The 144,179-nt window shown below is 45.2% G+C and overlaps 3 protein-coding genes and 1 pseudogene across 3 annotated transcripts; 2 read left to right on the top strand and 2 right to left on the bottom strand.

Moving 5' to 3' along the window:
- Positions 1-45,570: 45,570 nt before the first annotated feature.
- ASCL1 (achaete-scute family bHLH transcription factor 1) lies at positions 45,571-46,224 on the bottom strand. The gene has a single exon (XM_066634344.1). It carries the CDS (start codon positions 46,222-46,224, stop codon positions 45,571-45,573), a length of 654 nt encoding a protein of 217 aa, XP_066490441.1.
- A 22,429-nt stretch (positions 46,225-68,653) lies between these two features.
- PAH (phenylalanine hydroxylase) lies at positions 68,654-109,386 on the top strand. Its single transcript, XM_066633332.1, has 13 exons — positions 68,654-68,695; positions 72,072-72,176; positions 80,807-80,990; positions 90,179-90,267; positions 91,766-91,833; positions 96,711-96,907; positions 97,050-97,185; positions 99,129-99,198; positions 100,588-100,644; positions 101,873-101,968; positions 103,829-103,962; positions 106,190-106,305; positions 109,343-109,386. The coding sequence occupies exons 1-13, from the start codon at positions 68,654-68,656 to the stop codon at positions 109,384-109,386; spliced, it is 1,338 nt and encodes a 445-aa protein (XP_066489429.1).
- A 4,038-nt stretch (positions 109,387-113,424) lies between these two features.
- LOC136657543 (tyrosine 3-monooxygenase-like) lies at positions 113,425-142,602 on the top strand. The gene is made up of 13 exons (XM_066634459.1): positions 113,425-113,570; positions 115,724-115,997; positions 119,194-119,368; positions 120,088-120,176; positions 121,122-121,189; positions 122,280-122,330; positions 127,862-128,007; positions 130,946-131,081; positions 133,914-133,983; positions 135,656-135,712; positions 136,697-136,792; positions 141,837-141,970; positions 142,443-142,602. The coding sequence occupies exons 1-13, from the start codon at positions 113,425-113,427 to the stop codon at positions 142,600-142,602; spliced, it is 1,602 nt and encodes a 533-aa protein (XP_066490556.1).
- Positions 131,441-131,554, bottom strand: LOC136657900 (5S ribosomal RNA; annotated as a pseudogene).
- Positions 142,603-144,179: the final 1,577 nt, after the last annotated feature.

Genomic DNA, 144,179 nt, shown 5'->3' with positions numbered 1-144,179 from the left:
GTATAAATATACATATATAAATATACAAAAAAGAAAAAGTTCACTTTCTGTGTTTCTTCTCTGGCCATTATTATTCATTTCATATCATGACTATTACTGAAAATAATTTTGTCATCAGGGTGCCAGAAAGTTATGGGTCCCAGATGCCAAATGACCTTGCTACACCGCTGTGCTGCTGCTTGAGTGCTGACTGGCATGAGGCATGTAGATCACCTCAGACTGATGCTGGGTCATCTGCACAGTTCCTGGGACATGCATGAGTGCAATTCAAGGTCCTGGTTTTGGCCTTTAAGGCCCTTAATGGCTTGGGACCAGAGTACCTGAGGGACCGCCTTCTCCCACATAAAACTGCTGTCTCCTGAAATCATCTGAGAGGGTTCTTCTATACATTTTCTTGCCAACAAAAGTGAATCTGGTGGTGTGACAGGAAACACCACCACACTGTGATGGCACTCGAGTTGAGGAACTCCCCCTCCCCCTGAGGTAAGGTAGGTGCCATCCTTGTGTCAGTTTCAGCGCTGACCAAAGACTTTTCTGTTCCATCCAGTCTTCTGTTTATCACTGCTGTGTTATTGCTTTGTTATGGTGCCCTCCCACTATGTTGTTTCTTCTGCAATTATTGCTTTGGGGTTTCTTTTCTTTTATTAAAAAAAAGATCTTGCTTTTCATTGAACGTATTTTCATTTTGTTGTAAGCCTCTTTGAGCACCTCCCTGATGGTTGGGGAAAGTGCAGGGTAGAAAGCTTTTGACAGAGAAACAATGGTTAGAAGTTTGACCACTGCAGACAGAAAGTGAATTGAAGCACACAACTCTTTATTGTTTTTGCAACTGCAGCCTCTGTCTGATGAATTTAACTTATATACAGAAGGGTTTTGGAAACCAGTCACCTTGAAGATTGGCAAAACGGGCATATCGGCCTTGAAAAGTAGAGCTGAAAGATGTGTTTTATCTGTGTTGTCCTTTGTAATTATGCTGCTGAATAAGAGAAGTATTATCACACCAGGGTGAGTGCCAGAGGATTACCCCAAGTTTTTAAAATGGGATGCTAAAGTGGTACAAACAGGTGCACAGACAAAGAGCAAAAAGAGAGGGGGAGAAAATAAGAGAAAGAAAGCTTGGTCCTTCTACGTACAACCACACAGTAAAATTAATGGTTTCTGTAAATGAATGGCATGGTTAGATTACCATTGAACTTGTAAAATTAGAGGAAAGAGTCAGATTCTTCATTACACTCCTATTTTAATTTAAGCAAAAGAGGCCAACCTTAATTGTGCTTTACCTCAAGAAAAATCTTTTCAGTGGCATAATTTTGCAGCAGGCAAAGTGACTCCAAGGAAGAATGGTGCTTTCTTAAATCGGTTTGTTCCCTTTTCAAACTGTATCCTGCTTGCTGAGAGTTCTCTTTGAATAACCCACGTGCAAGGAGAGAAAAAGGAACTGAGGGGATTTCTAATACTGCAGTTGGGGCACACACACACACACACACAAAATCTTTTTTTAAAAAAAAACTTAAAGAAATGGAGAAGCAAACACATATTCAGACATGGCTAGATAACGCCATGGTTTTTGTCAAGTGTTTGGACAGACATCTAGAGTACTTTTTCCAATCAACAGTGTTAAATCAACAGCATTTCCAATCAAAAATAAAATAAAATGCAGAAAGCCTGTGTTTACATGATACAGATCCAAAGTATCAAGTGCATGCTGATGTGCCATGTGCCTTAGCGTTATAGTTGAGTCTCAGGTGACCAACCTTATTTAGGGGGAGAAGCTTATTAATCTGGTGGAAGAACTATAGCACAATGGCAGGGTATCTGCTTTGCATGCAGAAAGTCCCTGGTGGAAGCCTTAGCCTAGCTTACTCCATTAATGACCGAGGAAAGACCTGTGTTGGAAAGTTAATGCAGCTCATGTTGAATTAAATGGACCAATGATCTGACTCAGGATAAAGCAGCCTCATACGGTCAGGGCCTGTTCATCTGCACGCTCTGAAAGGAAGGCAGCTTCCACAAAAATGTTTGTGAATGGCATTCTCTTACTCCATTGCAGTAGGTTGCTGAGAGTCTGAAATGTGATGGGACAGATGAATCCACAATATTGGATGTCCGCTTCTGGAGTCGCCCCACCATTTTTGGGACTGCAGCTACCCCATCACAACCCTGGCAGGGCAGCCACAACCAGCAGTGGTGTCTCTAGAGGGGTGCGGGGGGTGCAGGTTGCACCGGGTGATGCACACGAGGGTGTGATACCACTACAGGCCAAAATTTTTAATATCTTGGTATTTTTAATAATTCCATCATGTTATACAGGTTGAGTCTCATTATTTGCGAGGGTTCCGTTCCAAGAACTCACGTGGATGGCAAAAACGCACTATAGCAAATCAACTTAAAAAACAAAGTTTCTTTGCTCTGGTGATTTAAAAACAGCCCTGATGACCTTTGTAATGCACACAGAGTCAATCAGTCTCTCTCCAGGAGCTTAGGCTTCACTTTGTTGTTGGCAACCTTCAGTCTCGAGAGACTACGGTATCGCGCTCTGAAAGGTGGTTTTGGAACATCGCCTAGGCAGTAATCCCTCCCTTCACCAGGAGCCCCAGGGGAAGGGGAGAAAGAATGGAGAATGTGATAATCGCTGCAATTTAGCCTTCTTTCATGTGCTCAGGGGGAAGGGAGGAGTGAAGCCTGCAGAGAGAATGGTTGAAGGATTGTCAGCCGGCTGCCCTCTCTGACATTATTAAAGGACTATTTTCCTTTAATTTAAAGGGCCCTTCTCATCAGCTTTGAGACAGAAAAATCTGTGGATACTTAGGTTATACCTGTAATCACTTGCATGATTGTCTCTCTACAACAGTAAAAAGCAGTTTTTTAAACTGTGATTTCAAAGGGATGCATTTTTCCCCTTTTCCAGGGATCAGCACATTCCTTCTCATTTGCAGGGGCCATTCGTGTTGAGTCAAATCCATGTATAAAAAATCCTTGTATAACAAGGCTGGACCTGTATATCAAACAATGCGTACATTCATGCAGAATGCAATGAATCGAACTGCATTGAAATATCTCTATTCTATCGAAAGTTATAGCCAAAAAAACAGTGGGATGGTATGCCCACTGCCCAGGGCCTTGCCCTGCCCACTGCATGGGAGGAGGTCCATCATGGCGGTCATGCACTGGTCTCCTGTACCAGGTGATGCAAACCCTAGTGACGCCACTGGCAACCAGCACTGTGCTGTCAAAGCACAGATACATGTCCAGTCCTCCCACCATGCCCTGAGCCACCACAGCACAAAGTTGGCTGCTTCTTGTAAGACAGAGGCCTCTCCACCCTGGGGGGATGCTGCCCCTTTAACCACAGGAACATAAGAAGAGCCCCGCTGGATCAGGCCATAGGCCAATCTAGTCCAGCTTCCTGAATCTCACAGTGGTCCACCAGATACCTCAGGGAGCACACAAGACAACAAGAGACCTGCATTCTGGTGCCCTCCCTTCCATATGGCATTCTGAGGTAGACTACTTTTAATATCAGGGGGTTGCACATGCCCATCATGACTTGCAACCTGTGATGGACTTTTCCTCCAGAAATCTGTCCAATCCCCTTTTAAAGGCATCCAGGCCAGATGCCATCACCACGTCCTGTGGCAAGGCAAAGCCAGGGTGTGGGGATGTGGAGGAAGGAGCCCAGGAAAGGGAGAGCCCAGGCACTCAGGGTCAATGATAAGAGAGTCTCTGGTCAGGCTATCTGAGGGCTGCTCAGTATCTGCTCTCCTGGGGCTGAGAACATAAGAACAGCCCTACTGGATCAGGCCAAAGGCTCATGTCATCCAGCTTCCTGTATCTCACCACCAGATGGCCCACCAGAAGCCTCAGGGAACATACCTGCATCCTGTTGCCTGGCATCCTTACATCCTTGCACCTGGCAATCTGAGGTAGCCTACTTCTAAAGGCCAGACCACGCTCAAGGAGGGAGCCAGGATGCAGGTAAAGGAGGAAGAAGGAGGCCAATCCCTCCCTGCTGCTTAACTCTTCTTTGTTGGGGATCCCAGATGCTTGACCAGCAACTCCTTTTTCCTACCCTCTTTACCCTGGACCAAGAAGGACCCAGACACTAGTGGAACACATCCTTCTTGTGGCAACCCTGCTTGGGGGCAGAGGACAGAGGAACTTACATTGGATGCATCTGATATTCTCTGCTCTCAGCGAAGAGAGGCTCCATGCAGCACTAATCCCCTTCCCTGTCAGTGTCTGGCTAATGACATTTGTTCAATGGATTGTGTAAGGCTGGTATGGGGTACCTGATGCAGCCTGTGCTACACCTGACAGGCATAGTGGAATCCCAGAAAAGCATGGCCCAGAGAGAAAAGCATGGCCCATATGGCCCAGAGAGCATGGCCACTGACAGCCCCATGGCTGGGTGAAGGGAAAGGTGGTACATTAGGGGGAGGCAGTATTAACGGTGAGGAAGATGTTTCCTCATTAGTCTGGATTCTGACCTAGATGATATTAGGACTACAATCTTTAATCAATTAGATTGAAAAAAAACACTTTTTACTGACTGAAAAGATGTACTTGATTAATTGAGCAACACATTAAAAAATGTTTTCAATTGATGTACTTCTAAAAGCTGTAGATAGCAGACACTGCCTTAGAAGAAGCCTTCCCCCCCCCTTGCATTCTCACAAGGAGGGAATGCCTCTTCTAAAATGTTACTTGCTACACCATATGCATAGGCCATCTAAAATCAAAGGAAATAGGCTTTTCCCTTCAAAATGATTGCTCATATGCAGTTCTGTGTTGATTCTATGCATTAATGGAGTAAGATTTTGGATTCCAAAGTGGCTGCATGTTAACAACTACCTGTGATTGCCACTCCTGTGATCTTTAAATTTATTGGATTTTCCCTGCCAAATCTCAGAGGGATTTACAAGAGTCTGCTGCAAAGTGGAATATACTTAGATAGATAGATAGATAGATAGATAGATAGATAGATAGAAAGAAAGAAAGAAAGAAAGAAAGAAAGAAAGAAAGAAAGAAAGAAAGAAAGAAAGAAAGAAAGAAAGAAGGTGACCCAAAAGTAGGTGGACAGTAAATGATAGCATTTATTCCACCTACTGTCCACCTTCTTTTGGGTCAACCTGTGTGTGTGTATGTATATATACGAGTGTGTGTGTGTGTGTGTGTGTGTGTGTGTATTCACACACACACACACACACACACACACTTCAGTTTTAATCCAACAAAGCTCCCGATTTCAGTGTTTTGAAAAAACTGAATTTAGAAAGACATGCTTATAAAATATGAAAACATGCACTACAGAAAATATGCACTGTTGCTTCGATTCTCTGGCTCATGGTACACTTCCTGTGTTGATCTAACAACTGAACAAGCTGCCTGACCCTGCTTTAGAGTGTCCCAGGCCTGTCAGTAAGGGGCTGGTGTCTTTTAATCCATATCAGCTACAAGCTTGTACCCCTGCAGTGCCAGTTTCCTCACAGAGGCAAGCGAATGACCTCAGCCTTAACCTGGAATGACCAGCTTCTGCATGGGTGAAAGGTCAGATGAAGCCCTAGCTATGCTTGACCCTACTTAGCCATGAGATCTTGCACTCTTTTCCAACATAACAGCCTCATCCATTTCAGTTCCTTGCCGACATACAAAACGATCGGGGTGGGGGGGGGAGTGGAGAGATGGGGAAATGTGTATCCAGGCATGAGTTCCATTTGCCTATTCTGTGGACTTCACACAACCAGGACTGTGAATTAGTTTTCAGAACTGTACAGCTCTCATTCTGAAAGGATCTCTCTCTCTCTCTCTCTCTCTCTCTCTCTCTCTCTCTCTCTCTCTCTCTCTCTCTCTCTCTGTGCCCTTGAATCAGTGACAAAAACAGTACAATTAAGACTGGATCTGCATGATATTTTATTTATTGTATTTTCTTCCCATCTAATTTTCTAACCAAGAAGCAGACCTCAGACAAGTAGGCACAAATGTTATCCCTTTTTGTCTTGTACTTTGGCTAATTTCTGACACATAATGAACATTATGCCTTGAGTGAGCCTTGGTGCTCCTGTTCAGTTTGCATTGACAGGGAGGTTTAGACCAGTCTTCATGTCAGGAAACTCTAGTCTAGAAAATCTCCTCCTTTTTGTGCTTCTTCATCACATTTGAACTAAAACTCTGAGATTCCAAGAGCTGTGGAAATCAGCAGTCAGAGGGCCAAACTAGATGACATGCTGATTCCATGTTTTGGGCACATATGTTTTTTCATGTAACCAATGGCTGCACACAGTCCCTTTGTCCTGCCATAGATTAGCTTCCCATGTCTTTTCTCTGGCCTGAGAGGGCAACTGCCCTTGGTGCCATCCAGACAGGGGCTCTGGTGGATGCTAAGGTTTAAAGCTCTTCTCCCCCTGCTGTGACCTTGATCTAGTTTGGGAACACACTGCTGCTGTACATTTTTTTTAAAAATGTGCAGGTCCCAATTACGTTGTCTACTAGTTAGGTTCCATATTCAACAGGGCATAATGACTAGGTCTGAAATGTAACCTGTGATTCTAGCCATGATAGAATTGCGACTGTATTGCTAGTCCAAACTGCCACACAACTAATTGTGCTTAACCCTTTTTTAGCTCTTGCCTTCCTCTAGAATGCAGTGAAATTCCCCTGCATGGTGTCTGTTTCATTCTGCCTTTGATTTTTCTCTGTTGGCTCCAAACATGAGGCAAAATGTATGTGCATGCAATAAATGTGCATAAGAAAAAACAAACCAATGCTTAAAAATAACCTCTCTGTTGTTTCCCAGAAATTATTTTTGTGGAGTGTGAATTCTCAGACCAATTACTTCGTCTTGCAGCAGTGACTGGAGATATAAGCAAGGTGCAAGCAGTAGCGTCGCTATATAAGTGCAGGGGGTAGCAAATGCAGCGGGCTACAGCTGCTGATGGGCAACATCGGGGCAACTCCACCAGCATGCGAGTTGCCTTGGGCTGCTGCAGCCCCGCCAGGTGCCCTCGCTCTGCGTTTGGGCAAGAAGGAGGCGAGGAGACGCGCCACGTGTCTGTTGCTGGGGAAACCTGGACAGGGGTCGAGGCAGTGGCAGCAGGCACTAAGCAGAGCACGTTTGCAGCTCTGCTCCTCTGTGCCTGAGACCTTGGCAGGGCTTTGGAAGGCTTTCATGGGGCACTTCAATGTGGGGAGAGGAGGTGCAGGAGGAGGAGGTGGCGACAGGGCCTCCTTCTCCTCCCTCCCTCTGCTGAGAGCCAACAGCTGCAGGCACTGAAGGCTTCATTTGCCCCATCCCACTAGAGCCAGCCTCGGGAGGGAGGGAGGATGAGGCACACGCCCCCGCTGCCCCCGCCTCCTCCACCACCACCACCACCTCCTGCACGGCCTCAGAGCACAATCCTATGCATGTCTACTTAGAAGTAAGTCCCATTGTGTCCAATGGGACTTACTCCCAGGAAAGCATGGACAGGATTGGAGCCTCAGTCAGACAGGCACAATTGAAATCCTGCATAACTGATTGGCCCAGACTTATGGCTGGCCAATCGGGTGATGGATTGAAATCCTACCATCCAATTGGCCCTCTAGTTAAGGTTTCCGTTGCACCAATCACTGGAAGTCTGGGCAGAGTTAGGCTATAAAAAGCCAGGGGTTTGCCTTGTATTTTGCCAGATTCTGTTCTGAAGCTGGAATAAACGTATTGAGCTGTTATCACTATGCCTTCCTTGATTTGCATGGACCCACTATATAACACTGGCGACAAGGATGGGATCCTATTCCTCCATACTGAACAACGCTAGAACCAAGAGCTGATTCACCACTGGGGAATTGTTGCCCCAAAGAAAGAAGATCGACTTCCATACGTCTGTTGAGCTGCCACCGTGACCACCCAAGGTCACATTGGGGAATTCGATCCAGCATTCCCAGAGCTATGGGACACTTACGCAGAACGTCTTGAGTTCTTCCTGGAAGCCAACACAGTTAAAGATGCCACCCTAAAGCGGGCCACCTTGCTCAGCGTCTGTGGCTCTGCCACTTTTGAAATAGCCCAGAATCTTGTGGCACCAGCAGAATTAAGGGATACCAGTTATAAGGATATCGTGGGCCCGAGTGAGTCTGTTCCAGCTTATGTGTCCGTGCTTCGTCATCTTGCACGAAGATGTGAATTCCGAGACCTGGAAGAAATGCTTCTTGACCGGTTCGTATGCGGCCTCTGGGACAAAAGGATTCAGATGAAGCTCTTTGCGAAGGAAGAGCTCACCTTTCAAGAGGCTGTCAAGGAGGCGCTGGCAGCGCTGGCGGCAGAAAAAGCAGAAGATGCAGCAAGGGAGATTCGTGCCTCTCGTAGCCCAGCCACAACTCGAAAAGCCGAGGCAGTCCACCATGAGGACACGGCAGCAGACTGTTTGGAAGAAGGGGAGGTGCTAAGAATGAATCGAAGTATGTCAAGACGCAATGATCGCCAGGAACCACAAGCACCTAGACCCAGGGTCCGGCAGGCCTCCGATGTCTCCAGCCAGGGCCCTCGTGCCAGCTGTGGGGAACCACATGAACGTCAGAGTTGCCGGTTCCGTGATGTGACTTGCCGGGCCTGCAGAAAGAGGGGCCATATTGCCCGTGCTTGTCACAGTAAGCCTTCTCAGGCTTGAAGCCAGAAAGTTCTTCAGGGGTCTGTCAACCAGGAAGAGATCTACACTACTTCAGTACACCCCATCCAGAGCGTCCGGTTGCCAACCAAGGAAAAGATACAGGTTACAGTAGAAATTCAAGGCTCTCCCTGCGTAATGGAAGGGGAATCCAAATCAGCACTCTCTATGATTTCTACAGAGACTTTTCAGCGCATTTGCCCTAGTAAGGGCCCCAGCCTGGAGCCAATTTGACTTTTGCTTACGGATTTTCAGGGTAACCATGTCCCTGTTTGGGGTGCAGGTAAGTTTCAGTTTCGTTATAAACACTTTGATGGGTTCCTGGTCGCCAAGGGACATCGCACCAGTCTCCTCGGCCTTGCATGGTTTGATCCTCTGGCACCCAGGTGACTGGGTGACTGCAAATTAGACACTGATGCAGTCTGCCAAGCGTTTGCCCAGGTCTTCGAGGGGACCCTTGGCTGTTACACTGGCCCCTGGTCTCTCTGCACCTAAATCCAGCCATCATGCCCATCCGCATGAAGGCAGGATCCGCATCCTTTGCGCTTAAGCCCAAGATAGACAAGGAACTGGATCGCCTTGTGGCTCAAGGGGTCTTAGAGCCAGTGCCACAAGCACTCTGCGAAACTCCAGTTGTTACCCCTCTCAAGCCTAATGGGGATGTGAGGATTACAAATGTAAATTCAACAAGGTTCCCAGCAGCATGCGTACCTGGTGCCAGTCATCAGCCATCTCCTCGCCTCCCTCGCAGGCTCCAAGGTTTTCGGAAAATTGGACTTAGCCCAGGCGTATCAGTAGTTGCCAGTGGATGATGACACAGCAGAGGCACAGATGATAGTTACCCACCGGGGTGCCTTTAGGGTCAAGTACTTGCATTTTGTCATCTGTGTTGCACCAGGAATTTTTCAGGGCTTCATGGACACTCTCCTCAAAGGAATTCCGGGGGTCATTCCCTTCTTTGACAACGTGCTGATTGCCGGGGCATCAGATTTGGAATTCGCCAGTCGCCTTTGCGAGGTCCTTCACCGCTTCCAGTCTGCTGGACTTAAGATAAAGAAAGAGAAGTGCATCTTGGGAACCCCGAAGGTTGAGTTCCTGGGATACCGCATCGATGCTAATGGTATCCATCCTGCACCAGAAAAGGTTCAAGCTATCCTGAATGCCCCACCTCCAACCTCCAAGCGGGAGTTACAGGCATTTTTAGGACTCCTGAACTTTTACTATTCCTTTTTGCCACATAAGGCAGCATTGGCAGAGCCACTCCATCGCCTCCTGGACAAGAGGGCCCCCTGGGTCTGGGGTTGCCACGAGGATGCTGCCTTCCGAGAGGTAAAGAATTTACTCACTTCCAACTCCGTACTTGCTCATTTTGATGAGTCACTTCCTGTTGTCCTTGCATGCGACGCCTCTCCATACGGTATTGGTGCAGTCCTCAGTCACACACTCCCAGATGGAAGAGAGGCTGCAGTAGCATATTATTCTCGCACCTTGTCTCCTGCTGAACGGAATTATACGCAAATAGACAAAGAGGCTCTGGCTATAGTGGCGGGCGTCAAAAAATTCCATGACTATCTTTATGGTCGATGATTTTTGATATTGATGGACCATAAGCCTCTGCTGGGTCTTTTCACCCCAGATAAACAGACGCCACAGATTCTGGCTCCCCGCATCCTGCGTTGGTCCATATTCCTGGCAGCATATCAGTACTCCCTGAATTACAGGCCTGGCAAAGTGATGGGCGATGCAGATGCCCTCAGTCATCTTCCGCTGCCTGCTCATGGACCCAGTCTGGCTCCAGCACATGGCATCATGCTCCTGGAATCACTCCCAGAACCGCCGCTCCATGCGTCGGACGTGGCCTCACACTCAGCCAAGGACCGTATCCTTTCCTGTGTTCTCAACTGGGTGTGGAGGGGGTGGCCTGCAGACCGCATGGACGCAGAGTTCACTGTATATGTCTCCTGCCAGCATGAACTCTCAGCCCATAAGGGTTGCCTCCTCTGGGGAAGCCGGGTCATCATTCCGACTAAGCTCTGTCACCAGGTCCTAGAAGCCCTACATAAAAACCATCCAGGCATTGTACGAATGAAGGCACTGGCCAGGAGCTACATCTGGTGGCCCAGAATTGATGCAGCCATAGAAGAATGGGTTAATCGATGCAACACCTGCCAGGAGTCTCGGCCAGAAGCACCTGGAGCACCTGTACAACAGTGGGAGTCCACTCGCACCCAGTGGTTCCAACTACATATAGACTTTGCAGGGCCCTTTCATGGCCAAAATTTTTTCATTCTAGTGGACTCCTACACCAAATGGCTAGAAGTTGTCCCAGTAGCAGCTATGACATTCTGGGCAGTCGTCAAGGCTCTCCGCAAGATCTTTGCTACCCATGGCCTACCTGATATGATTGTGTCTGATAACGCTGCCCAGTTCACATCACATCAGCAGAATTCAAGGAGTTCATCGGCAGGTATTTGATCCGCCATGTGACATCAGCTCCCTTCCATCCATCCACAAATGGTCAAGCTGAACGCATGGTGAGAGCCACAAAAGAAGCACTCACCCGCATCATCCAGGGTGAGTGGGACCATCGGCTGGCAGCGTTCCTTTTCAGCCAGCGAGTCACACCATGAACTGCCACAGGCTGCAGTCCAGCGGAACTTCTTATGGGGCAGCGTCTGACAATGCGTTTTGACCGGCTGCACCCAGATGAGACTTCGGAAAGACCACCAGCCTCCGAGATACGAGAGGGTGTGCGTGGGTTCAGCCCAAATGACCCAGTATATGTACAGAACCATGCGAATGGTCCAGCATGGATCACAGCAACCGTCATTAGAATCACGGGCCGCGTCTCATACGAGGTGGCCATTCTGGACAGCCGGACCCTCCGCCATCATGTGGACCAGATGCGTTGCCGCCTGGCAGACTCAGCACCCACCACGCCGATTCCAGTCCCCGGTGGAGAGCATCAGGTCTTGCCAGTCTGGAGAAGCCATCAGTCCAGACATGATACTGCAGGAACCGGAGACCTCCCTGGACTTATCTGAGCCACCAGATATCAGTGCACCTATGAGGAGTCCCTCTGCCATAGATGTGCCAACCCCAGAGCTGACTGAGGAACCAGAGGTCCTGATACCGACGCCGTGCCGTTCTTTGCGAATGCAGGTACGGCCCCGCCACTTACAGGACTATGTTGGTTATCTTGAACCATGCTTGTGGGGGAGGGGGGGATTATATATGTAAGTTATGCAGGATTGAAATCCTGCATAACTGATTGGCCCAGACTTATGGCTGGTCAATTGGGTGATGGATCGAAATCCTACCATCCTATTGGCCCTCTAGTTAAAGTTTCAATTGTACCAATCACGGGAAATCTGGGCAGAGTTAAAGGCTATAAAAAGCCAGGGGTTTGCCTGGTATTTTGCCAGGTTCTGTTCTGAAGATGGAATAAACTTATTGAGCTGTTATCACTATGCCTTCCTTGATTCGCGTGGACCCACTATATAACAGGTACTTCCAGTTTTTGACCTAAAAAAGGCCATTCTGAGGTCCATGGAGGCTGTGTGTGGCCTAGATGGACCTCAGAAGAGTCTCCAGTCACCTCCGCAGATTTCGGTCAGGACCAGATCTTGCTCAATGGGGTTTGGGAGACCCATGTTGAGCCAAATCCATGGATCCAAAATCCACAGATAAATAGGCTCAACCTGTACTCCGTCTTTTTTTAAAGACAGCAACAAAGGCTTCATGCACTGGTTTCCCAGGTAATCTCTTATACAAGCACTGACCAGATTCAGGCCTGCCTAGCTTCAGCAAGAGTGTTGTATCATGCACCTTTACCAATATATAACAGGAAAGGGTTAACTTTGGGGCTGAGCGTCAGCACTTTCTGAAAGGATGGATCTTTGTCTCCACTCCAGTAGATTTTGGAAGGACACTCATCAACCATGAGGAGTTCAGGATTTGACTCTCATCTGGCCTGTTTATCAGCAGTCAGGCCTGATGCCGCAACCAACATCTAAAAGCAAATGGTTAATCATTGATGATGGTCTTGTGGGCATTTATGGCAGCTGCAACTGGTATTCAGCACATGTATAGGAGGTCAAAGAGTCCTCAATTCAAGTTTTGGATACATTTGCTGTTTCCTTAGTTGGCAGCAAGACTATGCGCTTGTCCCAGGAAAGATGTTGACGCTGGAGCCACTTAATCATGCTGTGCTGTTCATTCCAGCATTTGAAGCAGGTCAATCAATATTTTATTGCATTTTTGCAATCTCTAGTTGTAAAAGATTAGATTACTGATTACTGATAACTGACTCGGAAGTTCAGAGTCATGTAACTGAATCAAACAAATGTTCTTTGCACAAAAGAAGTGCGCTTAATAGATGCCAGTTGAGGTGATTTGTTTCTAATTATTATTACAGGTGTTATATTATTATTATAATAAATCAGAGCCACGTAAATATTAAAACAATGCTAACTTGCCAAGGTTTTCAGCCAAGAGCACTTTACAAGAACTGCTGTCATGGCATACCTGATTATGGGGAAGGGCTGTGGATCAGGAGTACAACACATGCTTTGCATGCAAAAAGACCCACTTGAGTTCCCTGGCAGCATTTCCAGATAAGGAAGTGAAAAATTCCTGCCTGAAACACTACAGAATTCCTACCATTCTGTGCTGACCTAGATGGAGCAATGGTCTAATTTTCTGTCAAGTGGCTTCCTAGTTTTACTTACATACATGATTTTTCTATATCTTTTTTTGCCCATCTTTTACAAATACCTATACTTATAGCCCAATCCTACTTCCCACTGCTGGCAACAATGCAGTTGTTAGAAAATGGCAGTTGTTAGGATGTTTCTTTTAAAAAAATCAGTACATTGCCTATTTGCACATCCTGTAGTTGCCACTGATAGTCTACGACCAAGGGAAAATAAGCCTGCCATTTCACCTTCAAAACAGACAAAAACAGGCAAAGAAATCTTCAAAACCTTGAGCATTCAACTATTCAAAACCTCCACATAATATAGAATTTTCATAGCTAAAGAACAGCCCATACTAGTGGATAAAAGCAGAAATCATTAAATTTACTTTTGTGTCAGGGCAAAGCAGCTTAGTGCAAACTGGTCATTTTATGCACTTGTTTGTTAGACCAGCTTTGGTAACAGTCACTGCAGGGTCTTCCTTATTGCAAATTTTTTTTGTTTTTTTAAAAACCTTTCATTTTAAAAACCAGGAGGAAAAAAAAAAGGAACAGTGGCAGCTGTAAAAGCAACAGGCAGATTAAAAGCAGACTAGGAAGCGCATAAACCCATAACACAGCAGACAGAATTGGTGTTTTTTGTGTGTTATTCTAGATGCTTCAATTTTGAAAAGTCTTTTTGAAGGGAGTTTAGAAACCTGAAATTTTATCAGTGCAGGCCTCTTGAAGTTGCACTGAAAAGGTTCTGACATGCTCCTTCGGGTTTTACATTCCCTTGAAAAAGACTGATCAAAACTGAAGTGCTTCTGAATAAATAAACCCGTCAGTGTTTTGGGCTTGCATCATTCATTTGAAAAAGCTATAGAACTTAATATGATTCCTGGTAAGCAAGCTTTCCCTCACTGCCCTCAATAATGGGCAATGAGACGTTAAACCACAAGTGTGAAAAAGAACTCAACAAGAATCCACTCCAAACCCAGAAACCTTTGAAACTTCAGGCTATTCATATCTCTGTTGTGCCTTTTAACATTGCATGAATGGAAAGGTCCAAAATCCAGTGAAAACCAACAGGAGCATTCCTCTTATTGTGAATGAGAGTTAAGCTCCTCCCCTGGTACCCAAATTACAGGTGGTGTATCTGTGGAGACCACATAAATTTCAGCCTTAAAGTTCAACCACAGTATGCTGAGAGAGGAATCCAGAATGGGCCGCCTTCAACGATCAAATATTGATCTATTGACACAACCACCAATTCTGCTGCCCTGGAGGGTTCATTTATCAGTCTTTACACAGGAGATACCTAAAGCTCAACTCACTTGGAACCTGAATTATCTGTGTTCCTGCAAGCAGGTGGCTTGTCTGTTGGAGGGCGGGGGGAGGGATTATTACTGCAGACAGTGTTGGAAACCTTGCGCTGCACCTGCCTTGTCCTATCAAGAGCGTAGATTAAAAAAAAAAGTTCAGTGCCCTTCCTGGCACTGCCACCATTCCTTCTGAAAGCAAACACTCAACCTGAGCTGTTAAATAAAATATAAAATAAGAGTTGCCACCACCCTTTATGGAGGCCGATTGAACTCTGCACAGTCTTGTAAATGAATAGGGAAGATTAGAGATCCATTTCCATACAGGTGTTGTAAGCATTTTTTCCCCCCTCTTATTACAAGGTTAAGTTGCTGGATGCCTATGTGTAGGTTCTCTCCCCCCCCCCCCATGGGCTTAGTAAAGGGGTGGAATTACCTTACACTGCACATTCAAAGGTGATTTTCAGTCACCTGCCTAGCCTTTCTAAAATGAAAGGTTTTGTTAACTCTCATTGAAATAGTGGGGGGAGGTTAAATGAAGGCACCTACAACTGGAGAGGGAATAGAAGAGTGGCCACTTGAGGGGAAATGATTCCCAAATTTCTTGAAACTCAGAAGTAGAGAGTTGATATCGTACAGTGGTTAGAGCTTCTGGGCTAATTTGGGTGATACTTCTGATTTTGCCTGTGCACATACAATGAGGGATGTAAACATGACATTCTCAACCCCTTTCCAGCATGCTATCCTAGTCTGCATAATCGCACAGGGGGGGAGACCATTCAAACGACCTCCTCACAAAATTTTAAGTAGCTTCTACCCCAAAAATTTTTCAGCAGCAGGACAATGGGACAGGAGGAGCGTGCTTCTAAACCTGAAGACAGTACATAGCCATCATGATCAATGACCTTTGATAGACTTGTCCTCCATTTGTTTGTCATATACATTAGATCACTTGTGTTATTTTTTATTTTTTAAACAAGTCATAAAATTCAAACCACTTTAGCATGGGGACCCACTTTTTAAAATGAGAATCTGTCAGGACCCTCTGGAAATGATGTCATGACTAGAAGTGATGTCATCAAGCAGGACAATTTTTAACAATCCTAGGCTGCAATCCTACCCACACTTACCCAGGAATAAGTCCCATTTACTATCTCTGTTAAAAGAATATACATAGTAGCCTGTTAAAAGTACGATCTGTGACATTTCCCCAAATGCAATCACTTTCCAGGGTAGCTTCAAGTCTAATATATTAAAAAGAATGGGGACTCACCCAAAATGGGCTCATGACCTACCTAGTGGGTCCTAACCCACAATGTGAGAAACACTGCACTGGAGTATTTTAGAACCATTTCTATGTGATTTGGCCTTCCTTGCTTTTCTTTCTCCTGCTCCCTGCCCATGAAATAGGAGCAGAAAAGAAAAGAGAGATCTGTGTCCAGTGTGCTGTCTATGGTACTGAAAACTTCATATTAGTAACCATTCCTTAGATCCAAAGTCATTAAAAGGGAGGAACTTTTACAAATGGCTGGCATTGTGAAGACAATATTGTTGAGACAAAGAAAAAAAAGACTCCCAAACATCTGAAATTGTTTCATGCAACTTTTTTAAAATTGACTTATAGCCCAATCTTATGCATGTCTACTCAGAAGTAAGTCTCTTCAGAGTCAATGGGGCTTACTCCCAGGAAAGTGTGGATAGGATTGGGCTGTGACATGTTTATAGTAGTAAGTTATAAATGGAAAAGGTAAATTTTGAAATTAATAATATACTAGCAAGACACTGAAGTGTATTCAGTAGAATTTTAAAATTGAATAAAAGATTTTAATCCTGCAGAAAATGGTACATTACAACTCGAATCTAGTCTCCACTAAATATATTTCCATTCAGTTTACCCACTTCTAGAATACTCTGACCACTTCAGACTTCTCATTTTATCTTTAGAAACACAGGGCTATGGATTGTTTATGGACATTTCATACATGCATCTTTCACTAAATTTCCTTTGGCACAGAAAATCAAATCCCATGTACATCATAATGTATGATGGTCATGCATGAACCTTGATAAGGACACACTGACTGAGAACTCATTGCCAATTATGGATTCCCAATGAACACCCTAGAACAGGCATTTCTGTTTTTGAGTTTTTCTTCCCTGTACCAGTGCAAACATGTAAGCAGCCCTTATGCAATCTGATTCCAGTGTAATAAAGAAAAGATGGAACTGCCAGGTATGTGCTGGGCTAGGTCTGGCTCTAGTCACGGGTAACTAGTCACATTCAATAATAAGTCACCTTTGATTGGAATATGCACCCTCAAGAGCATCAGAAGACACATTTGGCCAGTCTAGTGGAACCTAGAGGAGGATCATGAGATGGATGTAGATGCATATCCACAATCGACTCATTTGCATGTGCACAAGTCAGCTTCTGCACATCAACCTTCTTTGCTTGAATGATCTGGTTTAAAACATGATTGCAATCATGCACATGAGCATGTATTACCTAGTCTTTATTTGTAACAAAACAGAATACTATGATTCAGGGGCCTACTGCTTTTGACAGTATGTCGAGACACTGCCAACCAGATCTAACATAGGTAATTGCAAAAATACAATTTGTCCTGAATTAGTGAGTTCCATGCAAGTGGGGCTATTTTATCTAATGTTTTATTTATCCATACATTTGAATCAGTGATCTTCCCCATCCAAAGGATTGAAGGCAATGATAAAATATCCAGTTAAAACCCAACTAAAAACTAAAAACATAATGTTTCAAATGCTGAAAAAGTTCTCTTTTAATTTAACCCAGCTATCCAAGCCAGTCCAATAGAATGGTTCTACGGTATTTCTGAAAGATGCAGAAATTTTAGCACAACAAAACTGTTGTGTGATCTGACACATCTTGGGCAAATGGGATGAATTTGACATGCATCAAGCAATTAGTTGACCTTTTTCTGATCAATATATGGTTCAGGAATGTCAGCCCCAGATAGAGTTGAGTAGCTGATCTGCATCTGGATAATTTCCTCAAATTAGCCTAACAGAGTAAATAGACAAGCTTCAATTATTTTGTTTGCTGCATGGTGATTATTAACACTAAGGGAGGTGGTCACTAGTTTAATAAATGGCTTTTCTAAAGGGGTTTTCAAAACTTTATAACAGAAGTGGGTTTTTTTCAGTGATAACGAAATGAAAATACATAACACTGCTTTCTGCACTTCTCATTTTTATAAAACAAAAACAACAAAACCCAAAATCTGTGAAAAAACAAAACCATTCTCTAACACCTCTACATATTCTCTAACATAAGAACATAAGAAGAGCCCAACTGGATCAGTCCAAAGGCCCATCTAGTCCAGCTTCCTGCATCTCACAGTGGCCCACCAAATGCCCCTCTACATGCATGTGTCATGACATGTTCTAACCCCTCTATATGCATGTGGATGCATCTGCCAACACTATACCACTTATATCACCTACCTCATACACTTTTAAAGCTGTTATAATTTATAGAAATGTGCTTTCAGAATAAAAACACATAGCATCACTTTCTGCACTTCTAACTTTGAAAAACACCAAAATCCATGAGAAAATAAAACAATTTTCACCCACCTCTAATTATATAGGAAAGATCTATTCATAGTAATTACAGTAACTAAAATAGCTAAACCTTGGACTTTTATGGCAGAGACATAACTCTTAGTTCTATGGGGACAAAGAGGGATAGCCATCACATTTATTGCCTAGCAAAGCAATGCCTATGTTCTTGGAAAAGCTCATTTGCTGGAGTCCCCCTTGTAATGAACCCTTTCAGACAACTTTTCTGTATCTACTTACAATCCAATACAGAACACCTGGTACTAGATCTGGGAGCTCTTTCCATACACAGATGCTCTGATGTCCATAGAAAATGCTTGTGCAAGCAAGCATTTTTCCATTTGGCTCTGGGTTGTGGCTGCACTGCACACTGAACATACTGTCGGTGTCCCTAGCACTGAAGTGCACTAGAAATTTTTAGGAGCTCTGCACTCCTCTGAAGCTTTGCCCTGGGCAGACTACTTGGAAGTAAGTCCCCCTGATTTCATTGGGGCTCACCACCGCTGCCACCATGCAAGCAAGGTTCAGATCTCAGCCATTGGCATCTCTGTCAAGCCCAAGTGGGGAATGCTCAACCATTTAGGTGAAATGTGCCTTTCTTTCCTCCAGACTCGCTGCTCCACATGCTTTTCAAGAACAAACAAGGCTCTGGCATCGAACCCAACAGCCCTGCCTGCCTGGCATGTGTCTTTCGCTTCAGCATGGCCTCCTGTTCTGAGACATGGTGCATTGCTATTTGTGTGTCTACTTTCACTATACAAATTCCAGGAGACGTCAATCTCCCCTTCACTCTCTTCAGTGCTTTACTAAATGAGTGTAATTTCCTTCTGCCCCTTAATGCCTCCCCCCTCCCTCCAAGCTCCCTCTTCATCTATGAGCAGCATCACTAATTGCTTTTTAGAGTCTTTTCTGCTCTCTCTTCAAAATTCACAGGGCATTCCCTGGTTCCTTTATACTCCTGTTCTGAACCTTTTCAGCTTCTTTTACAAACTTAGCACTTTCTGGGCCTCCCTTAGTTCTTTGCAAAAAAAAAAAAAAAGTTTGATTTTTTTGGGGGGAGTGGAAAAAGCACCCACCCCTCATCAAGGCCTCCTCCTTTCTCCCCCTCTCCAAAAAGCACACGCATTGTCCCGCCTCCCATTGAATGGGGGGCTTTGTGTGTAGAATTTCCGGAACACAGCCCACTGCTGAAGGCTCAGTGTGAGTGGAGGGGCTTTGGGCAAGCAGCCTCCCTTAAGCCCACCCCATTACCACGGTCACTGTTTGCCCTGGACCTTCTAAAAGAACTATTGTTGCTTGTTGCCAGGTATTCCCTAGCAACATTTAAGCCAAACGGCCTTCTCTATTTATGACCCAAACTTTTCAATGGTTTCCAAAACACGTGCTTGTCAACTCCGGAGAATACATTTTAAACAGACACACAGGGCAGGGGGAGAGAAATCGCCTCTAGGCTTTTGCTTTCGTTGAAATATGTGTGTTGGGAGGGTTTTTTTTAATGTCTTGTCATTTACATAGGATCAGCAGCCCAAACACTTGCAAGTAAAGCCTCGCCTGTGTCTCTTTTTCTCTCTACTGCCTGCTGCTAGTCTATAACTTACTTAATAACAAATGCTGGAGATGATGAGGGTGGGGGTAGAAATAATTGGGAGAGTATAATCCTTCAGGAAAGCTCGATGATGCTTCTCAAGGTTTTCTTTGAAGAACGAAGGTGACTTCATTGTGTCGAGTTTCTTGATTTCAGTTTGTGTGTATTGTACTTGTTGGAGTTGCAAGGACTCATCATTTGTTTGAAGGTGCATGCATAACACGTTCTGTCCGATGTTTGACAGAAGAACATATGTAGATGGCTACTGCCCAGTGTAGGAATTATTATGTGGCATAGAGCACACTGCAGGAATGAGCTATTTTCATAAGAACACAAGAGCCCTGCTGGGCCAGACCTGAGGTCCCAGCATCCTGCTTCCCAAAGTGTCCAAGCACTTGCTTCTGGGAAGCCCACAAACAGGGCATGAAGGACACCCTGCAGTTGCTCCTCCAAAACTGATACTCAGTAGCACACTGCCTCTGAATCCATCTCTGAATCATTTACCTGTCATGATTTGTTGCCATCGAGAGACTTATTCTCCATGTGGTCTGACAGTGCTTTATTCTTAGGTGATCATGCAATGTTCTCCTATATAGCAGCAGTTCTCGGTGGGTCTGGGACCCATCAGTGGATCATGACTCAATTTTTGGTGGTTCGTGAAACTATCAGGGCAGATTAGGCTATATGCATAAAGGGTTAGACAAGTTGCTACTGGAGGGGGAGAAGCGCTGCTGCCCAATCACCATTATAGCCACACCTCTTGGCATCTATAAATCAGGCAGCAGCCTAAAAAGTTTGAGAACCGCTGCTCTATAGCATGTGCAATTCTATGTCATTCTGTCATCTCTCAAAATCAGATGGACATTTGCTCTTTCTTCCTAGTAATGGAAGATACATCCATCGGTAGGTATTAGCCATGATGGCTAAATGAAACCTCCAGCTTCAGAGGAAGTGTACTTTTGTACACCAGATGCTGGGAGATAAGCAAGGGAGGTGATGTCTCATCTTCATGCCCTGTTTTCAGGCTTCCCAGAAGAATCTAACTGGCCACTGTTGTTGTGCTTTATGGCACATGCAACAAAGGAAATAAGGAAGGGGAGTAAGATGCAGAGAGATCAGAAGGGTTTCCCAGGAGTCGATAGGGGCTGAAGAACCAGGGATTTTGTGCTAAGGGGATGCAGGGAGAGGGCGAAAAGGCAAGGGAAATTAAGAGGAAGTAGCAGGAGACTTTCTAAATGTCCAGTCATGGCATGAGGCCAAGGTTGAGTCTTTGTTCTCTATAGCATGAACCTGGCTACAGACAAGGAGTGAACACCTCAGTGGGCCATGAAATCACATCAGTCACTTGAGATGGGAGAAACTTGCCTCTCCAACCTTCTTGTAACTCCTAACAAATGCCCCAAGTCTCTGAGAAGGGAATCAATTGGAGGCAGGGACCTCCCTTGTTCTTTGAGTTCTTGATGGATCAGTTAGGAGAAATCATTTTCTGGTGGTCTGCAGGCTAATATTTAGGCCTCCCTCTGGAATGGTGAAAAATAGACTAGCAGCTCAAACTTACGCACTGTGAGTCCCACTGAGTTCCATGAGATCTACTAGCAAGTAAGTGTATAGCGGATTGCAGCCCAAGTGTTCTAAGATCATAACACCATAACATGTGCACACAAAGGAGGAAAAGAGAGAAGAACTAAATATATTGTCAATTTGATGGCATATGAGACACAGACAATAAAGAGGGTTTGTGGACCAATGGACAAAGTTACCTATCCACAGCTGCCTGGGGTGGAAGCATTGCAGAGCTCATGAGTGAGAGTGCCAATCCTATGTTGCAAAGGTGGAAAGAAAGGCAGTAACGGGTTCAAAATCCGAAGAGGACTGGCAGTAGCCTTAGCCGGTTCCAGGGAAAGAAGAAAGGCAAGAGAGAAAAGATGGCTTTCCCAGAGGAAAGGGGTTCTTGGTTTGGCAGGTGTTGGAGCAACAGCTTACTAAATGGGAGGTGGCTGCAGCAGGTGCTGTAGCTGCAGCTTGTGACAGTGTTCAGGAAGGGAGAAGGGAAAGGTTGGAAAAGAAGAGAGTGGTCTAAAACCTGAACACTGGCATAGTAATTCTTGGGTACTGGAGGGAATGAAGGTGCACCAGTGGCCTTGGGAAAAGGTAGGGAGAGGTAGGGAGAAAGAAATTCTACTTCAGTCAGAGAAAACTTTTGGGGCAGTAATGCTTGTCTCACTGAAGGAGGCAGTGTAGAATTGTGGGGAGAGCAAGGAAGAGTTGCTTCCATCCACAGCATCATCCTGCCTACTGATGTTTCTGTTGCACCGCAGAGGAACTTTGCATACAGGTTATGCCTAACAGTGACTTTTTAAAATCCAAACCACGGAAAGTGAATAAAATAATCCTGATGAGTGTCTTCATTGCCTACTACTACTACTCTTACAGCCCAGTCCTATCCCCCACCATTGGCCACAATGCAGCACCTGCTGATGGTGCAAGCATAGCGTCCAGTGGTGAGGGGGTGATCAGAAGGCCAAACAGAGGTCAATAAAAACATTTTTACTGACCTCTGGCAGGAAAAAAAAACTGTAAATAAAATATAAATAAACACATTTTTCTGAGCTCTGAAGGTGGCCTATGGATCGGTCTCCTCAACCCCATACCAGCTATGTTGCTGGCACAAGGTCACAGAGAGAAAGGAGGTAGGGTGAGCTGAAAAATGGAGGATAGGATCTGGGTGCTCTTTTGACACCAAGATACACCCCCTACAACCTGCTCCCCACCCCTCCCTTCTCACCTCCCCACTCTGGAACAGCTTCTGAACCTCTCCCTTCCTGCCCCTGCTGCCCACTTACAGCACCAGCAGGGCCTCCCGGAGCCACTGAAATGTGTGTCACAATTCTGGCCATTTCTGGCAGCAGCCTGAAAGCGTGCAACAGCGGCCTGGCTTTGGCCATCACAAATGGCCTTGCATTCCAGAATGCAAGTTCCAGCAGCAGAAGGCCAAGATAGAATTGGGCCATCAAAGCCTGAGGCACCCTTGTCTTGGCACCTGTCAACTGAGAACTGACCGTCTCTAAGGCCTGACATCCAAGAAGCTGTTCCTCATCCAGCCCAGAAATGGACAGTTCCATGGCTCAGGCTGGACAGCTCCATGAGTGCAGCTCTCCAGTCTTTGTGCTGGTTCTCAGAGCCTAGCAAGAAGTGCATCTTTGCTTTCACATTCTTCTTGCAGCTTCCATCTCCAGCGGATGAGCCAGCACTTTCCTGTGTTTCCTGCCTCAAAACTGCCTCCTTTGTTCAATCCCAATCCTGAAGGAGGTACTCTAAGACACCCCATACCCACTATGTAGGGACAAAAGGAGAAGCCAGCTCTTCATGTTCTTTGCCTGCAAATCACCCACCATCTAAATAAGTGCTACCCTACACATTGACACTGAAACACACAGTGTTTCAAGCAAACCCCATTCAGGCACATTCAAACAAACCCCATGCACACTGGATGCATTTTCTGGAAACAAAGCTGCTTTCCTTTGGACAGGTGTGCTGAATAAGGTGTGTACTGAATCAAACTGAGACCAGAATTCTTTTAGAAGTGTGTCTATTTGTGTGACACTTTATACTTTGAAACTTTACATAACTTGTAGATATTTCTACAGGATGATTCCAGTCTGGAGCCTTTAGGGACAATAAGGGCTAAAATACAAAGGTAAAAAAGAAGGAAGATGTATTTCTAGCTCTGTTCAAATCAACTTCCTTTTTCCTGACCTTTGAAACTTAAAACATCTTCACCTGACATTGAAAAAATATAAAAGAGAGTGAATATGCTTCTCAATGTTCCTGCTTTTCCAGAGTTTTTAAAAGACAGAAGTCACTTTTGAGCTGGCTGCAGGTATAGATATTGAATTAACAGGAAAGTTTTAATGAAATTTTGACACCCTAGTCCCAAATGAAAAGTGAAATGATAATCAAGCTTGTGTGTTTTGAAATCTTCAGAGATTTTCAAATTCTGTTGATGTCATAGACTCGGCAAGATTAACTTTTCTCTTTCAAATGGCATTAATAGCATTAGGCTTCAATTAATCAGATTGGAAATTTGGAAACAAAGGAAGTATTTTGTTGGCATAATCACTGAGAGGCCATACACTGGGCTCTTTTCTAACCAGCCTTTTAAACAATTATTTCAAGTCCCGATTTTGTTGGTTTTTTTTTTTCTTTTTGGAAAAAAAAAGTGAAAGAAAGAAACCACTGAAATCTGGGCTTTGAATTTTGTAAATGAGCTTGCTGCCCAACACACTCCTCAGCAAGATAAGGGCAGAATGGCATTTGCTGAAATGCTTAGCTATCTCTCCAACAATCCGTCTGGGTTGTGGGCCCCTTGGTAACAGCTTGGCAAATCTGCAAAAGGAATGTGACTATATAGTTTTGTGTGTGGATTGTTGAGTCATTATAGCCTCCAAATTGCACAGCAGATCATTAATCATAGGCCAAGATACGCAATCGCTGCAGAAACCTGATGAAAAGGCTCCCAGAATAATGCCTGCTAAATCATGTTTAACATGCAGATCCTGCCTGGGCAGATATGGAAAGGGGGGGGGCGAGCTAAGAGGGGCTGGGGGAAAAAATCACCCCTCTTTTAGGAAAGAAAACTTCTACTTATCTTTGATTTGCATTCAACCCTTCTCTCAATAGTCTTTAAGCCTGTTATTTAATTCATTTTGGTGCCAAGTCCCATCACAAAGCAAAAAAAAAAAGAAAAAAAAAAAGAACCCCCAACCCTAGCCAGGACCTATGCAGTTGATGACCACCACCACCCCTCCCTCCCTCCCCAAACTGCCTGTCTTTTCTTGTCAGTTCTATGTCATTTGTGCCATTGAACTCCACCAATTTGAAATGCTGACCTCTTCCATAGACAACCTTATTCTCCTCGAGTGAAAGAAAGGGCCGAGGCCTACAAACCACTCAAGCGAGAGATAGCAAGAAAAGAGAAAAGTGGTTGACTCGTAAATCAATTTCCACAGGCCACCCAAAACCCACACACACACACACACACACACACACACACACACTGCTGGGTTTTCAAGAAAGGGGGGGGGAATCCAGGGTTTTCAAAGCCTCACGTTTTAATATTTTACATGGAAAGTGGAATTGTTTTCACCTTTTATTTTTTTTAAGGCTCTGAAGGAAGACAGAGATCCAATATGTCAATGGCAATGCAGTTGAAGTCATCAATGCCCTCGGATGGGCCTGGGTGGCAGCACCAGGCCTCCTTTTCCACCTGTTGTCAGAAAATCAAAAAGGAAACAGTCTTACAAAATGCATGAATAGGGTTTTGTCCGAAATGGCCAAGATGCTAATAAAGGAAAGTAAATCTACTCCACAAAAGTGGCACTGAGAAAAAGGATGAGCCTGCTGAGATAGAATAGGTGGGTGGATGGCATGCCGGAATGCTGGAGGGGATCACCGCTTCATACAACAAAACCTTAATTCACTGCCACAGGATGCCGGGGTGGCTGCTAGGGATGGCCACTAATTTAGATGGCTATAGAAAGGAATTAAGACAAAATAGTGTGTGCAAATATCATATAAGCCTCTCTGTCAAATTATACCAGGGTGGTTTACAATAATAATAAGTCCCTTCTGATTTATTTTTTTTTAAATCAAAAGTGGACTTTAAAAAAATCTATGAAATAAATGAACAATAATACGAAACATCAACCAGAGCACTTAAGACAATCAATAAGCAGGGGCAGTAGCAGAGAGTGCATTTAAAACTCACCAAAAACAACTACTGCAAGCACTATGCAAGGCACTTCACAACTTTATAAATCATGGAAGAATCTGGCAAAGGTGCCAGGCGAACATCCCTGAGGAGGAACTTTCACAGGCAGGGCACTACATTGGAAAAGCCTGGTAGCCAATAATAATAATAATAATAATAATAATAATAATAATAATAATAATAATAATAATAATAATAATACAGGTATTTATATACCACCTCTCTTGGTCTTTATTCAAGACGGTTTACATAGGCAGGCTATTTAAATCCCCATAGGGATTTTTACAATTGAAAAATTGTATCTTTCAAGAACCACAACATTCAGATGTTTCTTCTTTCTGATCTGGTTTCACATTCTGGCCTCCATCCTCCCACGCTCAGAGCAGATGGAATTACTCGGCTCAGCTTGTCAGCTGCTTCAAGGTCGCACGCACGGTGCCGGTGGCCTCGAACTGGCGACCTTGTGGATGTTATCTTCAGGTGAACGGAGGCTCTACCCTCTAGACCAGACCTCCTGCCCCCTAAATTCTTATAGTGAGCACTACGTGAAGGATCAACAAATGACTTCAGCGTATGGACAGGTTGATGGGCACTGGCGAACAGGCTGCAATGCATTCCATTAAGAACCTATGTATAGAGCTTTAAAAATAAGTGCAAGCACCTTGAATTGGGCTCAGGCACAGAGCAGGAGCCAGATCTCCATACTTTGTGAAAGTCTACCAAGAATGACGATTGTGAAATGTTGAAATAAAAGGAAGGGGGAGAGAAATGGGAACAAGGATACACAGCATAACAATATCACCCCATTTACCAGTTCAAACCCTTCTATCCAGTTCAAACCACTGCTTCTATCCTGGCTGCCCTTTCATACTTGAAACATCTTTTGGCATCTCTCAGGTTTATTTTTTATGACATCCTAGTTCCATGAAACAATTACCCCAACACTACACATATCCATAAACAGAGGCTCTGTAAACTGCTCCCCCCTCACAAGATCCATAAACACACGAGAAACTTCTATTGTGGGTAGTAACAAGGTATATTCTTAAAAAAACACCATGACACACTAGGTAACAAGCATGCAGCTTCAGAGCAGTTAGGAAAAGTTTGGTTGTCACCATGAACTTATATCAAGGTGTCATGTCACTGACGTAGCTGCCTCTTTACAGTTTAGAAGCTGAGTGGTATAGTTTTTATGGAGATGACAACAGAAGCTGCCTATAGGAGTTCAAGTGCAGAAGGGGTTTGAAAAGATCTGGAGACACTTTGTGGAAAGAGGTTCAGGTCGAGGACCAACAAATGCTTAATAGGTGTGGGATTTTCTTTTCTTTTCTTCTCTGTACATATCCATAATGCTACTTTTCTTACTTCCTTCACATCCCACACCATCATCAAAACTCATCTTCTCGCTGAAGTCTTTGACACAAACCCCCAATCCTCATACCTTACCATGACTAAGTCCAAGAACATGTGATTGAAATCATCACATATTTTTGTGCTGTGTACCCTTTTCCCCCATTTCCCCACCTTTATGATATCTTTAAAGCCTTATCCTTCAGCAAGGAAGCCACAATTAACATCTTTGGTTTGCTGAACAGGAAAGGAGGCACAAAAACAACATAACTGCTTGGCACCTGCACCTGTTGTTTCAATGGGCAACAGTGACACCTGTGGCACTCTGCTGAGTTATGGTTGCATCTGCTCATTGGTTGCATCCACCCTCCTGACCAGAGCTAGGTGAAGGCGCAGGAGATAGACTAGGTTTTCCCACTTCATGACTAACCAATGGGAAAGACTGAAGGAGGATGAGGTGAGGTTCTTGCAATTATCTTTGGGAAATGGGGTGAAGGGGGAAGATTTAGGTTGGGTTATAGTATTCGTGCGATTGCTATTGATGAATTCTCTCTATTGTGCTGGGTTTTTTAGTTAAACTGTATACTCCATGATTATTTATTTTTATTGTTATATTAAGTATGCTAGCTGCTGTTATTTAACTCTTTATTGTGCCTGTTTTTATGAATTTAATATGGTTTGTGTTTTATGTTATATTTTATGTTTTTTAATGTTGTAAACCACTTTGACCTTTTTAGGAAAAGTGGGATATAATTGGCTTCGACTGATAAATAGTATCCTGATAGCTGGAGGAAAGACACTGCACCTTCCTAACACTCTGTTTTTAAAACTTTGGGTTTTTTTAACATGCCTAGCAGTATGTTTTTCAAGCAGGAACTGTGTAGTTAGGTTCTGACTAGTAGTCAGGTTCTGTTTTTGACTTCTTTTATGATGCCTATGATAAAAACTCTCTGATCCCCCTATAATATGCTTTGATCTTTTTACTTCAGTAAACACTTTCCATATTGTAAGGCATCCTGCCTGTCCGATAAAAGACATGAGCTAAGAGCAATTTGTCGCCTTGCTCTCCAAAAGATTGTTTGGGCCAAATACTGCATGGATTTCGTGTGCATACATACTTGTCTGTGTGGACTAGAGGAACAGTGGGCAAGTAAGCCAGCTATTCCCTGTGTCTCTTCTCTAGTAATAGTCTTTGCTGAGGGATGCCTAAGTCTAAGGACTGGAAAAAAAGGCATGAGGTGGAGCCGCAGAACCCCCAATCTACCACCCAGAGGTCAGGCTGGGACATAACAATTACAGCAGGACAGATTGCCATGGCGTGTCTTACATAAGAACATAAGAACAGCCCCACTGGATCAGGCCATAGGCCCATCTAGTCCAGCTTCCTGTATCTCACAGCGGCCCACCAAATGCCCCAGGGAGCACACCAGATAACAAGAGACCTCGTCCTGGTGCTCTCCCCTACATCTGGCATTCTGACTTAACCCATTCCTAAAATCAGGAGGTTGCGCATACACATCATGGCTTGTACCCCATAATGGATTTTTCCTCCAGAAACTCGTCCAATCCCCTTTTAAAGGCGTCTAGGCTAGACGCCAGCACCACATCCTGTGGCAAGGAGTTCCACAGACTGACCACGCGCTGAGTAAAGAAATATTTTCTTTTGTCTGTCCTAACCCGCCCAACACTCAATTTTAGTGGATGTCCCCTGGTTCTGGTATTATGTGAGAGTGTAAAGAGCATCTCCCTATCCACCCTGTCCATCCCCTGCATAATTTTGTATGTCTCAATCATGTCCCCCCTCAAGCGTCTCTTTTCTAGGCTGAAGAGGCCCAAACGCCGTAGCCTTTCCTCATAAGGAAGGTGCCCCAGCCCCGTAATCAGCTTAGTCGCTCTCTTTTGCACCTTTTCCATTTCCACTATGTCTTTTTTGAGATGCGGCGACCAGAACTGGACACAATACTCCAGGTGTGGCCTTACCATCGATTTGTACAACGGCATTATAATATTAGCCGTTTTGTTCTCAATACCCTTCCTAATGATCCCAAGCATAGAATTGGCCTTCTTCACTGCCGCCGCACATTGGGTCGACACTTTCATCGACCTGTCCACCACCACCCCAAGATCTCTCTCCTGATCTGTCACAGACAGCTCAGAACCCATCAGCCTATATCTAAAGTTTTGATTTTTTGCCCCAATGTGCATGACTTTACACTTACTGACATTGAAGCGCATCTGCCATTTTGTCGCCCATTCTGCCAGTCTGGAGAGATCCTTCTGGAGCTCCTCACAATCACTTCTGGTCTTTACCACTCGGAAAAGTTTGGTGTCGTCTGCAAACTTAGCCACTTCACTGCTCAACCCTGTCTCCAGGTCATTTATGAAGAGGTTGAAAAGCACCGGTCCCAGGACAGATCCTTGGGGCACACCGCTTTTCACCTCTCTCCATTGTGAAAATTGCCCATTGACACCCACTCTCTGCTTCCTGGCCTCCAACCAGTTCTCAATCCACGAGAGGACCTGTCCTCTAATTCCCTGACTGTGGAGTTTTTTCAGTAGCCTTTGGTGAGGGACCGTGTCAAACGCCTTCTGAAAGTCCAGATATATAATGTCCACGGGTTCTCCCGCATCCACATGCCTGTTGACCTTTTCAAAGAATTCTATAAGGTTTGTGAGGCAAGACTTACCCTTACAGAAGCCATGCTGACTCTCCCTCAGCAAGGCCTGTTCGTCTATGTGTTTTGAGATCCTATCTTTGATGAGGCATTCCACCATCTTACCCGGTATGGATGTTAGGCTGACCGGCCTATAGTTTCCCGGGTCCCCCCTCTTTCCCTTTTTAAAAATAGGCGTGACATTTGCTATCCTCCAATCTTCTGGTACTGTGGCTGTTTTGAGGGACAAGTTGCATACCCTAGTCAAGAGATCTGCAACTTCATTCTTCAATTCCTTAATAACCCTTGGGTGTATGCCATCAGGGCCCGGTGACTTATTGATCTTTAATTTATCAATGAGGTCTGAAACATCTTCTCTTTTAACCTCTATCTGACTTAACTCCTCGGTCAGGAGGGGCCGTTCGGGCAGCGGTATCTGCCCGAGGTCTTCTGCCGTGAAGACAGATGCAAAGAACTCATTTAATTTCTCTGCCATCTCTAAGTCTCCTTTTATCTCCCCTTTCCCTCCCTCACCATCCAGAGGGCCAACCGCTTCTCTGGCGGGTTTCCTGCTTCTAACATATTTGAAGAAGCTTTTATTATTCCCCTTAATGTTGCTGGCCATGCGTTCCTCATAGTCTCGCTTGGCCTCCCCTATCACCTTCTTACATTTCTTTTGCCACAGTTTATGTTCCTTTTTATTCTCTTCATTAGGGCAAGACTTCCATTTACGGAAGGAAGCTTCCTTGCCCTTCACAGCCTCTCTAACTTGGCTGGTTAGCCATGCGGGCACTCTCCTGGATTTAGTGGAACCCTTCTTTCTTTGCGGTATACACCTCTGCTGGGCCTCTATTACTGTTGTTTTAAGCAGCCTCCATGCACTCTGGAGAGACTGGACTCTTTTTACCCTCCCTTTCAACCTCCTTCTAACCAGCCTCCTCATTTGAGGGAAGTCCGCCCGTCGGAAGTCAAGGGTTTTTGTTAGAGATTTGCCCGGTATTCTTCCCCCAACGTGCATGTCAAAACGGATCGCAGCATGATCACTGTTCCCCAATGGCTCAGTAACGTTTACATCTCTAACCAGGTCCTGCGTACCGCACAAAATTAAATCCAGAGTCACCTGTCCTCTGGTGGGCTCCTTGACTAGCTGATCTAAGCCACAGTCATTTAGCACGTCAAGAAATCCGGTTTCCTTATCGTGACCAGAACACAAATTGACCCAGTCAATATGAGGATAATTGAAGTCCCCCATGATTACAACCCTGTCCTTCCTTGTCACCTCCCTGATCTGTTTCCTCATTTCAAGGTCCCCATCAGATTTCTGGTCTGGAGGACGATAGCACACCCCCAGTATTACATCGCTGCACAAGCCTGGTAATTTAACCCACAGAGATTCTACGGTGGAGTCGGACCCACCTTCAATCTCTACTTTGCTGGATTCTATCCCTTCCTTAACATAAAGGGCCACCCCACCTCCAACACGCCCCTGCCTGTCCCTCCTGTAGAGTTTATAGCCCGGGATTGCGGTATCCCACTGATTCTCCGCATTCCACCAGGTTTCCGTTATGCCCACTATGTCAATATTTTCCCTTGTCACCAGACATTCCAGTTCTCCCACCTTTGCTCGTAGACTTCGGGCATTCGCATAAAAGCATTTATACACGGAATGCCCCAGGATGGGCTGCTTATTCGCTCCTTTGTCCCCGCATCCTCTCATTGTGCCAAACCGTTTATCACATCCCATCACCCTACCTTTCCCAATTTCTTCTCCTACCCTGCCTTTGTCTTGTTGTTCTCTAACCTCCCCATCCTCATCCCATAGGGATGAGGAGTCCCGAACCGGATGCCCCTCGGCTCCTGTCGGCCTTCCCCCAGGGATCAGTTTAAAAGCTGCTCTGCCACCTTTTTAATGTTATGCGCCAGCAGTCTGGTTCCATTCTGGTTCAAATGGAGCCCGTCCCTCTTGTACAGGCCCCGCTTGTCCCAAAACGTTCCCCAGTGCCTAACGAATCTAAACCCCTCCTCCCTACACCACCGTCTCATCCACGCATTGAGACCCCTGATCTCCGCCTGCCTAGCTGGCCCTGCGCGTGGAACAGGTAGCACTTCAGAGAATGCTACCTTTGAGGTCCTGGCTTTCAGCTTCCTGCCTAAAAGCCTAAATTTGGCCTCCAGGACCTCCCAGCTACACTTGCCCACATCGTTGGTGCCGACATGCACCACAGCCGCTACCTCTCCCCCAGCACTGTCTACCAGCCTGTCTAGACGAGAAGTGATGTCCGCAACCTTCGCACCAGGCAGGCAAGTCACCATGCGGTCCTCACATCCGTCGCAAACCCCCCTCTCTATGTTTCTAATAATCGAATCCCCCACTACAAGAAGCCCCCGACCCCCCTCCCACAGAGGAGTATCCCGAGTGCGCTCGGATACGGGCCCATCCCCTGGAGAAGGGGTCCCCCCTAGGGGATTGTTTCCCTCCTCTCCAGGATGACGTCCTCCAGTCCCGAGACTTCCCACCCGGGCAGCCGAGGAGCTGCACGCCTGAGGTTGGGACGAAGCCTGATCGTCCCCGGAAGTCTCCCCATGGTCCTCCTCTGGCTGCCTGCGCTTCTCCAGGTCGGCCACCAAGGCTTCAAGGGAGCGGACGCGTTCCCTGAGAGCCTGGAGCTCCTTGCACCGAGGACACACCCATGACTTATGCCCCAGAGGCATATAATCATACATGTGGCACTCGATGCAGAACACTGGATAGCCCCCACCCTGCTGCTGGCTGTCTGACTGCATAGCTTTTTTGTTGTTGCTGTAGTTGTTTTATTTATGGGTCCTTTTAAAAACTGTACACTGGATAGCAGCCCTCTTCTCAAGGGAAGAGGACGGGCAGTGTCTGGGGCCCTGGCCTCCTCGCCCTGCTGCTGAACTCGCCCAGATGCTAAAGTCTTGTGCCTTACCTGGCACTTAGTTCCCAGAGGCCACACGCGTCTGCAGAGAGCCTCACGCGATGGCCCGCCTAGCTTTATACTCCTGGCTGGCTCCTCCCCCCTCCTTCCTTCCTGATTGAAAGGGGGCTGGCCTTCCCAGGTGAGTTTACAAAAGCTCAGGAAGGCAAATGGCTGCTGATGGGCGTGACCTACTCTGCAGGCTCCTGAATGGACTGCTTGGATTAGCCTAATGGGGCTCTTAATGGGTTGGGAATTGGCCCTTCCTAGGTCCTTTCCCTCCTAGTTCTGTTCTCTTAGGCTGGACTGTTTTTGTAACCTCAAGCTAGTTTTTATTTGGGTTTGTTTAATTATTTATTGCTCTCTAGATCCTGTGTCCCAATTTACTGACCTGTTTAGGTTATGTTCTAACTTAGATTAGGTTTAACCTGGGTTAAGTATAGGTTTAATTTAAACAAGTAGAAAAACCTGCTTTCCACTTTATCCTCCTCCCTTCCTTCGATTAAGTGCTACCTTAGGTGCAGCTAACTTTCAACTTTGATTTAAATGCCTGACCCTTGGGCTCTTACTCACGAGTAGGACTCTGCTCTTACTCACAAGTAGGACTCTGCTCCTGCTCACGAGTAGCCCTATGTACCTCCCTTAGGTGCTAACTTTCAATTTTGATTTAAGGTTGCTTTAAAGGTAAGATTAAGGTTAGAAGACAGGGAGTTAGAAAGACAAAGCGTTAGAATGAGTACACTTACCTCCTCCTCCTGCTCCTCCTCCTCTCCTTCTCCAAAACTCAGAGGTCTCCTTGCCTTCTCCTCGCCCAGATGCTAAACTCTTGTGCCTTACCTGGCACTTAGTTCCCAGAGGCACTTGGTTCCCAGAGGCCACACGCGTCTTAGTTTCCCCTTAAGGATCCCAAGAGTGCATGGGAAATGTGATGTGTAGGGTGTGCATCTGTCTTGCTTTGGCCACACAGTAGTCAGACCACCATCATAGCCTGACACCATAGTTTTCTATTTGCACAGATTTTTTTGTTTTAAATTTAAAAAAAAAAATTCTTTACAGCAGTCTGAAGTGGTACAGCCCACAAATGGCACTACCGTCTTACCTGTGGCTTGTGAGAATTATAACTGAGCATGAGTTTATAATGTTGAATGATTTGGCATCTCTAAGGTGATGAGGCTGTTAATTGCACTGTAGGCATTCATATCAATATAAGCAAGAGTTCTGTTGAACTCTTGGATGAAACAGGATTGCACCCATGATGCTGCTTTCTGATTAGAAAGCCCGACAGAACAGTGGTTCTCACACATTTAGCAACTTTTAGACCAACTTTTTAGAATGAGAATCTGTCAGGACCCACCGGAAGTGATGTCATGACTGGAAGTGACATCATCAAGCAAGAACATTTTTAACAATCCTAGGCTGCAATCCTACCCACACTTACCCGGGAGTAAGTCCCATTGACTAAGATTGTTAAAAGAATATACATAGTAGCTTGTTATAAATACAGGTCTGTAACATTTCCCCAAATGCAGTGACATACCACGGTAGTATCAAGTCTAATATGTTAAAAACATAATATTGAAATGAATATGGCTCGTGACCATTGAAATGAAATTGGCTCGTGACCCACCTAGTGGGTCCTGACCCACTAGGTTTGAGAAATGTGGGTTTGAGAAATAGTGGGTTTGAGAAATACTGCGATAGAACATGTGACAGAGCAAGGCCCTCTCCACTGGCCTGGCTGGCTCATTCACTTTCCCTTGTATTTTGTAATGTGCCATGTTGGTCTGTCAGTTGGAAGCCTGAGAGCTGGGACTATGTTATTTCTTATTTTTGTACAGCGCCTGGCAAATGTAGGTGAGATAAAGAAATAAATTATAGGACTCTCTTTCTGCCCATCCATCCATCCTTCCAAGTACACACCAACTTCCCCCCCCTTCTTCCCGCCTAGTGTTTCCACAGGGGTGGAGGTGTGATTTGCTATGGCAGTTTTCATTTCCCCATACGCCTGACAGGCTGCAAGAGGAAGGCATTAATGTTTTCTGACAGGCGACCCTTAATTGTTTCAGCTTTTCTTCTCGCCTTTTCTGTGAAATTCTGACTTAGGCAAGGAGCAGCATAACTAAATGCCCCAGCATTGAAGTGGGTGCCTGCTCTGCTCTTCCACTGAGCGAAGGGGAGCAGCATTATTCATGAAGATTTTTTTTTTCTTTTTAGCTGGTTTTTGTCTTTTAACTAACCTTTGAGTTGGATCAGAAGACTAGCCGGGCTCCCATTCTCTGTGGGGGCGGAGCTGGCCAGTGGACAATGGAGCCAAACTGTTTTACCCTGTTAAAGAGATAACTATGCCGTCGAACATGAAGAAAATTAATCTTCAGCCCCATATCAATGATGGGCTTACACCTTTGTTTGGGGGCTGGAAGGTTGCAGCAAATGCACAATGGGGAGACAGGGAGGGGAACGTGTTCTTATGGCATAATTTCAAGCAAAATCTTCGTCACACACTGGAGACATGCACCAGCTCCTGACATGAAGGCTGAGATGTGCATTTGCCAGTGAACATCAGATGGTTTAGCGGGCCTCTTTGTCTTTCTTGACACCTAGTTACTTGGAAAGTGCGTAATTTTCTTTTATAATATAATAGAAATAGCAAATTAATAGCAAATATAATGAAGTGTATTGCGCCATCTTGATGACTCAGGGTTCAACCCAGCCAAGACTTTTTCAGTCCCACTGATATTCTGTAGGAGATTTATGGTCCAATCCTATGTGGCGGTTACACCACAGAAATGCACGTTCCAGCAGCATAATACACTTACCACTTACCACCTGTTGCAAAGGTGACAACACCAGAAAGTACAGCCTGGCCACTGCCAGAAGCATTGAGGCCCAGGAAGAGGGTGGGTTTGACGACAGCAGCACCCAATAACCTGCTTCCAGTCAACATGGCTTCACAGGTCAACGTGGGCTTGAGCCAGCAATATCACTGGCACAGGTTCAAGTTGACCCACCATGCTGATAGGGGCTTAGCCCAGAGGAAGGCAATAAATGTTCCCTTACTCCAAGGAGACTTTCCAATGTTCTCTCACTCCAAGGAGGCCTGAAACTCCCCTGCAGGATTCAGACAACATCTGCTGATGCCACTGTGTAGCTGCGCGGGGAGTTAGGTAGGATTGGGCTGTAAATCTCACATAGAACTTTCCTGTTGAAACAACTGCAACTTAAAAGTGGATCATACATTCCTGTATTTACAGTGACCCAAGTTTTCGTTGGCTAGAATCTCCTAACTGGAGGAATGATAATGAAGATGGAAGCATCTGGCAAAGCTCAGGCCATGAATGTGTTACTTTTCAAGAGGTCACTGGACCATTTGCTGTTTATGCTACAACAGACCAGCACTGCTGTTCTTTTGGAATTTCATTTTATCTTGTTGGCATCCTTCAGTCTCGGAAAACTATGGTATCAAGCTCTGAATAGTGGTTCTGGAACAGAGTGTCCTCTCCAGTGCGTGAAGCCTGGGTAAAGTAGATATGGAGGATAGACTGTTACCCATGCAGCAAATCCCCCCTCTCCAAGTCGCTGAAATGGTCCAATGGAAAGGCAGAGGCCAATACGGTTGGTTCCAGCAGCGTCGCAGGAGTTGCCAGAACGTGACTGTGTTCAGCCATGAACTGCCTCAGGGACTCCGGCTCCGGATTTTGCCTCCAGGTTGATTCCTGAAGCCTTTTCCATAACTGCCCATAACTTTTCCTTCATTTTATAGGGATTATAAATAGAAATAAAGTTGAACACTGAAACAAGCATTAGAGAAAAGAATATAGTTTGCGTACATATCTGGGGATATGCCAGCAAATTACCATTTGCATCGCATGCCTGGTTTAGTACTAAACAAAGAGCAAGTGTGGTATAGTGATTACAGTATTAGACTTGAATTGTGGAGATTATGGTTCAAATCTGCACTCAGCCATGATGTTTAGTCAGTCACCTCAGGGTGGTTGCTATTTCTGAGCCCAACTCACCTCACAAAGTTGTCATGATGATAAAGGGATGTGCATGTGAACCCTGCATGCAGCCAGTAGCTCCTTGGATGTTGCCTGTAGCTCACTGGAAGAAAGGTGAGATCTCAAAAGTAAGTTAAAATAACAGTCAGCCACAAACCGGGTTGGAGAGTGCCTAACAAGTGTCCCAAGTGTTTAATACAAGAAGATAAGCTCTACAGGAGTCCAGGTTGACTAGTAGGAGAAGCCAAAAGAGGGACTGGGTGCAGAGCAGTGAATCTTTTCTGCAGAGGGCTTATTTTATTATACTGCTTGTCTATCGGTTTTTACCCCATTTCATTTCATTAAAACATTTCTGTTTGTGAAAATGCTTCACCTTGGGCTCTGTTTAGTATTATCAGCCTCACTCTTGTGATTTAACAGTCTTCTCTCTTTGGTTTATTGAGATAAAGGGGAGCAAATGACACACACACACATACACAGGGCCTTGTGTACAGCCCATTTGTTGCTAAACAGTGTGCAAAATACATCCTCACAAACACATGTTCAGGCATGCACACATCAACTTGAAGACAAAGCAGCAAAGTTCTGCAGTAGGGAGCTGGGATCACACTGTGGTTTGTAGTTTGGCCTACAAAGTCCTTGGCTTGAATTTTACCTTGGTCAGGATCTTACCAAGTGTATGGGTGGGTGGAGGTCATCAGACAAGCCACTTTTTCTCAACCAGCCCCCCTTACCGTCTGGGGATATTAATACTGACCTATCCTACAAAGTTAGTAGAAGGCTTACAACAAATGAATGCATGTGGAATGCTTTGAAAAATGAGCTGTCAACCAGGAATAGGCTGAGACTCAGATAATTCAGGGCCTAATCCTATCCAACTTTCCAGCACTGGTGAAGCTGCAGTGCAACCTGGAGGTAAGGGAACAAATGTTTTCTTACTTTGAGGAGGCCTCCATAACTACTCTCCCACCGTAGGATGCAGCACACACCTCATTGGCACGGCTACACCAGGGCTGGAACATTGAATAGGATTTGGCCCTCAGACTCAAGTTGCAAAAGAACCTTTTTTTCATGACTGGTAAGAACTCAAGTCATGCCTGTCAATAACTTGGGCACTGACCTGGGACTCAGGGGTTTTACCCTAAAAATGAAAAGACTCAAATAGACTCAAGCTTTTGTGTGCTTGCGACTCTATTTTGTGTGTGTGTTTGCTTTTTATTCCCCCCAAACTTCTGGGGCTTGACTTGCTTTTCAAAAAAAAACTTGGACCTGAGTTCAAATGACTCAAAAAACAACTCTGGACAAGTCATGAAGGCCACTGCTATGACTCTTGGGCAACTTGACTCAAGGGGGCAGAGACTCAGGACTCAATTCAAGTCGTGACTCTGTGGCTCTGGCACATCCCTGCTGTCAATGTGAAGTGTAACTCAGACAAAACCAGCAGCTTTCTCTGTCAACAGCGTATCATTACACCAAAACGCTGTAGTTCTCCAGGCATCTCCTGGAGAAGGGCTTGCTGGCTACCAGGCAGGCTTCGAATCACAGTGCCCAGCTCACCCTGAGTTGATCGTCCACAGGGTGACCAGATCCAATGGAGATCAGGGTGCCTGCACCTTTAATCATTGTATAGAAGATGAAATGCTGGTGCAGCTCTTTAAACCCTTCCATGTTGAGCTGCACCTGCCCAAATTCCCTCTTCTATACAATGGCTAATGGTATAGGCACCCTGTCCTCCATTGGACCTGGTCACCCTGATTGCGCACTGAGAGGGTGGCTTGTTCTCCGAGAGCTCCTTTTTTCAGTGGGCAGCAAGTGCCCCCCCCTTCTGACCTACCCAAGCAAGCGAGCCAGCAAACCAGCCAAAGGCCCCTTTCCAACTCCACTGGCTCTGTGGCTGCATTTTTCAGGGGGGTGGCATGCAATCCAGGCCTGGCTGCTCCCAGTGCCTAGCAGCAGAGGCAACAGCCGTGCATGGACGCCCTCCCCGTCTCCCTCCTTCCTGGCACCCACCCACCAGCTCCGCCTCCCCATCCAGGGAGCCACCCTTAAGGCGCCTATGATCTTAATGGCAGGAGGGGCCCGAGCCGCGCGCGGCTGACAGTGGACGCATGCCTGCAGCCAATCAGCGCCCGGACCTGGGCTGGAATGAATCATTCAGCTGCCACGCGCGAGTGCGCCCACCCCCCTCCCTGGGCTCTGCACCGCCACGCCTCGCCTGCCATGCTGCTGTGAACCTGCGGAGCCCTTTGGGTCCCCGGCAGAAGAAAAGGGGAGGGGGAAGAGGGACTCATGGAAAGCCTCGCCACCTTTGCATTCCACATGATCGTGCGCTTGTTTACGCAGAAGCCTCCACCTCCCCGTTGACTTCCAGCCCAATCTTATGCATGTCTACTCAGAAGTGAGTCCCATTACAGACAATGGGGCTTACTCCCAGGAAAGTGTGGATAGGATTGGGCTGTTCGTTGTCATCCTGGCACCTGGAGGCGAGGATATGAAGGTCATCAGGTGCTGTTGGAGGCTGCTGGATGAAATTGTGAAGGAGATCGCCCAGAGGGGAGGAGTGTTGCTGGTGACTGTTAAATGTTGAGTGTGCCTCTTAGAACTCGTCTCCTTCCCAAACGCGATCCCATCTTGGTGGACCAATGCCAGCACATTGACCAAACCACCACCCCCTCCTTCTGCTGGGAAAAGGAGGACCTCTCCTCCCTGGGGCTACTCATCATCTCCCAAATAGCTCTGCAGATTTGGATGGGGAGCAAGGGGGCAAACCTTACAGTTGGGGCCAAAATGGCTTTGGGCCCAATCCTATCCATCTTTCCTGTGGGGTGCAGCTCCTAGGCAAGGGAACAAATGTTCCCTTACCTTGGGGAAGCCTTCATAACTACCCTCCCACCACAGGATGCAAAGCACACGCCATCGGGCTGGAAAGTTGATCAGGATTTGGCCCGCAGTCATGACAGTGGGGCACATGTCATGGTGCATCCTGTAGTGGTGGGGGCAGTCCCAGAGGCCTCCTCAAGGTAAGGGATTGTTTATTCCCTTATCTCAGGGCTGCATTGTGGCTGAATCTGCGCTGGAAAGTTGGATAGGATTGGACCCTTACGTGCCGAACTCTTCTCCCTGCTTTCTTTATGGGACCATCATATCCTTTAGGAAACCCTCAGTGGGCAGTGTCCCATTCATGTGCGCAAAGGCAGTTATGGGTGCCAATTGAGATGAATCTAGCAGAGAGAGAGAGAGAGAGAGAGAGAGAGAGGCAGTCCAGTCAACAAGTAGAGGGAATCCTAGGCCTCCCGGCTTAGATCTAACCCCCAGGTTACTGTTGCTCCTAAGAGGGACGTTGACCATGAGGACCAATATGTGGAATCATCCCAGAAAGAAACTTGGGTCCCCCTCAGGAGTCAAAGGGTTTCTCCCTGCAATCTCGCTACTGTGGCCCAGACGGAGACACAACCCAAACTACACTGGCTACCACAGACACAACAACTCGTGTTTTTGGTGACATTCTTCTAGCGGCTCTTCCCCCCACCCCCTCCCACTCCGCAACCCAACCAACGCTCAGCGCTGTGCTTGATCGCGGTGCCTTCTTGCCTATTTCAAACCCAATCGAATCAAACCCAACGAGGAGGAGCCCATCTATACGTCCTCCTGCTCCTCCTCCTCTCAGCTCTTGTATGGAATGCAGCAGCCCCTGGGCCTGCCTGGGATCATGTTTTGTTCCCGCATTTCAAAGCGCGTTTATTGAATTGCCCCAGCTTTGTGAGCAGAGCCATTCTTTAGAAAGGACTAAAAAACATGCTTTGGGGGGGGGGGTGTATTTTGCAAATAGCTCTCTCTCTCTCTCTCTCTCTCTCTCTCTCTCTCACACACACACACACACACACACACACACACACACACACACACACACACTTTTTTTAAAGGACAAAATCTCCACCTGCATCTCTGTGTTTGTTTTTTTTCCTTACGTCTCTGGCTGGGGAGCTGCAAAAAAAAACAAAAAAAAAAAAAAACAACTTATCCTGAGATAAACTAGATCCCCCCTGATTTATGGAGTTTCCTAAGGCTGGATTCGGCTTGTCAGAGTCCCTGAATAGCTCGCCTCCTAGCACAAGAAAAGGCTTTGTGTTGCTAAGCGATTAGAGCAGATGTAATGAGATTTACCTCCATCCTGGCTTTGCCCTTTCCTATCTTCAGGAAAATTGTCTGTGTGGTGTGTGCTGGAGAGGGAATCTCTCTCTCTCTCTCTCTCTCTCTCTCTCTCTCTCTCCCCAATCCTATACCTGTCTACTCAGAAGTAAGCCCCATTATAGTCAATGGGGCTTGCTCCCAGGAAAGTGTGGATAGGATTGCCTCCATTGGCACAAACAGAGGCTTAACTCTGCCTCTAGTTTCAGGAGCCTGGATATTGACTATGCAGATATAAGAAGAAAAAAAAAGAGAGGAAAACACCTGTCTACATAAGGAAGAGGAAAAGATCGCCTATACACTATCAGCATGAGACCTTGTCTTAATGTATTCTGGGCCCTCAATCACCTGCTAGCCCTCTTTTGCATACCTTATCTTTACATCCCTGCACAAGTGGGTCAACAAACACAACCTTTTGTTTGGGGGGGGGGGCGGAGGAAAGCAGAGAGGAGGTGATAACCGTTCTTCTTTTCATAATCCAAAACTGGTTTTCAAGATTGTGGGTTAAAACAATGAGTGTTAGTGGACTGATGGGCGAACTAGTGATTTGTCTAGGCTTCCTTGAGACAGTATTACGGTGGGGGGGAGAAGAGGGGCACTGGAGGTTGAACGTATGGCGATGCAAGGGGGGACCAGTTCAACAAAATTCCGTTAGAGTCGATGCGTGGGGAGACTTTCTGTATTAATTAATCACAATTAATATGAAGATCTTGCAAATAGAAGCAGCATTAATAAAAAAGCAAGCTAGATTTCAAGGCACTTGGCTGTAATCGTTGTGTGCCCGTCTCTTTTTCTTTCTTTCTCTCTCTCTCTCTCTCTCTCTCTCTCTCTCTCTCTCTCTCTCTTAAGATGCATTTTGCGCCTGGCTTTCCGCTTGGTTTGGTGCACGCAAAGTGAATTTGCAAGCAACGCTGGAGGAGCTCAGCAAACGGGGGGGGGGGAGAGGAGGGGGGGAGAATGAGTCCCAGTCAGATTCTGATCACGTCTTTGCTAACTGACAACAAGGAGACTAGCCAAAAAAAAAAAAAAAAGCACCGTTTCTTTTTGAATCTTGGTAATTGGGTACTTTTACACGCAGATCACGCTGCTGGGGGAGAGTCAGAAACAAGCTCGGTGCTAGAGCAGCGCCTTGAATCAAAGGCGGGGGTTGCTGTGTCCTGGCTGATCCTCTCCTTGCATGTTTCTTGCCACCTGAACTCATCCGACAGGATTTCATGTGTTACCTGATCAAACGTGAATATATTTTGAATACGACCCAATAATTCGATGATTATCACTGGTGGACCTCCTCTTCCTTTCCCCAAGCCCCCCCCCCCTTCTCCTCTTGTGTACACCCTGTTTCATCAGAAAGTGGCAAGAAGATGCAGGAAAGTGCTCCCTCTGTCAGGATTCAGGCTGCAGTCCTATCCACACTTACAGGAGAGTAAGCTCCATTGACTATAATGGGGTTTGGTTCTGAGTAGACAGGCACAGGATTGGGCTCTCAACCCTGGGGTAAATTCTTTTAGTGACAAGAAGCACAATGAAGCTCGCAGGCCTCTCTGGATTGAATACACTTTTGCAAAATAGAAAGGCTTAAGGTGCCATTTATAAGGCTATTGGAAACTTGCTTATTAACCATACCTATAGATAAACACAACCAGCCCCCAAAATGACATTTTCTCCTTCCTCCTCCCCAATTTGGTTCTTCCTACACATAGTTAATCAATGGCAGAAAACAACACCACACAAAACATGAGTCATTTTGAAACAAAAGTTTTATTACCAAACTAGTTTGTATAAAACATGGTTATACAGGACTTTTGTAAGTCCGTAATAAAAACAGCATGAAAAGGCAGTGGTAAAAGAGGTGTGTGTGTGTGTGTGTGTGTGTGTGTGTGTGTGTGTGTGTGTGTGTGTGTGTGTGTGTGTGTGTGTGTGTTTTCTTCAAAAGGCAGCAGCTTGTAAATAAATAGCCACCATTTTGGGTTTGGACAATAGCTGCATAAACTTTGTTCACTTTCAACATCGTTTAATAATATTATTAATAATTAGCAAAGTTTCTATAAAAAAGTAAGACACGTTGGTGCTAAAGTACATCTGGAGGCATTTCCAAGTCCTTTACAAAACCACATAACAAAAACATGGCAGTTGTAAGGTTGTGTTGACTAGGTACTAGATATGAAGAGGTAATAAGCATTACATATTTTTTTTAAAAGTTATCAAGATATACACATTTTAAACCATTTGTACAAAAAACCTCTATAAATTTCTCTGTCTCTTATATACAAAAATAGCTTAATATATCCCCAGAATTGGTTAGGATTGATACAAATAGATTTTTTTTATATAATAAAAAGTTCACAAGAAAAAATTGGAAGCATTTTATGAAGGGAACCACAGGGGAAAAGTGGGCAAGGGGGGGGAAGGGAGACACTTTAGAGGATTCTTTGAGTACAGCATAGTTTTGATTTTCAAAATCTCCACACATAATAGGCAACCAGGGCCACAATCTTCTGCCCACTTACTAGAGAGTAAGTTCCTCTGGATTCAGTAAGCATGCATAGGATCAGGCTACACTCCTAAAACTTCACTTATATAGAATGTCCCATTGAACTCTGTGGGACATACTTTGGGTAAACATGTGTAGAACTGCACTGGAATATGCATCTAGAAAGCAGTGAGCCAACCAGCCTTTTAAAAGAGGCAATACTGTATTTATTTCAATGGGAAGGGAAGCTCATTGCTATGTTGAAGAGATGTATGTGCAGCAGTCTGTGTTGTTTCAATGGAGCAGAGAACAGGCAAACAGAAGCCCCATCTCTTCATGGGCCCCCTGCAGCTTTCAAGTTCATCATGCAGCCTGATCCTATGCTATGCATGTTTACTAGGAAATAGGTCCCCCTGTGTTCAGTGAAGCAGCAAGTGTACATGGGATTGCAGTCTTGGTCTCTTGGAATGGCCTGAAGTGCAAAGGCAGAATCAGGGAGTGCTTCAGGTTCCTTGGACAGGCAGTCCAGCTCCTTCTGTGCTTCACTGTATGACTTTTTATTTTCCTTTCCATAATAAAAGCAGTGCAGCAGTTTTGCAACAAGTCCTGTAACAACATATGGAAAGGGGGGTAGAGGAGAGAGAGAGAGAGAGGTCAGTGTCAAGGCTTAATCCAAGTGAAAGCAGGCAGCAGCAGAAGATGTCTGGCTGGTATTCAGACAAGGACACAATTGGCTCCCTTGAATGCTCAGTGAGGCAAACTAGTTTCACAGCCAGGCCCAAAATCCAGTTATATTTGGATTATTTGGATTTAAGGCAAAATATACACTACAGATTTGAACAACTGACTTGGAAGTAACTCCCAGTGGAACCCACTCACTGTTAAGGTTTCTATTCTAAGCACACTCATTAAAATTAATCCTATTTACATCCTATCTTTCTTGCATAATGGAACTTAAGGTGGTATGCACAGTGTTCAGGGTTGATCTCCATTCGGACATTAACCAGACCAGACATAGGTGATTTTCAAACATTTCTAAGCTAACTTTCAGGTCTTTGGTCAGACAATATGCTTAGGACTACAGCCTTAAGTCTTCCATCAGATATTTTGTACCATGATGTAAGTCTAAGGACCTGCCATTCAGCATACCTTCCTATCTAGAAGTTCTGGTAAAATTAATGGCCATTCTTCCAACAACTGGTTTTGCATTTGGATAGCAACTGGCAGTCATTCAGGAGTGCTAGTTTATGTTTATACCAGTTTGTAATTGTCTTTAGTGCTTTAAACAGCATTTTCAAAAGCATGGTAGCGAGCCACTTCAGGTAAGGGAAAGACATGGGTCAAATAACTAAACAGAATAAAGGACACTAGACCTGGTTGTTAAGATTCAGATCGACAAGCTACTCAACCCCAGATGAGTTTCACTGAGATTCTCACTGAAGACTGTGTAGCATTTTTAAGGCCTACAGAAGAAGTGCAACCTTGAGCAAACTTTTGAAACAGGCCACCTAGGCCAACATGGCCTCACTCATGAGTCTGCTAGCTTCCCAGAATATTTCAGGAACACTTTTGGAATGCTTGGTGGCTTGCAGCTGTGTGTCAGAAACAAGCACATCTACACAGAAACAATGGGGCTTACTCCCAGGTAAATGTGGATAGGATTGCTGCCTCAATGAGATGGGGATCTCTCTTAGGCTGCAATCCTATACACACTTATCTGGGAGTAAGTCCCAGTGAGACTTACAGTACCATTCTAGTCAATGGGGCTTACTCCCAGGTAAGTGAGTACTGGATTGCAGCAAGGAGATGCTGATTTCTCTTAGGCTGCAATCCTCTACACACTTACCTGGGAGTAAGTCCCACTGAATTCAGTGACACTTGCAGCACAATCCTATGCATATCTACTTAGAAGTAAGTCCCATTATAGTCAATGGCGCTTACTTCCAGGTAAGTGTGGACTGCAGCCTCAATGAGATGTAGATCTCTCTTAAACTGCAATCCTCTACACACTTACCTGGGAGTAAGTCCCACTGAACTCAGTGAGACAGTAGAAGCCTATGTATGTCTACTTAGAAGTAAGTCCCATTGTAGTCAATGGGGCTTACTCTCAGGAAAGTGTGCATAGGATGGCAGCCTTACTTCTGAGCAGACATGCCTAGGATGGGGCTTTAATAGGATGTGGTACCCAAGTTCGCTTGGCACATCCCTTGCCCTCTGACGCTGGACTCACTGTAAGCTCCTCAGGGCAGGGACCTGTTTTCTAGCGAAGGCCACTCCGCAGGCCCCTGGCACTGCCATGGAGGGCACAGGGCCGCTGTTCAGACAGGATGCCCCCCCCCGCCCCAGCCAACCCACCTGCTGCCCAGCCAGGGCGGGGGCCTCAGAACCAGCTGGTGAAGTCGAGCAGCTCCTGCTCCTCGGGGCTGAGCGGGTCGTAGGAGCCCTCGTCGGAGGAGTAGGAGGAGACGGGCGAGCCGGCCATGGAGTTCATGTCGCTGGGGTAGCTGGTGGGCGAGAGCACGCCGGCCTGGAAGGCGGCGCTGACGGCGTCGTGCTCGTCGAGCAGCTGCTGCAGGGCGCGGATGTACTCGACGGCCGAGCGCAGCGTCTCCACCTTGCTCATCTTCTTGTTGGCGGCGCCGTTGGGGACGTGCTCGCGGAGCGTGGCGAAGCCCAGGTTGACCAGCTTGACGCGGTTGCGCTCGCGCTCGTTCCTGCGCGCCACGGCCGCCGGCTGCTGCTGTGGGAGGCTGTAGCCGAAGCCGCTGAAGTTCAGGCGCCGCTTGCAGCGCATCAGCTCCGGGGACGAGGAGCGCGGCCGCTTGGCCTGCGCCTGCTGCGGGGGCTGCTTCGCCGCGGGCGCCTTGGGCGCGCACGCCGGGGGCTGCTGCGGCTGCCGCGCGCCCGCCGCCCTGCCGGGGCTCAGGGGCTGCGCGGGGGCCACTGCGAAGAAGCAGGCGGGCTTCAGGAACGCGGCGGGAGGCGGAGGCTGGCTGGCGCCGCTGTCCATCTGGGCCGGGCTGCCGCTGGCCATTGGTGCCTGCGCAGAGGCGCGCGGCTCTGGCTGGCCCGGGGCGCGGAGAGGAGAGGCTGGCCGAGGCAGAGGCTGGCTGGCTGGCTGGCTGGCCCTCCTCCCCTTTCTTTGGAACCGAGGGAGGCTCGTGGCGCTCGCGTGTGTGCGCAGCCGGCGTCTCCAAGCCTCTTTTGCCAAAAAGGGGGCCAGGGATTGGGTCTCTTATAAGGGGCGGCCGGACCTCCGCTGGCTGCCCCCCCGTTCACACACACACTCACTCCAGCGCCCCCCACCCCTCCTCCTCCTCGTGCCCCCACGTCTCCACAGGCGCACACACACTGCACCTCGCGCCTTCCACACTCCCCAGCTTCCCCAGTGGGAAGTGCCACCGCCTTTTCATGGGGGGGGGTGGGGAGTGGGGGGAAAGCAGCACCCCCACACACACCAGACAGGGAGCGCAGCCCCCCCCCCACAGGCGCGCGCTGCACCCAGCCCCGCCTCTGCTCCCCCCACCCACCCCCTTCCCAGGTTTGTTGTTGCAAGTGCGTGCGCGAGGCGCGTGCCGCGGGCCCAGCCGCTGAATAAACAATGGGGCCGGGCCACCGCGTGGGGGGTGAGGAGGGAGGGGGCGCCGGCCAGTGCAGCGGCCGCTGATTGGCTGAGCTGGCAAGGAGGCGGTGTTGGGGGGAAAGGCTGTGGAGAAGGGGTGCGTCCAGGGAGCAGGCTCGTCCGCGGAGGAGGACGCGGGGAAGTGGGGCTCACGCCCCCAACGAGGCAAGGTGGGGATGCTGGGGGGGCCTTGGCCACTTGTCCGCCAAAGAGCGCGCTTCCATGCCCGCAGGTTGCAGGCAGGTGTATGGTGGTGCTTCTTTCCAGGCTGGGCATGTGGGAGCTGGGATGGAGCACTAGAGTAGAACGGAGGCGTAGCCAGAGGGGGGGCAAAGCACTAAGTCTTGCAGGGCGCCTCACCGCAGCGTGCAAGGGGCCCCTACCCCTCCCCTTAGGAGCCATACGCCTCTTTTGCTCCCCCCTCCTGGAATGGCTACGAAGGGGGGTAGGGGCCCTTGCAGGCTGCGGTGAGGCTCCCTGCAAGACTTAGGCTGGAATCCTAACCCGATTTCCAGCACTGACAGAAGGGCAATGCAACTCCAAGGTAAGGGAACAAACATGGCCTTGCTTTGAGGAGGCCTCCATGGCTGCCCCCCCCCCCCCAACTGCAAGATGCGGCACATGCCCCATTGGCACAGCCATGCCAGTGCTGGAAAGTTGGTTAGGATTGCACTCTTAGGGCTTGGCACCCCTCTCCACTACACCACTGCATTGGTGCCGTTTGCTTGCTTTTCCTAGCCAATCATTTGAAGGTTCAATGCACAGTCCCTAGAAACACCTGTTTGACCCCCCACCTCTCCTCTGCTTCCTAACCAGCTTTACAGTGACCCTTCTCCATCACAGTGGCGTAGCTAGCGAGGGGGGTGGTCCGCCACAGGTACATGCCTTGGGGGGGGTGACACTACAAATAAGCCAACATCGCTAACATCGCGGAGGTTAGGAGTAGCGCCATCATGCTATATACCGTTGGATGCGGAATTTCCAGCAGAATGCAATGCGAAAAACCAGAGTAAAATATCTCCTTTGCATCAAAGTTATGGCCAAAAAACCAGAAACCAAAAAATGCATGGAGCCCTATGGAAAGTGAAACGGAGCCATATCGCGCGTTTACTCGCGAGTAGGAGAACTTGCCTTAGTGCATCGGAAAGGGCAGGCTGAAAGGAATCCAAGGACACCAGAATGGTTCCTGTCTAATGAAAGCAGCCCCCAAAAAACACCCGAGAAGGAAGTCCTTCCCTCCAAGCAGATGAATGTATTGAGCCCTATGGAAAGCGAAAGCCACACGGTCGCGTTTACTCGCGAGTAAGCAAACGTGCCTTGGCTCCTGGTCAAGTCAGGCAAAGGGAATGCAAGGCTAGCTGCATGGTCCCAATCTGATGAAAGTGGAGCTCAACAAATGCTCCAGAAGGCACCCCCCCCCCCCAAGAATAGAACAGAGGCTTCAGCTGGTAAGGTGGGCACTAGGAAGGGATGAAAATCTCACTGATTTTTTTTTTTTTGGGGGGGGGGGTTATTGCAGGCAGGCTACAGAGAAAATTCACTTGGTGAAACGGCTGCCTTCCTCTTATTTCATTATCTGTTTTTCTTAAATTTAATTATTTATAATTATTTTGCTTGATGATGTCATTTCCAGCCCTGACATCACTTCCAGTGGGTCCTGGACACATTGTCATTCTAAAATGTGGGTCCCAGTGTTAAAAGTTTGAGAACCACTGCCTTAACTCAAAACATCCGGGAAGGGGGGGTGACACCCTAGTGACCAAAATTCTGGAAATCATGGTTTTCAGCAATAATACCATCATGTTATATACCATTTGATGCAGAATTTCATCCATTGCTTGTGGGGAAATATTCATTGCGTTAATTTTCTGGCCATTATTATTATTATTATCCACTTCATGTCATGACTATTACTATCTCTGTCTCACCTACCTCACAGGGTTGTTGTGAGGACAAAATAAGGGGAGGAACCATGTACACCACCCTTAGCTGCTTAGAGGAAGGGTGGTATAAAATATGAATTAATTAATTAATAATATAATTAGCAATTAATTTAAATAATTTATTATGTCATACGGGGTGACAAAAATTTATGGGCCCCGGATATCGAATGACCTAGCTATGTTTCTGCTCCATCGCAACCGAGTTCTGAGCTAGATCCATGTCATTGTCCATTCTGAGTAGGGCCACTGACCCAGCCCATTCAGCATGATCTGTTCTGATGGATAGCTGCACTCTCTGAGTCTCAGATTGTTTCCAGCCTTCTCATTCCTGGTGCTGTATACTGGGGATGCTAGGATTTGAATCTGGGACCTTTACTGTGCAAAGCAGGCACTAGACCACCCATGGCCTCTAAACAAACAAACAAACAAACAAACAAACAAACAAACAAAAATCACATTTTGGAACACCTCCAGGAATGGTCAATATCCAGCTTTTCTGGTGCGTGCTTATTGAACTGGAGTACTCCAATAAGTACTCCAATAAGAATCTCCAGCATGAGGGTTATGTAGGAGTCTCTGTGCTGTTGACATGTGGTAATATGAGAGAGGTTCGGAATGATGTACAACCTCTCAATGGGGTTTGTAACTGAGTTTGTAATTTTTCCCAGCCTCCAAAGGAACCAATCTCTGCGTCTCTCTCCCCTTCAACCTCCTTCTCTCCCAACCCATGGCCTTCAAAACCTCCCTCCTCTGTGTTCTTTCTACTGTCTTATCTGATTGCTGCTTCTTCCCTGTAGGCTACAGGTCTCTAAGGACAATCTTATGCATGTCTATTCAGAAATAGTGTTCAGTGGGGTCTTACTCCCAGGTAAGAGGGTCTAGGATTGCAGCCTCGGAATACTTCCTTGGAAGTACATGCCATTGAAATGAGTAGGGCATCAGTAAACACGACTGAAGAATTCAATTGAACAAGACCAAAGATTGAAAACTAGCCCTCTTGCCCATGTGGGCTGACCTAGTTAATAGCAGTAGGCCAACTCAGTTGATACTTTCCCCATCAAACGGGCCCCACCTGAGCCCATGGGCAACTATGCTTTGTCCATACAATGGAACAGCACACACAGGGCTCAATCCTATCCAACTTTCCAGCACCAGTGCAGCCACAATGCAGCCCCCCCCCCCAGGTAAGGGAACAAATGTTCCCATACCTTGAGGACAGCCTCCCTACCACAGAATGCAGTGCACACCCCATTGTTACAGCTGCACAGGCATTGGAAAATTGGATAAGATTGGGCCCTAAGGCTGCAATTCTCTCAACACTTTCCTGGGAGTAAGCCCTATTGAATGCAATAGGACTTATTTTTTAGTAGACATGGATAGGATTATGCCCTAAGTGTGTGAAAAGTGGCTTCTTCAAGTTACCATAGGGATCCAGCCAATGTGGGGGTGGGGGGCAGTTGTCACTAATATGAAAGGAGAACTACTATTTTGAGGACAAAATAATTGCCTTGTGCCACCTTGCCATGTGCCACCTATGGCTTTGCACTTCGAGGCAGTATGTCCTGCTTAGGAGATGGCTCTTAACGACTTCACAGCAAGTAAGTAGTTCCTCTCCATGTCCCCAGATAAGACATCATAAATAAATCCCATCTAGACCTTTTCCTTTTTGTAGGCATGACTTTTCCTGGAATAATGAGTCAGAATATTTCTTCTTACTCCAATGTGAGAAGCTGTTTATAAATTCAACCACTAGCTAACTCTGAGGCATTGCTGTACAAATTGACTGAATTTGTTTTGATTCTGAAACGTCAATAAGAAAAACATATCACAGAAATTAAACTTCCTTTGTGCCTATATGGTTAACAAAATAATAGTCTGTGCTGTCTTCTCCCCCTTTCGGAAACCTCATTTAACAGCATGGCCTGCACTGTATTCAGTGAAGGGTAGGAGGCTGCTGGAGCGGTCATCTTGGGTAAGAGGATACTTTTCCCCTTACCTATGTAACACCCCAGCCTGCCCTATAGGGCTACTTGGATCTGTGCCGGCTATTTAGCTAGCACAAATCCAAGCAGTCTATGTAGGGCTGTCTGGACCAGAAGTGGGAATTAGGATATGGCATGTGCTACCACCACCGATCCTGCCCCCCCAGGCCCAATCCTCTCCTTGGTCCACCCTCCCAGGAACAGTACTGAATCTCCAGCATCAGGGTTATGTAGAAGTCTTTGGGCTGTTGACATGTGCTAATATGAGAGAGGCTCAGAATGATGTACAACCTACATGGAGTTTGTAACTGAGACATTTCCCCCCCCCACGAGCCTCCAAAGGAATACCCTCCTGCCACCATCTCCCACACCCCTTCCCATGCTGCTTGGCACCTGTCCTTGTGCTGCTGCTGCCAGCTCTCAAGTTGGCACAAATGTACCTTACAGCAGGGTACTTAATGGCTGTGTACTACCCTGCTTAATGGCAGGGTACTTAATCATTAAGGGCTGTGTGTAGTGATGCCAGTGCAGGCTGGTATGATCTCAGGGGACCTAACCCAGCCACAGGTTATGAATTTTTAATTTCAGTGAAAGAGTTTACCACTTGTTTAACTGTCTCCAATTAAATCCATGATTTAGTTTCAGCTTTGGCTGAACCATGCCTTGTAGTTGGTGATCTTATATTAGCAGCTTTGCTAGTTAGCAGCCTGTCTCAGGAGTAGATAATTTAATATTCTAAGGCACTTGGGCCAATGCAAGTCCCTTGCGCTGGACTGGAAGTGTTGCCGGGAGACTGTTGGGGAGATAGGCCGGCCTCCCTGTGCCAATGCAGGCCCCAGGAAAAGGGTGAGTTGCATCAGCTGAGCTTGGCCAATGCAGGGGTGGGGGTGTGTGGGGAGGGCAGGGAAGAGTCAGGGGGGAGCAGCAGGCAGAGGCAGGACCCAGCAATTATGCCAGATCCTGACTGTCCCATTGAAGTATTCTAACTCCCAATGCCCACTTTTTTGGCTAATTAACACCCTCTCTTATCTCTAGAAAGAACAGCTATGGTGTGCAAAGAAATGAACACAGAACTCCTTATCAGTCTGTGCAATTAACAAGAATTTATTGTTACAAACACTTATTCCCTGCAGGTCCTCTTGTACAGAGACTTTCCCTCTCCAAAACTCCACTTAACTCAGTTGGTAAAGGTCTGAAGCCTCCAGGCCAAGTCCACAGTACAAAGCACAGTCCAGTCTTCCCAATTCAGTTTTCTGCAGCAGAGTCCCTCCTCTCCAGCAGGGTCCTGGCAGTCCCCTTCTCCCATAGGTCTGGGGTCCTGTAGGTCAGGTAGCATCTCCTTCTGGGTCAGGGTGGCTCTTGGTCTTCTGGGGCTGCCTTTTATTCCTGCAGCTCCTTGTTAAATCCAAATTAGGCTCAGATGAGCCATCTCTTCAGTCCATGTCCATTCAAAGTCCCATCAAGGTCAAATGAAGCTCAGGTGTCCATCAGAGTCTCCACTGACCTTGATTGATTACAGCTGTGGAGCCAGCCCTGCCCTTCCCAGAGCTGTCAACCAGCTGTCAATTCAATTTCAACAACCTTTAATGGCATAGCACAGCTGTCAAAACATGGGAATTCCTGTCAACACCACATCATCCACCTGATGATCTTCCATTACACTGACCCCATTCCCAGGCGGCACCGGGTAGTCCTGGGCTGTTCGGATTTGTGCCACCTTGTCAGGTGGTGCAGATCTGAGCAGACCTATTGGGGCCACTGCAGCATGACATGGGGTAAGGGGAAACATTTCCCCTTGCCTCAGGCTATGCCGCTTTTGGCCTCAAACTTGTGCTGGATGCAGCGCAGGCCCGCTGCAAGACTTAGTACTTGGCACCTCTGTCTAGCAACGCCACTTGCAGTTTGCTTGTTTTTCCTAGTCAGTCATTTGAAAATTCAATGCAATCTCTAGAATCACTTCGGTTTGACCCCACTGGCCTGCCTATTTCCAGCGCAAGTTAGGATTGCGCTCTAATTCATTCATTTTTATTGAATGATGTCCCTGCTTATTTTATATATTTATTTGCTGTTGCTGTTAAATGAACACAAACTCAGATCCCTCATCTTACTCATTGTAGGTCTGGAGGCAAAAGGGGCATTTTCTTGGGAAGAAGGGAATACTGTTAAGACCCCCACCTCCTGCAAGAACCACTGAGAGGAGATAGCTGGAGGGTCTCGGGTGACTGGATTCTGATCCTAGAGTCCTGCAGGTGGCATTGCTTCTTCCAACACATACAGCACATCATGCACCATGGTATCATGGGATTGTCAGTGTTTGAACTGATCAGTCTTTAAACGTAGGCACTGTGCCTGTATTCCATTTTCATTCCCACTGCAAGGCTAACATCAGTGTCAGGGCAGGGAAGAGACATATCAGGAAAACATCATAAGAAAGAAGGGCTAAAAACCGTTTAGCTAAAAAGGGCTTCCCACCTTGCAGAACCATCCTTAGAAGGGTTTGGGTCCTGGACAACTCAACCAGTGTGTGTGTTTGTGTGGGGGACAGTTATGGCCATATATTGGCCATTAAAGCATGGGGCCCAGAGCAGCTGCCCTAGTTGCCCTACCCAAGAGACAGCTCTGCCACTTTGCCTGAGCAAATTGCCAGCTCCCTTACAGCTACATTTGCAACCTTTTTTCCACAAAAGATCACATGAAGTTGTGCTCTGAGAATCAACAAAGGAGTGTGATCCTATATGTTTTTAGTTCATATAAAGTCTACTGTTTTCAGTGGAGCTTATTTCCAAGTAAATTTGCATAGGATTACAGCTCCAAACTTACACTCAGCTGAAAGGTACCAAAAAAGAGCCAAAAGTTTTGTAAGTCCAAGTGACATCTGCTGCAAATTGTGATTATAGAATATATCACATGGCTACTTTCTACTATACCATAGTCTTTCTAGACCATAGACTTTCTAGACCATAGACTACTATACCATAGTCTTTCGAGACTGAAGGTTGCCAATAATACATGGCTACTAGCTCTGCTGTCTGAAATGCAGTCTCTTAAAACTTCATACAAAAAGTATGGTGCAGCCCCTATTAATTTTACTTATTTATTTTAATATATAAGAATACAGGTCACCTGACAAATCAGTAACCACCAAAAACCAGTGGCCCACTTGATGGTACTCACACAACTGAATAGGAGTTCTAGTATTAGCTCTGATACATGGAAATGAGAACTCATACTAATACCTTATTGATTTCATGCTGGTCATAAAAACACTTCATTGACTCTTGGAACAACCAGTCTCACGAATCAGTTTTGGGTTAAGAAACTCCACTTTTTGTTTCATAAGGCAGTTGTGATTTCCTTTTCTAGTTTTTTTGGTCATAATTTTTGATAGAATACAGATATTTCAATGCAGTTAGTTTCATTGAATTCTGCATTAAATTACCCATAGAATGATATATAACATGCTGGTATTATTCAAAAATTAAAAGATTTTCATAATTTTTGCCAGTAGTGATGTCACCCCCTGAGGGTATCACCTGGTGTCATATGCACCCCTCATACTCCTTAGTGATACCAATGTTAAAACAGATATATGTCAGTCATTAGCCAGCACAGCGATTTGGAACTCATCGATTCCAAAGTAGAATGGCAATGAATATCATTTGCTGAAGAGCAAGAGTGGGGTGGGCTATTGTGTTACATCCTGCTTGTGGGCTTTTCCGAAGTGACTGGCTGGCCAAAGGAGGTGGCCCTTAGTTCTGATCCTGTAAGTGGTCTTATAGCTATGACTTTGTGATTTGCTGAAAATCTACGAGTATCAAGGCCTGTGTTGGAATGTTGCATTTCTTAGCTACAAGGTGATGGGGGAGGAGCCAAGCTATGACCAAGAATGTATAAGCAGGGCCAATGCTACACCTGGTGGGACCAAACATGCTGCTTGTTTGCATCTGCAAAGGCTATCCAAACCCTGTGCCCAGTCATAGTGCCATGCAAAGGGAAACCTGCCACTACCTCCACTCAAAATACCTGGTTGTGTGAGCTGGAACAGTCAGAACGCGGGTAACAGCCACCTGGCAAATGAAGTTCATGCTCTTTGAAAGTGACAAAGTGAGAGACTGCAGGCCAACCCACAGAATCAGGGAAGCCATGTTGTCATAAACATCATCCGGCCAGGTCAATCCAAGAAGGTTCTGCATCAAGAGTACCGTTTCTCTCTTTTCATGGAGAAGTTTCCAAACTTCCAGATGACATTGAATCTCTTGGCTACAGCAGGCAGTGCTGATGCCCATGGGCCATTTTCTTTAAAAGTCCTTTAAGGAAAAGAGGAACAAAAAAAAATCTTCTAAAAACTGTTCCAGGATCCACACATTGTCAGGCTTTTTGCTCAAATTACTGATTAGAGCCAAGTAGCTATTGAAGTTAGAGTTATTGCTACAAAACCCCCTCCTCTTTCATGAGCTCTGCACCTGCAGATAAGAGTCCTTAATTTTCCCATAATGATGAATATTCCTGAACACCCTCCATCTCCCAGCCCATTCTTTTACTGTTGCGTTCTGGAGGTAATTGTAGCCATGACTCCCCCCAACCCCTCCCACCTTAATTTTTTTTTATTTCTTAATTTCCATGGTGTTTTATCTTGTTTTCAACACCCCCCCTCCCATGCCTTATGATGACATGCCCTGTCTTTTTGGGGGGGGGGGCGACAGACCTACAAGCTGTTGATCTATAGAGACCCTCAAAAGAATCCTTACTTTTGGAACTTGGGGAGGGGGTGGTGGTGGTCCGATTTGTTACACTCTTGTTACAGTAGGCGAGCAAGGCTGGTCCTGAGGCACATGTGTGTCCCCCCACCCCACAACCACCTTCCATCTCGAAGGGGGAAAATAAAGTAAAGGGTCTTTCATGATCAACAAAACCAGCTTATTCTCTGCATAGAAGACATGAATAGCTGTGAGGGTGGGGAGGGGGAGAGAGAGAGAGAAACTTTCAATACATGGGGCATTGCCCCCCCCTTCTCTCTCGCTGCTGGGTATAGCATTCAAGCCCAGGCCAGCATTCAAGAAGCAGTCCATTTTTTGCTCAGCAAGAGAGTTTAGAAAAGAAGCGTGGGGTCTATTCAAGGATCTTTCCCCCCTTCCCAATTGTGGGGCTTGATGAAACCTATCTTCCATGCCTTGTCAGGGCATTTGCTGGGGCCCAATTAGGGCTTTGTTGCAAAGCTTCTTTGCTGAATCTTTGAGCAAGGCATAAAATAAGGGAGGAGGGCAAGAAAAAATGAGGGGAGGCGGAGGAGAGAGGGGGCCAGAGCCCTCTCGCTCTCGATTCTCCCCCCCCCCCATTTTGACGATTCCAGTCATTACTGCGTGTAATAATTAATATGACAACTGGACGCTGCAGTTTGTATAGAAACAGCTCTGGGACAGGAGAGAGCGTGCAGTGGGTGGTAACAAGAGGGAGATCAGCCCATCCAGGCACACACACCAGAGGCAGGGGGAGAGAGAAGAATGAATGGATGCAAAGAAAAGAGGAGAGAAGGAATAAAGATAAATAAATAGTTGGCACAGCCTGCAGAAAGGGCTGGCGGGGGGAGGGGGAGAAGTCCGAGTAGGCGAGAGAGAGGAGGGAAGAGAAAGTACAGGGAGTTAACTTACTCTGAATCCTCTTTCTGGAGAACATCCTGAATTCCCCGACCTTGTTAATTAAAAAGGGGGGGGGATTCTGTTCCAGGCAGTTTTGTGTTTGGGGTGAATGGATGGGTGAGCAACTTTGGGGCCACTCTCAACTTTGGGCTGCCAAGTTTGGCAAGAGCTGGACTTCAGCAGGCAAGAGGTGCCTGGGTTAGCTTCCATGTTCAAGGCATCAGCTTAAAAATAAAGGCGCTAAGAGGGGGGAGGGTTTGGACGTGCAACGTGCAACCTTAGGACGGGGGTATTGCTTTGAGATGGAATCAATCGGGTTTGATAGTCTTCCTCCAGATTTTTTTAGACGGGGGGGGGGACTGGGAAAAGCGGAGACTCGCGACGATTGGACCGTGTCAAGTGGCGGGGAGTCCCCCTGGACTTTCGCAGGTCAGAAATTCCACACTGCTTGTTTTGAGTTGGCTTTCAGCAATCGAGTGGCCGTGAGTTGACCAGCAGTCCCCCCACCCACAAGTCGCCGCTGCCCTTCCTTGGGGTTGCAATCCTAGCCACACTTTCCTGGGAGTAAGCCCCATTGACTCAAATGGGACGGACTTTTGAGTAGACCTGCCTAGGCTTGGGCTCTTGGCCAACACTCGTGTCCCAGAAGAAGCATCTTCGAGGGTCTTCCTCCCCCCCCCATGCCCCGATGCCATTAGGATGATCATAAATAATTAGAGGGGCTTAAGCAGATTAGCCACAGCTCCTGCCAATGAGCGTCCTCGGGTCCCTCTCCAGCTAACCCGAAGTGACGGCCCGCCTGGGAGGCTGCGGAGAGGGAGAAAGCGAGCTGGGGCATCCCAGCCTCCTCCCGGGGAGGACCAGAGGCCGGCAGCAACAGCCTCCGCTGGCCAAGCCAGGGCACCGCTCCCTGCGCCCAGCGCAGCCTCCGCCTTCCCTGGGGCCGCTCCTCCTGCGCCCAGTGCGCGCTGCGCGCCCCGGTTGGGACAGCAGTGGGGGGGAGGCTCGCCTCGGCAGACTCACCCCCACCCCGCCCCGCCCCCTGCCAGACCCACCTTCCCTGCGCGAAGGGTGCCGGGAGCCAGTCGGGGGGCAGTGTGCCGACTTGGCGGAGGTCAGTCGTGTGTCTTCATTGTGCCGCCACGTGTCCCGCGTCCATCAGCGGCCAAGCCGGCCGGCTTCCTTGCAGCAGTAGAGGAAGAGGGAGCCTGGGAGTCACAGCCAGGCCTGCTGTGGGGAGAAGGAGAGGGGCAGGCAGCCTGGGCAAAGGGGCCCTGGCTGGGGTGGAAAGAACAGCCCTGAAGCTGAGCCTCTTCCCTCCATGCCCATCCTGGGGCTCAAGGTTGGTGGGAGAGGCTGCTGTGCTCCCTGGTGGAGACAGGAAGCTGGGCTAGGTGGGCCTTGGGCCTGATCCCACCAGGCTCTTCTTGCCTTCGGATGGGAAACTGCCAAGGAGATGGGTGCTACTGAGGGGAGGGGAGCAATGCGGAGAGGGGCATTGCTGCGTCCCAGCAAATGTTGCACGCCAAAGGATAAAGAAGGGGGAGAAGGAAATCAGGGGGTGGATGGGGCACGTGCCCATGCCAGGTTAGTAGGGGCCCATGGCAAAACTCTGTATTGGGCACCCCGTGGTGCCTCCAACTCCCAATGGCACTTTGGGTGCTGCCTCTGGTATCAAGGGCTCAGGAGTTGGCCAGGCTAGATGGGCCTTTGGCCAGAACCTGACCATCTTCCACTCATGCCACCCTTCTTGCGTGCTTTGTGCACCAGAGAAAGAAAGACAAGAAGAATCAATGGCTGACTGATGGGTTTGGACTGGGCCTGTGCTTCCAGATTCAGTTCTGATTTAGGTTTAAGGCAACCAAGAAGTGTTAGGTTTCTATTCCATTCCAGTCTGCTGAAAAAACAAAGCCAACAATAAGAAACCCTCTCTGAACAGATTTTGTGTTTGGGTTCAGGCTGGTTTCTCTGCCTGGGTTTACAGAAGAGCGGATTGGATTTCATGAAGTTCTGGTCTTGTGCTGCTGTCATGACTCCAGCTCTGAGCAGCAGCAGCTCAGAGTGCTGAGGGGGGAGCAGTTGTCAGAAGGACTAGTCCCAGACCAGGACACCATGCTGAAGTCTGGGCCTGCCAGTCAGGAGATCCCTGGAAGAAGCACTGCCAGAGCCCAAGCCCCTTATAGAATTGGCTCCTTCCCCACTAAGAATGGGTAGTCCTTGGAGTTCTGGCAATGGACCAAGAAGGATGGTGTGGAGGAGTGCAAGGTGCAAGGCCAGAGGAGAGGGCTGCCTGATTTCTCTGCTCTCCAAGTAAGAGGCTGACTCGGGAGGAGTAGTCTGAGCCTGGGGATTGAGAGCCTCAATCCATCTCTGACCCTAGCTGAAGCAGAAGGCTCACTTGGAGCTTAGGGTTCTGCAACCTTGCCCTGATCGCTGGCTGAGCTTTGTGGATTCCAGGTTACAGGGCAGGACAACTGTCCTTTCAGTGTATGGACAGTTGATCAGTGCTTGATATAACTTGAGAAGTGATCTCCAATCTCAGGTGTCTCTCAGCAAACTCTGGTTATTGATGGAGAAGTCATGCTTTCACCCAAATACCAGGATCCTTCAACGTCTGTAATTCAGACTATGAGACCCACTTATTTTGTGCAGCTGAGATTGTGGCTTTCTGTGGGGCAAGTGTTCTTGTAAGCTTGCCAGGTGTTCAACTGCAGGGCAACCCAAACCTAACCTGTGCTGACGCAGCTGGCCCAGGTGATCTGTGTCATATTCAGGGCAGGTTAGGAGCAGGCTGGAGGCCCCCTTGGGGTTACAAGATATTTTTCCCCTTACCCCATGTTGAGCCCCCACCTGCTCAGTGGGGCTATTTAACTGGCACAAGTCTGAGAAGCCCTAAAGAGCTTCCAGCCCAAGGAGGGAGGATAGGACAATCTTGCCACCTCCTGAGCCTGTCCCATCCTGTTGGGTGCTCCCCCACCCAGAAACCCCCTCTCTCTACTTCCATTCCACCCTCCCCCCACTGCTGCCTCACTTTGCACAGAACTCACCTCCACCAGCGGCTGCAGGAAAGGATACAGCATCAGTGGGACGGCTAAAGCCTTCTTGCCAGCACCGCTTGCTCATGAGTCATCGCAAACATGCTTTACAGCATTGGCACTAATGAAGATTAGAATTGTGCTGTGAGAGACGAAACATCTGTATGTCCCTGGGCTTCAATCTTGTTCACAGTTCAGCTGTTAAAATCAGATTGATTTCTCCATATCAAACCTCTATAGAGGCAGCAGAAGCAGGCTGGGTGGGTGCTTTTTCTGGCTAGTTGGCAATGCTAGTCAATGGAAGATGCAACAGAGGCACTGGGCCCAAACTTCCATCCTGGCTGGCTCCCATTCTCATGATGCTTTGAAACTTCAGCTGTCATTTGTATAATCAAATATACTTGTAGGAGAAAACAGGCAAAACGGGGCAAGAGGTGATGTCTGGAGGCTGAGCAGTTGCCTGAAACAGGTAAACAGGATCAGCTGCCTTGGATTGGGAAACCATAGCTGCTGGTAGATCTCTGCAGAGGAGTGTGGAGAGCTCCACTGACAAGAAATGGATAACTGCTTGAGAACCAGCCTGAGCTGTGATTTGCAGCTACTTGCAAAAGCTTGGAGGGTGAAAGAATTGTCAGCTAGGATGGTGATTGCACTATGAAGGGAAGCATATAGAGAAATGGAGAGTTCTATGAGTTTCATGGAATAACACTTGTAAAAACCCCTTTTAAAAAAAGGGGGGGGTTATGTTCAACCTGCCTATGTAAACCGCCTTGAGTGTATGAGAAAGGCGATATATAAATACTGTAATAAATCATCGTCATCATCATGAAGAAGAAGATTTATGTACTGCTTTTCAACAAAATGGTTTACATAGCAAAATAAATCTCTGAACTTTTGATGCAGAGCAGGGGCAGAAGGGATTACTCAAATGATCAAATTATTTTCCTACCCCATGTTATCCTTTTCAAGATAACTCTGGTTTAAAAGCAATCGTGTGATATCCAGCCTACACCTAAAAGATGAAAAAGGGTATCACTGCTCTGATGTCACAATTGTACTGCCATCTCTCCACCCACCCACCCCCATTTTGAAAGCCGATAGTGGGCAGAATACAGTACCTATGTTGCTGCTCTCCCATTTTTAACAGTGAGTATGCTCAGTACAGAAGAGAAAAAGCAGTTAGAGCCTGCTGGCTGGAGACCATGGCACGATGGAGAGGTAAGTAAACAAAATTATTAGCCATGCCATGTTCCCCAATTGGTCTACTTAGATCTGTACCAGCTTTTTGGCATGTCATGGACGGGGGGGGGTGGCGGAAGAGTTTTGGGAAAGGGAGAGAACAGAGAGGGGGAGGGAGTGGTGGATCTCAGAGGTACCCATGTGGCAAATCCTATCCGCTTTCCCCCAGGCTGCTCCATCCCTTTTCTCCCCTTGGACATATATCAGTAATCAATATACCTGGGTGTAGCCACCCCGTATGAAATGCCAAGTCTGTACCACCACCAACACAGCTTCAGTGTGCAGGTTGATGCAGTGTGCAAGGTTGATGCAAAATTCCTCAGCAACACCCATGACACCTAGATGGTCAATGCACTGTGTCTCTAAAGGATCTCAGTATCAATCATAGCTAGTTCCTAGGTGGGTTTAAGAGCCAGAGTGGTGGAACAGCGTAGGTTGTGTTTCACCAGAAGTGGCATAGTGTCATGTATTCCCTGTTCCAGTCATACCTGATGTCATCCTATCCTGTGGATTTCCATGGGTCTTTTGAGCACTGCAGTGTGATTCACCAGCTGCCATGGCAACCTTGCCTTTACGCATCTGCCCTTGGCCTCCTCTCCTGCAATGTGGTCATGGAGGGTTGTTGGGACAGGGACCATTGTTCATGGTCAAACATAGCCCAAGCAGCACATGACTTGACAGTTCATGGGACAATTCATTAGGTTGGAGGGACCCTTGGATGCCTGAGCATGCAGCACATCTGTCACACATCTGAGTGGTCGCATAGGTGATGTTGTATGGTCCTGCCTGCAATGCTAGTCCACCAAGAGGTTCATGAACAGTGTCAATGGACCCCAAAGGCTGTCAGGAAGAGCCCACACCTCCCAAAGTCATGGAAAGCTCAGTCCTCCATATTAGGAGGCTTGGAAGCATGTAGGGGAGGGAAGGGGTTGTCATGAAGTCCTACAGTCTGTGGGTCTGCTGGAAGTTCCCGAAAGCAGCCTTCTAGACACAGCAGGACTGCAGAAGATCACATGGTCACTTGTGCTGTTCCCCCTCCCACACACACAATTGATGAACTGCATGTGGAAGATGTGTTTGGAGACTGACAGCATGCTGTTAGTCAGTGGCTGGAAATGACGGAGAATAGGGTGGGTCCCTGGGATTCAGGGTTCTATCTGATGTTACCATGTCTGCTTGCTTCCTCTTTAGGGACCATAAGGGTGCACTAATGCCATCACAAAGGCCATGGCAAGTGGCCAGCCAAGCCAGCACCACAATGATGAAAGAGGCAATGGGTAGTTGAGCTGGTTGCACAATATTTAAAGCATCCCCCTTGTCACCGCAGGATGTGCAGCAGAGCCCTCAAGAACTAGAGCAGGGGCAACCAGCAGGTGGAGCCAGAGTTGGTGGTGACCATGTGCCTTTCACATGGCAATCCCAGCCATTCAAGGATGGTGATAACATCAGAGTACCACAGAGTACCAAATCAGGTTTTCCCTAAATAACTGGGGGGGAGGGATCTGAAGGGCCACATCCCCATCATGAAACTACTGTCCTGTTAAGATCTGCCAGGAGAGTTCATTGTTCAATCTTCCAGTACATTGTTCTGCCTCTTTAAAGACCACTGGTGGTGATGCATGGGAGGACTTTCTCCATAGTGGCACCTGTTTTATGGACCACCTTACTGTGTCACATACAGTTGCCCACCTCCCTATTGGTGTTCAGTTAGAAAGTGGAGATGAACATAAGAACAGCCCCACTGGATCAGGCCATAGGCCCATCTAGTCCAGCTTCCTGCATCTCACAGCGGCCCACCAAATGCCCCAGGGAGCACACCAGATAACAAGAGACCTCATCCTGGTGCCCTCCCTTGCATCTGGCATTCTGACATAGCCCATTTCTAAAATCAGGAGGTTGCACATACACATCATGGCTTGTAACCTGTAATGGATTTTTCCTCCAGAAACTTGTCCAATCCCCCTTTAAAGGCATCCAGGCCAGATGCCATCACCACATCCTGAGGCAAGGAGTTCCACAGACCGACCACACACTGAGTTAAGAAATATTTCCTCTTGTCTGTTCTAACTCTCCCAACACTCCCAACACTCCATCCTGAAAAAGATGCTCCTTTTTCAACAAGGAGTTGCCTTTTTTGTTACATCTACCCACATGTTGATATTGTTATTTTCCTTTGGTCTTTTATGCTGGCTATTACTTTCTGTTATTTTTACTGAACTTATTGCTCAAGGTAATTTGAGGGTATGTTGAATCGTTTTGGAGAAAGAGGAGAGGGAACTATAAAAAAAGAAAGTTCTTGATGACCAGTACTGGGGACAAACAAAACTCTCACATCATCCTCACCTGGAATGTTAAGGGGAAAGAGGGCATTAACCTCCGGCAGAGGGCCTTGTGTTGCCATGTTCCACTGACAGTCTTCTGGCCCTCCAACACCATACCAAAAGACTTTAATGTGGATCTAGAACTAATTGCACACATTTATGTCAAACTGCACCAGAATGTAAGGTGGGAATGCACACCTGCAGATAGATCCTCCCAAATGCACACTGCATCAAGAGTAATGCCATGAGAATGGATAACCTCATTCAGATCTGTATTCCTTCTGCTCCCCCAAGAGTCACCCCTTGTGAACATTTTCTCACTCCCTTGCAAAAGGGTGCAAAAAAAAAAACATACTGAAAAGGGTGGGCACTTTTAGCTGGGCAAAACAGTTTGCCAAAGGCCTGCCCTTTGAGGCACAGCACTATCTAAAGCAATTATATAGCTCAGAACAAGAGCACTCTCTAAGTGGTAAAGGCCGAATAATTTGTGTATTGATCAAAATACCTGGAGAGTGGCAGCACTTGAGTGGTTACCACAAACCAATCTCTTTCCTTATTGACTCAGTGAACGAGAGTGAAGAGAAGGGGCAGGTGCTGATCCAGGTGCAGAGGAGATGGAGTTCCCTGTAGAAACTGCCTGCCTTCCATTGATTAATTTGCATCCACCCCCACCTTCCTCTCCAGCTGTGATGTGTTCAGAGCTCCCCAAAAGGAGCATGTTCTAGTCCACAATCTTGTGTGGACAGAGTGCCACCTACTGGCTGAATTGTGAAGAGAAGCAAGCTATCGCCCATCACAAGCTTTATGCCCACTGCTGAGGACCAAATTGTATTTTCAGTGGGAGATTCATGACTGGACCTCTCTACGTTTTGTCCACATGCAGGGCCCAATCATATCCACCCTTCCAGCACTGATGCAGCTATGCCAATGGGGTGTGTGCTGTATCTTGCAGCAGTAGGGCCACAGTCATTGGAAGCTTCCTCAAGGTAAGATAATATTTGTTCTCTTCCCTCGGGACTGTGTTGGCACTGGAAATTTGATAGAATTGGGCCCACAGTTGTATATCTGGAAAGAGTAAACAAGTCCTTCTGCAATCACACATGGTCCAGGCTGAGAGGTCAGTGTGGTGTCATTGATTGAGGATCAGGCTTGGCACAAATCCTTGCTTAGTCATGCTGGCTGGATGTCCTTGGACTGGCTGGCTTCCTTGTGCTGAACCTACCTACCTCACAGGTTGTCAAGGGAGAAGGATAGGCAAAGCAGCAACATTAGAGACTTACCATAGAGAAAAGAGTGGATGGCAAAGGAGGGAAGATAACATAGGACCAAAAAAGACAGAAGTGAAAGTGGTGAGAGAAGGTGAAAAAGAGATGACAAATGTTGCAGGTTTGGATCAGTCTCAGCATTGGTTTGTTAGGGAGTTGGGGCACAGCTCTGCACTGTGATCCCCAAGTGGTGGCCTCTGCTCACCCTCTGATGGTCAATGTTGCCAGTGCCACTGTGGCGTCAGAGCAGTGGCAATGTTAGTGGGGTGCAGGGGGTATGGACAGCACCAGGTGATGCACTTGTGGGGGTGGGTGGGTTACACCACTACTGGCCAAAACTGTGAAAATTCAGTATTTTTGAATAATACCATCATGTTATATATCATTCAGTGCATGAATGCAGAATGCAATGAAACAAACCCCGTAGAAATATCTATATGGTATCAAAACATGACCAAATATCCAGAAAAGAAAAACACAACTGCCTTATGGAACAAAAAGTGGATTTCTTAACTCAAAACTGATAAATAAGACTGATTGTTCCAAGTAACAAAGAGGTGTTATTGATTCCATACTGTGTCATAATAACATGTTAGTACGAGTCAGCTTTCATTTCCATGTATCAGAGCTAATCCTAGAACTCTTATTCAGTTGTGAAAGTGTCATCAAGTTGGCCACTGTTGTTTTTTTGTTGGTTACTGAGTTGTTGGGTGAACTGTACTATGATATATTAAAATAAATAAAGGTTAATGGGGGTTACACCAACCCTAGTGATGCCACTGCATTTAGGCTGCACATATGATATTGTAATTTATTCCATATGTTCTAGTACGGGAGGAGGTCCATCATGGGGCTGATGCAATGATCTCTTCCACCAGGTGATGCAAACCCTAGTGACACCCCTGGGTCAGAGCTTGGCCAGGTGGGCTCTGAAGGCTCAAGGCTCAGAGCTCTGAAGGGTGGGGACTTTTGTCCTGTGCCCAACCTGCCTGACCTCTGATACCATCCCTGGTTGTGGTTAAGAGTGGACTCTCTATCAGAAGGTCTTTGTTTTAGCATCCTTTTATATGTTGGTTCTTGTATAAGCACTGCATGACATTCAAAAACTGTATACAAAATAAGATCTACAGTTGTTTTGCTTGTGGATTATAAAACCCTCAGGAATGGACTTTTGAGGAGCACACGCACACCCCAGGACATTTAATCTGGGTGATCTGATAACAAGGGCCAGATTTGTTTGTGCTGCTGGCAATTCCACTGAAAGCTTATCCCCCCCCCCCCGTTTCTGCCAATCAGCACACACCTGAAATTGTTGCACATAGGCGTGGATATTGCATCATGCTGTCTAAGATGCAACCTGTGCTACAAAGTGTATGAAAACTGTAAGAAAGAAAAATCAACCAGAATGGTATGCAGCTAAAGTGAGAATTTATTTGATTTATATACAGCTTCATCCCAAAGGTTCTGAGAGACTTGCATGCAGTTTAAATGTTACTTCAAAACATTTGACAGAGCCAAAGAAATGGGATTTTCCTAAACAAAATTCCAGGAACAGTTCCAAAACTGCTATTGTCCTGTGGTAATGATTCTGTAAACAGCTTTCACAGGTACCTTGATGGGTTCTGAGCTCTCTGTGACAAATCAGGAGAAAGATTGGGGGGTGGGGGACAGCTCAATGAAAGAATTGTCCCAGTGTGTGGCAGTGTTGAAACGCCTCTTTTCCCTGTTACCCAATAACAGAATCAGGAGACATCCACTAAAATTGAGGGGCAGGAAAGTCAGAACAGAAAAAAGGAAATATTTGTTCATCCAGCAAATAATTAATCTGTGAAACTATTTTCCTCATGATGTGGTGATGGCACCTGGCCTAGCTGATTTTAAAAGGGGATTGGACAGATTTATGGAGGATTAGTCCATCACAAGTTGCAAGTCTGATTATATCTGCAATCTCTGGGTTTTAGAGGTGGCCTATTACTGAATGCCAGATGTAAGGGAGTGGCACCAGGATACAAGTATCTTGTCTTGTGTGCTCCCTGAGACATCTGGTGGGCCACTGTGAGACACAGGAAGTTGAACTTGATGGGGCCATATGTTCTTATGTTGTGTATGTGCCTGTTTGGAGGTAACAGACTGGTGACTGCATGTTGCTAAGGGCCCGATTTACACTCATGATTTATGAAAGGGCCTTGTCTAGGAACAGAATCAAGCTTATGTTTAGATTCAAATTTATGCTTTGAATCCCAGGTTCAAATCCATGCTGTGAAGCAAATCAACTCTCTTGGGAAGGACTTCATGTTTCTGTGACAAGCATGTGTTCCCCAAGCAGTGTTTTCCAAAGTACTGTGTGACTGCAGAGGTGACCTGGCAGACAAAGCTTAAACCAGTGGTTCCCAAACATTTTTGACTGGCGGCTCCCTTGACCTACTGGGCCATTGGCCGTGGCTCCCCATTAGGACTACAATCCTATACATTGTATATGGCTGTGGGTTTTTTTTTATGAGAATTCCATGGCTTCCTAGCTGGTTTCCATGGCTCCTTGGGAAGCCATGGTTCACAGCTGGAGAACCACTGGCTTAAACCTTCCCCTGCCAGATGATTCTCTCCTGCAAATGCCATCCTGGAGAATTTCGGTCTCAAAGTTCATTTGGCAGAAAGTGGGCTGAAAAATGGACAGGCAGGAGCATTTGTAGGAAGGGGAACAGTGCAAAGGGGGAGGGTTAAGCACCCTGATACTGCCCAGCTGATTAGTTTTTTGCATCTGATCTTTCCCAGCCCTACATTTGCATGGGAACCAACTAAAGCATTGGGAATCCAGTGTTTGTCATAACATGAGTCTTCTGTCCTAAGCTGTTTGCACTGCTAAATTTAAAAACAAATGTTCCCCAAGGGATCACAATCTAAAAATCATGCAAATGCAACACCAGCAACAGCCACTGGAAAAGATGTCAGGTAGCAGTGAAGAGGGACAATTGCTCTACCCCAGTAAACCTAAGAGGACACCACTTTAAAAGGTGCCTCTTTGTCGACTTCCAAGGGGTATTTGTACAAAGCATACATGTTACTGCTCTTTGCTGTTTCCTAGGTTATCTTTAGGCATAGCCTTAACTGTGCACTCTTACTTGCATTACCTGCATTCATGTCCCGTCTTTCTTCTATTGATCTAGATCAGGGGTGTTCAAACTTTCAACTTTAGGGATGCTGGACCTTTAACAAGTGTATAGAAGAGAGAATTGCAGCAGGTGCAACTTGTTATCCCACAGATGACAAGCTGCACCTGCTGAAATTCTCTCTTCTATACACTTGTTAAAGGTCCAGCATCCCTAAAGTTGAAAGTTTGAGCACCCCTGATCTAGATGAAGACAGCTTAGCTGCCCTGCCTGCAGAGGCGTAACTTGGGCAGAGCCTGAGGGGCATGTGCCCCAGGCGCTACACCATGGGGAGCACATGAGTGCCCCCAGGCTCCACCCGGTCACCTCCATGTTCTCCCCGGAGTGAAGGATGCTGCTGGCTTCATGTGCCCTGCCTTCGGGGGAGAACCTGGAGTGACACACAATGTCATGCGTCATCATGTCCTGTCATCACTGCCCTGGGTGCTGGGCAAAGACACTACACTCTGCCTGCACTGAAATCCCAGCCAGAAGCTATGTTTATCCCCATTTAATGAAACTGGTAATGCTACTAATACCCATGTGGAACCTGAATCCAAAAGACAGCACATCTCCATAAACACCCTCTTTTATACCCCTCCTTTTTTAAGGAGACAGGACTAATAGAAACTCATTCAGAGACACAGTTCTGCTGCATCACATGGGCATTCCATAGCAAACTTTCCACTTCTTAACAGCAGGGGTCAAATTATACAAAATTATGAACATGATTATTATGACATTATTTTTGCAGGCAAAATGCTGTGTTTATGGGTCATATTTTTAAATCCTATCATCCTAATATGCACAGACAAAAAAAAATCTAAGCACAGACAGGAACCTTACCAGACAGAAAGCCAATCCATGTGTTTGCTCGCATGGATGGGAAAAAGTGAGACTTTTCAATGAAGAGGAATTAAAATACTGAACAGTGCAAACCACAAGGGAGGTTTCTTAATTCATACCACTCTTTCAAACAGAAACCTCATGTTGAAGCTCAAAGGTGTTCCAGCTTCTGGGACTGTCATTGGACATGGGTAAACAAGTTGTGTTTTTCTAGGCAAAAGGGGTGGTGCAGGGGTGTGACACAGGAGCACCGCCCCTGCCCATGCTGTGCCAGAGAAGGAGAGGCATCAAAGAAGGGGGCTGAGCCTTCTGTTGGAAAGTAAACTTTAAATATCTGTACATGTACACAGCAGACCTTGCAAAAACAGTAAGGGAACCCATCTTCCCTCTTGTGAGAAAAATCCTAATCATTCGTGGTGAGGAGCAAAATGAATCACGAGGTTGTCAATATGAATGGAGATGCTTCTCAGGTAAGCCCATTATAGTGAGGGTCTTATGTCCTTAGGCCTGTTTATCACTAGCCACAAGTTTTACTATTTATGCAATAGTATTTTATGTATTGTAAAATTCTTTCTTTAAAAAACTGGATGCAGCAAGGTGGGAGAGGGAGAATGACAAAGGGCCCAATCCTGTACATAATCTACTCAGAAGAAAGCCCTGTTATAGTCAATGGGGCTTACTCCCAGGTAAGTGTGGACAGGATTATAGGCATTGTCTATTTAGGATTGACAAGAGTACCTGTGCTTTTAAGCTTAATCTTAAAATCAAGTAGCAGGTGATGTCATTTCTTTCCATCCTGTAGAAAGCTTCTCCTGCATATCAAGCTGTTGTTAAGTGCACAGTTACAGAGGGCCACTGAAAAGCTGGCAGCCTTGCATAGTTCTGTGAGACTCTTCTAGAATCAGGCTTGCAGAACAGCTCATGGGCATAGCATATCATCCATGTGTAACATTTGATGAAGTGTTACCTTTGTAGAAGTAGCTTGAATTGGTAGGACTCCTCAACACATTAGGACTGTTGCTGCTGGAAACTTAGGTTTTCTACCACTGTAGCAAATGTTTCATGTGCAGGTGTTGTACACAAGCGGACAAGTATGTGTCAAGCATGGCCCAGGCGCTTGTGCTTGAGAGTGCATAGTTGCACGTATGTACTGTCCCTGTTTAACAAGTTTCCTGTTGGGAACCTGCATGCACTGTCCATGTTTGCTGTTGGGAAACTCAGGAATCACAGTGGTAGAATGATACATTTTGAAGTGCAGGTTCTCTCTCTCACACCCTCTCACACACACCCTGCCTAATAGCCACTCTCCACGAAGACGTCTGCTATCTGTCAAAAGGGGGGGGGTGCAATAGTTTAAAACAAATGTGTACAAATTAAAATTTTAAAAAACCCAAATCAATATAAAATATGTATTGGAGTGCTAAGCCTGTTGACTTAGAAACAGTTTTTATTTATCACCTTGCCTATATCTCCTGGGGGGCCCTCATGCAGTGAAGTGAAATGAATAAGTCCCTGTTCCCCTCCCTGGGAGGCATGTCCCAGGCTTACATTGTCTTCTCCTTCCATTCAGCTGCTGCCTCTCCTGTCTTCCAAAAACCTGCAACTGAGTCAGGGCTGACTGACACTTTTGCCCCTAGGCAAAATTCTCAGTTTGTCTCCTGCTGAACCTGCTCCTTGTTCTCAGTTCAGGCCCTTTGGGGGAAAAAATCAATGGCAGTATCTGTGTACTCCTGCTGATGCTGTTGTCATCAGTGCTCCTGCAGTAGGAGAGGTCCTGCCCTGCATTCCCCCAGGCCCCGTTGACTACGCCCCTAAATAATCCTAATATGTGGAGCTGCCCATTGTCCTGATAGTCATTCTTGTTGAATGACACTTTTTGAGGTGTTTATTATGTGGTGGAGCAAAATGATTCTCAAATGATGACAGAAAGCACCATTAGACATTATTTAATCGAATGCTTTTGCATAAGTCCTTTGTTAAATAAGGAGCTTTAGAGCACTTTTTGCTCAGATCTGCTGCTTCGAATCTACTGTGACATCAGTGATAAAGATACAAAAAATGCTTGTGATTTAAAAAGTGAGGAATTATGTAAATTGGGAAGCAATTATGTCAAGATATGTTAGGAGAGTGTCTAAGAAACTCTTCCCCCCCCCGTGAAATTTTCACATGTCTTTACAAAGCTCTCTTGATCCCACCAAATTCTTTAGCCATTTGACCTTAAGAGGAACCTCCTCAAAATTGTTTTGAATTTCACTTAAGGTGAAATTTAGATGAAGGTGCTAGAAGGAATGTGTTCTGTTCTTAAACCGGTCCAAATCTATATTGGCACCTGCAGTGTTATTGTGGATCTGATGCTTGGTCTACTCATGTGTTAGAGTGAGGTGATGGGACAGAACATATCACTTCACATCACAAGTGGAAGATCATATATTTGAGTGGTTTTCAAAATTAAAAAGAAAAAATGTGCTCTGTGTGGAGAAGCATAGCAGTGGGGGGGTGAATTAGACTCCCTTATATATGCTAGTATGAGTGTGTTTTTTAAATAGTAGGAAGGGTTTTTTTTAGACAGGGAGCTTCCCTAAGGGAAGCATTCATAAATGGTACCCCTGCTTGCAGTTTTGAAGTTGAATGGCCCACAGGGCTACCTCAGGATTCTGTGGCCTCACAGGCAGAGCAGGTCTGACGAAAACACCATGATGACATAAAAATGAGAGCCAGATGCTTGAAAAACAAAAAAACTGCCAGAGCAGGGTTTTGGAGTAGAACTATTTACTTCTTACTCACACAAGTTATTTTCTGTAAAAACTGATGCTAAAAAATTTCCCAAAAGGTTTATACTTATTAATGGTATAATTTAAGTCAAGATTTTTCTTTTAGCATTTGTGTCAGATTTCTCATGAGATAAAACCAGTGCAGATTCTACTGTCCATTCTTCAGACAATTTTAGTGGTCATGCAGGCTTCTGTGGGTTAGCCTTGTGTTGAGTGATGGCCCTCCATTTTATGTGGTCACTTTTTGTGTCAACTGAAAAGGTGAGTTGAAATTAAAAGTCCTACAGCGCAATCTGTATGTTTTCTCAGAAGAAAGTCCCACTGAGTTCAACCAATGGGTCTTACTCTCAAGTAAGTGTTCTTAAAATTGCTGCCTTGGAATATCAAACTGGCACATGGGTAATGGACATGACTTCCCAGAATTAACTGCATACAAAATATCAAACCCACATGGAACTGAGAGAGATTTCCGAGCAATTACGTGGTGAATGGATTCAAGATTTTCCTCATAAAATTGTGCAACCTACCACTAGTCTTTGAACATGCTTGACATTCCCACCATTTCTTCATTTACAAGGTTGTCTGCAGCTTTTATTATATAATGGCCCCAAATTGTCTTTCCCCACCATCCCAGTTCCTTTGGCTACACATTAGAGTTACTAGCATTTAGAGTTTGGCCCACATGATTTCAGTTTGACCCATTTCTCATGCTATTAATGTGTTTGGGGAAAACATTCTTGTGAGGGCTTTATTCTGCTATTTGGTGAGTCTGCCTCAAAAGCTATGCAGGTTTGACCCAGTGTGGTGTACTGTACCTGGGAAGACCTTGGTTCAAATACTCACTCAGTTGCAAAGTTTATGACTAGGTCCTAGAATGAAGGAATGGGACCTTGCTCCAAGGGACTTACAGTCTAGACAAAAGAAACACCAGAGAAAGGGGAGGGAATGGTGGTGTAGGTGGTAAGCAGCAACACAGAACTAGGAAAAAGCCTTCTGGAAATTATCATGCACTTCCTAGATGTTTTGTTACCCTTCAGACATGGATGTCACTGTTAACTCCATTTTTATTTTGTAGGAATCCAGCTATATTGAAGAAAGCACTAAGAACGATGCAATCTCCTTGATTTTCTCTCTCCAAGAAGAAATTGGAGCTTTGGCTAAAGTCCTTCGCATATTTGAGGTACATGTTTGTCTAAGCCAGGGGTGCCCAAACCCCTGCCCTGGGGCCACTTGCGGCCCTCGAGGCCTCTCAATGCAGCCCTTAGGGAGCCCCCAATCTCCAATGAGCCTCTGGCCCTCTGGAGATTTGTTGGAGCCCACACTGGCCTGACACAATTGCTCTCCGCGTGAGGGTGACTGTTTGACCTATTGCATGAGCTGTGGGATGAGGGCTCCCTCCACTGCTTGTTGTTTCATGTCTGTGATGCAGCAGTGGCAGCAAAGGAAAGGCTGACCTTGCTTTGTGCAAGACCTTTTATAGGCCTTGAGCTATTGCAAGACCTTCATTAATTCATATAAGTTCATCTTTAATATATTCATTTATGTAAACATATGTAAATTTATTCAAATTCAAGATGCTGACAGTTCAATGTGGGACAGATCTTCCAGCTAAGAAATGCGTCCTAATGCGTCACTTAAATCTACTTCCCTGTATTTTCAACCCACTGGTCCTAGTCCCTCTGCATCCTATGACAAGACAGTGTGCACTTATCATTCCCAACCCCATAAGAGGCCAGAGGCAACTGGACTGCACATACCCACCCCAAACTGAAAAGCATTTGAAGCTGCCTCTGTGATCCAGGCCAATGGGCTCCCCCCCCCCATCAGCCCCTCAAGCCACTGAGGTGCACTCCCACTACCTTTGACTTCAGGCTGACTTCAGGACGCACACTGAATGCCCTCTTTGAGCCTTTGTGGCCTGCTGCACTAATTGGCAAAACAAAGTGACCAAGGTAAGTAAGAAAGGAAGAGGTATCCAGCTCCAAATACAGTTGGAGACAGGCAAAATAAAAACTAATCACAAAGAATCAAAAAATTCCTACTGTTCCCAGAGGCAGCCAGCAAATTCCAGATTGTAATCATGGGAGATGGGACTGGAATCCAACTCAGAAGTGACTGCTGGGAAAGTGCTGCTGTCCAGCTCAGTGCCAGTAAAGCTCCACCTGCTTGCTGGCCTAGACCAAGTCTCCTATGATGGGAAGGCTGGGCAAGGGCTGTGTGCAGGCAATGGGCACTACATGGATCAGAATGAACAAAGGAAGTCAGTATTTCAGGCTTCCCTGCTAAAATGCTTGCAACATCTCTACTACAGAAAGTTCTGGCAAAAACAGCAACCACTGCTGGAAGGTTGGATCTAAAAAACCTTGCAAAGAGCGTCTAATGCACAGTGGGACATAAGAGTTCCCTGCTTCTGAAGGCAGTTCCTTGCTTTTCTCATGATACTACTCGGAAATTCTGAAACCTTCAACAGCCCACAGTTACAGTCAGAAAAATCCCAGGGAAGTTCTGCTATGTGAGTGTAAGTTATTGTCCTCACCCCCTGGCAAGACATACACAAGAACTTACATTAGGCTCTTTGGATCCTGATTCTGCCTTCTGCTGTCATTGAGCAGCACCAATCTGATTGTAGCTGTTGTGTTGGTGTACATGTATATATAGACAACTGAGCAAGAGAGAGAAAGTGCACACCAAAGTAGATGTGCCTGTAAGCACGTAGCAAACATCACAAACAGCAACTGATCATCTAACTCCCCAACTCTATAACATTTAGGCTGCAATCTTATACACGCTTTCCTGGGAGTGAGCGTCACTGACTTCTGAGTAGACATGCATAGGCTTGTGCTGGAGTATTTGTTATGATGTTGAAACATTTTGCCCTTCTCCACTTTTAGTGTACCTCATTGGCTGCCAATGACAACAGTTATCTAGTAGAACTAGATATTCTATTAGATGCTGCACAAGTGTACATGTGTTTTCCACTTCTGCCAAAACACATACACTTGTGCAGCATCTAATAGAAGTGGTGCCAACTTGGGATGTCCTGCCATTTCCCTGCCTCCCAACATTGGCAGCCAATAATACAGCCACACATTTACTGTCATGTCCAGTGTAGCCCATAGTTCCATCCATATCTTATTTTCTTGGGATGCAGATTTATCTGAACACTGGCTCTCCTCAAAAATATCTCAAAATACAATGGATGTCTTTTTTTTTCTAAAATAAAAGCACTATGACAACAACATAGTTCAAGACGCCTGTTTGTCCTGTTGGGCAAATTGTTGGAGACGCCTGTTGGAGACAAATTCTGTACCTCATTTTGAAATCCCAGATTCTTGTGGTTTTGTTTTCTTCAAAAACATACAGTATTCATGAAAGCAACTCCTTTTGTAAAAAAAGTTAAAAACATCAAATATTGTTCAATAACTGTGACCCACATATTTTGTATTTGGAAAAAAAGCACAAATTAAATAAAAATGCAAGCCATGAAAACAATTACACATCCAAAGACATCTTCAACTTGTTAATTCAAGGAAAAATTAATAACCAGGGGAATTACAACTTCGAATTCCCCTTTGTTTAGCAAAAGAGGTGTGTCAGTCTCTGTAAGAACTCCAGATGTCATTCTGTGCATTAAATACTTGAACTGAAGTCAATAATTAATTAACTGAAGAGTGTCCTGTAACATAGGAGGACTACTGGTGTCATGAGATGCTGCTCTAACAGTCCATAGTAAAGTTTGGCCCTTGGTGGAGAAATGCATGGCTTGTTCCTAGGACCTGAATAAAAGCCCAATCCTATCCATGTCTACTCAGAAGTAAGTCCTGTTATAATCAATGGGACTTACTCCCAGGAAAATGTGGGTAGGATTGTAACCTAAGAATGACTAGAGCAGATCTTTCTATTAGGATCCCTTCAAACACACACACTCAAAGAGGGACTGTGGGGGGAGGGAATTAACCATTGCCCCCCCATCCTATTTTCCTGTCAAAGATCTCTCCCTCTGAATGTTGAATGTTGACAGCGAATAGCTACTTTAGAAGCAAGCAATACCTTCAAAGGGGTTGTCTTTGGCAGGAAAATAGTGCAAAGAGTTAGCTTCCCCTTCCTCATGGTCACAATCAGGATTGGGTCCCCACAGCTGTTTTATGGAAGTGGGTGAGGGAAAGGCACTTTCAGTTGGAAGCGCAATTCTTAACAATACTTTTAAGTGCATGGTTAGTTTGAGCGATAGGTCAGACACTTGACTTTGAACCAAGATGACTTCACTTCCCCCCCTTCTGTTAAACAAATGGAACTTCAAAGCAAGTGTTATCTTGTTCAATATATTTATTGATGCAACCGGCATACTCTGCTGTAGGAGATCTGATTTCTGTTTCAACCAGCTAAAAATTAATCACTAATAATTCTGATGTGAAAAATGCAAAAAATAGTGGTGCAGAGTCTTTGGCCAGTCCAAAATTTGGACTGAATGTACAGAGTTAGTTACAGCCTTGTCAGTCCCTATTTTCACAAGAATTTCTGTTGAACTCAATTCAAGGTAACATTTCTGCATTATTTTAACATGGTGAGGCTCTCTTTGGAACATCCTTGAACATGAGAGGAGACCAATAGTGATGATTTCTTCCAAAAATTATTGAACAGTTGTGTTTCTCAGAGCTAAACTATGGTAGATATGATGGGAGAGCTCCATGATTGGAGCTCCAGACATACTTTTTAATTTTTCAAAAAGTGCCTGTCAGGGTTCCCCTCCTCCCCCAAGTCCCCAGCTTACCCAGGGAGGAGGCTTCTGGACCAGAGCAGAGGCAGCAGCCTTCCCAGCCCTCTCAGGAACAAGCCTGGCAACTCCAGGTGAGAGGAGGTGGGGGGGAGTTGTGGTAAGCCTAGGGAAGGGCAGGCCCTTTTTATACCATCCCTGTGAGGGAAGGGGAGGGGCCAAAGGGGAGGGGTCTGCCCTACATAAACCTGGAGGCCAGGGATGACAAGGCAGTTGGGAGTTGGAAGAGCAGGCAGGAGGATCTGCTGCTAGCAGCGCCTGCTCCTGACTAATGAATGCTGCCAACCCAAAGAAGGGGAACTGGGTGATGCAACCCCCCTTCTTGTGGGGAATGAGTCTGAGGCCTCCACAAGGGGTTCCCCTCGGAAAGGCCGGGTGGGCCCTCCCCTCCCCCACAGGGAGGCCTCACAGCGCCCATGCACCAGTTAATGGACCAATTTCTTTTTTGACTGATAAAAGGCCCAAGCCTAGATAATTAAGGTTAAAATAGTATTATTAAGTGATTGTTAATTATTAAGAATATTGATATGCTGCTTTTCATCTTGTAATGATGAAATTGTGTATCTAGTAATTGGGTTCCAATTAGAGCCATGCAGGATGCCACACACAGTTACGTGTGACATCCCCCTGACAAGTATGTGTTGGCCCAATCCTGAGTGATCTACGCCAGCTCAGCACTGCCGCACATTGTCACAAACATGCCGTACAGTCTCCACAGGTCCAGCCAGAACAGGCTCAGTGTGAGCCCATGCTGAGCCAGCATGGTACACAAGAGATAAGTCTGGGCAGGGAAGTGTTCGGGAGGAGGGCAAGGAAATGGAACAAGGCAGGAGGGGATGGGACCAGCAGTACTTTGCTCCGCCTGATCCATAGCCCCGTGTTGGGCCTCCTGGCCTGACATGGGGCTGCTTTACTCTGCGCCGGCTACAGTGCCTCCCTCCTGCCTCCCCAGAACATGTCAAGCTGCACTATCTGAAATTCCCTCTTCTATACAATTTTTAAAGCTCTAAGAGCCATAACTTGAAGGGTCGGCCACCTCTGGTCTATTGTTTAGTTAGACACCAGTTTAAAGTGCCCCTCCTGCTGGAGCTGGCTGGAGCCCAGACTGGGTAACCCTGGCCACCTGACCAGGTTGCAAAGGCTATCATGTCTTAATCAACGAGGCAGAGTGGTGACAACATTCATCAAAGAGCTTCTAAAGTTAAGCAGAAGGAAACACTTGCCTCTTGACTCTGACTGTGACCTGGGGCCCAATCCTATCCAACTTTCCAGCACTGATGCAGCCACAACGCAGCCCTGAGGTAAGGGAACAGAGCCATTGTTTGGACTAAGTAAGAACAGGAACTATGTTTAGAGGGTCACATCAGATTTCCATTTGTGTTCGTGTTCCCCTTTAACCCAGCTCTTGTTGCATTGTAAGAACTGTGCCAAGGGCCTCCTTCACCAGTTTTTTTTTTTTTTTGGACATATATCTTCTCATAATTACCTCATACACCTTTTTGTTTACCACCCATTTCAATACACATTCCTCTTATTTTGATTTTGAGCTTTAAACTTCCTGGCCTGGTTGACTCAGTGGCGGTGCCTTGTACTTGTGAGCGGCACGAACACTACTCTGCTGCTTCCACTTTGGGGGGCCCCTCTCCACACAAATGAAAGAGGGCATATCTAAGGTGGCCCCCACTCTGTCTCTGGCCTATGTGGGTTCAGTGCTCAAGGGTGCATGGGGCAGTCCTTCTTGGCCGAGACACTGGGCTAAATCCAAAGACTTAATTCCAGTGACAGAACCATGGAATGTCACGTAGAGCATACTATGAATTGTGAGTCTGGTCTCGATCATAATAAATCTTGCTTCAGTAATTTTAACTTTGCCTAACTCTGGAGTCCTCCAGTGATTTGTGAGCACCTAATTGAATAGCAAATACAAAGCATTGCCTGTGTGCAAAACAGATAATTGGAAAACTAAACCAACTTGACCCAGGGGCTCAGCCTAGTTAAAGGCATTCTGTGCATGGAAGCCTGCTCCCTTCCTGGGCCACAAGATTTGATTGTGCTTCTGACCTTTTCAACTTATTGTGTTGGTATCTGGCCAAACAATTTAAGTTCATCTGCAGTGTGTCCACTGCTAAGAGCTTATGCTAGTGCACATCCCAGTAATGCTCATTGTATACTGGCACACCTGCCATTTTGGGGCAGGGGTGGCAGTGGTTGTCAAGTAGATTCCAGTAGTGTTTAAAGACCTGCTTTTGAATATTTATTCAAGATTAATGTTCCAGCTCTATCCCCTGCTACTTGCATTGATGTAGCTGCACTGTGGAAATTTGTGCTGCTTCTTTTGGTGTTGGGGCAAGCAGGAGGCTTTGTTCAAGGAAAGGAACTTTTGTTCCCTTACCAGGTAAGCCCCCTGTTGCCCTTTGGGTCTACCCAGATTTGCAGGAGCTGGCACAAGTCTGAGTGGACCCAAGAGGAGTAGCAAGGCTGGGCATAGAGTATAGGATATTGGCAGCTCCCTGCCCACCCCAACCTGCCTCTGGCCCCAATCTCCACCCTGATTGGAGATTCCTTCCTCTATCCCGCAACTCCTCCCACCCCTTGCCCAGCCCTGCACCAACTTAGTGGTGTTGGGTGAGCCAGATAAGCTGCTGCTGTGCAACTGGCATTGCTTGCTATTTGCAGTGAGGTGTCTCTGAGGAATATTTAGCTGTAGTATGACACATGGTGGGAGAGAGGAAGACTGTCTTCCTAATGGTACTCTTACTTGCTAGATGCTTAGCCCAGTGATTCTCAAACTTTTTAGCACCAGGACCCACTTTTTAGAATGACAACCTGTTGGGACCCATCAAAAGTGATGTTATTAACCCAGAAATGATGCTTTGGGCAGAGGAGGCATCATCAATTTAGGCTTCAAACCTAAGCCACAGTCAGCCAAAGGTCCCATTACACAGCATAAATCAGAATTCAAACATTCCAGCTCGAAAGAAAACAAGGCAGAACACAGACTTGGATCCTTCTCCAACCACACAGCCCTCCCCATTTTCCAGTGACCCATCTTCCCACCCACTTAGGGCAAAGCACCATGTTTCTCTCCCACCGGGAGCCTGCCCTGCCCAGCAGCTCTGTACTTTCAAAGTACTTTCAGTTCAGTATTTTCAATGGTGGCTGAGCTAGATGCCATGCGTCCCACCTGAAATTGGCTTTTGATCCACCTAGTGGATCCACAGTTTGAGGAATGCTGGTTTAGCCTATTCTTTGCCGTCTCCACTGAATGGTTCTGAGGCTAAAATGCTGCTCTGAGCTCCTTTCCTTAGGGAAAGGATACAGATGTACCGCAGACACTCGCCTACAAGTAGATCCCACAGATAAACCGAGGGCAAGTTTTGAGCCAACAATCATGGAATTTTCTATGACCCTTGGATAAGTCGGGAGTTAAACTTAGGGGGGTGTCTGACTATAGTTTTGTCTGATTTTACCCAAGGCCAGATCCTGAAAAATAACCTACCACTAATTGTTACCTAAGAACTGTAGTCTCTAATTTATTAGAAACACAGTAAAAGATCATAAGATACATTTTTATTCTTTTTTAAATTCTGGTCTTCACCACCTTTTTGTAAACACTATCAGAGCAAGTGCACTGTAAACAACACACCAGTAAAACAGTGGTTCCCAACCTGGTATTCATGTACTCCCAGGGACACTCAACAGGACCTTTAGGGGTACTTGAAAAAGAATGGAATAATGGCAGAAAAAGGCAGGCTGTGCTCCAGAATGCATGGCCTGGAAGGGAGGTAGCTAGTTGGCTGTGAAAGCCCCACCAATAGCTAGTTTTTGGTTATCGATTCATGTATGAACCAGTGATTGAAAACTAGCACACTAAAAAAGCTGAAACATAATATGGAAAGTGATCAATCAGCCAGAATTTCTCAGCACACTTCTGGTGCAAAACAGTGCAAAGGCAGAGTCTTCTGTTCTTCAAACAGATGAAAAGAGAAAATATGTGATGAATACATGAAGTCTGGGTTTTCATATGGGGGAGATGAGGGCTTGTCTTACTAATTACAGACATTTTGCTAATAGGAATGGTACAATTTATGGAAATGGGCTGCCAAGGGATATGCCAGTGAAAAAGGTTGAACCATGAATCAAATCCACCTTTAAGGTGTCTGGTGTGTTAAGCCAGAAGCTCTACATACAACATATAACGCATAACTGGGAGTGTGCAATTCAATTCACAGCAGAGAGATGCAGCTGCATATATTTGCAGACCTTTTTACTCAGAAGTAGACCCACTGCTTTCCATGGGTGTTATTCTGAAGTAATGGTGCACTGAATTGTAGCCTGGGAAGGAGGGTCCCATCCTGGTGTTTCAAAAAACAGACCTGCTTTGCAAGCGTTTGCCAAGCAGAACCAGAACCAGAACGAGGCTGCAGCAGAAGGAAGGAGATTAAAAGGTTAACTTTGGCTGAAATTTGCCAGTTGCCATAGAAACAATCTCTGCCTTGCCTGCCTGGTGCCTGCCTACTGCTTGAGAAACTTGGCGCCTGCCTGTCTGCCACTTGAGAAAGGAAACTGTTCAGAGTCAAAGGCTCTGCCCTCTGATTGACCCGGAGATCAGGCGAAGTGATAATTGGAGCTTGATTACTTGACAAAAATTTCACACATGAGTATCTACGGTAAGTAAACTGACAAAGTATGTTCAATAAGATTTTTGTCCAAAATTTGGCATGTCCTAGCAGGATGGGCAGGGTGGTGTACCCAATATGGCCCTAGTAGCTTTTCCAGTGTGACAGATCAGTGTCAGTTCTGCCTTTGTAGAACGACTCATGAAGAAGTGCACTGTATTTTTTACATGAGACTCAAAGTCTTAAATGCAAAAGATCTGAATATACCATAATCTTATTCATGTTTATAAGTAATGTTTCTCATCTTCAGGATCTTTGTACCCAGTGCTATGCATCCACCATTAATGGTCCCATGGATTTCCATCATTTTCCACTCAAAAGCAGTGTTGTGGTTACCATAACCCCTCTTTCTTTTAGGAAAAGGGGATAAACCTGATCCACATTGAGTCCAGACCTTCCCGGCTGAACAAAGATGAATATGAATTTTTCATAAACCTAGATAGTAAGAGTATTCCTGCACTTGACGAGATCATCGGGACTTTGAAAAAGTGCATTGGAGCAAATGTTCACGAGCTTTCGCGTGAAAAGAGAAAGGATGCTGGTAAGAAAATATTAGAATAATATCCGCTCTAACAGTACATCTGTACTGAGCTAAAATGTACAATAGAATAATTAATAATGGAAGATTTACACTGCTACACATGGTTTCTGGTTCTGCTCTTAGACATTTAGGCTGCAATCCTATGCACACATTCCTAGGAGCAAGTCCCATTGAATGCAATGGGACTTACTTCTGAGTAAACACACATAGGATTGTGCTGTTAGATAGTGGTCTCCCCACACTGGTTTTAGGCAAAGATTTTTTTCCCAACTGCTGCTGCAAATGGTTTGAATGTTTGCAGAACACGAATCTTGCAAAAACATAAAGTAAGATCCCTGCTGGATTAGACCAAAGATTCACCTAGTCCAATTACATTAAAGGTCCATCTGGTTTGGTATCCTATTTCCAACAGTGACCAGCCAGAGATCTCTGGGAAGCCCCAATCAAGCTGTGAGTTCACCAGGTCAGCCATTCATTTTCAGAATAAATCTTTTATATGTGTATCTGGTTTCTTCATTTGTTATACTGAGTATCTCAACACCATTGGAGACAGGGCCGTCATATGGAGTAACTAACTGTGTACTAGTGTAGTATTCCAGAAGTACAAACTTGAGTGTCTAGGCTTCTCCATTTCATGTATGTGTGCATCACACGCACACATATCTTTTGAATACCCACGTGGCTCTACGGGCAGCAGATGCGATTCTAATAGGATTTCAAGTTAAGGTTGACTTTAAATACTTGAGGTCTGCTGCCTCTTCTTCCTTCCTGAGAGCAACATGAAAGGGCATTAATATTGGCCAGAAATAAATCCTGATAATCTCCTTACTTTCTCCTTTGTGTCCTATCCATGACATTGCATGAGGCAAAAGGAAAATATTTGGAGGAGTCAGGCTCTTCCATTCAGCAAAGGGACATGACAGGCAAGGAATTACAGCTTGGCAGGGGACCCCAAACACCTAAAATGGGAAGCTTAATTGCTTTTTGGGTGGGGAAGTGTCTTGATTCATCTTCCTTAATGATAATTTTGCAAAAAGAAGGCCCTACTTCTCAGTCACTTTCCAGCACAATGCTGCCATTGTAGTCATGCTTATGTGGACATAAGACCCATTGAAACGGGTGGGTATTATTCCTAAACAAACAGCAGTTAGGATTAGGCTATAATGGACTGGCCTACACAGCCTAGCAGCAGGAACAACATTAGCATAAAACAATATGGAGAAATTACTTGGGGTGGCATATTCCAAAAGGGGTGCATTTTCCTATCTCTAGTCTTCACTTCTGTGTACCATTAAAAAAAAATAAAGAAATTGATCAGGAGTCCAAAGAGGGGCATCATTTTAACTTTTGTATGCAGGTGTGGAAATGCCCACTGGACCACAAGTTGGCTTTTCAAGTGATTTTGGCACTGATAACTGATATGGTACAGGACATATATGTGTGGATATATTTTTTTTTAAATGGCTGTGGGAATTGACCTTAGGAGGAAAAAGGGGTAGAGAAAGAAAGTTAGGTGAGAGGCAAATGGTGGTATGTATTATTTTATTATTTTTATTTTATTAATTTATACCCCGCCTTTTTGCCCAACCGGTATGTATTGATTGGAAGGAAAGCCTTCATGAGTTAATGGATTAATGGTGATGGATAAGACACCTTGCTATTCCCTGAGAAGTCCCTTGAGGAAGCATCAGGCAGGGATCAATATTTGTTCCTGGTACCCTTTCCTCAATCATACAGCAGGGCAGAAGGCAGAATGCTCTTAAATGCAAATGCTCTTCAAACATATGATGGTGTTCCTTTCTTTTCACAATTTAATCCGTAATATATACAACCACAGACTTTGAAGCTTGCTGTGAATCTTGCTCCCCCATCTTGAAAATCTGCAGTGGTACCTCGTCACACAGAACAGGCCTAAGCAACCGATTTGTCCCACAGAACTGAAGTCAATGGGGCCATTTCAGTGCTTCACTTAAGTAGAGGGTTGAGTGTGCCAGTGGAATTAAGACTGCAATCCCATGCATTGTTTCCTAGGAGTAAGTCACTGAAGTTAGTGGGGCTTACATCTGAGTAGCTGTGCAAAGGATACAATGTTAACAGCCCAATCCTATGGGTCTGTTGCTTTGCCGGAACTCATGTGCTAGTGGTACAGCGTGCTTTATGGTGGTTGCAAAACCTGACCTCCCCCCATTCTGCACATCCAGTCAACCTCCACAAATGTGTGTCTGGCAATGCACCAGCATCCTCTAGAAAAGCCCCAGCACCAGTAAGTCAGCAAAGGGGTGGGTGGGGGAGGAGGAAAGGTGCAAGACCAGGCAGGGAGGGGGTGTGTTGAAGCCAGGAAGGGGGTGGTATCAGCAGCGGCAGCTCCACCAATATCCTATCCCCTTTTCCAGTCTCAGAGTGCAATCCTGAGCTATCAGCCAGCACAAGTCCCTTGTACCGGCTGAGGAGTGTCACAAACATGCCGTAAGGGACATCTGCGCCTCCTTTTGAGTCAGGGAGGCTGACACAGGGACATGCACCAGCTTCCTTGTGCTGGAGCAAGCCCTGCAGAGGTGAGTTCATGCAGCTGGTGGGCTGCCAGTGCAGGGGGGGGGGGTTGGGGTGGAGTTTCAGGAGCATTTTGGGGCAGGGGGAGGGAGGGTGGTAGGCAGGCCAGTGGGCAGGCCAAGCCTGGAGGGGTGTGGGACAGGCCTCCAGCACTTAGGCAGGATCCTAACCCCCCTCCTGAGCAGCCTGGCCAAACTCTGGGCTGCTCAGTTCTGTGCCAGCAATTTAGCTAGCGCAAATCCAAGTAGCACCATTATGGTGGCTGGGGCAGTGCTTGGGGTAAGGGAAAAATATCCCCTTGTCCCAAGTTGCACCACAGTCACCTCCAACCCTGCGCAGGATATAGCACAGGGCAGTCAGCCTGCCTGTTCCAGCGCAGGGTAGGATTGGGCTGCCCACCCACCTTCCCTGATCCACTCAGACTTGTACCAGAAAAATAGCTGGTGCAGATCCAAGCGGACCCATTGTGGCAGCAGATGTTCACCTTTCGGCAAGATCACAAATATTCCCTTACCTGGAAGAGACCTCTGAGACTGCCCCCCCCCCGATTCAGCGCATGATCTTGTGGCATGGCTCTCGGGGTGTGTGTGTGTGTGTGTGCGAGATAGGATTAGGCTGCTAGTTTCTCCTCCTGTTTGCTCACTTTGGCAAGCAACCCTTCCTTCCTTCCTTCCTTCCTTCCTTCCTTCCTTCCTTCCTTCCTCAATGTTCATGATTGCAAAGTAAGAGCAAGAGGGAGATGCTCACAGCCACTGGGAGAAGCATGCAGCACTCGCATCACTAAGTTTTCCCCCATAAAAATAACCAAAATAGTCCTCCTAGTGTCATTGCCTGTTATTAGGGATTGTGAAATGGAGGGTCAGCTCTAACTTGTTATCCCTTACATTATAACCACAAAATCAACCAGCAAGACAAGTGTGTGGGTTTTGTTTTTTTTATGTAGCTTGTAATTAAAACACACACACACACACTCCCTTCCTGACAGTATAGTTCTTTCACCAGCCTTTTCCACTTGGGCAACAAATTTAGCATTAGACTCCTTGGAGCCTAGAATAAAAGAATTAAATGTTATTATTCTTTCTACACAGGATTGAAGGGAAACTACAGATATAATTTATTACCTTTTGGAGACAAGCTGGAAGCCGAGGGTCTGTGGAGGCCTTGTTTGCTGGGACCCTGGGGCTGACCAGAGCAGTTGGCTAGGCTTATAAAGGCCCAAACCTGAGCCTAATGACAATAAATTTAATAGTCCTATCTTTAACCCATGTCCCCCATCCACCCTTCTTCTCAGGATGGGCAGAATGTCAGTTTTCTGCAGAACCTCTACAGTCCTCTGGTTTTGTTGCCCCTCATATAAATAGCTGATTAGCATCCTGTTAAGCATCTGACCCCGTGTTAATTTGGTCACCACTTGGGTGTCCAAGGCAGGCCCATAAAATGCTGCTGGTCCTCCCTGCAGACAAATCAATATTTATTACTGATCAACCCACATGTGCTCTGCAGGGCTTCACAGAGGGTCAGTGTTACAACAGCTTGCTCTGGCCATTCATTAACAGCAGCAGGAAGAGACAGCATGTCTGGCTAACTGGGGCAGAAGAAAGCAAGTCAAAGAGCTAGAGAGCTCCATGTTTCAGTAACGGGATAATTAGATTTGGTGCTTTTCAAGGATTTCTTACTTTGGACTATTCCTGCTGATATTTGTTCTTAATGGCATTGCCACAGAGTCCAGCCCTTCGTAAGAATCACTTTGGTGGGATTTCGCAAACTTAGGGGAGTTTGGGGTGCTCAGAGTTCTTGGTTCTCGAACCCTAAAGCCCTCAAGGCCCCTCTGTTCCATAGTACTGCCACCACCCTGTATGTGCCAGTGCTTTAGTCCAGGGACACTGAGACCCTCTGGGTTTAATTCTATCTCTTGCAGGCACTGAGGTCTTTCTCCAATTAGAGCTTCAGCCCTCAAGTTACTAGACCTCAGTGAGCACTTGGTAGCTTGCTGAACGGCTAGGCAGGATTCTGAACCCTTGTCCCCAACAGACAATGAAACAGCTTAGTAAAATATATTTTAGTTTATTAAAGTTATGTAAGGTTACAGTAAGGCAGCAAATGCTAGAGGCATAAAAATCTAGGAAACATATCAGCAATAAAATAATAAAGCTAGCTGGCTATCTCTATTAATCCCTATCTCTCACCTGGGTCAGTTATTCTTGTAGATCTTTTAGCTCCAGGCTACTTATGAGGCCAGGTGCCCATGGTGGACAATGGAACTCAAAGCGTGCAGGTTGTTGCACCCAAAACTCTGTCTGAGAAGGAACACACCCACACCCCCTGGGCACTCATTCTTATACTTCTTATGCTAATAGTACTGAGGTGACTTCATACTATTTAGACTGTCCAATCAGAAACTTTTGAGGACAGAACCTTCTCGAAGTGGGCCTGGTTGCCAGCCCACCTAGTTCTTACCCCTCCCAACTGGAGATCCATAGCTGCACTCCATCACGTTTGATCAGGCGACTCTCTGTCTACTAAGGTGTTAAACATTCCAATGGGTTGTAATTCTTGTTATCTGTCCTTTCTGGCCAGCAAAGGAGAGACAACAATCTTTTTGTTTATTTACTCTCATTCTTGCAGCTAGGAACTGCTAGCCACTTCTCTGTTACTGACTTAGTTTGGTTCAGGCTTCACTGCCAACCTAGGCCTAACATGTACATATTCATGACATGGGATCAGACCCAAGTTCAGCTAGTCCAACACCCCCAAATCATTGTCCCCAAAGCAACCACATGGTTGCATTAAGCATAGTGCACAAGCTTCCTGTCCTGAGTGTAGCTCTGTGTATATGTGTGCTGTGTGGTTGGAGGGAGGGAATGTGTTGAGGGAATGTGTCTCCATGTGTTGGAGCAGGTGCATTGTGGCTTATGTGTATAGATGAGAATCACTGGTGAGGCCAGGGAAATTTGATGTACTGATCATGTGATTTATATTTATGTGAGTGGGGGAGCTAAACACACTAGTCAATATGTACATGAGAATCAGGCCATAGAGAGATCAGAACTAACAGCACAGTCACACACAGAGAGAACAACATCTGCACAGATGAGACCTACAATAATAAATGTGCTCTTTTATATATCTCCCCCTCCCCATTCATTTCAGTGGGTCATGCACAAGTGAAATTCTGAGTCACTTGTACTTGTATTGTGGGTCATTAGGAGGCAGTTGCCAAGAATGCACGCCCCCTCTTTCAAATGTAGACAGCCCTGAAATGAAGAGAGAGTACAGTTTAAAAACATACTTATGATTAGGACTGGAAATGTTTTGCTATTGCTGCCCTCTAGTGCTTTTGAGCAGTATTGCCAGGGGATATTATTAATTACTGTACTGCTATTGTAACTCACCATGCTTGTCTTGTGTACTGTTAAGGTTATCCCTTAGCAAGGCCATTTGCATTTTTTCCTTTAATACCTGTGCGCGTGCGCATGCGCGCGCGCACGTGTGTGTCTAATGAGGATTACACTTCATGCATCTAATAGAGTGGCCTGCAGTCCAGAAAAGCTTATGCCATAGCACCAAGGCAGGCCTCTGCAGCTCCCACTGTCTAATGTTCTAGCTCAGCACTTTCCCTGTCTCCACATTTCCTCTTCCTCCCAGTCCTGGAAGGAGGAGGAGACAAGTAGGCAGACAGAGGTGGGTATTCCCACCAATCTACTGTTTGAGGTGGCCACTTCAGTTGGCCTTGTGGATGGGCTGGCCCTATATAGCAACACTTATTTATTATTATTATTATTATTATTATTATTATTATTATTAACAACAGTATTTATATACCACTTTTCAACTAAAAGTTCACAAAGTGGTTTACAGAGAAAAATCAAATAACTAAATGGCTCCCTGTCCCAAAAGGGCTCACAATCTAAAAAGATGCCAAGGAATACCAGCAGACAGCCATTATAACAGACACTGCTGGGGTGAGGTGGGCCAGTTACCCACCCCCTGCTAAAAAAAGGAACACCCACTTGAAAAAGTGCCTCTTACCCAATTAGCAGGGGTTTATTTATTTATTTATTTATTTATTTATTTGATTTATATTCCGCTTTTCCCCCCCGAAGGGCACCCAAGGCGGCTAACGATCAGGTTAAAAATACAAAACAGATAAAGATTAAAAATACAAAACAGTTAAAAACAATTAAAACAAGATAAAATACATGGAATACATAGCACACAGTAAAAGACAAATTTATAACAACAGCCCTTATGGTGCCTCGAAGGCTTTCCTGAATAAAAAAGTCTTCAGGCCCCGCCGGAACACTAATAATGAGGAAGCAGCTCTCAATTCAAAGGGGAGGGAATTCCATAGTGTAGGTGCCACCACTGAAAAGGCCCTGTTTCTGGCTGCCATTCCCTTCACCACTCTCAATGACAGCACAACCAACAGGGCCCCTTCTGATGACCTTAGAGAATGGACCAGATTATACGGAAGAAGGCGGTCTCTCAAATACGCTGGTCCCAAGCCATTTAGGGCTTTAAAGGTCATAACCAGCACCTTGAATTCAGCCCGGAAACAAATGGGCAGCCAGTGCAGCCGCCGGAGTAGCAGCATGACAGAGTCAAACCGCCGACCTCCAGCAACTACACGAGCCGCTGCATTCTGCACTAGCTGTAGCTTCCGGACCATCTTCAGGGGTAACCCCATGTACAGCGCGTTACAATAATCTAATCTTGATGTCACTATGGCATGGACCACCATGGCCAGATCCACCTGAGACAGGTATGGCCGCAGCTGGCACACCAGCTGAAGCTGGGCAAAGGCACCCCTGGCCACAGCTGACACCTGGACATCCAGGAGGAGCTGCAAGTCCAGGAGAACCCCCAAGCTGCGAACCTGCTCTTTCAGGGGGGGTGCAACCCCATTCAGAGCAGGGCAATAGTCCAGCACCTGCACATGTCAACCATTGTGAGATTCTTGGTTGTGTTTCCTGCAGTTCAGGGGAAACATGTATTTCAGCACAATGGTCTTTTCTTGCCAAACCTTTAATGGACTCTGCACCTTTATCAGTGACATAAGAGACGGCTATTCAACATGTGAGGCATATATATTAGTAAGCTAATGTAAATGGTGTATTGAACACTGGCTGAAATGCTATTTATGTTACAAGGGATTATTGAGGGTGGCATATAAATATTTCAGGTAGCGCAACATAATAAAGTCATGGTAAATGTATTTATTTATTTTTCATATTTTTATACTGCCCTGCCTCCAAGGAGGTGTATGTGACTCCTTCCCTCCTTTAATCCTCACAACAATGCTGTGAGGTAGGTTAGGCTGAGAGATAGTGACTGACCCAAGAAACGTCATGGATGAGCAGGGATTTGAACCTGGAACTTCCAGGTCTAATGAATTCTAGCAGGATGACAGTATTAGCCTTTATAGCTAAATCAGAGAGAGTAAAGGATTGATGATGTCATCATAAACCTGTTAGCCTTTAAGGATGCCACAAGACTCTTTTCTCATTTTACTATAAATACTCAGTGTTATGCTTTTCCAGCTCTGGGACTGATTTGAGATGTCAAGTTTTGCCTGTCGGGCTGTGGCCAATCGCAAATGCCTTGGGGCAACAACTTAGGGCACCTTATGGCAACTTCTATGAAGCTGTTTTCCCATGGTCCTCTGATTCCATGTTGTTGCATGTTCTGATTGGCAGTAGTTCTCCTGTTGTCTTGCCCAACAGAGATCCTTTGGAGCAACTTTGAACCTTCTTGTTTGTTGCCACTGAGGTCTGAGCCCTCCTCCTCAATTCTGGGAGGTCTTGAGTTACCATGTTGGTGTGCCTTACTTGATGCTAGCTTGTGGCTAGAGATCCTTTGGAGCAACTTTGAACCTTCTTGTTTGTTGCCACTGAGGTCTGAGCCCTCCTCCTCAATTCTGGGAGGTCTTGAGTTACCATGTTGGTGTGCCTTACTTGATGCTAGCTTGTGGCTAGAGATCCTTTGGAGCAACTTTGAACCTTCTTGTTTGTTGCCACTGAGGTCTGAGCCCTCCTCCTCAATTCTGGGAGGTCTTGAGTTACCATGTTGGTGTGCCTTACTTGATGCTAGCTTGTGGCTAGAGATCCTTTGGAGCAACTTTGAACCTTCTTGTTTGTTGCCACTGAGGTCTGAGCCCTCCTCAATTCTGGGAGGTCTTGAGTTACCATGTTGGTGTGCCTTACTTGATGCTAGCTTGTGGCCCTAGTCTTAGAGAGCAAGGAGGATCTTCATGTGATTTGAAAGGTAAGCTGGACAAAACAGACAAATAAGTAGAGATGTTCCTCACTGAGAGTACGGCACCATAGAGGCCCTCTCTTGGTAGCCACCTGGGCAAGGGGTAGCCCCCATGCAAATCTTGAAGACAGCCATTTATGTCTTTTCCTCCATGCGTCCTATCTTCTTCCCCAATTTGTTTCCTGGAAAATATCAAGCAACTAGTGAGTAAATTGTTGTAAGTTGGTTTTAATGGTACCTATTATAGGTTTCTATTATCTTTCACTTTGAGCTGTGAAAAAGTGGGAGAAAATCTTTTAAATAAATAAATGGGAAAGGCATTACACTTTTACTTAAAGTAAGAAGAAGCTTAAAACCATTCACATTTCTTTTCTGTTCTCTAGTCCCATGGTTCCCAAGAACTATTAAGGAGCTGGACAGATTTGCCAATCAGATTCTCAGCTATGGAGCAGAACTGGATGCTGACCACCCTGTAAGAAAAAAAAGTTGTAAAATCTTCTTTGTACAAAATGAGATTTGCCATATTTGTTTTTATTTAAAATGAAGTTACTAGTCCTCATGTTTTCAAGAACACCTTAAAAGTATTATAATTGTGAACAACAAAGCCTCAGAAGATTCTCACAATAGTCCCATGAGATATGAGTAATGTATTTGAAATTGTTACCTTGAAGATACAAGAGATCTTGCAAGGATTTTAAGTGTGTGGGGGGGGGGATATTTAAACATGCAATGACTCTTTTGCAGGCTGTAGTGGTGGAACACCAAAGAAATATGAGTCATGAAACAAATGCTTGCATGGACTAACAAAAGTATTTTTTTCATCAAACCTGATAGATGGCACTACCTGGCAGGGGAAAAGTTTTTGTACAAATGAGCGCAGAATCCCTTAACACTCCCATGACTGATTAGAAAAAGCAGCTCTTCTTTATCATTTCAGGCTAATAGCACCTTATTTTGATGTTACAAGATGCAACGCAGCCAGAAATTACTGCTATTAATTTAACTGAGGCTGGATACTTGTAAATAAATTACTTGCAGCACAGCAAAAGAAATTGCTGCTATTACACTAATTGAGGCTGAGTGATTAGCCTTTCAGTAGCTCTCGTTTAATCTAAAATGAACTATGTGTCCTGTACAATAAATTGGCACAATATTTGGCAGAGTCCTAGAAAAAAACAGAGTGAATGGAAACCCGATTGCCCTGAGTGAGTGAATCAAAAAGCCCTCTTGTAGCTCCGGCCTGGATAAAAGAATGCCACGCTTGAAAGAAAAAGAAAATCATGGCATAAAATAAAACTAGTACACTGAAAAGAGAAATGGATCCCAGATGCAAATGCTGGGATGAATTGGATAATGACCCATTTCCTTTTGGGTTGTTGAAAGAACCGAAGCCTGTATCGAATTTATGATGCAGAGAAACAAGCGAGTTTTGACTCACCAAATTGTTTTCATTGACTAGCCTCAGGGTCAGGGGGACGAATCAGACCCCCTTTCATCTTCTTTTAACTGGACACCTGCAACTTTTCCAGTGCCTCTGTTCATTTGACTCGGGCCTGCTTTGGCTATGTTGCCTGTCTCTGTATAGGGTTAAAAGAGACTAGCATCTCCTGGCTCAAGGCCACTACCCATCTGCAGAAGGCTGTTGGCTGGCAAGAAGAACATTCTGCTTCCTTTCTGACATACCTGTATTAGTTGCTGGTTTCTATCCAGGCCCATGTTTGAGGCCATATGTGATTACTGTTCAGAAGCAACTATATCTTGGGTTACTATGTGGTATTTAAAAAAATAAGAAAAATGCCTATGCTATATCAGTTTTAATTTGATCTTGCTGTGAATCTTGACATTGAAACCTGAAATGATGTGAATGATGTTGTGAAGTTGTCAGATATTGCTTTATCACACCACAGTTTTATTCTAAAATGATCACTACAAGCAAGAATAATACATTTTATACGGTTTTTTCCCCCCAGGGATTCAAAGATCCTGTTTACCGGTCCAGAAGAAAGGAATTTGCAGACATAGCCTACAATTACAGGCAGTAAGTATGCAAAAGGCACAAGAAATGAAATGTCATTTGTATCATGAAGATGTAAGGACCAAAGCCCACCTTTTGAACACTGCAGATATTTGTCTGGGACATTGAGAACATGGATGACACCATGAAGCCAAGCACCTCAACTTACCCAGTGCTGATAGATGAATCTGTCTCAGCCATGGAGCCATCTACACTGAGCCAAGCTGCAAGCTCTGGGGGCATAATGGAGAAACCACTTCTGACTCACAGATTTGGTAGAAGTGATTGGTTCATAGTTCAGTTCCCAAGCAACTGCCAGCTCCTCCCCCACTTCTTCACTTGGGACCTGTTAAAAGGCTATATAGTAGGCTAGGGAATGTCTGGGGAGGCAAGCAACCAACACAGGCCACAAGTTAAGGGAAAGGACTAGTGCCAGATATGACTCTGAAGGAAAGGAAGAAGATGACAAAGACTATGGACTCACTCAGGGCCATGGACAGGGTGTGTTGGTTTAGGTGCAAAACCAAGCCATGGTTTGTTGCTATTTCAACAACCGCTGTACTCCTGTGCACTCTCTTCCTCTCCTGCCTTCTGATTTGCCTTCTCACTTCTGATTTCGGATCCAGTTTTGACATCCATGGCAATGATTGGGTGTTAGTCATGATGTTCAGGAGGCAACTTGCCTCTAAATTCCAATTTGGGGGGTGGGGAGACAACAGCACAAGAAACCTCTTCATGCCTTGGTTGGGGCTTCCCAGGAGCATCTGCTTGGCCACTGTAAGAAACAGATGTTAGGCTTGATGGACCTTTGATCTAACCCTCCAGGGCTGCTCTTAAGTTCTTGTACTCTTAACTATGTCTTGGTGCCTAATCAGAAAGGAAGGGGAAATTGGAGCATGTGATTGAGGAGGAAAGGTCCTGAGCATAGGTGTCATTCACAGAACCAACCAGTAGCTTAAATAAAACTGATCAGACCTTGCATATACAATAAATACCTTTCTCATCAGACAATTTTTCTTTAAAGTGTTAATTTTACATTGCTGGCTCCCCTCTCCCCATTCTGTGCTGAAATCCTCCTTTGACTGCATTTATCCTAAAAGTACAACTTAATGGAAAAAAAATTGTGTCCTTTCAGTGTTTCCAAGTATTGTGATTTAATTGCACTGCCTTCTCAAAGGTGACTACAAAGTCCCCAGCACCAAAGAAAGTGGGGCCTCATATGTTTCACATTAAACAGGGGAGAGGAGGAGGGGCATGTGTATAATTTGCATTCAAGCAGTAGCTGTAAACAATATTGAAATGCTGCTTTGCTTATTATGGCCTTGATCTTATACTCTGCCTCTCTTATTCCTGGCCCAGCTGCATTTGGGTGATTTTTGATAGGTTATTTTTCTCATTATTTGGCGAGGGGAAAGGGGATGGGAAAAAAGAATGATGCAAATACAGTCATCCAGATTGCATTGTTCTGTTTAATTATCAATTTCTGTTGACAAGTTACAGGAAATAGAAACTGACCTACAGATAATGTTAGTTCAAAGAGCGAGGAGTTGTCCATTTCTAGTTTCATAGACCAGTGGATCTCAAACTTTTAGCACCAGGACCCCTTTTTTCGAATGACAACCTGTCTGGACCCACCAGAAGTGATACCATTAACCAGAAGTGACATCATCAAGCAGGAACATTTTTAACACCCCCATATGACAAAATCAAATGTAAGTAAGTAAATAATAATAAGTTTAAAACTTTATTTAAAATAAAGAACCCTCCTAACCCTCCCAAGCAGTTGCTGATCTGTTTTTAAAAAATTCCCCAAACATCCCAAAGGCTACAATCCTATCCACACTTACGTAGGAGTAAAGCACAGTGACTATCATTGTTAAAAGCCTGTTACAAGTACAGATCTGTAACATTTCCCCAAATGCAGTCATATTCCATGGTAGCATCAAGTCTAAGATATTAAAAATATCATATGCATTGAAGTGAATGAGGACCCTCTTGAAATTGGCTCATGACCCACCTAGTGGGTTCCATTTGAGAAACATTGTCATAAATGTTAAGGCACAACTCCAGTTTCACGTGGAAGCCCTGTCCTTCATTAGGTAGTGCCAACAGATCACATCAACACCCTCCCCCCACCAGCACCAGCCTCAAGCTCTTCCTCCTACTGTCCCAGTGTTCTTGCATTGTTCCTGATGGTGGCAAGTCCTTCTGCCTTGGTTTCCAGGTTTCCTTATGAAGCTGTGCGTTAGTGTGCATGTAGACTTGTATGGTACTTTTAAGAGGCATGACTGCCTTTCTCTCCTGTATCTCAGCCATTGGAGCTCTGCAGATAGTTGGCTGCCACTCAGCCAGAGTGCCAGAATACTGCTCAGGTCACAGTCTGGCTAAGTCTGGCTCTAAGTCAGACATCTGGTCCCAGAGGCCTGTGAGTTGCCATTTTCACCTCATGTCAGAGTTCCAATAAAGCTGGAAGCAATGCAAGTCTTTCCCTTTTTGAATCCATCCTTCTCAAGAGTCTAGCATAGAGATAAATCCTACCTTCTAATTCCTCTGTGCATTGCAGAGAACTGGGTGAATGAGCTATGGCCTTACTAAGTTTCAGACGGGAGTCTTTCCCAACCCTACCTGGAGATGCCACAGTGAGAGAACCAGGGACCTTCTGCTTTTTTTAAGAGTGCACATTTATAGTCATTGGATAGCCTACAAAATCTTGGGACTGGCCCTGTATAGCATTCATTCATGTGGTATCCTTGTAAGTGGAATATTTTTGCATACGTTTCCATTCTGCCATTCCACCAGCCTCAGAGAGGCAGCAGCTTAGAAAACCATGTTAAAATGCATCCATATGTCAGAGGAGTTGCAAAAGTGAAAGCATAACTTCATCAGGATTGACCTATATTAAAAGGATGAACCATTTAGCCTGGCACTCGGTGAGTCCCATTTGTTAAACCCTTTGGCCATTCCTCTTTCTCTTTCCTCCCGGGCTTGCCTTCCTCCCTACCTCACCTGCCACCCTGAGACTGGTCTATTGATCTTGGCTGCTTTCAAATTGGTGCCTGACAGTGCCTTAAGCCTCTGCTCTTTTCTCCAGGCCCATGAAGGTGGCCTAGGGATTAATTAGAAAAGGTCAATGCTATAGAAACCAAAGCGGTCCCCATTTTCCCCTCCCTCTCTTTCAAAATCAGGTTTAAGGCTCCAGAGATCAAGGAGGACTGGTGCAGAGGCACAGAAAATTGCACAATTATTGGGGGGCTGCCACTAGGCTGAGGCTAAAATTAAAGGGGGTGGGGAGTGGTAGGGTATCAGTTGTGTTTCAACAAAGAGCCTGCAGCTTTGGAAATCTGTCGTATTATCCCAGCAGTGCCACAAACCCTATTAAATTGCTGGAAAAGACTCTTTGATTTGGAAAAACCAAGGGGGAGTAGCCTACCCATTTTTTATTATTATTTTCTGAGGAATCGACCTCCTTCTGTTTTAATGTCAAGGCAATAAAGCAGAGCAGGTCAAAGGGACTCCCTTCTGCTTTGGGGCAAACCTGGGCTGACAGCACTGTAACTGTATTTAGGGAGAGAGAGGGTTGCCTCTCCTGCTGAGCTTGTATCTAGAGTTGACTTGCAGAACTGCAAGGTTTTAGGGGCATGCCAGATCTAAGGGGTTATCAAAGCTAACCCCTTTATCCTGCAACTGGCTTCTCTGTGGCTTCATCTTTTATCAGATGTAAAAGATTAGCTCTGATACAGATTACAGAGCTGCAAATCAAGAGCAGGAATGAACAAGGGATGACAGACCATTGTTGCTTCTGGAATGAAACACAGGAATGGAGACCAATGACTGTCTTGTCAAATTTGGCCATGGTTTGCAAGAAGAATCATAGCTGCTCATGGGGTTATGATGATGCTGTTCTCCTATCTTTACTACAGTTATATATATATATATATATATATATATATATATATATATATATATATATATATATATATATATATATATATATATATATATATATATATATATATATATATATGATTCTATGTTTTTACTGTGTTTTAAACTTTGAAAATTAGCTTTTGATGGTTTGATCTTAAAAGGCTGGGTACAAATTTATAAAATAAAAAACAGATAAGTTGTCCATAGCTCCAGTTGAGTCATTTTTGATGCAAGGAAGATAAATCTACTATGCAGAAAATAATGAGTCAGTGAAATCCAATAGGTAGTGTTGATGATGCTGTCCTGGGAAATGTATGTTTGAATAGCAGCTCAGCCTGCTCCAGTTTCCAGTCTGAGAAGCAAAATACTGGCCACAAGCTCAGGTTTATTATATAAAAGATCAACTACTTTTGATCAGTTGAACAGAAAAATACTGTTAATAATAATAATAATATAAAAGATCAACCTGCTAATGAACTGATGTTGAAGGTAGCTGTGATGGTGCATTAGAAAAATAGTTGAATTTTTTTTCTTTTGAAAGATATTGATTGATAGATAATATAGCACTATTAGTGTAAATGAAGCTTTTGGATTTTAATCTGATCTAGATTTGGACCATGGCATGAAGGGGAGGCTTTTTCACCTCCAACATGGTCCTGATCCAGATTGAACTGCCTGCAGTTGCAATTGGCACCCATGGGGACTTCCCTCCCATGGAAATAACCATCATAGGAGCTCCCAAACAGGGGTCTCTCTCACACCAGGTTACCTTGGTCTTCTGTATCATCCTGCCAAACGATGAGGAGAATTTTGGTGCACATCTGCACCTGAGATCTGGTAAAATGTTTAGTACAAAGATCATCCTCACCTTGTGATACCATGTCAAAATGGAATGTGTGTGAATTGCTGTTGCTGGTACGGTAGGGGTGTATAACTTATTTAACTGTAACCTTTATCTGTGCTTTCCCTTCTAGTGGGCAGCCAATCCCCAACGTGACTTACACTGAGGAAGAGAAGAGAACCTGGGGCACAGTCTTCAGGGAGCTGAAGACTCTGTATCCCACCCATGCTTGCTATGAACACAACCACGTGTTCCCTCTTCTGGAAAAATACTGCGGCTACCAAGAAGACAATATTCCACAGCTGGAAGATGTCTCAAACTTCCTGAAAAGTAAGTGAAGGCATAGAGATGTCACTGACACCATACTATGATCTTACATGAGAAGTAGTAAACAATGAGCCATAAACATGTATAAATCTATCAGAACATAATTCTCTCCAAATTGTAATGTAGAACTTTTCTGTGCTTCAAGGCTGCACAGGATTTCGCCTGCGTCCTGTGGCTGGACTGCTGTCATCTCGGGATTTTTTGGCTGGCTTGGCCTTTAGGGTATTTCATTCGACGCAGTACATTCGCCATTCGTCAAGACCAATGTACACACCAGAACCGTACGTATCATTTCCTAGATGTGAACAGTTGTACTACTGCTAGAAGTAGCACAGAAGATCAACAGAGGACTTGACATGCTGGGTGCCTGGGGCAAAAAAGCCAACTGGCACTTCCCCAGTGGCAAAAGTATAATACGAGGGTCGCCCAGAAAGTAATGCACCACATTTTTTTTCTCAGCCTACAGTAATGGTACGAATGCGAAACTTTAGATATACATTATTTGAATTTTCAGGAGTGCGCACACAAATTTTTGGTTTCTTCAGACAGATAGCATAGCTGCAGCAGTGTTTCAAAATGGCGTCTGTAAGTGATGACCGTTACAAGCAGCGTGTCATCATTGAATTTCTCACTGCGGAGAAAGAAACTGTTGGGAACATTCACAAACGTTTGTGTACAGTTTATGGAGAATCTGCAGTCTACAGAAGTACAGTTAGTCGCTGGGCACAGAGGGTGAGGCCATTAGAAGGCAGTTCGGCAGAGCTCCAAGATTTGCAGCGTTCGGGGCGGCCATCCACGGCTGTCACACCTGACAAGACGCAGCTTGCTGATGTGCTCATTCGCGAGGACCGACGCATAACGACTAGGCAGTTGGCGCTGAAGCTGTCAATCAGCAAAGGAAGTGTGGATGCAATCATCCGTGCTCTTGATTACTCAAAAGTGTGTGCACGATGAGTTCCATGCTGTCTTACGGTGGACCACAAATCTCTCAGAAAAAACATTTCTTCTGAGTTGCTGAAACGTTTTGAAGATGAGGGGGAAGCGTTCTTGTCCAGGATTGTGACAGGTGATGAAACCTGGGTTCACCATTTTGAGCCCGAAACAAAACGACAGTCGATGGAATGGCGTCATCCTCAATCTCCACAGAAGAAAAAATTCAAAGCAACTGCTTCCGCCGGTAAGGTCATGATCACTGTGTTTTGGGACTGTGAGGGCGTCATACTCATTGATGTGATGCCAAGAGGCAGCACCATTAATTCTGAAGCTTATGTGAAGACATTAACCAAACTCAAGAAGCGCTTCCAGTGACTTCAGCGCCATAACAACCCAGGTGAATGTTTGATTCAACATGATAACGCTCGGCCTCACACAAGTTTGAGGACTTCGGAACACATCACTAAACAGGGTTGGACTATGTTACCCCATCCACCCTACAGCCCTGACCTAGCTCTCTCAGACTTCCACTTGTTTGGGCCATTAAAGGATGCCATTCGCGGAAGACATTTTGAGGATGACGAAGAGGTGATTCGCACAGTGCAGAAATGGCTTCGTGACCAGAACAAGGAGTGGTACGGACAGGGCATACATGCCCTTGTGTCTCGCTGGAGGAAGGCCATAGAACTGGACGGAGATTATGTGGAAAAATAGGGAGTGTAGAAGAAACATCATTCTTTCTTGTGTGTAAGTTTCATTGTGTTCAATAAATAATTGTTGAAGAAAAAAAATGTGGTGCATTACTTTCTGGGCGACCCTCGTAAAATGAAATGACATACATTCACTGGCATTCTTCCCCAACCACTGCCTAAAGTGAGCCACCAGACCCTTCTCAACCCATTTCTGCCCAACCCACAAGTATACACATTTGATCCCTGTTGTGTATATGTTACGTTGGGCCGAAATGGCTTGATGGTAAGGCAGCTGGCTCTGTTGACTAATATGTAATAATTATGACATTCCCAGGCCCTACAGGACTTGGTTTTGTAGTATGAGGTTAATATATTGAAAGTTTAATTTTTTCTACAGTATATAATTTTAGAATAGATCCCAACTTTGGCATAAACGCAACCCCAGCTATATACATAAAGTGTACAGTTGAAAGACTAAAATGAATCAATATAATTCAGCCAACAGAATAGAAAATAGAGAAGCAGCAACAGTATTTTTAAAACAATGAGTAATGTTTTTTTTCCACAAACCAGATGAATTCCTTTCACTTCTCTTTTAGTGATATTTGCCATGAACTTCTAGGACACGTCCCTCTGTTTGCTGATCCCAGTTTTGCTCAGTTTTCCCAAGTAAGTAAAGTCCTTTGGTTGAATGGTGGACAGAATTATTCAAAAAATCGGGGGCCACATAAAATGGTATAGAAAAGTACCAAAGACTCCAGATACTGTTTTCAGCAACTCCAATTTCTGGAATTTTATTTTTGAAGCTCCAAAACCCATGCAGTGAAACTAACAACATTGCTGTAAGTCAATTGTACTTCAACATTCATATGATGTGGTAATAACTAAAATATTACAGGGTTCCAAAGAGGTGGGGTTTTGTTGACCTAACAGGATTAGAACCTGTTAATTGATGGAGCAGTTTGCTTAAGGACAAACAAACTCCAAACAAATAAGAGACAGGTAAACTCACAAGCCAAAATCCAAGTAGCATCCATTCAAAAAAAAGGAGAGAGAGATAGATATCTGGTTGTAAGCAAGAGCAGAATTGTGTGGCAGATACTTACAACTTGGTGAGATTCATGTAAGAACTGCAACTACAGCAAGGATGGAGGCGAATGTAGGCAGGAGAAAAGGTAAAGAAGATGGAGAATTCTGAACTATGAAGGAGAAGAAGGTGACCCTAGACAAGGTGGGGTCTGTCAAAGCTACTCATTGCCAGTTTGTTGCAATTCATGGTCAATGAGTTCTTCTACTACATTTATGTATTGGGAAGAAAGCCAATAGAGGAGCTCTGTGTTGTTTCCCATGGTATTATCTGAGTAGGAGAATGAGTGGGTGACTAAAAAGAATGATGAGTGATGATGGTGGAGATTTATCTTGCTTAAGAGGCTTTCTTCAGGTCAGGCTCTTGGACAAACTACAGAACATTCTGCTTTGAGGCACAGTGCATCTTACAGGGAACTCACAGTCAAGGGGACCTGGAGGGGACGTTAAAAAATGGAATGGAAGAATTGAATCACTAAGAATTTTAGTGCATATATGAAACACTGTGCATTCAGAAACACTGGAAAGCTCTGTTTGTGTTGTGTGCCTTAAAAACCATCCACAAAATATCCAGAACCGGCTTTTGTGGTTGACCTGCCCCTGGGCAGAAACGTGATCAGACAAAGTATCTTTCTCTTAGATATTGCCAGATGGAGTTTAAGTAAAATGCAGCATTGCACCAACTGAAAATTCAACATTTCAGAATTTAAATTTGAATTTTGAAATTCCAAATTACATCTCAATTATTGAAGTAATAATGCTAAGGATCAACTTGATTATCTACTTTTATATCTTGATGTTTGTTTTCAAAATCAATAATCACAAATATTGGGGAAAATTATATTAAAGAACATACTGTGCATTTAAATTTTTGCAAAAATAGGAAAAAGAATTTTCTTGAAATTTTTTTATTTCAACTCTAGTGGCAAAAAGGATGAATTAAAAAAATTGATAATATTTTATTTTTTACAGGAAATTGGATTGGCTTCCTTGGGAGCTCCAGATGACTATATTGAGAAGCTTGCTACGGTAACTCTAAAGTGTTGATGGCATTTTTCACTATGATCCAGCACCAAATTTGGGATGCAAACTCTTGACTCATTGGCTATAGAATGCCATAGAAATCTCACCAAGAAGCAATGATTACATTATTGCATAATAATCATGACCTAATGGTATGGTAAAGGGATGGTAAAGTTTGACCATCCCTTGACTGTTTTATAAGGTGTCCCATTTACCCAGTACCTCCCAATAAAGACACAGGCAAGGGTATATGGTACAAAGGGCCACTTTATTAACTATTTAAATATACTTCAGATTGCAACAGGGCCTAACAAATAAGTCATGCGGGTTCTACATGGGGGAAACGGAGCTGCCCGTCTACTTCCCCCTATAGTGATTTGGGCGACCACACCAGACTCTGGGCAGCATCAGTACAAGCCTGCCACCCCCTTCATTGTCACCCCGAAGGGGCAGGGTGGCAGGCTAGCTCAGGCCACCCGAGCGAACCCGCAGTGCGCCTTTACCACCAGGCCAAGGTTCATCCAGCCTGCGTCACCCAGCCGGGAATGCCAGCATGACCAAGCGTGGAATCCACCTGGCCCTTGCCACCCTGCGGTGTACACCGATATGACCTTACCTACCCAAAACCCGCACGACACCTGCCTAAAGTGACCAAGAAGACCTAGGGAAAACCCCCATGGAAAACTCCACAGTCCGGGGTAGGCAAAAAACCACCAACCGATGTGCCAATTAGGCTGATGGCAAAAATTCCTACCCGGCCCCAGAAGGCGACCAGCTAGTCTCAGACTGCAAAAGGGTGGGCGGGTGGGTGACCGCTGCCTGGTCCCGACTGCGCGGGCTTCTCTGAGCAGCCTGCACGTGGCCCCAGACCAATTAGCCCCCAACCAATCGGCTGCGAGGCTGGCCCTTCCTGTGTCTTGTGCGGGGGCAGGGTAAACGCCAGTGGCGTGGTAATACACGTGCCACCGGAAATCTTTGACTCTTAGGCTGCTTTTGCATCAATGTGATAAGGGCTTACCACACTTTCCTGACAGTAAGCCGCCCTTTGGGTCCCTTTGGAGAGAAGGGCAGGATATAAATAAAGTTTATTAATTATTATTATTATTATTATTATTAAACCCCATTGAACAAAACAGGACTTACTTCTGAGTAGTCCTGGTTAGGATTGTGCCCATAGTCCCATTCACAAGATCATCCTGAGACCTTGTATTGTTTCTGCCTTGCTTTATTTCAGGTTTACTGGTTTACAGTGGAATTTGGGCTTTGTAAAGAAGGCAATGCCATAAAGGCTTATGGAGCTGGACTGCTGTCATCATTTGGTGAATTGCAGGTATGGATCCATTACTGTTATCCCTAATTTGGCAAATGAAGTATATTTCAGAATAAATGATGTATAGTTATGTTTACATAATTAGGTTCTCCTAGCATCAAGTCTGAATGCCTGATGAAGTCCATCAAGTCTCCCATATCTATGGGAGATATTTATGCTCCTCAACAGATCAAATGCTAGACATTTCTGATTTAAACATCAGCTCCATCACAAGCTCATGAAGCGGCCATAGGCATTCAAGCCACTTTATCTCAGTCATTCCCCTCTCTGTAATATAGAGACATTAATATTGACTAACCTTGCAGTGCTAGTGTAAAGATTCTTGCCATAATGCATGTGAAGGGCTGTGAGTATTTGGGAAAAGCATGGAAGTCCTCCATGCTGGTCTTATGTCCAGTGTGGAATACTGGACATTGTTGAGCTTCAACCTCAGAGGTCAGGCTGGATTAACCATGAACTGCAGAATAAGACTCTGGCTGCAGTGTGGTTAGAGTGTCAAATTTCTGAATGAGGAGAGTGTGACCTTTGCTGTACTCCTTTATAATTAGAGATGGGAGAAAACGGTTTTATTTTTTCCCAGATATTGGTGATTTCTAAAAGTTAGAAGTGCAGAAAGCAGTGTTATTTGTTTTTAATCAACTTTGTTCACATTATAATTATAAATTATAATCACTTTCAAAGTGTACTAGGTAGGTGATACAGGTGGTATAGTGTCAGCAGATGCAGCCACAGTCATTACCCATGCACCCTCCCATTAAATAATAAAAACCAAATTAAACAGGTTTGTGTTGTTGGTGGTTTTTTGCAGATTTTGGTTTGTTTTTACAAGAATGAGAAGGACAGAAAGTGGTGTTATGTGTTTTTATTTCATTATCACTCCCACCTGTATTTATAATTCATTGCTATATGGGATTGAATTACCATATATTGGCTTTGTTCCCATGTGGGGAAAAAGCAGAGATTTATAGCTCAGCAGCATGAGGAGAGCAGAGTACCTGGTACCACAGGGAGTTATAAAGCCAAGATGGGTTATGACAGGGGGTTCCCGACCTGGTGGTGTCTGTTGGTGCTACCAACCTTGTGGGGACTGCTATCACAAAATAGTGATGCGGGGGCTGGGCCAGGCACAAAACGGTGGCTTGGAAGGCAAGATGGCAATGGTAACAGCATGTGGGAGCCACCAGACACCTTCAAAGACACATGTGCACCTCATAGCACCATGTTGGGGTCTGTGGATGCTACCAACCTTGATATATTATTATATCACACAGACCTATAATAATAATAACTAGGTATTTATATACCGCCTTTCTGGTCATTGGATTACTCCTCTGACTTTATTCAAGGCAGTTTACATGGGCAGGTGTTTCTAAATCCCCCGAGGGGATTTTTACAATCATAGAAGGTTCTCCCTTTCAAGAACCATACAACATTTCAGATGGATCTTCCTGGTCTGGTTTTCACTTCAGGCCTCCAGTTGCCTCCCATGCAGACTGACAAGCAGTTCCTTCATCTCTCACATGGAGGGCAGCAGATGGAATAACTCAGCTTGGCTTGTTATCTTCGGGCTAGCAGAGGCTCTACCCTCTAGACCAGACCTCCTGCCTCCTGAGTGATATGATATCCTGGAATATACTTCAGAAAGGATTCCTATGCCTAGGAAGGAATCCAGGGTGGGTTCAGTTCTCAGTTCCATTTGGACTCCTTTGGATGCATCCCTAGTTTCTTATGCGTTAGTGGAAGAGGACATCAGTAAGAATCAGTAAGTGTGAATGGAAAGATTTATATCTAGGTCAGATTTTCGTATAGTACAATAAAACCACAGTCGGAGATTCAAATCACCCTTCCTTCCTCTTTCAGTATTGCTTATCAGATAAGCCTATCACTGAACCTCTCAACTTGGAAAGGACAGCCATTCAGAAATATCCTGTCACTGAATTCCAGCCCATTTACTATGTTGCTGAAAGTTTTAAAGATGCAAAACAAAAGTTAAGGTAAGATTGCATTTGTATTAGGGTTTGGTTGGACCGCTATTATCATTTTAAAATACAGGACAGCCCTTATTATCTGTTGGTGTTAAGTATCTGTTAAAAAAACATTTAAAATACAGGACAGCCTGTTATTATCTGTATATCTGTTTGGGTACCCATGTGTTCTGCCAAATCCCAATCCACTGGGCCTCGTGCCCACTTAAGGCTGATTAGTTTCCCTTGTGAAACTCACCAGTGCAGCAAGCAAAAGTCAGAGTCCAGTTCCAGTCCACAGATTCCAAGTAAACCAGTCCAGTCAATGAGAGTTGCCAAATCAGAGTCCAGAGCCAATAAGCCAGAGTTACAGTCCAAGGTCAGGTTCCAGGTAAATCAGTCAGGGTATCCAAGTCAAAGACCAAAGTCAATATGCCAAGTCCCAGTCCAAGGTCAGATTCCAAAGTCCATAAGCCCAGTCAGTCTCCTCTCCAACCTGCACACCTACTACAACCCACGCCCCCTTCCTGCCTCAGGTGCTCCTTATATCCCTGAGGGCCCTATTGCCTTCAAGTGGCTGCAGCTGTGCAGCACACTCTGCTGGATGCCCAGACGTTACCCTTAAAGGAGCCACTGTTGACACCACATCTACCTCCTCACCAGATCTTCCTAGATTCCAATACACCATGGATTTGAATGCCAATGGGTTCTGAACTTGCAGAGTGGGCCACCTGTAGCCCTCTAAACCTGACTGGAGCTGTGAGGCTTCCTACAGACTCCTGATCCTCGGAAAGCCTTGTAAGGCCTCCAGAAGACCAAAAAGCATGACTTCTGGTTTTTGCTCAAAAATCATAAGCTATGGTTTCAGCCCTCAGAAACTACGGTTGGGTTCTAAGGCTTGGGCCCCCCCAAAAATCTGCAGATTTCAACAACCACATATTTCAGTGTCCTTGGGGGTTCTGGGAACCAGACCCCCATAGATAATAAGGGTGGCCCTGTATTTATATCTTGCTTTTTGACAAACAGGTGTTCAAAGTGGTTTGCATAGCAAAAGGAATGAAGATAGTTCCCTTGCCTCAGAGACATCATCACCAAGGGGCTGTGTCCACAATGTGTATCTGTAATGCAGGAATGGGCATGGAGATCCGTTCTGCATCTTGATACTCCCTTGTAGTTACTTTGAGCTGAAGTTAAGCAGGGAATGCCACATAGAAAAAAATGAGAACAGAGGGCTGGGAATGTAATGCTACAGGCAGCACATGGAGCAGCCAAAATTAATCTCTTATTCCCAATTAATTCCCCTCTCAGGGCTGACCCAAATGCTGCCCCTCTATTCTGATGATGTGCCGGCCTCTCCTTGTCCTACTCCCTGTGTTTGAAAAGAAAAACTGGAAGTGGACTGGAAGTATGAAGGAAAGGTGATTTGTAAGCTAGAGCATCTTCAGTGCTCTAGCTTGCCATTCTCCATATAGCTCTTTCCAATCTAGGGAGCATGAGGAAGAGGCAGAGCAGTGGAGGTGACTGGGAAGGTGAAGGTAGTGCCCCCATCAATGTTTTTTGCATAAGGCAATTGCCTCACAGCCCAATCCTACACCCTGCCAGTTCCCAGCATGCAGCTGTGCCAATGGAGTTTCTGCTGCATGGGAGGGGGGGACCAGAAGCCAAAATGGAGGTCAGTTAAGATGTTTTTACTTACCTCTGTGTTGGCCTTCTGGCCACTTATGGGTCTCCTTGGACCCATGCCAGCTATGGAACTTGCATAAGTTCAAGGAAGGAAAAGAGCAGGTAGATTGGGAAAGGAAGGATAGGATCCTGTAGGAAATCCTGCCACCAGGATTTACCCCCTCCTTCCCCTGAACAACCCCTGCTCTCCTTCCCCACCCCAAAACTCCCCTACCCTACCCCACCCCGTCACCCACAACATGTCCCCACCACTGATGTACCAGGAGTCAGTGCAGCCCACACTACTTTGCAGTGGCAGCTGCAACTAGCCTGAAGGCAGCATGATTTTTGTGCCATAAGGGGACGTTTTGCAACAGCTTATCAAGAGACATGCTGTTGTAGGATTGGGCCAACAGTTGGTGTCATGGATGGGCTGGCCCTGCCCACCCTCTTCCTCCAACCTGCACACTTGCTACCAATTTGTTTGTTTCACAAGGAGTTTGCTTTATCTCTCACTTTTCATGCAAGTTCTGAAAAATATATTTGCTTAAGCGAAAGCATTCAAGTGCACTGCAATTTCTGTTTCTTTCCCCAGGAAATTTGCTTCAACAATTCCCCGTCCATTCACAGTTCGTTATAACCCATATACCCAAAGAATTGAGGTTCTGGATACGACTAAGCAGCTAAAGAATTTAGCTGATGCCATCAGCAGTAAGTACTTGCTTTTGATGTACCTCAATTTCCTCTTCAAGAGACTACCCAAACCTAAAGCATGGCATGTGCTTCCATGTTCACAGAGAACTCTTGTCCCTACTGTTGGTAGTAGCATCTGTCTTAAACACAGTTGCTCATCGGTTACAATGGTGGCCAGATGCTCATCGGTTACAATGGTGGGTGGCCACGCACTGACCTACCCACGTTTGTGATGACCGTAAAGCACTTTACACCAGCAGAGCAGGTGTTCTGCCAGCATAAAGGCCCATTAGGGTTGGGCCATTGAGGTCACCTGAGCCACTTGAATTTCATGCTCTTGGGAATCTGAGGGGCTTCATGGTCCAATGAATAGGCTCCAAGCCATTCTTTGTTTTCCAGTCAGTCAGAGGGCAAGGAGAAAAAACCTTAAATGGCCACTGCATTTCAATGAATAAGGCTACAATCCTATCCACACTTTCCTGAGAGTAAGCCTCGTTGACTATACTGGGACTTACTTCTGAGTAGACATGCATAGGATTGGGCTCTAAGAGCCCAATTCTCTCTCCCCCACCACCACTGGTGCAGCTGCATCAAAAATGGATGAGCTGTATTCAGCAGGGGTGGGGGAGGATCAGAAGGCTTCAGAGATAACTTCTGTAAGTTTCCCAATCTGCAATGGGTCTCCTCAGATCTGCACTAGCGATTTCGCTAGCATAGGTCCAAGGAGAGAAAGGAGGTGGGAAGCCTGCTGGGAAGAGGGATAGGGTCTGCTGCTTGCCATTGCCACTGGATCCACCCCATCCTGCAGCCTTGCCCCCTCCCCACCCTGTTTTGCCCTCTCCCTGCCCCCATTATCTCTACCCCCTCCACCTCTCCCACTGACTTACCTGCTCTGGTGGAAAGCAGGAGAGTCAACAACATGTCCTAACAGCACACTGCTGGAAAAGCACTTTATGGAGTATTTGCAGCAGTATTCGTTTCCAGGTCCAATTCAAGGTGCTGGTTTTGACCTTTAAAGCCCTATACTGCTCTGGGCCAGGGTATCTCAGAGATCGCCTTCTTCCGTACAATCCGGCTCGTCCTCTTAGGTCATCAGAGAAGGCCTTTTTACAAGTGCCGCCGCCTAAGGAGGTACGTGGGGCGGCGGCAAGAAATAGGGCCTTCTCAGTAGTGGCACCAATATTATGGAATTCCCTTCCCCTTGACTTGAGAATGGCTCCCTCTCTTGAGACCTTTCTGCGAGGCCTGAAGACATTTTTGTTTAAAGAAGCCTTCTGAGTGCATGGCCTTTTTAAACATCTTGTCTGTATCTTTTTAGTATTTTTACAGGCCTGATTCCTCTGATTTGCTACGTTTTGCTCTTTTTATCTGACTATGGTTTTTATGGGTATATGTTAATGTGTTTTTAATATGTTTTTATTTGTGTGTAAATTATGTTTTTAATCTGTTTTTAATATGTTGTGAGCCGCCCTGGGTCCCTTTGGGGAGAAGGGCGGCATATAAATCAAGTTTAATAATAATAATAATAATAACACACATTCTGCCAACCCTAAAGCGTAAGCAGCCCCTTCAAGATGAGGATCCACTAAGATCCTGTAAAGCCTCCTCGGGTGATAGGTCAAAGATATGTGGGAAATAGGAAGAAATCAGGGATTTTCACTACAATTTTCAAATGGAATCCAAAAGCTTTTCCTTGATATATTGAGTGGGCTACAGTTTTATTCTATTCATTGTCAATCTGAAAACATTTTCTTGGAACAAAGGCCTGGTTCCTACTGTACTTGTAAGCACAAAATCTGAAGTGTCCTATGTTGAGTGATTGCCCCACCACAGATCTAGCATGATGATAAAATGTCCATATCACCTGACACATCATGGCTCAAAGTAAATAAACACATGATGTAAACGTGTATGGACCAGCTTTCAGCTTTACATTTAAACAAGCAAGCTTGTGGCAGAGATAACTGCAAAGATAGGCTTGAATGTATCATATGCAATGCCTAATGAAATTTTTAGTGATCAAAGGCAGGGGCTGCAGTGCTGAGTACTGCAGACCCAGCCTTTGATTGCTGAAAACTCCTCCCCCCTCTTCTCTCCCCATCTTTTGAGATTTTATTCGGCTTTGATTTATGAAGTTTTAAATGTTTTTTATTTGGTTCAGAATTCATACAGAAGGCATAGCAGCCCCCTGAGAAGTCCCAGGTTGAGAGACAGTGACCTGGCCAGGATGTCCCAGCACGGAAAACCAGGGATAGATATGAACTTTTTAGGAACTGCATACAAAAATTGCACTTTTTCCAGTGGCAACTACCTATCTTTTGACCAGCATGGACCAGCCCCTCACAGATTTGTCTTCTGTCATAAGATTGTGTGTTTTGAATCCCACTCTCTGATCTCAAGGAGCACCTGTAGACATGAAGGCTACTATCGTGGCACTTAATCCTGTAAACCAGGGGTGTCAAATGTAAGGCCCATGGGCTGGATGTGGCCCCCAGAAGGAATTTTGCTGGCCCCCATTATAATTGGGCTTTCCCAGCATAATTGGGTTCTCTCGTATATTGAAATTAAGGACAAGATTTGCAAATTTTTCTCTTCTGTCACTTGCAGCTAATGAGTTTCTGTGTGAGAACAAAGTGCTTATTTTTGGCCTTCATCTGCTTAATGATATCACTTTCTGCTTAATGATGTCATTTTCGGCCCTTACCAGGTGCCATGAATGCACAAGTTTGACACCCTTGCTGTAAGCTATGCAGTGGAACTCATTCAATGTGCCCTAGTGTAGGGTTTCTTATTGATGCCCATGGCTTTATGGCAGTGCCATATGTCCTGTTCAGTTTATTAGAGGCAATGCTGGACATGGAACTGGGGAGACTTGAGTGCAAATGACTGCAGTCTCAGCGTCACTGTCTCTAAGCCCAACCCCTCTCACAGACTCACTGTGGAAATAGAAAGAAAAAGTTATGACCACATGGGCATAGCCTTGTGCTCCTTTGTAGACAGGCAGGATACAAAAATAATAAATAAATAGATACTGACTCTCTTGATTTCCTTGTAGATGAAATGGGACTTCTTTGCAACGCTCTCCAGAAGATCAAATGAAGATGCTCTCAAAATGTTTTTGTGGCAGAAAGGATGCATTGAAACAAATATCAAGCTTTTAAAAAATATATGAGTATGCCAATAATTATTAATGTATGAATGTAATCAGATATTTCATATTTGCAACATGGTTAGTATTAGTATTTTGTTATAGGCATATGATCATTGAAATGTTAATAGGCAAGTAATTAAAGAAAAAGATGAGCAGTCTATCAGCGCAGTCTTATGGGCATGCTGCATCATGGGAACTCCTGGCAGCCCAGCATGCTTTCTGGCAATCTCCAAAGGCAATGCACTCTTCAGTGCAGCCAGACCACACTGTAGGTGGTGAGTGGCTATGGCTGTGTGCCTGTGGCCTACCAAGAAACTCCTACCGTGCACCCAGTTCTGACTGCCATGGAAATAAGACATGGAGAGCTTGGTCATCATATTAGATTCCACATGGGATGCTGAATCTTGAATTCTTTTTCAGTATCTTCATTAAAATATAAAATTGACAGAGCAGGAAATAATAATGGCTTAGGAACCTGCCTGGGTTTGATTTGTAGCTGCCGGCAAAAGCTCAAAGGCATGCAGCCAGGAAAAATTACCACACCATGAAAGGAAGCATCTGGATAATGAAGTGTTCGATATGAATATAACAATGAAAAGCCCGTTTTTAAAAAATGGGGTTTAGGCTAACCAGACAATGTAAATCCCCTTGAATCTACGAGAAAGACACTATACAAATACTGTACAAAATATATAAACGAGAAAACAAATGAAAGAAGTTCCATCATCGCCAACAAATCTTGCATCACATCTTCCTGGGCATGGTTAAGTTCTACTATTGTATAAATAAAGTCCAATTCTTGGGGGAAAATCATAGGTGTCTGTGTGGATCCTTCCCTAAACTTGCTTATAAAACGTAATCTTAGGCATTAACATAGTGCGTCAAACTCTCCCTTTTCCTGCTCTCTCGTGACACTTCTGCCAGGACTACCATCTTCAACAGAAGAGTGGAAGAGAAGAAAGTTCCACTGAAAAGCAAGATTCTCTTTCATGGAAAGCGAAGCATATTGAACAATATTATACGGCCTTTTATTTAAATACTGCATCAAAACTACTGGTTTATTTACATAATAAATATGTGACTGCTGAACTGTCATTAAAACACTGTTGAAAAGGTAGAATCTTCCATGTAACTAAAAGATATTAACAGTGCAATCCTGCGCATAACTGCTCAGCGGGATGCCCCATTGGATTCCATGGAACTTATTCCTATCATGTCGGTGTGTATGGAATTGCAGCCTGATTGTTCGGGTGCAGAGAACCTGCTCATTTTGTTCATCAGCAATAATAATAGCTGAGAGATCAACCCACCCATCCCAGTGTCCTCAGACCAGTGATGTCCAATCTTTTTCATCTCTTGGTACACAGACAAGGTGCTAAGATGGTCAAGGCACACCATCTGTTTTTGAACAATTGACAAGCCACACTACTCTGCTGGTGGGGGGCTCGCATCCCCCAATGGCTGGACTAATAAATGATTCATACTGTAATGGAAATGCACAAGATACCTTGAGGAGATAGGATGTGGTGTCAGCAGTAGCCCCTTTAAGGGTTAAGGCCTGGGCATTCAGCAGGGAGTGTGCTGCACAGCTGCAACCACTTAAAGGCAATAGGGCCCTCAGGCATAAAAGCACCTGATGAAGGGAGAGTTGGGTGTGGGAAGTAGACTGGAGAAATGGCTAATGGAACTGCTGATGACTGATTGGTGACTGGACTTTGGCAACTGCTGGAACAGACTGCTGGAGACATTGAGATTGGTGTTTGGCTGCCATGCCCAAGGCCTGCTGAGGACCAAATTACTGCTGTAGGGGTGGGAAGAGCTGATGGCAGGAGAGAGAGAGAGGAAGGAAGGAGGGAGGCAATTTAAACAGTCGAGCTAACCTGTTGGTGGGGTGCTGCAAGGCAGAACTAGGGTCATTTTTGGGGAAAGAAGGCAAGCTAATTAGCTGAAAGTGGGCATAATTCTCTAGGCAGAGCTTGGCCTTGGAATCTGGCAAAACACACACCAAACTCTCACAGCACACCTGTGGTCTGTTTGCAGCACACCAATGTGCCATGGCACTGTGGTTGAAAAATTGCTGCCTTAGACATAAATTCATATGCTGACCAGGGACTCCCTCCAGTTGGCCCCAGAGACCAGGGTACACTTGGGGAAGGGGACTGCAAGCTGGATCCTCAGCCCCACGCTTCAAGTTTTAAGGAGGGGGCTTAACCAAGTGCCCTAAGAGCCCCAGACTGGCTTGGGTTAGACCTGATCCTGAGATCTGTTTTCAGGTTTTTTTTTAAAGTGGAAGAAAAATCAGCTTTTTGTGGTAAAGTACCTTTCCTATGAGGGATTTCTCCTGTGAGGTGGCAAAAATGGGCTCTTGCCAGGATAGCTGAAACCAAAAGCAACCATTTGACTACCAAAGGGGGCTGGACTGGAGTCCATGTGCATAGACATGATGATGGTGTGTGTTATCTGACTAGCCCTCTACAAACTGCAAAGAGCTTCCAAACAGCATGGACGTCTATCTCCAGTCCATTTATTCAACAGTGAAGCCCATTGAGCTGAATAGGTCTTCTTTCTATCTTGGTTGAACTCCATTCAAGGACAGGGTGCCTATACCTTTAACCACTGTATGGAAGAGGGAATCTGGGCAAGTGCAGCTCAACGTGGAGCTGCACTCTGTCCTCCATTGGATCTGGTCACCCTGTGCTTTGAGGCGATCAGTGCTCTCAATTTCGGCAGGCAATGTATGACCACAAGTGAGTTCCTGAGCCCACTGCTGAGGGCTGGGGAATCAAGCGATCGGATTTGGCATGAACTGGAGCAAGAGAAGCACCTGAGAGGTACTGAAGCAGGCGCTGAGGTAGCTTGGTGGAAATGAAATCTAGAGAGCCTTTGGAGCACTGGATGCAGCCCACCCAAGATCTGTTTCCAGGGTTCTCTTGCACTCTTCTCTCCCAGTAAAATGATCACCTACCTGATCAGAAGTTTAAAGGTGCGATATGGCATTTTGGGTTTTCAGGGAAAAACACACACTCACCTTCCTGCCTCCACAGCTTTGCAACATTTTTACAAACTGTGTATTTCCCCAGAGAGTTAATTTACCAGGCAGGTCTACTCAGAAGTCAGTCCAACTGTATTCAATGGGACTTACTCCCAGGAAAAGTGCCCAGTGATCTCCCTCCAGGACCCCAAAGGTGGCTAACAGTATAAACAAAACAATAAAAAATAAATCAAAGGTGCTATAAGTGATAAAAAATATGCACTCAATCCTTTCATTTAGAACTAGAGGCCCCCACAAAAAAATAAAATAAAATTGTCTTTCTTTTTTTCCTTCTTTCTTTCCTTCCTTCCAAGCCTTGCTCGTTTCAAAATGCCACGTTTTCACGACTTCTAATTCGTTTGTTTCAAAACAAGGAGTAGCAGTACAGGTTGAGTTTGGTTGATTTCAAAATTAAATTGTGATTGAGCCGCGTTTGATCATCCCAGGATACGTACTGGTGAAATGTTACCGTGTTGTTGTTTTTTTAACCCATCTTTCAATATCGTATGTCCAGCTGAAAAAGATTCACAGGGAAAAAATTTTTGGTGCTAACTGTCATGGATGATATTTAGGGAACATTTTTAGTAGAATGACACACACACAAAAAGTTATATTCTCTGTGTTGGAATCCCCTTTTCCATTATCCATTTTAAATCTCTCTCTCTCTCTCTTTTGTTTCAGCCTTAGATCTAACGACGGATGTCCATACAACGCAGTAGAGTAAAACAGCATTTAAGGAAAAATTAAACTAAAAGCTTAACCCCCACTCCCCAATCCTGGTCATTGCGAACTAGTGAAAGGGGCAAGATTCTCAGTGATTCCAGGCATTATTCCCCAAGGAAAGTCCTAGGAGTCTGCTTCAGGGAGTTGGTTGAACTTGGCTTAATCCCCCCCACCCCCATATGGTTATATCAATATGAGATGAATCTGGATTTAGGGGCCAGGGAAGGCGGTGATGTTTCAGCACCTCGGACAGCGACTGCGGATAAGAGCAAACGCGTTACGACGACGTCTCCTAGAAAGAGCTGGGTTAAAGCGTCCTGATGGTCTCTCCTTAGCCGCTTTGATGCCTTGTTGTTGTCGATTACCTCGGGCGCTTGGGTAAAAGGTGTCGTTCAGACGTTTGTGTGTGTGTTAGGCAACGCAAACACACACCCATCATGCGAATGCTAGGATAATAAAATAAAATAAAAATGCATTCAAAGGATTGGAAGACCAGACGATGACCCCCCCCCCCATTCTTTCAGTCCTTCCATATGCTTATTCATAAATGTGTACCTACAAATGAAAGCACTCCTCCTCGCCCTACCCCCCAACAGCCTTTCGCCTCGTAATTCCAGGACGGGCCTGCCTATGAAGTCTGAACAATGATTGCAGTCAGGCGGCAGCAGCCTTGCAGCTCATCGTGTTCTCGACGTACCTATCTTCAAAACGAGACCTCTTCGATATAGATGGATGGGCACAGATCTACAACCACAACGAATCAAAGCAACGTGTGAACACAGTACCAAAGAATTGGCAAGATCCATGAAAAAAATCACTTTGTTTGGCAGGACACACAGCCCAACCCTAAGCAGAGCCGCTCAAAAGTAAGCCCCATTCTGTTCAGTGGGGCTTGCTTCCAGGAAAGCGTGCATAGGACTGCAGTCACATTCTGTAAGAAAGGGACTTGCCGAACGCCGGGGCACCTGCCTGCCTGGCGCCACCAAGACAACTGTGGATACCTCCGGGAACGGGGGGGGGGGGAGGAAAGATCGCTGCATTAAAAATAATTATGTGCTGAAATCCTGGCTGCGCCTCATTCATTCATTCATTCATTCATTCATTCAAGAAAAGCTATGCTGAATCTCCCGCTGGAAGGAAGGAAGGAAGGAAGGAAGGAAGGAAGGAAGAGCATCCAGGAATCTCCATCTGTCAGGAAATTGGGCGTTTCAAATTTCCCAGGAAGTACCTTCAGGCCATTGAAGGGAAAAAATCTGGTTTGTTTTTTTTTTTGCGAATTTTTAATCTTGGAAGTCCATCTACGTTCTTTTTATAAAAATTCTTCTCTGGAGCAGGGGACTTTTATAGTTTATATGAAATTTTTTTAAAATAGTTTTAGAATATAAATATAGTATTTTTATTTTTTAAAAACCTGAAATATTCAGTATCTCAGGGCCCAATCCTATCTAACTTTCCGATGCCGGTGCAGCCACAATGCAGCCTTGAGGAAAGGGAACAAATGCTCCCTTATCAGGAGGAGGCCTCCATGATTGCACCCTCACTGCAGGATGCAGCGCATGCTCCATTGGCATGGCTGCACTGCTGCTGGAAAATTGGATAGGATTTGGCTCTCAGTGACTAGTTATTTCAGCGGTGGTCTTCCCTCCCTCCCGTTATCTCCAAGCTTAATAATACCAGCAGAACGATCCAGGCGGGATCTTCCAAGCTTCCAAGCTTAAGGATCACGGTTTCCATTCGTCGTTCAGAGATCCTGGTTAGTGCCCCGAAGTTTATTTACTGCACTAGCCAGACTTTCACTGAGAAGTTCCTGCATGTGATCCCACAGATTTGGATCGGTTTGGTGTTTACGCCCTGTCTTTTCGGCTACTGATAACATTTCATACAGCCCTGCCTAAAATGTCGATGGGGGGTTATTAAAGCCATTTCCGCCCAACGTTGCATATACGCAACAGGGATTTCTGTGGGATGGGCAGAAATGGGTTAACATCAGGCAGCAGGAAAGCAGGCAGAACTTAGCAGGGCTCAAGACCAGACGGTGGGGAAGTTCCATGGGTTTCTTTGGGGGCAAACTTCAGAGGCGGTGGATGCAGCCAACGAATGCAAACGCAACTGCTTTGCAATCCACACTTGGATTTAAACCCTCGCGATGCATGTGAGGCCGTTTCTTGGAGTTTGCGTTCAAGGAGCCCCATTCAATGACTGAGACCCAAATGCATGACCGTTGAGGCTGAAGAGTGGGAACTGGAACCCAGGTCCAAAGCCCAGACCAGCAGTGGCTGCGGTGAGGCTCCCTGCAAAACGCATGTGTGTGTGTGTTGGGGGAGACCCTCAAGCAGTGGCGTAGCTATGGGGGGCAAAGCACTAAGATTTGCAGGGAACCTCACGGCAGCGTGCAAGCGGCCCTTCCCCTTCCCGTGCAGGCATTCCACTCCGTTTTGCTCCCCCACTCGGAATGGGAGCTGGAGGGGGCCGCTAGCACGTACGCTGCGGTGAGGCTCCCTGCAAAACTTAGTGCTTTGCCCCCCCTCTAGCTACGCCACTGCCTTCCAGTCCCGGCCACCGCGGCTCCTCCTCCTCCCCGCCCCGCGTGTACCAGCGCTCGCCGCCTTCTGCGAGGCGGAGGCTCCTCCTTCGGCCAGGGAGGCGGCCCCGGCCATCCCCAGCCCCGACGGGGCGCCCACTGCACACGCGGGAGCAGAAGGGATGGAGGCGCCCCACCAGCAAGAGAGAGCCACGCTGAGCCTGACACTCGCCCTCCCGGACGGGAAGAAGGAGGGCATCTCCCGGACAGCCCGAGTGCTTGAGGTAGAGTGCCAGCCCAGGAACACGTGTGTCTGCCTTGCTGGGCGTTTTCACACGTTCTGGGGGGGGGGAGCAAGGCGGGAATGGCCTTCCAGGGGCAGGGTGACCAGATGTCCTCTTTTTCCAGGACATGTTCTCTTTTTTGCCTCGTGTCCTGGGAAAGAACTTAAATGTCCTCCTTTTCACTGTGAGCAGGCAGCGCAGAGCCTTCTTGAAATTAATAAATTATATGCAATATAGTTTAAAATTTAGTAAGTAATATAGTGTTTAAACTAACTGCATGAAATCAATAGAAAAGTGTTTTTACCTTTTATTTTGCCATGTCCTACATTTTTTGGATGTCCTACATTTGGGGGGGCCTTGACCTCTTTTATGGTTATGACATCTGGTCACCCTGCCTGGGGGGGGGGAAACTGCAGGTGATCCCCAAGGCTAAACCTGTGAGATTTCTTACTTTAGAAACAAAGTGGAAAGGTGGGAGGGGGGGCAGAGGCACCTAATTTTGCATGGTGTGGAGATTTTATTTATTTCCTTCCTTCCTTATGCCAAAGCAAATGTCCAAGGCGGCTCACTTGTTCGCCATTAAACTTGTAGTTGGGACCACCCTTTCTTCATTTCCTTTGCCTTTCTAGACAATCTGGATGTTCTCAGAACCTTTCACCCCTGTAAAGATTTACCCAGATAACTTTGTAGGGCATCCCATCTGCTTGGCAGCGGGGATGTGTGGTGCAAGGGTGGCATCATAGTCCATGGAAAAGCACCACAGCTGCCCTGCCCATTTACACTTGAGGAGGCTCTCCTTACACCTGAGAAAGCTGGTATAAGGAGGGCCTCCTCAGGTGTAAGTAGGCAGGGTAGCTATGGTGCTTTTCCATGGACAGCAACAGGGCAGTTCTGCCTCACCTGCCACCCCTGCCCTGCCGGCATGTCCTTTTTGGCCACTTTTAAGCATCTCTAGTTTTCATGGTTGGTGGTCTGGTTATCTACAGTACACACAAAAGGTGCAATGATACCACCCTGCAGCTCAGAGGAGAGACTTCTCTTAAATGAGTAAATGATCTTTTCCAGTCAGTATTGAAGGAAAAGGTTCAGAAGAACCATCTTTTTAGTAAGTGATTTAATACCTCTGGTACACTCAAGGTGTTCCATATATCATGCAAAAAATTGAACTAGTAAACACAGTGAACCCTTAATTTGACTAATAAAGGGGTTTTCTAAATGCCAAAAGGCCATTAAATCCAAATGTATTTATGGCAATGCACATGATCTTGTGTAAAACATATTTGCCTGATTTTTTTAAAGAAGCCAGCAACATCCATTATTTCCAAAGTCTGTTGAGGGTTCACTATAATGAGCTGTTTGTTTTTGGAGTTCCTCCATACTTCTGTAATGGAGTAGGAGAAGTGTCTGTAATGGAAGACTTTCTAGTCATGCAATGTAGGGTTGCCGACCATTAATGCCACATCTTTAATTCAACTTGATGTAATTTAGCAGGCGATAATGTTCAAATGCTCCATACTGTGCAAAGCTTCGTTTGTTGATTTTTTGCACAAGAAGCTAAAAGCACAGGAGCAGACCCAGTCAATTTTTTTGCAGTTAGTTGACAACTCTTCTAGTGTGTCTACTTCAGTGCAGGCAACATAATCACACTTAAGATGAAGTTAAATAAACTAGTCAACTGAGTTGTAGCATAATTAGAGCACTATTACAACTGAACAGTACAGTACTTAACTGTGGTTAAAACGGATACTTAAAATTGGCTTGACATGTTTCATTCTACAAGATGTTCCATTTTAAAAAGGAAGGTTACACATTTTAAGAAGGCTGATTTTGATCTTCATTTTAATTTTTGGAAAGGAACTAATGCTCTAATCCTGTGCACACTTTCCTGGCAGTTGGCTCATTGAACACAATAAGACTTGTGTCCAAATAAACATAGGATAGGATTGCACTACTAAAAGTCTATGCATTTAGCAACCTATAAAATAAATTGCTAGGGAAGATATCTGTTTTCAATAATTAACAGCCCTATCCTGTCCCCCACCATTGCCAATGATGCAGCTATACTGATGGAGCAGTTATAGCATTCAGTGATGGGGAGACATTCAGTGATGGGGAGGAAATTGGGCCAATTTTACTTACCTCTGGCTAGGCCTACTGTTGGTGAAAGGATCTATTCAGATCCATGCCAGCTGTGTAGCTACTGTAAGTCCAAAGAGAGAAAGGGGCGGGGCGGCCTAGGACAGAGGTGATAGGAACTGGGTGCAAGTCCCTGCTGCTGGGATTCACTTAATTGCTTCCTGTTAACTTCAATCTAGTCTTTGCAAGTGTTCAGGGCAGAGCCTGTGCATCACTATATGATTGTATGCGTATAATGACTCTGTAAAGCTAGAGTATTTTTGCTTGGTAAGCATTTAAATAACATTAATAGGCACGAGGATGTGGGGGGCCCCATATCTGTAGATAATTGAGACTGCAGATACCGATCTGCAAATACAGGGGCCTGCCTGTATATCTAAAGTGACATAAATATTCATATTTATACGCCAAGATGACGTATAATTCATGACATTTTCCAACCATCTACTGCTTGTGTGGTCATACAGATTTTAATAATAGTCTCTTGGCGGAGAGGGCCGTGAGTTTAGATTGCTTATGACTATTCATGGGTTGTATTAATATGTATCAGCTTTGTGCCTGATGTACTTTGTTTGGTAAAGCACTTGCAGGGAGACCCCACCAGGATGAAGTGACTCACAGATAAGACTTCAACCAATATGTAGCTTACAGAATATATTCAAAGCATGGTCAAAAGAGGAATTGGAAAGATAAGGAAAAACAATTTTTTCTGCTTGCTTAGCTTGTGGTTACTTGTTTCTAAAGGAAGTATGGCACAGATGATCAGTCAACCCCTTCTTCCAACATGATATACCAGTGAGACCAAACCAGGAAGATCCATTCTGAAATTTTGTTGGTTCTTGAAAGAGAGAACCTCTATGATTGTAAAAATCCCCTTGAGGGATTTAGAAACGCCTGCCTATGTAAACCGCCTTGAATAAAGTCAGAGGAGTAATCCGATGACCAGAAAGGCGGTATATAAATACCTAGTTGTTATTATTATTATATACCTCCTGATCATAGACTGAAGCCCATTTGTCTAGGGTCTCAGACCTACTTCTGCATATCTTACCTTCTACAGACATTTAACACTAAGATTCATCATCTTGAAACTAGACCAGCTAAGACATCCAAGAACACTGCAGATGACCTTGAACTTTTTGTGAGATGTGAGGTTCTGAACTGTGAAATTAGCAGCCTTATAAATTCCTTAAAGAGGGTAGCAGAAGATGTGAAAACTAACAGAGAAGAAAAAGGTATGTAACTATATGGAGCTTCTCCTCATGTTTCCTAAATGCACGCACACAGTTCTTTCATCAATGCCAAATTCTTAATTAAGGATTATTAAACAGTGATGCATAAAATAATGCATCACAGTATGTCTGGCTTTAACCCAGGTAATCCCATTAGCCAGGTTCAAAAAAAAGTAACATGAAAAAGTAACATGAATGTCATGTTCTGTTTACAGGTTTGGGGCACTCCCAAAAAGCCTTGGGGAAATTTCTTCCATTCAGTTACCAAGACACGTTTTTGGATAAGATTGAAACAGGATTTCTCAATGTTCAAACCCATCAGTTTGTCAAAATTTGAAATTTTAGATGTTGTTGACTGTTAATTATTGTGAATACCAAATTTGTCACCCAAACGGGAACACTTTTGCACATGCTTTCTTACAGACTTACACATGTGAAAGCTACGATCTGCTAATTGACCAGTGTCACAAATCATGTCCAAAGCATGACAAAGGGTGCAGTCCTAACTAATTTTCCAGCACTGACCTAGCCATATTGTCAACCTGTTACACAGAAGTAAGGATATTGTCCACTTGAGCTTGAAGACAATCGGAATATAAAATAAGTGGCTAATATTTCAATCCTTCAAAGCCTATGTAAACATTAAGTAGCATCTCCTGCTCTGTGCAATCTCCAGTGAATGTGTAGATGTCATGTACTCACAGTCTACCATTTCTACCCAGCCCTGTGGTTCCCAAGGAAAATACGAGACCTTGATAGCTGCCATCACCTGATGACCAAATATGACCCTGATTTTGATTGTGACCATCCGGTGAGTTATGAGTGTACGTTCCAAATTATTTAGGTCTGAGGGTAATTAAGTATGGTCCAAATGGTTTCCTATATTGGAAGCAGTTTTTATTTTATGATTTTTGTGATCTGTTTGAGGATAGTTGTAACTTTGTGTTTCCTTTTCTGTTGTCCCGCCACCCTGTTGAAAGAAATATGGATTACAAGTAGTTTGTTTGGTTTATGCGTCTCTGTAAAGCATTATGTACAGTGATGAATGCTTTATAAGTTCATGAATACATTTTCAACAACAACTTAAAATTACTTGCTCAATGGTTTTTGGTATATTAGACTGATTTTGAGAATACCACCAAGAGAATAACTCAACGTGTCTTCATTGAGTTAATTGTCAATTCACTGTCAATTTGCAAAGATGTTTAAAAGTATAATAAAATTCATTCCAAGCCCTTTAAAAGATCACCAATTTTATACTTAAAATTTCAGAATAGCAGCTGTTGAATGTCAGAGTTCAAATCTCATTTTCACAATTCAGTTCAAACAGTGATAAGTTGGATTGGATTTTTTTTTCTACTTTGCGATATACAGGTTGTGCCTTGTTATCCACAGGGGTTTCATTCTGGAACCCTCAGTGGATAAAAAAAATCAGTGAATATCAAATCAGTTGATAAATAGCTTTAAAGTCCTACTTCCAGGTTTCTTGCTCCTCTATTGTCACCCCAGAATGCATTGGTATAGACACTATACCACATTCAGCCACTAGAAGGGGTGAATAATGGAATCTAATGGAATGGAATTATAATTATTTAACAGTGCAAAGGTAGGAAATTGGATTTTGGTGTTTTTTTCCCTTTGTTACTAGCCATTGAAAGGTGGACCCCTGTATCAGTGGTGAGTCAAATCAGTGGATACTAAGGTCCCACCTGTATTTAGCTGAAGCACTTTCTCCTTTCTTTCCTTCCCATGGTAGGGATATACTGATCCAGAATACAGGAAGCGAAGGGCCTTCATTGCTGATTTAGCTTTTAACTTCAGACAGTAAGTCATCATTCAACATGTAGTCTGGTGCATGTGTGTTTGTGTTTTTAAATAGTTTTGAGACTGATGGAAGTGAATTCTTTATCAATGGATCTATGGTGTCTTTTGTTGGAAAACTTGTACAACCATCAAAAGTCAGGAGAACTTTGAAAAGATCTTTAAAGTATATTTGCCATTTTTCCAGGATGTTCTGATCACGTTCTTTCATATCTAAGCCATGAGTTTCAAGGCTGATTGAAAGGAAACCCAGTTGCCAGTTTAAACAGCCTGGCATGGCATTTCCCAGGTGTGGGAGCCATGTGCGTGGAATCTTGCACTGTTTTGATCCCACCTCCTATTTGCCTTTTCACATGAAAGTTGGTTTGCAGTGATGTGCCTGAGTGGTCATTTCCCATAATAAGCTAAGCAGTCAAATGTTTAAGTAGCCATCATATAAGCCATGTTCTTGTATACAGTCTATCAGGTACCCCAAACATCTTATCAGATACTTTAACAATTTCTGTAAGACATTTCCTATGGGATAAGATAACTGTGTGTGTCCATGTTCTACCAAAAGAAATCCCATATCAATGTAATATGCCAGTTTGTGAATATGTAATTTATTAAAAGATTGTGATGTTCACTGCCGTAAATGAGGAATAGGATTGGGCCTTCAAGGTCTTGAACTCGGGACTCTGGCAGATTTACTCTCTTTGAGCCAGCATGGTAGTATTGCCGGGGGGGGGGGGGTGTGAGATTTGCTGACTTGTCTGCACTTTGGTGCCATCAGTTTAAATGGCCAGAGGCAATTCTGCAGCTACCAGGTCAGCAGGGGTCAGGTGACACAAAAAAGGGCCAATGGGGGTTCCACCTGGCCTTGAAAAGCCTCTAATTCTGACACTTGGTCTGAATAACTTGTTTGGTCTGGGCAGGGCAAAGCGAGGGGACTCCACTCCTTTCCTCTCTCCTCCCCTTTCCAGCTTTACTGCCTATCTTTCCTGGTCAGTGTTTGTCATCCCAGTCCTAAGGATGACAGCCTAAATATCTAGAGTCATCCATAGCATCTTGTGTCATGTTCATGAATTATACTCAAATGGACTCTCTTTTACAGTGGTGACCCATTACCAAGAGTTGAGTATACAGCTCAGGAAACTGCCACCTGGTAAGCAACTGGTTCTGCATGGTGTCATTAGTTATCTAAACAGAAGGGGATGTTGGGAATGGGATCTCTCTCCTCCCTACCTTTCTAGACTGATACTCAAATAATAAACTTGCTTAATAACATAACAGTGCATATGGACCTGCCTGGTGCAAGGGAATGGCAACAAGATGCAGGTATCTTGTTGTCTTGTGTGCTCCCTGAGACATCTGGTGGGCCACTGTGAGATACAGGAAAGGAAGCTGGACTAGATGGGCCTTTGGCCTGATCCAGTGGGGCTCTTTTTAGATTCTTAGTGCTCAGAATGGCATGTTACATAATGCAGGTCACACTGGTTGGTTGTGCAGTGAATACATCCAGTGTAAAACCAACTGTAGATTTTGTAAAAAGATATTCACTAGCCAGGGATTCAGTCATCAGGTCTGTCAAATGTTTGGCATGGATATGTTTCCTCACTGAATAGTATATACCACTCAAATCACATGTGGTTAGTCTTCTCCAGTGCACAAAAAACTCATTCTTTTTCCTTCCTGCGTGTTCTGTTTTCCTACATTTAGACACATTTGTCTATTCATTAGTAAACACACAGTGCAGTTCAGTTTCACTTTCCATATGGGTTCATGCATTTTTCTTGGCAGCTATCAGCTTATCTGTTTCACAACCCACCCGCAATCAGGTTGTGATCCGCTGGTGGGTCCCAACTCACAGTTTGGGAAACACTTGTATAAAACAGAATGAAAATGTACAGTCTTCCCTGCCTTTTCTCATGAATAGGTGAATGTACCTCAATTTCAAAGAGCAGGCTGAGAGGAACACAGTGCCACCAGAATGGTTCTAATCCGATGAATGCAGGCCCCCCAAAACACTTGAAAACGAAGTCTCCCTCCTCCAAGCTTACAAATGTATAGAGAGCTCTTCCAGCTCCACATATCACAGCCATCTCTGTATATCTCCCAGCCACTTGCTCCTATTTTAGAGATGTCAGCTGTCCACTATGGAACATTAACACAGGTGTCCTGGACTGTTACCAAGAATGCCCCTAACAAAGAAATGCAGATCATTGCCAGAGGTGTTTGAAAATGGTGTCATTTATTTTACTCAGAGGTAAGCCCATTGTGTTCAGTAAGACTTAGGTTGTAATCCTAGCTTATTCACCAGAAAGAAATACTCTAAGCCCATTGCAATATAAAGCTCATTTACAAGACCAGCATAGCAACACTAGTCTATGCCACAAAGTCTGCAGGAGAAAAACAGCAGTAGCGGACTACCCTAGTCCTGTGCTCCAGGGCAAAGATCCGCGATGGCGCCCCCGCGGGATGCCACTGCTGCCCCCTCCATGTGCAAATCCGCTCCCCCCACTTACCTGGAGTGCATGGAGCCTTGTGCAACTCCAGGACACATCCGGGAAGCCTCTTGAAGCTTCCCCAATGCTTTAAACCAATTGTTTTGGGAGCCTCAAGGAGGCTTCCACATTGTCCTAAAGTTGCGCGAGGCTCTGTGCCCGGAGCATTAGCCCCCTTATTCAACTTATTCAGTCCACCGCTCAATAACAGCCCAATCCTACCAAAATTCTCCCTGCCAATGCAGCCACACCATTGCAGCATGCTGCATTCTGCAAGAGGAGAAGTCCCAGAGGTCTCCTCCAGGTAAGGAAACATTTGTTCTCTTGCTCAGGAGTAAGCCCTCACTGCCCGGATGATTCTACTTGGACTTGCGTAAGCTATATAGCAACACAGCTGCTGCCAATACCACTCCATTCCCAACCTCAAACTGACCGCCCCCTAATCTCTGCCATGATCCTCCCCCTCCCTGACTTGTTCCAGTCTCTCCAGCCCCCCCCCCTTCATCCTCCTGTGCTGTCTTACCAGTGCTGTGGTCTGTGGGTAGACCACTGGTGTGACAGTACTGCCCCTAGTGGCAGCACCCAGGCTATGCAAAACAGTATATTGCAGTAGTTCCCGAACAGTAGGTTGGGACCCACTGCTGGATCACAACCTGATTTTTGGTGGGTCCCCAAAGGGTGATGGAAAGATCAGACAACTAATAGCTTCAAGCCCTGAGGCTATTCAAAAATCAGATACTGCAGCTGCTAATTACCCTGCAAAGGGCTCAGCTCCTGCAGTTTGCAAGCATGTGTCAATATACGGAGATAAATGTTTGAGGGTCTTTTTTCTTGTTATTATAAATAAAAAAATATTATTTCTTTCTAGAGTTTTCTTTTTTAAAGTCTGGAAAGCCTAGGTGGGTCTCAACAGAGTGTCATTTTAAAAAGTGGGTCCCAGTGCTCAGAGGTTTGAGAACCACTGGCATGTTGCCTTTTGCAGCAGCCGTAAACAACCTTGCACGCAAGGCCCCACTAAGATTGGGCTGTTAATGAATGGGATTAAAAAATGGATAAAATGTTTTGGTCTTTTTAACAACCATGCTGAATTCCACAGCATTATGTAGGGTAGGGGTGTCAAACTTAAGGCCCGGGGGCCAGATGCGGCCCCCAGAAGCTCTTTATCCGGCCCCCAGGTTCTCAGTTGCTGAGGTGTTACCGCTGAAACGGCAGCCCACATGAAAATTGGGCTTTCCCAAATCTTGAAATATGATCAAGATTTGCATATTTTCTCTTCTGTCATTTGCAGTTAATGAGTTTCTTCATGAGACCAAGGTCTGGCTTCTGGCCATTAGCTGCTTAATGATGTCACTTTCTGCTTAATGACATCACTTCCAGCCCTCAGCAGGAACCCTGAATGCTAACTTCAGCCCTCTGTATGAAATGAGTTTGACACCCCTGATGTAGGGTATCACTTGCATCATGGCTTAAGTCTGACCTTGTTCTGAACTTTTCCTGACTACAACATGGAAGGGATCCAAGTTTTGGATCCCACAGCTTTGGACTTTACTAACAATAGCCACTGTTGGAGGTCTGCACCTTTTGTTACTCATTCTTTAGCCTTGTAAACTACACCCATACTAACCCTCAATATTTACCTAAAACAGAGAGCCATTGTGGAATGCTGGCTATCACCCTTCATAGCAACACTCCAGCAACAAAAGAAATACGAAACACAACACCCAAACAGGAAAAGGTCATTGCCTAAGTCAGCATTTCCAAGAATGAGCTCAATTTTCATAAAACAGTGTTTACAAATGTGTAAGAACCCCAGAGCTGAATTTAAAAAAATAACTCTTTCCATAAGGCCTGCTGCCATTGCATGCTTGCTTTCCAACTGGTAAATATGTGGATATTTTTTTGAGAGAAAAAGAGAGAGAGAGGTAGAGTGAGTGAGCAAGACACACACACACACAGACTTTCAATCAAAATAATGGTAGTATTAAGCATGAGTCCTAAACTGACCATCAGAACAAGATTCATGTTTTGTGATACTTAATACTTATTCTAAAGTCTGGTTGCAACAATTTCACAAGTACTCCCTTTGTTTAAAATGGACTAAACTTCACCAGTGTTTGAAATCTGTGGTGCTGAGCATATGGACACTGTGACTGGATTTCAATGCCCCATTGATAATCAATTTTCAGTTTAGTAATATACTCAAGATGTCTTCACACCAGAACATTTATATTGCTAACTGGGCATTATGTAGTGCCAGAACACTTATACTGTATACATTGATTGGAAATTTCAAGTACACTTGTTAATTCAACAGAAAGTACCCTCGGGGTCTCTGTGGCACTAAAGTTCAAATTGCAAGTGAGCTGTGTGCTTTAAAGAAATTGGGCTGTAATTCTAATGTATTGTTTTCCAGATATGTATTTCTGTGGCCTAAGCTCAACCCATTTTCATCCAGAACCTGAAGTGATCAATAGATAGCTAGACTTTATAACCAGAACAGCTGGGCACTCGCGGTCTGGCTGTGGGTCCAGCTTAGAGATACTTACTCTATCATTCCAGGATGCTGGCTTGCTCTAGAATTTTTCACTCATAGTTCCAGATGCACTTGGACTTATTCATGCTATAGATTGTTTTGTACAGCCACATGTACAGTGGTGTGTATTAGTTGTGGCTTTTCTGTCCATATCTGGGCAGGAGGTCTGGTCTAGAGGGTAGAGCCTCCATTTGCCTGAAGATTAACATCCACAAGGTCGGCAGTTCGAGGCTACCGGCACTGTGCGACCTTGAAGCAGCTGGCAAGCTGCAGCTGAGCTGTTCCATCTGCTCGGAGCGTGGGAGGATGGAGGCCAGAATGTCAAACCAGATCGGAGTGTAACAGCTTGAATGTGGTGGTTCTTGAAAGAGAGAACCTTCTTTCAATTTGTAAAAATCCCTGCGTGGATTTAATAAGCCTGCCTGTGTAAACCGCCTTGAATAAAGTCTTGAGTAAAGACCAAGAAAGGCGGTATATAAATACTGTATATTATTATTATTATTATATATATCTAATGGACAGAATCTAGATATCTAATTAGGATATCTAATGTAATATCCTCATATCTTTAAATACAGGCATCTTCCTTTCACTAGGAGTATACCAGGAGGAGACATCCATGTCGATCATATAAATCTGACCTGATCCAGACCTGCAGAGGAATAGGGTGGTAAAGTCCTGAGTGTTCAGTCAGATTGCTGGTGGGAGCTGTCATTTTGAAATCTTCCCCTGCATTTAAACAAAAAGATTAACTTCCTTTTCAAAAGAAAACTAGCATAATAAGAAGGGCGACTGTAATTCGTTTCACTCCTTGCTGTGCTAGTTTTCTACTAGCAGGAGAGATGGGTTTTTTAATACAGTAGAACACTTTTTTAAAAAAAGTTACAGCAGATGATGTGGATTTCTCATTTTCTTATATGTCTGCTGCCATATCCACTGTCAAGAAGGGGGGATCCAAGTGCCCCCTGGTTGCTCGTTAGGTCCAGTCCTCCCCAGGAATCAAGGCAGGTGCCAGTAGTAGGCCATTGCTGTGGTGTGGTGTGGCTCTTGATCCCCAGCAGCAGCCCTTTAGTGCCATAAGCTGACACCAGCATTGTTTTGCAATTCCTCCAGTTCTCCTCTTCCTTTCAGAACTCAAGCTTAGCAGTATGGTATTTAAAAGGAGCACTATCCGCTCTGTGCAAATGTGTAGGACTTAAACAGAAATTCTTTTTTGTAAGGCTAATCTGGGCTTGGTAGAAAATGAGTAGATGAGTTCAGAGCCAAGATCCAACCTCATTGCCAGTGTCTCGTGGCCACACTGAAGTGGAACAGGGCTTATTTTGATATGCAAAATGTGCACAGTGACTGGCCTCGCCCAGTAAATCTTAACAGGCTCTGGCCAAGTTACTTTCCCTTCATTTCCTATTTATATTGTGCTACCAGATTACATCTCCCAGCAAGCAGTGGTTCGGTTCTGTTGCTTGCAGGCACTACTGTGCCCAAGGATTCAGTAAACTACATTAATCTGGTGTCCTCGTCCCCCTCCAGTTGTTCCCACTGCCCCAATGACTCTGAAGGCAAAGGGGAGGCAATCAGCGGCAATCAGGCACTTGAAAAACTTAGTATTTTGCCCCCCCCCCCCCAGGATACTCACCAGCTAACATTGGTTGCTTTCAGGAGAGAAATCTACCAGAAGCTGAGCAGTCTCTACCCTACTCATGCCTGTGACCAGTACCTAGCTGCCTTTCATCAGCTGGAAAAATATTGTGGCTACCAAGCGGACTGTATCCCTCAACTGCGAGATGTGTCTGCATTTTTAAGAGGCAAGATATTGTAGCATCATTATTGTTCCACTGCATCGTCCATGTGACCAGCACAGCTCACTCAGGGGCAGTCTCATATAGAGTGCCTGCTGGCTCACTTCCTGTTTTCCACCTGGACCTTTCTATCATGGCTAGCCCATCCAAGAAGCTTGTGTGGCAAACAGGGTGTGCCATTTACAGTTAGTCTGGTTTAGTTCAGGCTCCTCAATCATCCACTCTCCTTCCCATTCACCCCACAAGGCCTAGGAAGGGGGATAGGAAGCAGTGCATACTGGCACTGCTGATCACACCTCCTCCTGGGTTGCTGCCCCTCTCCACTTTCCCCTGAGTCTGTGCCACTCAGCATGGAATTCATCATATCCGGGTCTGATACTCTGCTCCTCGTGCAGCTACCCCACTTATCTTGAATTCTAATTGCATTAATAGGTGTAAGTTCTAATGATTTTGATAAGACATGTGCCCAAGTTGTGGCTTTAGAATCAACAAGCAAGACCATAATTCTTAACTTGTTTAACAGCAAACAGGGTGATGCTGTAAATATAACTGGATGTCGACACATGTGCTCTGCTGGCAGAAACGGAGTATAGGATTGTGCCATAAGTGTTGTTACATTTCACAGCATATACTTCCCATCAAGGTCCACAAATCCAGCATGGGTTTCCCAAGTAATTAAATGGGAAGAGCAAGCTAATTTTCTGGAATGCAAGTTCTGTTCCAAGGAAGGAAAACTGATAGCCAAAGAACAAAAACAATTTTATGTCACTGTATTTGGAGGCCAAGAGAGGAAATGTGTTCCTATAGGCCCCTATAGGGAGACTGGTCATGACTTGGCATTCAACTCTCTTTGGGTTTGCAGAAGGCATTAAGCAACTGATCCAACCAAGCTCTGTCTCACCTCCAGTTCTTTCCTATACCCCTGTTTTTACTGGAGGGCAGTAAATAGCAAGCACAGTTTTTACAAGTGACTTGTTTTCACAAGACCTTGTTCAACTTTCTTTCTTCCTCCAGACAAAACTCCTGGGATATCCAGGTGTTAAGAATGCTAGGGTGGATTTCTCTGCAGAAGTGTTATACAATTTTTGCACGTTGCTATGTGAAAAGTTGTTAACCTGAGAAGGTTAAAGAATCATTTAGCAAAAGAACACATCGGTTCTGTGATGGATGGGAAGTGGGAACCGACAACTCCGCAGAGCAGTCCAGAGCGAAAGGGAAAGGCCCTGTCAGGGGAAAGAGGTGTATGAGAGATAGAAGTTTCCATGGCATGATGGTGTACATGGAAATGAATATGGGAAAAGCTGTGGCGGTGCCTGGGAGTTTCTAAGTGTTTCTAAGTTTCCAGTGTTTCTAAGATCTCCTCACTGGTTACAACAGACTGATTTTATTATACATACCTCAGTGACGTGTTGTGGCTCAGTGAATGAGCCATGTTGCCAACGCTGTTCTCCCTCTCATCTACTACTGCACAAGCAAATACGCAACCTCAAGTCTTGGATTGCCCAGCCCAGAATGGAGACTAAATTGGGGGAATTTACATTCAAGAGCCAGAGGGAGACCAGGATGAAGTGAATGGCTGTTTTGGGATGGTTGACTGGATAGTAGAGCAAATGATCTAAAGTGCCTCCAGCTAGGCTAACTGAAAATGGTTTTAATTGAAAATATGTCTGCTTGGACATGCATGGGTTAAACTGAAAGGTGGGGAGGAAGAGGGAATCAGGTTGCTGGTTGGGTTAAGTTTCTTCCACTTTGGGATGATCACTTTGGGATAAGGGAAGGAGAGGATTACAGGGCAGTTTAAAACAGGTGCTAGGGACTGGAAGTTTTTAGACAGGAGGAAAAGTGGTTAGGAGGGGTTGGAAAGAGAGAGAGAAGGGAAATTACCTGTTCTTAGCCTGCTGGGTAGACTAGCATATGATGTCCTAGAGCAGGGGTGCCCAAACTCCTGCCCTGGGGCCACTTGTGGCCCTCGAGGCCTCTCAATGTGGCCCTCAGGAAGCCCCCAGTCTCCAATGAGCCTCTGGCCCTCTGGAGATTTGTTGGAGCCCGATGCATCTGCTCTCAGCATGAGGGTGACTGTTTGACCTCTCGCATGAGCTGTAGGATGAGGGCTTCCTCCACTGCTTGCTGTTTCACTCTGTGATGCAGTAGCGGCAGCAAAGGAAAGGCCAGTCTTGCTTTGTGCAAGGCCTTTTACAGAACTATTTCAAGAACTTGAATCATTCATCTTTAATACAGTCATTTATGTAAACGTATGTAAATTTATTCAAATTTTAAATGTAAATTATTTATTTTTTCTAAACAGTGCCAGAGAGATGATGTGGCCCTCCTGCCAAAAACTTTGGACACCCCTGTCCTAGAGCAACTGTTTTCAACCACTGTGCCATGGCACATTGGTGTGCTGCGAATGGTCCCCAGGTGTGCCACAGGAATTTGGAAGAGGATCATTTATTAGGAGAGCCACTGAGGATTTGAGCCCCCCCATTAGCAGCACCGTGTGCCTTGTCAAAAAAAACGATGGTGTGACCATTTTAGTTCCTTGCCATTGTGCCATGAGTTGAAAAAGGTTGAAAATCACTGTCCTAGAGATACTCTAGCTCTGCCTTCCTCTTTCTTTTCCAATTCAGGGAATGTGAGGAAGAGAGTGGCAAGTGGGAGGATGGAAGTCTGGGGGCCTGCAACTGGGAAGAACTGGCAAGTAGGGATACCCTCATGTGCAAGAAGAATGCCTTCCATCCATATGAAGACATTTCTGGATCCTGCCTTCAACCAATTTGCTTTCTTAGCTTTTATAATGATTGTATTGACTGTGGATATGCTTATTATGTGCCTGCACAAGGACAATGTCAAGATGAATCTGGGGAACCATTTAAGGAGGCTTGACTGGCATAGTGTCATCCCTAATATTTTCCCAGTTTTACTGCTCTGTTGATTTTTCTTGCAGAAAGAACTGGCTTTCAGCTGAGGCCGGCTTCGGGGCTTCTGTCTGCTCGGGATTTCCTTGCTGGTCTGGCCTTTCGTGTCTTTTGGAGTACACAGTACATAAGGCACTCATCTTCCCCAATGCATTCCCCAGAACCGTGAGTAGGAGTGGGGTGATAATGTTACAGTTCTGAGGCAGTTAAGTGCCTCATGTAATAGCAGCACAGTATTTCAGTTTTGCCAACGACTGGGAAATTTGGAGCAAATTTCTCAAAAAGTAGCTGGGAGCAGAGCAGTAAATGGATATAGGAAGTCTTCAAGAGGGTCACTAGGGCTGGCACAACTTTAAACTTTCATTTTGAGCTGAACAGTCAGCATCAATCATTTGTGATGAGTTCACATGCAACACACCCTCCTCTGGCCACGCACTGATCTCTATTATTCATCACTATTTTATTACATGTTGCTTTGATTTTCAGATGGTTGGCAGCCTTCAGTCTTGAAAGACTATGGTATAAGCCTACAGCACCCGGTATTCCCAGGCGGTCTCCCATCCAAGTACTAACCAGGCCTGACCCTGCTTAGCTTCCAAGATCAGACGAGACTGGGCATGTGCAGGGTAACAGTTGGCATCAAAATCCAACATCAGCACAGAATTGCCAAATTCCATTTTATTCTTGTTAAACAAAGTTGTCTAAATTGGTCTGAGATCCAAACTATGCATGAGGTACATCATGTGTAGCTTTTCACATGCTTTTCTAGCATTTATCTAAAAAGATAGAGGTTGCCATCGCCAATAAGTGACCTGGGTAGGGAATCTGAATAGCATAACCTTTTCTTCTCTATTGGTTTTCCATGTCCAAATTGTACCCCACAGCTGTTTTAGCTCTAAGGAGGGAAAAGCAGATACCATAGCTGTCAGTTTTACCATTGGAGAATGCAACTTGGACAGAAGCATTATATTAAAAAACAAAACAAAACAGAAGATGAAAACTACATGTAATTCACATACAATTTGAGCCTCAATGTTTTTGTCAACACTGCATTTCATTGTGACCAACATTGCTGTCACATTCTTCACAATCAGTATTGCAATCAACATTTCAGTGTGATCTACCATTGGTTTCATAACGAACAGCACTCCCACTCAAGAATACAGTAAAATACAGTCTTGTATATACTTCTGGAATGTCATAAAGTGCTAGCACACTGAACAGGAAGGTGTGAAATGCAGGCATCCACCTTGTGGCAACAGAGGTCACTGTTGTGGATTGAGCTTTCACGCCCAACAGTAAAAACACAGTTAAGGGAAGTATCTTTCAACAACTGTTAAAGCCCAGTCAAGAGCAAATTCCGATGCACTGATGTGCACTGCCAGCATCGCTTGTGCTGCACCCCGCAGGAGAATTTAGCAGGTGAGGAGGTTTCCCCGAGGGTAAGACTCAGTAACCACAATTGGGCAACTTGGAGCTGCACTAGTTTAATTACTGGCACAAGTTCTCATTGCCCCATGTTGGTGGATTGGGCCCAGGAACGGGGATAGGATGCAGTGCACGCTGGCCCTGCTGCTTCCACCCTCCTCCAGGGCCTGATCTGCTCACCCCCGGCCCCATTGCTGCCCTCACCATACTCTGTTTTGCCCCACCCTCCCCTTCCTCCCCTGCCCCTGCCCTGCCCTGCTCAGCATGGAACTCACTGCATAGGGCACATGCTGCTCTTTGTGCAGGTACCCCACTTATCCTGAATCCTAATTGCATGACATCAGTATAAGTTCTAATGATTTTGATAAGACTTGTGTCCAAGTTATGGCTTTAGAAACAACAAGCGGGTCCATAATTCTAAACATGTTTAATAGCAAATGTGTTCAGGGTGATACTGTAAATATAATAGGATATCAACACGCATTGCCTAGAGAACAACTCGCAGTTTGTGAGTTACACAAACACTGACTTGGCATCACAGTCTGGTACAAACTACTACCATAATTTACACCTAGATTTAAAATACCGAGTGAAGAACTTGCTTGCTCTTTATGCCAGTGTGGTTTGAGGACCAAACTAGAACAGATGCCTGTAACACACTAGGGAGTTTGCTCACATGTTTTTTCTAGTGTAAACAGCATGTGGGGGTGATCTGAATTGTGGCTATAGCAGGGGGATAGGGCTTTAACTCTTGGCTCCTTTAGAGTGCTATCTGATCAGAAGAAAAGCTGCCAACTAAAGGGTGATCCAATCCAAATTAGTACTGATGGTGGGCAAAATAATAATATTATAATAACTGATATTTATATACCATCTCTCTTGGTTATTGGATTACTCCTTTGATTTTAATCCAAGGTGGTTCACATAGGCAGGCTTTCTCTAAACCCCTGAGGGGTTTTTTACAATACCGAAGAAGTTTTAATCTTTCAAGAATAAACAACATTCCAGATGGATCTTCCACAGTCTGGTATCACTTCTGGCTGCAGTTGCCTCCCATGCTGATTGGCAAACTGCTCCTTCTCTCTCACCGAAGGGCATCTGGAATAAACTCAGCTCAGCCTGTTAGTCACTTCTCAAGGTCTCGCTGCTCACCAAAGCTTCCAGTGATCTCAAACTGGTGACCTTCAGATGTTATCTTCAGGCTTAACTGCAGCTCTACCCTCTAGACCAGACCTCCTACCCAAAAGGTTAAAAAGCCATGCACCGTGGTCCTAATCCCATGGAATCTCTTGTCAGTGCTATCTATTTTAGGAAAATCAAGCATGCAGGCTCCAATCACATGAAAGGTGTATCATCTGGTTTGGCCAGTGCTTCCCAATCTTCTTTAGTCCATGACGCTGGACAGAAGCAGGTAGAGAAAGGAAGCAAACAAGAAGAATTGAAAAGGAATAATCAAGAGAAGCCACAGCTACTTTGCCACTTGCCGTACCGTGAACTGTAAATACATGTATGTATCTTCTTTGAGTTGCAACATGGCACTAACAGGTTGTTGTGTTTTTGTTTTAACAGTGATTGCTGTCATGAACTGCTCGGCCATGTTCCCATGCTAGCCAACAAGGAATTTGCACAATTCTCGCAGGTAACACCCCTCTTCCTCTAAATCATGTGTGTTGAATAGGAAAGAGCTAGACCTGCTCCCAAATTTCACCCATCCAAAGCAAAATTCAGGTGCAGGTTAGAAGCTTTTCCTAGGTAGAACACACAGGAGAGCATGGACACTCAGGCCATGTCACCAGTACAGAGCTAGACGGTTCAATGGTTTGACTCAGTATAAGCAAACATCTTATGGTCCTTTGACCTAGCAAAGCTCTTCTTATGTTCCCTACCAGTCAACAAATGCAGAAGCCCCCCTCCCCCCAACGTGGGCCACTGCAGATAGGTTTCATCATGGGTGAATAACAGGTCAAATGCTGTTCTGTGTTAGGCTCACAATTGTTTTGAAGGACTTGAAGGATGAGCAATATGGTTCCCAGCTCTGCCTTGCCGTTGCCAGATGTTGTTCAAATCACCTGGGTGTGGACCAGCAAAATAGATTTCATATTAGCAATTATGTGCTATATTTCCTAACATCCAATTTTCTTGGCTAAACAATATTCCAAATATGAAGTATTGATTCTGTATAGAAGTTTGATTTGATTTTACTATCAATTTACATGATATAATAAATTAGGCTGGAAAAACATACAGAATGATGACAGATGTTCATCATTAAGCACAGGAACTTGCCTTCATTGTTATATATTTCCATAAAAGGCCTATACATTTTATTTCTATTTTAATGTGTTCTTGATTGTATTGTTATTGCTGCTTACGCATATTGTCAAATGTCCTTGCTTTTTAACTTATTTTTGTTATCCTGAGATTACGATATAGTACAGTTAGCCTGATTTTCAGGGGGGGGGGGTATTGGATATGTTCTGAACAAGTTGTTCCTGGGTGTGCAAGTGTTTTTGTTTGCTTGTATCTTTGCACATTGCAAACCACTCTGACCACAACAGTTTGTGGGGAAATGGCATATAAATTAAAATCAAATTAGCAGCCCAATTCTATGGGTAGGAACTAGCATTCCGGCATTAGAACATGTTTTATGGCATCAGAAATGCCATTACATTGGACTGTGTTGCCACATGCTTCCAGGCTGCCAGCATAGGTGGCAAGCATACATGGCAGCAGTCAGGAGAGGCTCTGGCAATCCTGGTGTGTTGGCACGGGTGGCATTTCATGAGTTGGGGAGGGCATTCCTGGGCGCACCACGGGAGGGCGGGAAGCTTGTCAGTGGTGGGATGCGGTGCATCCCGCTGCAAGCAAAGTGTACTCAGATGCTGTCCCCTCCAGAGCCTCCCTACACAAACCCCTTTTGTCTCCTTGGACTTGCTATTTAGCTGGCACAGGTCCAAGGAGACCCATAAGTCAAGGGACTTATGGAAGGGTAAAGGAAAAAAATTTTCCTTGGTTGATTTGTTTGACACCCCCTCACCATAGCACAGCATACAGCACTGCTTGTTTTGGTGCGTTTGTGTGCTGTCATGAGGGGTATAGCTGTGAATGTTTTCACAGACAACACTGTGGAAAATATGGAAATGAATGGGTGTTGCTAACATATCTTGTCCGTGAGATTCCCAGAAGCACTTGGTTGACCACTGTTGGAAACAGAGTGCCAGACTAGATGGACCCTTGGCCTGATCCAAGGATTGACTTCTTGTGACTCACTTCCACCTTCTCAACATCACATTATCCTGCACTTGCTTTAGGATATAGGACTGGCTTCTCTCGGAGCATCTGATGCAGATTTAGAAAAGCTGTCAACGGTGAGTATACATTGCATTTTCATAGTGAAGTTACAGTATCAAAAGTTCAAAACATGAAATTTTTAGATTGCCCCATAGAAACAACTTAGGGCCCAATCCTATCCAACTTTCCAGCACTGATGCAGCTGTGCCAATGGGACATGTGCTGCATCCTGTGGTGGAGGGGCAATCACTGAGGCCTCCTCAAGGTAAGGGAGCATTTGTTCCCTTAATTCAGAGTTGCATTGTGGCTGCATTGGTATTGGAAAGTTGGACAGGATTTGGCCCTTAGTGTTTTTCTAATGGAAATGAGTGACTCAGGGCACGCGCGCACGCACACACACGCGCACACACACACACACACACACACACACACACACACACCATGGTTATGAAAGCTATTGTCTGTCATTTTGTGTGGTATTTACAAATGCCATCACAGCTGAGTGTAACCAAGAAATAGAATCTAAAGTGGGTCTAGAGGATGAAAGGGTAAATCATGACAGATTGGAATTGGTTGATCAGCCAAGGTTACATCTTCTGGGCCCTCAGGCAAGGCTGGACACTGGAACTCCCCGATTGTGCATGGACCTGGGGGACTCCCCAGTGGCGCATAGGGAACATCCCATGGAGCACAGGTCTCAGGAATCCATCATGGTTCACTCATGGAGCAGGTAGCAGTAACCAGCTTCTTATGATCATTCCTCTTCTACTTGTCAGTATTGTTCTTCCAAAGGAGGAAGTCAATTGACTGGTGGGAAGAATAGGTTGCACCTGTGCTGCCTTCCTTGTCTTTTAGTTCTCAGAGGTTCCCACTGAATTATATGGAACAAAGAATTATATATCTCCCCTCCACTTGCAGCATCTGAATGCATGTGGTGTGTGTAGTGTATACTCTTCAGGCACATGGTGACCACACACCATGAGGGCATCCTAGTAGGTTCAGGGTATGATTTCTCCATGGTAGTTTTCACCATCTGGTCCATTCTTCTGTGTGTTTACCAGCTCTATTGGTTTTCTGTTGAGTTCGGTCTTTGCAAACAAAATGGATCAATCAAAGCCTATGGAGCAGGTCTTCTATCCTCCTATGGTGAGCTGATGGTAAGTAAAAAGCACTTGTTATAATCTGATTTCTGATAAGATTTAATCAGAGGTGTGGGCAGACTTACGATCACATTAGATAAACTTACTGGCTGTAATCACTAGAGGACAGCATTGCATCCTATATGCATGTAGTTCATTGAAACTGCTCATCGTGTTTCCAAGTAATGGTGAAGATGCAAAGTTATTTATCAGCTGTAATGAAATAATGGTTCAGGATACTGAAAACATTGCTAGTTGTTTTTCATTGTGAATCGGTACAATCTGGCCAGAGGTAAAGTGGTATGAATGTTTACGTGCATCAAAAATTATATCCCTAGTTCCTAATATTGAACGGGGAGGGGGGTATTAAACCAGGCTGTACTTTTATGAGTAAGGAAAATCCTAGCAATGAATTGGGAGGGGCTTTATTACAGATATACCACTGGAGTCCGCTGAATGTTGAACACACCTCCACTTGTGTCATATCCTGTGGCTGACATGCCAATCAGATCCCCTCATGTGTCCAGGGCCATTGTCAGGAATCAGCATCCTTTGGTGGATCCTGAGGGTTAGATCCCTCAGAAGGCCCCACAGCCACTCATCCACTCAGCCACTCAGGTGCAAAAGAGAGCCACTAAGATGATTACGGGGCTGGGGCACCTTCCTTATGAGGAAAGGCTACGGCGTTTGGGCCTCTTCAGCCTAGAAAAGAGACGCCTGAGGGGGGACATGATTGAGACATACAAAATTATGCAGGGGATGGACAGAGTGGATAGGGAGATGCTCTTTACACTCTCACATAATACCAGAACCAGGGGACATCCACTAAAATTGAGTGTTGGGCGGGTTAGGACAGACAAAAGAAAATATTTCTTTACTCAGCGTGTGGTTGGTCTGTGGAACTCCTTGCCACAGGATGTGGTGCTGGCGTCTACCCTAGACGCCTTTAAAAGGGGATTGGACAAGTTTCTGGAGGAAAAATCCATTACGGGGTACAAGCCATGATGTGTATGCGCCACCTCCTGATTTTAGAAATGGGTTATGTCAGAATGCCAGATGCAGGGGAGGGCACCAGGATGAGGTCTCTTGTTATCTGGTGTGCTCCCTGGGGCATTTGGTGGGCCGCTGTGAGATACAGGAAGCTGGACTAGATGGGCCTATGGCCTGATCCAGTGAGGCTGTTCTTATGTTCTTATCCCAGAGACCACCTCTGCACCCACCCCCTTCAGATGATGGCAGTAGAGAAAACTAGGAGGGGAACCCAGGGAGTGACTCTTTGCGTGTTGGGTGCCTGCACAATTGCTGTGGAGCACAGCCCAGAGCACAACGGAGGCAAGAAGACAGCATTCAGGGGTCACGTAACTTTTTCATCAGGTCCCCAGATCCCCCTACATTACTGTGCCACCCCTCAACCATGCAGACAGCTTTCCCTGTAGTGCATGACTTTGCTTGCTTGCTTGAAAAATGTATTCTTCAGCGCACCGGTTCTCCCCTTGGTAGTACGCTGTGGTGTGTCCCACAAAATTGCTGAGTGGGTTATCTTACAATGGAAAGCATTTGGTTCTTTCAGTTGTGGTGAATCACCAGCCCCCCCCCCCCCCATGTGATATGGATGAAATTAGAGGTGTTTGAAAATGGTATTATTTACTTTATGCAGAAGTAAGTCCACTGTGTTCATTAAGACTTCGGGCTCAATCCTGTACAACCTTCTGGCACCCTGAGGTAAGGGAGCAAATGTTCACTTAGTTTGTGGAGGCCTCTGCTCCCTCACCATAGGATGCAGCACACGTCCCATTGGCACGGCTCCATCAGCATGGGAAAGTTGGATAGGAGTGGGCCCTTAGACTGTAATCCTATCTTACTCATGGAAAAGAAACACCTCTACGTATTGTCAATAAATGAACAGTAAAGTATTTAAGACTGAGTAGGAGTAACTGGCCCAAAGTGAACATGTCTGAATGGACAATGTAGGCTTGAAACAGGCTTGCTTGAATCCACCATAACTAGTTCAGAAGGTTTAGTACTTGGGACTCTTCAGACTAGATAGAAGGCACCTGGTTAGGACATGACTGGGACATATACAATTATGCATTGGATGGAAAGAGTGTACAGAGGAAAGTTGTTTCCCCCCGCCCCTTGCACAACACCAGAACCAGGGGACATCCACTAAAATTGACTGGCAGGAGAGTTAGAACAGAGAAAAGGAAAGATTTCTTTACCCAGTGCATAATTAATTTGTGGAACTCCTTGCCACAGGATGTTGTGATGGCACCTGAAGGCCCAGAGGCCTTTAAAGGGGCATTTGATGAATTTATGGAGGAAAAATCCATCACTTGCTACAAGTCTTGAAGACTGTGTGTAGGTTTTAGAGGTAGCCTATTTCTGAATGCCAGGTGCAAGAAAGTGCCAACAGGATATAGGTGTCTTGTTGTCTTGTGGGCTCCCAGAGGCATCTGATGGACCAACTGTGAGATACAGGGAGCTGGACTAAATGGGCTCTTGGCCTGATCCACAAAGGCTGTTCTTATATTATTAGTAGTCAAAGTAAGTAGCCTAAGCTTCATGGCTGAGTAAGGATTTGGCTGGCCACTATAGCACACTGGCTCTCACAAGTATTAGAATAAACCACCACCACTATTTCAGCAACTTCTTTGTCTCGCAGAATGGGAGATCCAATCAACAACATCTGAATCCACAGTGACTAGTACAGAAGGGTTTGCCTGCTGGCCAACCTTTATGCTTTCTGGACTATAGAAATGCACCGCAGATACTTTAGTTTTACACTGTAATTGCACTGTACCGCCAGCTGTTCTGCGTTATGTAAAATGAATTCTATGTTAACACCCAGGCTGGAGTCTAGCCTACGTACAGTAAAATGTAATGGCCCATACTTCACTGTTGGCAGACTTCAACATGTTTGCATGCCTCACTGGCAGAAAAACAAGGCTCCCTTAACTGCGACAGGCTAAATCAGGTCATCTGACCTGTTCGAAGAATAACTTTCCACATCATAAAATGAAGAATTCTGCCTGAAACCGGGGCCTGGGATTTAAAAACCTTTCAACTTGCTTCCACAGACCTTGAAACACAATATAGCCACATATTACTAATACATCTGGTTTAGATTTAGAAAGTATTCTCAAAGGTATACCCTACACACTATGCACTCCTAACAGAGAAGTCAGTATTTGGTAGAGTTTAATTTTAATTTTTTTTTTGTTTGTTAACCATTTAGGCAGAAAGCATCAGAAGTCACTTTTTCTCCTGTGGTCCTACGGCAGATGTAGGAGAACTTACATGCATAAAAATACAGAGAGATGAGGGCAAATTAGGAGATGGGGGGTAATTAATTCCTGCTGGTGGTCAACCAGCTGTCGCTGCCTCAGCCCTCCCACCCAAACTCTCTTGTTTGACAGTGGCAGCTGCAAGCAACTCTGTGCAAGGTCTCGCCCCCCTTTCCCAGCACTAGAACACTGAAAACATACTGTCCTGGATGTCATGGAGTCTGGGAAAACTAGTTCTCTATGGCACTTGTGTCAATTCTGTGCCACTCCGGTATCTTTGGTGAAGGGGAAGGGACAACAGGCCAGAGTTGAGGAGTTCTCAGAGGGGTGGGGGATCAAAGAGGAACTGGGATTCACATCCTATCATACTCCTGATGATGAAATGGGGAACATAATGGGATCTCCAAATTCAGAATTATTGCTCTGGGAACAAAGACCAAATTATTATCTAACTGGGGGGGGGATAGCTCATTTTGCCAAACCAATTCCAAACCAAGCAGAGGGGAAATTCAACCCACACTAGAAATGTACCAAGATGGGGCCTGGATGTGGGAAAGACATCAGACAAGGAGGAAATATTACAGGCTAGCAGATCATGTGATTGAAGGTGGGGGATGTGACCATTTTTGATGGTGGTCAAGTCTCCCCTCTCTGTTCATTTAACAATTGTGACAGCCCTTGAATTTCCATTTCTTCCTGGCCCCAGATACCTGCTGCCTTTCCACAACTGTTCAACTCAGCAATTTGGGTACAAATCATTCCCTAAGTCCATGAATACAGCAATACCTTGACTTTCATCGCTTTGCTCTTTCAGCCATTTTCAATTATAACCACTTTTCAAATTTCATCCATATGCTTCCTCTTTCATCCAGTCTTCCATGATGTTCATATGTTTATGTTTCTTTTATTTCTGTTTGTTTAGGTCTTGCACACATTCATGTGTGTTATGTAGTTAGTTGTTTACATTTTTTGCTGGCCAAAATAAATTTGCAAGCTAAATAAGTCTAAGCTTTGATATTCTTCCATTTTTGACTTTCTTCTATGTTCTAGTTCCCAATGTCATGAAAATGCAAGGTGTTGCTCTATGTATCTTTGGCCTGTTCTCGCCATTGCAGCTGCTGCAATGGCTCAGAATCATGTCTTACCAGGAAGGCTGGGGAGCTGTCCAGCAGGACAGGGACCAAGGCTTCTATTGCAAACAGCAGGGGAGCTGTCCAGCTACGTCATCAGTGGGAGCTCACCATGATGTGTGGTTGAATCCTGCATCGGCTAGACACCAGCTGAGTAGCCTTATTGCTATCCATGATGTCTTACCCCTTGCTGGAGCATTAGCAGGGCCCAGATGCAGGGCATGTGTTGTTTCCTGCTTCTTCTCCCTGAGTGGTGCTCAAGGATGGGAGATCTTGAGGTGCTAGATAAGCACTAGGCCTTCAGGTTTGGACTTCTGATCAGACTCGATACTGTCTCTTCTGCTGGTTCCCAAGGGTAATTTTGGAGGTTCTGGAGCTTGGGGGTAGGACCTATTAGGGTGTATCAATCTCCTTACATCAGTAGACCTCAAGTGAGACATCTTCCCAGGGGGTGGTCTTGGGAAGTTTATTAGTGTCCGTGGACCTCCTTTGATCCCCATTGGTGCTAGGGCTGGTGATGGGGCATTCTCCCTCCAAGGAGGTCACTCTTTTACAAGTGCTAGGTTGGCCTTATCAAGAAGGTGTTGAAGTACAGCAATATTTGGATCACGCACAAATTCTGAACATTGTTGCTGTTCTTTACTGAAGTATGCACTCTCAAAGAAGCCAGAATATAAGCCCTTCAACCCAGAAGTGATGATGATCCAGCCTTACCAAGACCAGACCTTTCAGCCCATCTACTTTGTAGCAGAAAATCTTGAAGATGCAAAGCTTAAGCTCCAGTGAGTAAACCAGTGTCACCCATTCAAGCAGTAGATGTAGCATCACATCGTACACAGATGACTTGGCCTACAGAACATCATCAGTAAAACGTGTTGTAAATGGCTGGATAGGAACATGGAAGCATGCTCAGGCCTCCATTTCCCATCATGTCTCTGTGATGCCTCTGTTTGTACCTATGTGGACACACATCAAAGAGTAAGGCAAGGGGGGGGAGCAATAGGATCCCTGTGGGGATCCCTCCTGTAGCAGATGCTGCATCCACACTGGGATGGGTCATCCCCATTCTAAGCTTGGAGAGTAGGGCACGTTCCCTAACTCCCTAAGGTGCCTGCTTCTGATACAGGCATATTTTAACATTTTCTTTTGTGCCATCATAACATTGGGAAAGAAATTACTTGTCTTTAATCACAACCAAATGTTTGCACTTTGAAAAAACCAAAACCCATCTTTTGATTATTTTGCTCTCACTAGAAAATATGCTCTGCATATGAAGAAGACTTTTTCTCTTCATTATGATCCCTTCACCTGCAGCATCGATGTCCTCGATTCTCCACAGAAAGTAAAGGAAATCATTACTCACTTGAAAGAAGACCTGAAAAGCCTCTGCCATGCCTTGGAAAAGCTGTCTTGAAATCAGTACTAAATAGGCTTAATAATTATAAAAATGTCATTGACAGTGATTTTGAATGTTGAATTTATACAGTAGCTGTTGATGGTCTAGAGCAGTGGTTCTTACCCTTTTTAGCCACCCACTTCTGAGAATGACAATCTGTCTGGGACCCACCAGAAGTGATGCCAGCAACCTGGAAGTGATGTCATAGCCAGAAATGACATCATCAAACAGGAAGTGACATCACTGTGATGGCAGAGCCGGAAGTGATGTCATCAAGCGGGAAGTTCTTGTCTAGAAATTAATAATAATAATAATAATAATAAAACTTTATTTTTATCCCGCCCTTCTCCCCAAAGGGACCCAGGGCGGCGTACAACATATTAAAAAAAACAAACAAAAAACAACAGATTAAAACATAATTTAACAGATAAAAACATTAAAAACACATTAAGAGAAACCATAAAAACAGTAATCAGATAAAAGTCAGAATAAAAAGAGCATAAAACAGCAGTTCAAGGAGGAATCACGCCTGTAAGAAACTAAAAGATGTATAAAAGATGTTAAAAAGGCCATAGAGTCAGAAGGCTTGTGTAAACAACAAGATCTTCAGGCCTCGCCGAAAGGTCTCGAGGGAGGGAGCCATTCTCAAGTTAAGGGGAAGGGAGTTCCATAATGTTGGTGCCACTACTGAGAAGGCCCTATTTCTTGCCGCCGCCCCACATACCTCTTTAGGCGGCGGCACATGCAAAAAGGCCTTCTCTGATGACCTGAGAGGACCTAAATTCAAACTGTAAATGACAAGAGACAGTATTCCAGCTCAGAAGCTTCTTCCAATTCTCCCTGCCCTCACTACCATTGCTATCAAGCAAAAAATAAAACAACATCTAGAACAAAACATTTGTGTATTTATTTACTACTGTTTTTATTTCTGTCTTTATTTACAAAATCTCAAACTACTTCTTGTATTGCGCTCGAAACTAACATACATTGATGTGGCTATTGATACTGTGCTCAGCACTAGCCAGAAACAAGTGCACCTTACTCATGCACCTCAATACAAGAAGTAGCTTGAGCTTTTGTAAACAAAGGAAATAAAAACAGTAGTATCCCCCTCAGAAGGAAGATAAGCAGGGACACTTCCCCTCATCTCCCCCAAGCCTAAGCACGTCTACTCAGAATTGACTCCCATTATTGCCAATGGGGCTTACTCCCAGGTAAGAGTAGACAGAAGTGCAGCCTAAGAGAGAAGTAAGAAGAGAGGAAGGGTGCATATCAGAGAAGCGGCTGGGGGAGCAGCACTCTCCCTGGGTGCTTCCCCCCCACATGCCAGGCTTGCCCTCCCTCCCCCCTCCTGGCTGCTCTCTTGGCAGCCAGGCAGCCAGGGATCCCCCCTCACCCCAGCAAAGGTATAAAGAGAGGATGTGCTAGCCAGGGCAGGAAAGGATTGTGGCTTCCAGGCAATTTCAGAGAGGGAGAAAGGTTGTGATGCAGAGGATGAGAACGGCAGTGGGGTGGCGGCAGCAGCGATGCTGCTTTCAAGGCAGGCTCACGAGGGGAGATGACACGGATCTGCCTCTGCTCACCTAAGCCCTGTG

The sequence above is a fragment of the Tiliqua scincoides genome, chromosome 7 (assembly GCF_035046505.1).
Source record: "Tiliqua scincoides isolate rTilSci1 chromosome 7, rTilSci1.hap2, whole genome shotgun sequence".
NCBI classification, from domain to species: Eukaryota; Metazoa; Chordata; class Lepidosauria; order Squamata; family Scincidae; genus Tiliqua; species Tiliqua scincoides.
The sequence above is the reverse complement of the archived record's forward strand: the minus strand, read 5'-3'. Positions and strand labels throughout refer to the sequence as shown.

Bases quoted from the DNA above. Each gene is read 5' to 3' on its own strand.
- PAH (XM_066633332.1), top strand. From the start codon at position 68,654: ATGAATCACGAGGTTGTCAATATGAATGGAGATGCTTCTCAG. The intron at 96,908-97,049 runs GTAAGTGAAGGC...CTGTGCTTCAAG, and splicing joins TGTCTCAAACTTCCTGAAAA to GCTGCACAGGATTTCGCCTG. The intron at 106,306-109,342 runs GTAAGTACTTGC...ATTTCCTTGTAG, and splicing joins TTTAGCTGATGCCATCAGCA to ATGAAATGGGACTTCTTTGC.
- LOC136657543 (XM_066634459.1), top strand. From the start codon at position 113,425: ATGTTTCAGCACCTCGGACAGCGACTGCGGATAAGAGCAAACGCGTTA. The intron at 113,571-115,723 runs GTAAAAGGTGTC...CCCCCCCTCTAG, and splicing joins CGATTACCTCGGGCGCTTGG to CTACGCCACTGCCTTCCAGT. The intron at 121,190-122,279 runs GTAAGTCATCAT...TCTCTTTTACAG, and splicing joins TTAGCTTTTAACTTCAGACA to TGGTGACCCATTACCAAGAG.
- ASCL1 (XM_066634344.1), bottom strand. From the start codon at position 46,224: ATGGCCAGCGGCAGCCCGGCCCAGATGGACAGCGGCGCCAGCCAGCCT.